This window comes from Mirounga angustirostris, unplaced genomic scaffold, assembly GCF_029215605.1.
Source record: "Mirounga angustirostris isolate CCGP_5_RB_7025 unplaced genomic scaffold, mMirAng1.0.hap1 SCAF_22, whole genome shotgun sequence".
NCBI lineage: Eukaryota > Metazoa > Chordata > Mammalia > Carnivora > Phocidae > Mirounga > Mirounga angustirostris.
This window is the reverse complement of record NW_026991730.1, coordinates 109,754-253,932: the sequence shown is the minus strand read 5'-3', so window position 1 is coordinate 253,932 and position 144,179 is coordinate 109,754. Positions and strand designations below refer to the sequence as shown.

General features: G+C 40.4%; 5 protein-coding genes, 1 long non-coding RNA gene and 1 pseudogene across 6 annotated transcripts; all 7 read left to right on the top strand.

Annotated features, from left to right (window-relative positions):
- The first annotated feature begins 9,045 nt into the window (after positions 1–9,045).
- Positions 9,046–14,159, top strand: LOC135363109 (rho GTPase-activating protein 20-like). The gene is made up of 4 exons (XM_064583797.1): positions 9,046–9,146; positions 10,386–10,561; positions 11,950–12,111; positions 13,630–14,159. The coding sequence occupies exons 1-4, from the start codon at positions 9,116–9,118 to the stop codon at positions 13,741–13,743; spliced, it is 483 nt and encodes a 160-aa protein (XP_064439867.1). The 5' UTR covers positions 9,046–9,115; the 3' UTR covers positions 13,744–14,159.
- Positions 14,160–14,230: 71 nt separating this feature from the next.
- Positions 14,231–20,431, top strand: LOC135363108 (rho GTPase-activating protein 20-like). Its single transcript, XM_064583796.1, has 5 exons — positions 14,231–14,457; positions 16,095–16,206; positions 17,044–17,219; positions 18,607–18,768; positions 20,309–20,431. The coding sequence occupies exons 1-5, from the start codon at positions 14,362–14,364 to the stop codon at positions 20,420–20,422; spliced, it is 660 nt and encodes a 219-aa protein (XP_064439866.1). The 5' UTR covers positions 14,231–14,361; the 3' UTR covers positions 20,423–20,431.
- Positions 20,432–22,702: 2,271 nt separating this feature from the next.
- LOC135363107 (rho GTPase-activating protein 20-like) lies at positions 22,703–28,322 on the top strand. Its single transcript, XM_064583795.1, has 3 exons — positions 22,703–24,356; positions 25,739–25,900; positions 27,406–28,322. The coding sequence occupies exons 1-3, from the start codon at positions 24,315–24,317 to the stop codon at positions 27,517–27,519; spliced, it is 318 nt and encodes a 105-aa protein (XP_064439865.1). The 5' UTR covers positions 22,703–24,314; the 3' UTR covers positions 27,520–28,322.
- Positions 28,323–64,930: 36,608 nt separating this feature from the next.
- LOC135363117 (mitotic spindle assembly checkpoint protein MAD2A-like) lies at positions 64,931–81,115 on the top strand (annotated as a pseudogene).
- LOC135363125 (rho GTPase-activating protein 20-like) lies at positions 77,229–121,321 on the top strand. Its single transcript, XM_064583814.1, has 11 exons — positions 77,229–77,407; positions 95,252–95,419; positions 101,849–101,998; positions 104,471–104,512; positions 105,150–105,234; positions 109,357–109,434; positions 111,665–111,731; positions 114,257–114,445; positions 117,729–117,904; positions 119,289–119,450; positions 121,193–121,321. The coding sequence occupies exons 1-11, from the start codon at positions 77,229–77,231 to the stop codon at positions 121,304–121,306; spliced, it is 1,410 nt and encodes a 469-aa protein (XP_064439884.1). The 3' UTR covers positions 121,307–121,321.
- A 2,158-nt stretch (positions 121,322–123,479) lies between these two features.
- Positions 123,480–128,574, top strand: LOC135363118 (uncharacterized). The gene is made up of 3 exons (XR_010408813.1): positions 123,480–123,778; positions 125,020–125,195; positions 128,461–128,574. It is a non-coding gene; the product is annotated as an uncharacterized LOC135363118 (long non-coding RNA).
- A 293-nt stretch (positions 128,575–128,867) lies between these two features.
- Positions 128,868–134,151, top strand: LOC135363116 (rho GTPase-activating protein 20-like). The gene is made up of 4 exons (XM_064583801.1): positions 128,868–129,284; positions 130,903–130,993; positions 132,380–132,555; positions 133,950–134,151. The coding sequence occupies exons 1-4, from the start codon at positions 129,012–129,014 to the stop codon at positions 134,145–134,147; spliced, it is 738 nt and encodes a 245-aa protein (XP_064439871.1). The 5' UTR covers positions 128,868–129,011; the 3' UTR covers positions 134,148–134,151.
- Positions 134,152–144,179: the final 10,028 nt, after the last annotated feature.

The following is a 144,179-nucleotide window of genomic DNA, read 5'->3' as shown; positions in this document are numbered from 1 at the left end:
GTGTGCTAGATATACAAGGATGTATCCTGTTCCCTGTCTCTGTTTTTCCAACCTCCTAAGTGGAATCACTTGCCTAATTTAAAAGTGTGTTTTTTTGACTTTAGGCTTTTAGCCCAGCTGCCAAGAGCAAATGTTGTTCTCTTGCGATACCTTTTTGGAGTGCTATACAACATTGAGAAACATTCCTCATCCAATCAGATGAAACCTTATAATTTATCCGTTTGTATAGCCCCAAGCGTTCTTTACCCACCTGATTCCGGCAGCTTGGAATTGGAAGACAACTTGATAAGAAAGGTAATGAGAGCTCTCATTTTTGTCCCCCAGGGGGTAGAATCCCTACTTTGAACCGGACATGTGCAGTAGTAACTCTGACAGAAGGAACTTTGTGAAGTGCACATTTTCATTAGGCCCCTGTGGAGTGGCAGAGTTCTTTATGCTACTCTGGCGGGGTCTGAGAAGGGCTGTCGTTAAACGGGAAACTCGGAGCAGTCGAGTCACTTCTTCCCCCTCCAGGAGACTAAACACTAGACTGACTAAACGAGAGAGAGAAGAGTCGTGTGATACGATAGGAAAGAACCTGGGTTTTGGAGCTTCACCGGTCAAGGTTCAACTCTCAGCCTAATCCCTAAGGGACTCGTAACCTTGGGCAAAGCCATGGTTTCCTCACTACACAATGGCGACAACAGCCAGCTCCTCCGGTCATCACTGGCACATCCTGGGTGGCTTGGGCAATATGAGCCCCCATGCCTCCAAACACATTGGCCTTCCTCTGCCAATTGTGGCTCATCTAGAAAAGTACTCGGCTACTATTTCACCTCTGCTACATCATATGGAAACTAGCAAAAGATTCCAGAATATCCTAATAAGATGACAGGTCTTCCCCAAGCTCTCCCAGAGAGAGCCAGCATGAGGCAAAGCAATGCGTGAGAAGGGACTGAAGTTAGACAGATACGTTTTCTCTCCAGCTGTGTGGGTTTTCCCTCACAACCCCACCAAAATCCCTGCTTCCCAACTTTATGATACTTCTTCATTTAAGAAATGGTTTTCTTAAGTTGTTGTTCATACTTTATAAAGTTTCATAAGATGGTATACATCAGTTACAGCTCAGTAAAACTGGAAACAAAATTTAAAAGCAAAAAATAATTATACGTTAATAAGGTAGGCTACTTTGAAAATTATCCTTGTTTTATTTAGATTTTGATATGTATTTATTTGAGAGAGGGAAAGAGAGAGCGTGAGCGGGGCAGGGGCAGAAGAAGAGGGAGAGGGAGAGGGAGAAGCCCAAGCCCATTCCCCGCTGAGCACGGAGCCCAAAGTTGGCTCCATGTGGGGCTGGATCTCACCACCATGAGATCGTGATCTGCGCCGAAATCAAGAGTCAGACGCCCAGCAGAGGGGCCCCGAAATTTATCCTAGGCTTAAAGACGTAACCACTGATCCCAAAATGTTAGCTCTTTAACTAGGCCACGCATTATAACTTTAGCCCACCGATGGGCAGTATTTTAAAATGTGTACCCAAAGTACACGGGAAAGTATCACTCTTTCTAAGTTATTTCTGAGAGAACTCTGGTTTCTATTTGTTTCTGTTTTTTTGTGTTTTTTTTTAAACTTTTATTTATTTACTTGACTGAAAGAGACACAGCGAGAGAGGGAACACAAGCAGGGGGAGTGGGAGAGGGAGAAGCAGGCTTCCCGCTGAGCAGGGAGCCCGATGTAGGGCTGATCCCAGCACCCTGGGATTATGACCTGAGCCGAACGCAGATGCTTAACCGACTGAGCCACCCAGGCGCCCCTGGTTTCTACATATTTTTATCAACTCTGAATTTTTCTGAGAAGTCCTTCCCATTTTTTCTTAGATCCAAGGTCTGTATACAAAATGTGATTTATAACTATGCCCTATGGAAAAGAGCACCTCATTCTTGTCTTTTTGTGTTACAGATTTGTCTTGTACAATTTCTCATTGAAAATTGCCTCAGGATATTTGGAGAAGACATCACTTCCCTCTTGGGCGAGAACTCAATGAGTCGTGGTAACAGCGAGAAGGCTGCAGGTACCGGGAGTAATTTAATTGGCTTTAGTGAGAAGCAGACAGCAAGGTTGCCAGGGGTCATGGGAGATGCTTAGACAGAGCTGTTCTGGAGCCCAGAGCATCGCCAGGGCAAGGATTTCCATGGGCTCCTTCTTCCGAAGTCTGGCTCACAGGTCAAGGGAGGTCCCACACTGTTGTGAGACCAAAGAAAGGATAAGATGAGGTGTCTGACTTCAAGAAGTTTCTAGTGTAGATCATAAGGGCATTAGGACTCATCATGGTATGCTACAGTGTTTGGGAATTTTTTCTAACAAAATTCTAAGTGGGTGCTATATATCTATATATATATACAACATCATACATATATATGTAGTTATATAGATATATAATATATAATTAGATTCTTATACCATATAAATATAACCATAGTATATATATTTATGTATATTAGATGTGCTCTGGTTGAAGCCAGAGCAAGGGGCCTTTCTTCCACTCCCTCCTCTTTTGGCTCAGGGGCTCTTGAGGCACCACAGGATTCCAGTGTCCTTTGAAACAGGTTGAAAAGAACTGGCATCATTGAGAAAAAAGGACTTGACTTGATATCAAAAAACTTCTCCAGAGTGTAAAGTCCTGTGCCCCCATTTACCAGCTATATTACCTTTGATCAGTTTTTCTAGCTCAGCATCAGTTTATTCATCTATAAATGTGGATAAAAATAATGTCTAAATCTTAGAATTGTGGTAAACACTAAATAAGATGATGGATGGAATCCACAAAAAGCCATTAATAGGACTAGGAGAAGTGCCCCTGAGACTAGAGCTAGTACGATTTGAGCCTAGCTAATCACAGCTACCTGGCAGCAGTCCACCTTAGAAGGTAGACTTTTGATTCAGAACCTGGAGACACGTATCATCAATCCCACCATATTTCTGACATTTCTTGGTTTTATGATGCTTACCACATTGCTTTGAGGAAATCTTTAGGAAAATACAAGTCATCAGGAATTAAGATGTGTCTGGGATGCCTGGGTGGCTCAGTTATTAAGCGTCTGCCTTCAGCTCAGGTCATGATGCCGGGGTCCTGGGATCGAGCCCCGCATCGGGCTCCCTGCTCCGAGGGAAGCCTGCTTCTCCCTCTAACCCTCCCCCTGCTTGTGTTCCCTCTTTCGCTGTCTCTCTCCCTCTTTAAAAATATAAATAAAATCTGTAAAAAAAAAAAAAAAAAAAGGAAAATGAAGGTTCCGCGTATTAAACAACAACTACTACTACTAGTACTCTCTCTTTTACCTTAGACTCCGGCCGTAAGACTGTGACAAGCCGTTCTCTCAGTGACAGGGCCTTTTGTCAGGGTTCCAGCACTTGTCAGCACAACCAGTGCACAGCCCCACCTTCCGCAGAGCAAGGACAGCTCTTTGGAGTTCCCCTCATGGATGTGTGTGATAAAGACAACTTGCCCTTCCCAATTCTGGTAGGTCATCTCCTCTTGGTCCTCTACAGCCCTCCTGAGGAGGGGAAACTCTGAGAGGCCACGTGTCCTCATCCAAATCTATCCCCAAATGGAGAAGTCATTAGACGGCCCCTGGCTTTGGCTGAGAAGCTCTGTTACTGTTATTTCAAGGAACAGAATCTGACTTAGGTCCAGCAGAGTCATGAGGCAAATACAACAGGAAAAGACATTCTTGTCCATTCCACTTGGGTTTTGATTCCGCAAAGACTCACCGAGGCCTGTTCAGATCAGTCAAAATGACTGTGTGTATGTGAGTCTCTGAGAGTCCACCTCATCTTCACATTCTCCCTTCATTGCCTTCCTGCACTCACATGAGTCTCAAGTCTCCTTCAACGGAGTCTACTCAGTCTAACAACTGCAAACATCTGACACGAGCATAGACTCATCCTCTGGCAAATAGGAATCTGTTAATCCTAACAGAATATGTCAAATGAGAGCCACAGAGTTTGGCCTGTGTTATCTCAAACTGCTGTAGTGAATTGTCAGTGTGGACCTTCACTGAGTATTCGGTGTCTCTGCAAGCACTGTACGGGATGTAGGGAACGTTCTCCTAGCTATGAAGAAATGTATCATATTAGCTACTTTGTTACCTGCTAGCTACTACCCCAGGTCCTTGCATCAAAGCTCGCTAGGATTATCATCCTCCACACTTCCTAACCGAATCAGAGAAGCCTCAGTACAGGATGTAAGTGACCCAGCTCACACAATAGATAAGTAGCATAATAGACTTCAGATCCGTTGGATTCCCTGAGTCCAGCCCTTATAAAGATTCTACACAGCAGAGAGAGGACATGAAGATAGAGCAAAAGACAATTTAAGACTCATGAGAAGGGAGGGTAATCAGAGAAGGAGAAGAGAGTTTCTGAGCCTGACTTTAAAAGAGGGAAGGAAATAGAACAAGTAGGAAAGGAGTATACAGTCACTTAAAGAGAAATAAACAAATGGGAAATGAGTATTCCCTAAATAGACTTCCATACTTGGGGAAGAGCATCTACGTAGGGGAATAATGAGAAAAAAATGGTAAAGTAGGAAACAGACGGTGATTCCGCAAAGGCCTTGAAGCAGAGAAGTTTGATTTAAGACTGGAAACTCAATGGAAAGGAAAATCTGATTAAAAGAAGTGTTTAAAATGTTTCAGTGTATGACTGTAAAATGGATATTTCGGTAGAAAGTATATAGAGAGACACTGAAAAAAAAAAAATTCTAAATTGACTTTGGTCCTTCCCGCTCTAAAACAGTGTACCATTACATTCCCCTCCTCTTTCAAAACGGAGGCAAGCTTATGCTCTGCGTTTGTGGATATGAGATGCCATATACTTTTCTTTTCTTCCTACAGGCTATGCTTTCCTTTATTAATCAAAAAGGGCCCCTCACAGAAGGCATATTCAGAAACTCAGCCAATATAAAATCCTGCCATGTCCTAAAGGAGAAACTAAATTCTGGGGTCAAAGTGAACCCGTACAGCGAATCTGTTCATGTGGTCGCATCCGTCTTAAAGGTAGGGAAGGTTCTAGCATTATCCACACACGAGTAACTGAAGCTATGATTGGTGTCCTTCATCATGACTGCTCAAGAACCATAACGGGCATAATAGATTAAGAACCTGACAAGCTGAAAAACGCTTGACAAAATCAAAATGTAAGGAAGCTACTTTAGGAGTTAAAAGCCCCATGTGTTAGAAATACTTTCCGTTTTCACTACACACCGCCCTCCCCACCTTCACTCCTGAAGACTCCATGCAAAATACTAATACTGAAATGACTACTAGTCATGATAATAAATTTCAAAATACGCACCGATACATACACACTGTTTACCCATGCAAACATCCTCACCACCCTCCTAATGAAGGCAAACTTTCGAAAAGAAATAGAACAGGGAAAGGATTTAATCCATCCACCTTGGCACTTATGAACAGCTCTGAACAACCCTATGTTAACGTGGTAAATGACTACAGTCATAGAATCTCAGTCACATTTGGTCTTCCCTTGTCCCCCGTTAATGTTCGAAGATGGGATCAATAGCAAGGTCCAGAAATGACTTAGGTAACCACTCCTACACTGGGGCCGTAGTGATATCCAGTAGTAATATACATACAGGCATCAGGAGACAGGAGAAGAATGATGATACACTAGGTAGCAAGATGAGTGTTGCCCTCTGTAAGGTGCACACATGGAATCGATTTTCTAGCAAGAGTTAGGAAGTTCTTTCCCGATTCCGTGTTATAAGCACCGAGTACGAAGAGGGTGAGCACTTGTGGGGAGAGTGCTTAGACATTTCTAAAGTTTTCTCTTCCTGAAGTTGACGGATCTTGGTGGAGAATCAGACTCTGCAACCTTGGCCTTATTAATATCATGGCAAACTAACTGGACAATTGTCCTAAACTAGAAATAAATCTATCCTCAGGACCACAGTGAGTCTGCCATTAGACTCTCGACTTTTAGACAGTTAAGAAAAGGAAGAATGAAGCAATTGTGAGAGTAGCTTTCTTCCAGGGAGCACGCATACCCCGAGTGAGAAGACCTACTTCTTTCCTAATATGTGTGGAAGAGCCCACCTGTTTGTGTTTTGATTGTTTCAGGCCTTTTCTTGCTAGAGTTAAGAGCTAGCACCTTGTCTAAAACAAGCAACATGGGTATGTGTATTTCTGTCCAGGAAGCTAATAGGATTTAGGATGGTCTATAGCCAGACCCTGTCAGTTTGTGGTACTTTGCAAAAAAAAAGCACACGCACAAAATAAGTTCCAGATGATAGAAGGGAGCTTTATCTTCATTTCCACTACAGGCTAAGCTCTGCTTTTTGCCTCTAAGTTTTAGCGGGAGAAAATCCAAGCACCTGCTCCTGCGTGTGCAAGTCAATGGAGAGTCAGAGCCGAGCTCCGTGTGGGTCCCAGTTTGGGTATCTGTGAAGGAAGTGGGGGCTGAACTGAATTTTTTAACTACATATTTTCTCTGGAATATTTGCAATACATAGTTTCTATAGTATATACAGATATATATATATATTTTTTTATCTCCTTAAGGACTTTCTAAGAAATATCCAAGGAAGTATATTTTTATCTGACCTCTATGACAAATGGCTCGGTGTTATTGATCAAGGCAACAAAGAGGAAAAGATAACTGCAGCCCAGAGGTAATGGTGCCATAATTACTCTACTCTGGTTACATCTCCAAAATACACCCAACATACTATTAGGAAAACATTGGCTTACGTTTTGCAGCTTTGCCCACTATAATCATGACCAACGCCAAAGAGTTTCAATTCTTCACACCCATGGGGCCCAACTTCAGAATAGAGGCACGCTTTAGGGCTATTATTGTTCTTCTCCTGATCTTATTAATGTGGACTCCTTGGCCGTTTGACACCTTCTGGATCCATGAAACTTGTAGACGAAATTCCCTGGTTCAAGACACATGCAAGAGCATCAACTGCCAGGGGTATGACCTTAAAAGTCTGTCAAACATTTAACTAACCAGAAAAGTGTTTATCTGGCTCAGGAACTGAATTCAGTGCAACAATTTTGTCTACATTCATGCATGGAACTCTGCTACAGCGGGTTGTGTGCTAGATATACAAGGATGTATCCTGTTCCCTGTCTCTGTTTTTCCAACCTCCTAAGTGGAATCACTTGCCTAATTTAAAAGTGTGTTTTTCTGACCTTAGGCTTTTAGCCCAGCTGCCAAGAGCAAATGTTGTTCTCTTGCGATACCTTTTTGGAGTGCTATACAACATTGAGCAACATTCCTCATCCAATCAGATGACAGCTTATAATTTATCCGTTTGTATGGCCCCAAACGTTCTTTACCCACCTGATTCCGGCAGCTTGGAATTGGAAGACAACTTGATAAGAAAGGTAATGAGAGCTCTCATTTTTGTCCCCCAGGGGGTAGAATCCCTACTTTGAACCGGACATGTGCAGTAGTAACTCTGACGGATGGAACTTTGTGAAGTGCACATTTTCATTAGGCCCCTGTGGAGTGGCAGAGTTCTTTATCCTACTCTGGCGGGGTCTGGGAAGGGGTGTCGTTAAACGGGAAACTCGGAGCAGTCGAGTCACTTCTTCCCCCTCCAGGAGACTAAACACTAGACTGACTAAACGAGAGAGAGAAGAGTCATGTGATACGATAGGAAAGAACCTGGGCTTTGGAGCTTCACCAGTCAAGGTTCAACTCTCAGCCTAATCCCTGAGGGACTCGTAACCTTGGGCAAAGCCATGGTTTCCTCACTACACAATGGCGACAACAGCCAGCTCCTCCGGTCATCACTGGCACATCCTGGGTGGCTTGGGCAATATGAGCCCCCATGCCTCCAAACACATTGGCCTTCCTCTGCCAATTGTGGCTCATCTAGAAAAGTACTCGGCTACTATTTCACCTCTGCTACGTCATATAGAAACTAGCAAGAGATTCCAGAATATCCTAATAAGATGACAGGTCTTCCCCAAGCTCACCCAGAGAGAGCCAGCATGAGGCAAAGCAATGCGTGAGAAGGGACTGAAGTTAGACAGACAGATACGTTTTCTCTCCAGCTGTGTGGGTTTTCCCTCACAACCCCACCAAAATCCCTGCTTCCCAACTTTACGATACTTCTTCATTTAAGAAATGGTTTTCTTAAGTTTTTGTTCATACTTTATAAAGTTTCATAAGATGGTATACATCAGTTACAGCTCAGTAAAACTGGAAACAAAATTTAAAAGCAAAAAATAAGTAAACTTTAATAAGTAGGCTACTTTGAAAATTATCCTTGTTTTATTTATATTTTGATATGTATTTATTTGAAAGAGGGAAAGAGAGAGCGTGAGCGGGGCAGGGGCAGAAGAAGAGGGAGAGGGAGAGGGAGAAGCCCAAGCCCATTCCCCGCTGATCACGGAGCCCAAAGTTGGCTCCATGTAGGGCTGGATCTCACCACCATGAGATCGTGATCTCCGCCGACATCAAGAGTCAGAGGCCCAACAGAGGGGCCCCGAAATTTATCCTAGGCTTAAAGACGTAACCACTGATCCCAAAATGTTAGCTCTTAAACTAGGCCACGTATTATAACTTTAGCCCACGGATGGGCAGTAGTTTAAAATGTGTACCCAAAGTACACGGGAAAGTATCACTCTTTCTAAGTTATTTCTGAGAGAACTCTGGTTTCTATGTGTTTCTGTTTTTTTGTGTTTTTTTTAAACTTTTATTTATTTACTTGACTGAGAGAGACACAGCGAGAGAGGGAACACAAGCAGGGGGAGTGGGAGAGGGAGAAGCAGGCTTCCCGCTGAGCAGGGAGCCCGATATAGGGCTGATCCCAGCACCCTGGGATTATGACCTGAGCCGAACGCAGACGCTTAACCGACTGAGCCACCCAGGCGCCCCTGGTTTCTACATATTTTTATCAACTCTGAATTTTTCTGAGAAGTCCTTCCCATTTTTTCTTAGATCCAATGTCTGTATACAAAATGTGATTTATAATTATGCCCTATGGAAAAGAGCACCCCATTCTTGTCTTTTTGTGTTACAGATTTGTCTTGTACAATTTCTCATTGAAAATTGCCTCAGGATATTTGGAGAAGACATCACTTCCCTCTTGGGCGAGAACTCAATGAGTCGTGGTAACAGCGAGAAGGCTGCAGGTACCGGGAGAAATTTAATTGGCTTTAGTGAGAAGCAGACAGCAAGGTTACCAGGGGTCATGGGAGATGCTTACACAGAGCTGTTCTGGAGCCCAGAGCATCGCCAGGGCAAGGATTTCCATGGGCTCCTTCTTCCGAAGGCTGGCTCACAGGTCAAGGGAGGTTCCACACTGTTGTGAGACCAAAGAAAGGATAAGATGAGGTGTCTGACTTCAAGAAGTTTCTAGTGTAGATCATAAGGGCATTAGGACTCATCATGGTATGCTACAGTGTTTGGGAATTTTTTCTAACAAAATTCTAAATGCGTATAACATCATACATATATATATAGTTATATATATATAATTAGATACTTATACTATATAAATATGTAATCAATATATATATATATTTATGTATATAAGATGTGCTCTGGTTGAAGCCAGAGCAAGGGGCCTTTCTTCCACTCCTTCCTCCTTTGGCTCAGGGGCTCTTGAGGCACCACAGGATTCCAGTGCCCTTTGAAGCGGGTTGAAAAGAACTGGCATCATTGAGAAAAAAGGACTTGACTTGATGTCAAAAAACCTCTCCAGAGTGTAAAGTCCTGTGCCCCATTTACCAGCTATATTATCTTTTGCCAGTTATTCCAGCTCAGCATCAGTTTATACATCTGTAAAATGTGGATAAAAATAATGTCTAAATCTTAGAATTGTGGTAAACACTAAATAAGATGATGGATGGAATCCACAAAAAGCCATTAATAGGACTAGGAGAAGTGCCCCTGAGAGTAGAGCTAGTACGATTTGAGCCCAGCTAATCACAGCTACCTGGCAGCAGTCCACCTTAGAAGGTAGACTTTCGATTCAGAACCTGGAGACACGTATCATCAATCCCTCCATATTTCTGACATTTCTTGGTTTTATGATGCTTACCACATTGCTTTGAGGAAATCTTTAGGACAATACAAGTCATCAGGAATTAAGATGAGTCTGGGGCGCCTGGGTGGCTCAGTCATTAAGCGTCTGCCTTCAGCTCAGGTCATGATCCCGGGGTCCTGGGATCGAGCTCCGCAACGGGCTCCCAGCTCCGAGGGAAGCCTGCTTCTCCCTCTGCCCCTCCCCCTGCTTGTGTTCCCTCTCTCGCTGTCTCTCTCCCTCTGTCAAAATATAAATAAAATCTGTAAAAAAAAAAAAAAAAAGGGAAATGAAGGCTCAGCGTATTAAACAACAACTACTACTAATACTCTCTCTTCTTCCTTAGACTCCGGCCCTATGACTGTGACAAGCCGTTCTTTCAGAGCCAGGGCCTTTTGTCGGGGTTGCAGCACTTGTAGGCACACCCAGTGCACAGCCCCACCTTCCGCAAAGCCAGTACAGCTCTTTGGAGTTTCGCTCATGGATATGTGTTATAAAGACAACCTTCCCTACCCAATTCTGGTAGGTCATCTCCTTTGGTCTTCTATAGCCCTCCTGAGGAGGGGACACTCTGAGAGGCCACGTGTCCTCATCCAAATCTATCCTCAAATGGAGTAGTCATTAGACAGCCCCTGGTTTTGGCTGAGAAGCTCTGTTACTGTTATTTCAAGGAACAGAATCTGACTTAGTTCCAGCAGAGTCATGAGGCAAATACAACAGGAAAAGACATTCTTGTCCATTCCACCTGGGTCTTGTTTTTACAAAGACCCACCGAGGCTTATTCAGATCAGTCAAAATGGACTCTGTGTATGTGAGTCTCTGAGAGTCCACCTCATCTTCACACTCTCCCTTCATTGCCTTCCTGCACTCACATGAGTCTCAAGTCTCCTTCAGCGGAGTCTACTCAGTCTAACAACTGCAAACATCTGACACAAGCATAGACTCATCCTCTGGCAAATAGGAATCTGTTAATCCTAACAGAGTATGTCAAATGGAAGCCACAGAGTTTGGCCTGTGTTATCTCAAACTGCTGTAGTGAATTGTCAGTGTGGACATTCACTGAGTATTCGGTGTCTCTGCAAGCACTGTGCGGGATGTAGGGAACGTTCTGCTAGCTATGAAGAAATGTATCATTTTAGCTAGCATGTTACCTGCTACCTACTACCCCAGGTCCTTGCATCACAGGAAATTTAGGGGCTAGCTAGGATTATCATCCTCCGCACTGCCTAAAGGAATCAGAAAAGCCTCAGTACAGGATGCATGTGCCCCAGCTCACACAATAGATAAGTAGCATAATAGACTTCAGATCCATTGGATTCCCTGAGTCCAGCCCTTATTAAGTTTCTACACAGCAGGGAAAGGATATGAAGTTACAGCAAAAGACAATGAAAGACTCATGAGAAGGGAGGGTAATCAGAGAAGGAGAAGAGAGTTTCTGAGCCTGACTTTAAAACAGGGAAGGAAATAGAACAAGTAGGAATGGAGTATACAGTCACTTAAAGAGAAATAAACAAATGGGAAATGAGTATTCCCTAAATAGACTTCCATACTTGGGGAAGAGCATCTATGTAGGGAATAATGAGAAAGAAATGCTAAATTAGGAAACAGACGGTGATTCCCCAAAGGCCTTGAAGCGGAGAAGTTTGATTTAAAAGTGGAAACTCAGTGGACAGGAAAATCTGATTAAAAGAAGTTTTTAAACTGTTTCACTGTATGATTGTAAAATGGATATTTGGGTCAAAACTATATAGAAAGACACTGAAAAAAAGAAACCAATCTAAATTGACTTTACTCCTTCCCACTCTAAAACAGTGTACCATTATATTCCCGTGCTCTTTCAAAATGCAGGCAAGCTTGTGCTCTGCATTTGTGGATATGAGATGCCATATACTTTTCTTTTCTTCCTACAGGATATGCTTTCCTTTATTAATCAAAAAGGGCCCCTCACAGAAGGCATATTCAGCAAATCAGCCAATATAAAATCCTGCATGGTCCTAAAGGAGAAACTAAATTCTGGGGTCAAAGTGAACCCGTACAGCGAATCTGTTCATGTGGTCGCATCCGTCTTAAAGGTAGGGAAGGTTCTACCATTATCCACACACGAGTAACTGAAGCTATGAGGCACACTTTAGTCCTTCAACAAGACTCCTCAAGAACCATAAAGGGCATAATAGATTAAGAACCTGACAAGCTAAAAAACCCTTGAGAAAATCAAAATTTAAGGAAGCTACTTTAGGAGTTAAAAGCCCCATGTATTAGAAATCCTTTGTTTTCACTACACACCGCCCTCCCCACTTTCACTCCTAAAGACTCCATGCAAAATACTAATACTGAAATGACTACTAGTCATGATAATAAATTTCAAAATACGCACCGATACATACACAAAGTTTACCCATGCAAACATCCTCACCGCCCTCCTAATGAAGGCAAACTTTCCAAAAGAAATAGAACAGGGAAAGAATTTAATCCATCCACCTTGGCACTTATGTACAGCTCTGAACAACCCTATGTTAACGTAGTAATGACTACAGTCGTAGAATCTCAGTCACATTTGGTCTTCCCTTGTCCCCCGTTAATGTTCGAAGATGGGATCAATAGCAAAGTCCAGAAATGACTTAGGTAACCACTCCTACACTGCGGTCATAGTGATATCCAGTAGTAATATACATATAGGCATCAGGAGACAGGAGAGGAATGATGATACACTAGGTAGCAAGATGAGTGTTGCCCTCTGTGAGGTGTACACATGGAATCCATTTTCTAGCAAGAGTTAGGAGGTTCTTTCCTGATTCCGTGTTATAAGCACCGACTAGGAAGAGGGTGAGCACTTGTGGGGAGACTGCTTAGACATTTCTAAACTTTTCTCTTCTTGAAGTTGACGGATCTTGGTGGAGAATCAGACTCTGCAACCTTGGCCTTGATACTATCATGGCAAACTAACTGGACAATTGTCCTAAACTAGAAATGAATCTATCCTCAGGACCACAGTGAGTCTGCCATTGGACTCTCGACTTTTAGACAGTTAAGAAAAGGAAGAATGAAGCAATTGTGAGAATAGCTCTCTTCCAGGGAGCACGTATACCCCGAGTGAGAAGACCTAGTTCTTTCCTAATATGTGTGCCAGAGCCCACCTGTTTGTGTTTTGATTGTTTCAGGCCTTTTCTTGCTAGAATTAAGAGCTAGCACTGTGCCTAAAACAAGCAACATGGGTATGTGTATTTCTGTCCAAGAAGCTAATAGGATTTAGGATGGTCTATAGCCAGACGCTGTCAGTTTGTGGTACTTTGCAAAAAAAGCACACATACAAAATAAGTTCCAGATGATACAAGGGAGCTTTATCTTCATTTCCACCACAGGCTAAGCTCTGCTTTTATGCCTCTAAGTTTTAGCGGGAGAAAATCCAAGCACCTGCTCCTGCGTGTGCAAGTCAATGGAGAGTCAGAGCCGAGCTCCGTGTGGGTCCCACTTTGGGTATCTGTGAAGGAGGTGGGGGCTGAACTGAATTTTTTAACTACATATTTTCTCTAGAATATTTCCAATACATATTTTCTATAATATATACACATATTTTTTTTTATCTCCCTAAGGACTTTCTGAGAAATATCCAAGGAAGTATATTTTTATCTGATCTCTATGACAAATGGCTCGGTGTTATTGATCAAGGCAACAAAGAGGAGATGATAACGGCAGCCCGGAGGTAACGATGCATAATTACTCTACTCTGTTCACATCTCCAAATAATACCCAACATACTATGAGGAAAACATTGGCTTACATTTTGCAGCTTTGCCCTCTATAATCATGACCAACGCCAAAGAGTTTCAATTCTTCACGCCCATGGGGGCCAGCTCAGAATAGAGGCACACTTTAGGGCTATTATTGTTCTTCTCCTGATCTTATTAATGTGGACTCCTTGGCCGTTTTACACCTTCTGGATCCATGAAACTGGTAGACAAAATTCCCTGGTCCAAGACAGATCAAGAGCAACAACTGCCAGGGCTATGACCTTAAAAGTCTGTCAGACATTTAACCAACCAGGCAAGTGTGTATCTGGCTCAGGAACTGAATTCAGTGCAACAATTTTGTATACATCCATGCCTGGAACGCTGCTAGAGCGGGTTGTGTGCTAGATATACAAGGATGTATCCTGTTCCCTGTCTCTGTTTTTCCAACCTCCTAAGTGGAATCACTTGCCTAATTTAAAAGTGTGTTTTTCTGACCTTAGGCTTTTAGCCCAGCTGCCAAGAGCAAATGTTGTTCTCTTGCGATACCTTTTTGGAGTGCTATACAACATTGAGCAACATTCGTCATCCAATCAGATGAAAGCTTATAATTTATCCGTTTGTATAGCCCCATGCGTTCTTTACCCACCTGATTCCGAAAGCTTGGAATTGGAAGACAACATGATAAAAAAGGTAATGAGAGGTCTCATTCTTGTCCCCCAGGGGGTAGAATCCCTTCTTTGAACCGGACATGTGCAGTAGTAACTCTGACGGATGGAACTTTGTGAACTGCACATTTTCATTAGGCCCCTGTGGAATGGCAGAGTTCTTTATGCTACTCTGGCGGGGTCTGGAAAGGGGTGTCGTTAAACGGGAAACTCAGAGTGGTCGAGTCACTTCTTCCCTCTCCAGGAGACTAAACCTAGACTGACTAAAAAAGAGATAGAAGAGTCGTGTGATACGATAGAAAAGAACCTGGGCTTTGGAGCTTCACCAGTCAAGGTTCAACTCTCAGCCTAATCCCTGAGGGACTCGTAACCTTGGGCAAAGCCATGGTTTCCTCACTGCACAATGGCGACAACAGCCAGCTCCTCCGGTCATCACTGGCACATCCTGGGTGGTTTGGGCAATATGAGCCCCCATGCCTCCAAACACATTGGCCTTCCTCTGCCAATTGTGGCTCATCTAGAAAAGTACTCGGCTACTATTTCACCTCTGCTACATCATACGGAAACTAGGAAGAGATTCCAGAATATCCTAATAAGATGACAGGTCTTCCCCAAGCTCACCAAGAGAGACAGTATGAGGCAAAGCAATGCGTGAGAATGGACTGAAGTTAGACAGACAGATACGTTTTCTCTCCAGCTGTGTGGGTTTTCCCTCACAACCGCACCAAAATCCCTGCTTCCCAACTTTAAGATACTTCTTCATTTAAGAAATGGTTTTAAGTTTTTGTTCATACTTCATTAAGTTTCATAAGATGTTATACATCAGTTACAGCTCAATAAAACTGGAAACAAAATTTAAAAACAAAAAATAAGTAAACTTTAATAAGGTAGGCTACTTTGAAAATTATCCTAGTTTTATTTATTTTTTGATATGTATTTATTTAAGAGATGGAAAGAGAGACCATGAGTGGGGCAGGGGCAGAGGAAGAGGGAGAGGGAGAAGCCCAAGCCGATTCCCCGCTGAACACGGAGCCCAAAGTTAGCTCCATGTGCGGCTGGATCTCACCACCATGACATCGTGATCTGCGCCGAAATCAAGAGTCAGACGCCCAACTGAGGGGCCCAGAAATTTATCCTAGGCTTAAAGATGTAACCACTGATCCCAAAATGTTAGCTCTTAAACTAGGCCACGCATTATAACTTTAGCCCACTGATGAGCAGTATTTTAAAATGTGTATCCAAAGTACACGGGAAAGTATCACTCTTTCTAAGTTATTTCAGAAAGAACTCTGGTTTCTATGTGTTTTTGGGTTTTTTTGTTTTTTCTTTAAACTTTTATTTATTTACTTGACTGAGAGAGACACAGCGAGAGACGGAACACAAGCAGGGGGAGTGGGAGACGGAGAAGCAGGCTTCACGCTGAGCAGGGAGCCTGATGTAGGGCTGATCCCAGCACCCTGGGATTATGACCTGAGCCGAACGCAGACGCTTAACCAACTGAGCCACCCAGGCGCCCCTGGTTTCTACATATTTTTATCAACTCTGAATTTTTCTGAGAAGTCCTTCCCATTTTTTCTTAGATCCAAGGTCTGTATACAAAATGTGATTTATAACTATGCCCTATGGAAAAGAGCACCCCATTCTTGTCTTTTTGTGTTACAGATATGTCTTGTACAATTTCTCATTGAAAATTGCCTCAGGATATTTGGAGAAGACATCACTTCCCTCTTGGGCGAGAACTCAATGAGTCGTGGTAACAGCGAGAAGGCTGCAGGTACCGGGAGTAATTTAATTGGCTTTAGTGAGAAGCAGATAGCAAGGTTACCAGGGGTCATGGGAGATGCTTAGACAGAGCTGTTCTGGAGCCCAGAGCATCGCCAGGGCAAGGATTTCCATGGGCTCCTTCTTCCGAAGGCTGACTTGATGTCAAGAAACCTCTCCAGAGTGTAAAGTCCTGTGCCCCCATTTACCAGCTATGTTACCTTTGATCAGTTTTTCTAGCTCAGCATCAGTTTATTGATCTCTAAAATGTAGATAAAATAATGTCTAAATCTTAGAATTGTGGTAAACACTAAATAAGATGATGGATGGAATCCACAAAAAGCCATTAATAGGACTAGGAGAAGTGCCCCTGAGAGTAGAGCTAGTACGATTTGAGCCTAGCTAATCACAGCTACCTGGCAGCAGTCCACCTTAGAAGGTAGACTTTCGATTCAGAACCTGGAGACACGTATCATCAATCCCTCCATATTTCTGACATTTCTTGGTTTTATGATGCTTACCACATTGCTTTGAGGAAATCTTTAGGAAAATACAAGTCATCAGGAATTAAGATGAGTCTGGGGCGCCTGGGTGGCTCAGTCATTAAGCGTCTGCCTTCAGCTCAGGTCATGATCCCGGGGTCCTGGGATCGAGCCCCGCATCGGCCTCCCTGCTCCGAGGGAAGCCTGCTTCTCCCTCTGCCCCTCCCCCTGTTTGTGTTCCCTCTCTCGTTGTCTCTCTCCCTCTGTCAAAATATAAATAAAATGTGTAAAAAAAAAAAAAAAGGAAAAAGAAGGTTCAGCGTATTAAACAACAACTACTACTACTAGTACTCTCTCTTCTTCCTTAGACTCCGGTCGGAAGACTGTGAAAAGCCATTTTTTCAGAGACAGGGCCTTTTGGTGGGGCTCCGGCACTTCCCAGCACACCCAGTGCACAGCCCCACCTTCCGCAAAGCCAGGACAGCTCTTTGGAGTTTCCCTCATGGATGTGTGTGATAAAGACAACTTGCCCTTCCCAATTCTGGTAGGTCATCTCCTTTTGGTCTTCTACAGCCCTCCTGAGGAGGGGAAACTCTGAGAGGCCACGTGTCCTCATCCAAATCTATCCCCAAATGGAGAAGTCATTAGACAGCCCTTGGCTTTGGCTGAGAAGCTCTGTTACTGTTATTTCAAGGAACAGAATCTGACTTAGGTCCAGCAGAGTCGTGAGGCTAATACAACAGGAAAAGACTTTCTTATCCATTCCACATGGGTCTTGTTTCCACAAAGACCCACCGAAGCCTGTTCAGATCAGTCAAAAAGGACTCTGTGTATGTGAGTCTCTGAGAGTCCACCTCATCTTCACACTCTCCCTTCATTGCCTTCCTGCACTCACATGAGTCTCAAGTCTCCTTCAGTGGAGTCTACTCAGTCTAACAACTGCAAACATCTGACATGAGCATGGACTCATCCTCTGGCAAATAGGAATCTGTTAATCCTAACAGAATATATCAAATGAAAGCCACAGAGTTTGGCCTGTTTTATCTCAAACTGCTGTAGTGAATTGTCAGTGTGGACCTTCACTGAGTATTCGGTGTCTCTGCAAGCACTGTACGGGATGTAGGGAACGTTCTCCTAGCTATGAAGAAATGTATCATATTAGGTACTTTGTTACCTGCTAGCTACTACCCCAGGTCCATGCATCACAGCAAATTTAGGAGCTAGCTAGGATTATCATCCTCCACACTTCCTAACCGATTCAGAAAAGCCTCAGTACAGGATGTATGTGCCCGAGCTCACACAATAGATAAGTAGCATAATAGACTTCAGATCCATTTTATTCCCTGAGTCCAGCCCTTATTAAGATTCTACACAGCAGAGAGAGGACGTGAAGATAGAGCAAAAGAGAATTTAAGACTCATGAGAAGGGAGGGTAATCAGAGAAAGAGAAGAGACTTTCTGGGCCTGACTTTAAAAGAGGGAAGGAAATAGAACAAGTAGGAAAGGAGTATAGAGTCACTTAAAGAAAAATAAACAAATGGGAAATGAGTATTCGCTAAATAGACTTCCATATTTGGGGAAGAGCATCTACATAAGGGAATAATGAGAAAAGAATGGTAAAGTAGGAAACAGATGGTGATTCCGCAAAGGCCTTGAAGCATAGAAGTTTGATTTAAGAGTGGAAACTCAATGGAAAGGAAAATCTGATTAAAAGAACTGTTTAAATTGTTTCAGTGTATGACTGTAAAATGGATATTTGGGTAGAAAGTATATAGAGAGACACTGAAAAAAAAACAATCTAAATCGACTTTGGTCCTTCCCGCTCTAAAACAGTGTACCAGTACATTCCCCTCCTCTTTCAAAACGGAGGCAAGCTTGTGCTCTGCGTTTGTGGATATGAGATGCCATATACTTTGCTTTTCTTCCTACAGGGTATGCTTTCCTTTATTAATGAAAAAGGGCCCCTCACAGAAGGCATATTCAGAAACTCAGCCAATATAAAATCCTGCCATGTCCTAAAGGAAAAACTGAATTCTGGGGTCAAAGTGAACCCATACAGCGAATCTGTTCATGTGGTCGCATCCGTCTTAAAGGTAGGGAAGGTTCTAGCAGTATCTACACACGAGTAACTGAAGCTATGACTGGTGTCCTTCATCAAGACTGCTCAAGAACAATAATGGGCATAATAGATTAAGAACCTGACAAGCTGAAAAACGCTTAACAAAAGCAAAATTTAAGGAAGCGACTTTAGGAGTTAAAAGCCCCATGTGTTAGAAATACTTTCTCTTTTCACTACACACCGCCCTCCCCACCTTCACTCCTAAAGACTCCATGCAAAATACTAATACTGAAATGACTACTAGTCATGATAATAAATTTCGAAATACGCACCGATACATACACACAGTTTACCCATGAAAACATCCTCACCCCCCTCCTAATGAAGGCAAACTTTCCCAAAGAAATAGAACAGGGAAAGAATTTAATCCATCCACCTTGGCACTTATGAACAGCTCTGAACAACCCTATGTTAACGTAGTAATGACTACAGTCGTAGAATCTCAGTCACATTTGGTCTTCCCTTGTCCCCCGTTAATGTTCGAAGATGGGATCAATAGCAAGGTCCAGAAATGTCTTAGGTAACCACTCCTACACTGGGGCCATAGTGATATCCAGTAGTAATATACATACAGGCATCAGGAGACAGGAGAAGAATGATGATACACTAGGTAGCAAGATGAGTGTTGCCCTCTGTAAGGTGCACACATGGAATCGATTTTCTAGCAAGAGTTAGGAGGTTCTTTCCTGATTCCGTGTTATAAGCACCGACTAGGAAGAGGGTGAGCACTTGTGGGGAGAGTGCTTAGACATTTCTAAAGTTTTCTCTTCCTGAAGTTGACGGATCTTGGTGGAGAATCAGACTCTGCGACCTTGGCCTTGATAATATCATGGCAAACTAACTGGACAATTGGCCTAAACTAGAAATGAATCTATCCTCAGGACCACAGTGAGTCTGCCATTAGACTCTCGACTTTTAGACAGTTAAGAAAAGGAAGAATGAAGCAATTGTGCGAGTAGCTTTCTTCCAGGGAGCACACATACCCCGAGTGAGAAGACCTAGTTCTTTCCTAATATGTGTGCAAGAGCCCACCTGTTTGTGTTTTGATTGTTTCAGGCCTTTTCTTGCTAGAGTTAAGAGCTAGCACCTTGTCTAAAACAAGCAACATGGGTATGTGTATTTCTGTCCAGGAAGCTAATAGGATTTAGGATGGTCTATAGCCAGACCCTGTCAGTTTGTGGTACTTTACAAAAAAAAAAGCACTCACACAAAATAAGTTCCAGATGATAGAAGGGAGCTTTATCTTCATTTCCACCACAGGCTAAGCTCTGCTTTTATGCCTCTAAGTTTTAGCGGGAGAAAATCCAAGCACCTGCTCCTGCGTGTGCAAGTCAATGGAAAGTCAGAGCCGAGCTCCGTGTGGGTCCCAGTTTGGGTATCTGTGAAGGAAGTGGGGGCTGAACTGAATTTTTTAACTACATATTTTCTCTGGAATATTTCCAATACATAGTTTCTATAGTTTATATTTATGTATATATATATATATATATATATTTTTTTTTTATCTCCCTAAGGATTTTCTTAGAAATATCCACGGAAGTATATTTTTATCTGACCTCTATGACAAATGGCTCGGTGTTATTGATCAAGGCAACAAAGAGGAGAAGATAACTGCAGCCCAGAGGTAATGATGCCATAATTACTCTACTCTGGTCACATCTCCAAAATACAGCCAACATACTATTAGGAAAACATTGGCTTACGTTTTGCAGCTTTGCCCACTATAATCATGACCAACGCCAAAGAGTTTCAATTCTTCACACCCATGGGGCCCAACTTCAGAATAGAGGCACGCTTTAGGGCTATTATTGTTCTTCTCCTGATCTTATTAATCTGGACTCCTTGGCCATTTGACACCTTCTGGATCCTTGAAACTGATAGACAAAATTCCCTGGTTCAAGACACATGCAAGAGCATCAACTGCCAGGGCTATGACCTTAAAAGTCTGTCAAACATTTAACTAACCAGAGAAGTGTTTATCTGGCTCAGGGACTGAATTCAGTGCAACAATTTTGTCTACATTCATGCCTGGAACTCTGCTAGAGCGGGTTGTGTGCTAGATATACAAGGATGTATTCTGTTCCCTGTCTCTGTTTTTCCAACCTCCTAAGTGGAATCACTTGCCTAATTTAAAAGTGTGTTTTTCTGACCTTAGGCTTTTAGCCCAGCTGCCAAGAGCAAATGTTGTTCTCTTGCGATACCTTTTTGGAGTGCTATACAACATTGAGCAACATTCCTCATCCAATCAGATGACAGCTTATAATTTATCCGTTTGTATAGCCCCAAGCGTTCTTTACCCACCTGATTTCGGCACCTTGGAACTGGAAGACAACTTGATAAAAAAGGTAATGAGAGCTCTCATTTTTGTCCCCCAGGGGGTAGAATCCCTACTTTGAACCGGACATGTGCAGTAGTAACTCTGACGGATGGAACTTTGTCAAGTGCACATTTTCATTAGGCCCCTGTGGAGTGGCAGAGTTCTTTAAGCTACTCTGGCGGGGTCTGGGAAGGGGTGTCGTTAAATGGGAAACTCGGAGCAGTCGAGTCACTTCTTCCCCCTCCAGGAGACTAAACACTAGACTGACTAAAGGAGAGAGAGAAGAGTCATGTGATACGATAGAAAAGAACCTGGGCTTTGGAGCTTCACCAGTCAAGGTTCAACTCTCAGCCTAATCCCTGAGGGACTCGTAACCTTGGGCAAAGCCATGGTTTCCTCACTACACAATGGCGACAACAGCCAGCTCCTCTAGTCATCACTGGCACATCCTGGGTGGCTTGGGCAATATGAGCCCCCATGCCTCCAAACACATTGGCCTTCCTCTGCCAATTGTGGCTCATCTAGAAAAGTACTCGGCTACTATTTCACCTCTGCTACGTCATATGGAAACTAGCAAGAGATTCCAGAATATCCTAATAAGATGACAGGTCTTCCCCAAGCTCACCCAGAGAGAGCGAGCATGAGGCAAAGCAATGCGTGAGAAGGGACTGAAGTTAGACAGACAGATACGTTTTCTCTCCTGCTGTGTGGGTTTTCCCTCACAACCCCACCAAAATCCCTGCTTCCCAACTTTATGATACTTCTTCATTTAAGAAATGGTTTTCTTAAGTTGTCATTCATACTTTATAAAGTTTCATAAGATGGTATACATCAGTTACAGCTCAGTAAAACTGAAAACAAAATTTAAAAGCAAAAAATAAGTAAACTTTAATAAGGTAGGCTACTTTGAAAATTATCCTTGTTTTATTTATTTTTTGATATGTATTTATTTGAGAGAGGGAAAGAGAGAGCGTGAGCGGGGCAGGGGCAGAAGAAGAGGGAGAGGGAGAGGGAGAAGCCCAAGCCCATTCCCCGCTGAGCACGGAGCCCAAAGTTGGCTCCATGTGGGGCTGCATCGCACCACCGTGAGATCGTGATCTGCGCCACAATCAAGAGTCAGACGCCCAACTGAGGGGCCCCGAAATTTATCCTAGGCTTAAAGACATAACCACTGATCCCAAAATGTTAGCTCTTAAACTAGGTCACGCATTATAACTTTAGCCCACCGATGGGCAGTATTTTAAAATGTGTACCCAAAGTACACGGGAAAGTATCACTCTAAGTTATTTCTGAGAGAACTCTGGTTTCTATGTGTTTCTGTTTTTTTGTGTTTTTTTTTAAACTTTTATTTATTTACTTGACTGAAAGAGACACAGCGAGAGAGGGAACACAAGCAGGGGGAGTGGGAGAGGGAGAAGCAGGCTTCCCGCTGAGCAGGGAGCCCGATGTAGGGCTGATCCCAGCACCCTGGGATTATGACCTGAGCCGAACGCAGACGCTTAACCGACTGAGCCACCCAGGCGCCCCTGGTTTCTACGTATTTTTATCAACTCTGAATTTTTCTGAGAAGTCCTTCCCATTTTTTCTTAGATCCAAGGTCTGTATACAAAATGTGATTTATAACTATGCCCTATGGAAAAGAGCACCCCATTCTTGTCTTTTTGTGTTACAGATTTGTCTTGTACAATTTCTCATTGAAAATTGCCTCAGGATATTTGGAGAAGACATCACTTCCCTCTTGGGCGAGAACTCAATGAGTCGTGGTAACAGCGAGAAGGCTGCAGGTACCGGGAGTATTTTAATTGGCTTTAGTGAGAAGCAGACAGCAAGGTTGCCAGGGGTCATGGGAGATGCTTAGACAGAGCTGTTCTGGAGCCCAGAGCATCGCCAGGGCAAGGATTTCCATGGGCTCCTTCTTCCGAAGGCTGGCTCACTGGTCGGGGGAGGTTCCACACTGTTGTGAGACCAAAGAAAGGACAAGATGAGATGTCTGACTTAAAGAAGTTTCTAGTGTAGATCATAAGGGCATTAGGACACTTCATGGTATGCTACAGTGTTTGGGAATTTTTTCTAACAAAATTCTAAATGGGTTCTCTCTCTCTCTCTCTATATATACACATATATATATAACATCATACATATATATGTAGTTATATATATATAATATATAATTAGATACTTATTCTATATAAATATATAATCATAACATATATATTTATGTATATTAGATGTGCTCTGGTTGAATCCAGAGCAAGGGCCTTTCTTCCCCTCCCTCCTCTTTTGGCTCAGGGGCTCTTGAGGCACCACAGGAATCCAGTGCCCTTTGAATCGGGTTGAAAAGAACTGGGCATCATTGAGAAAAAAGGACTTGACTTGATGTCAAACAACCTCTCCAGAGTGTAAATTCCTATGCCCCCATTTCCCAGCTATATTATATTTGGCCAGTTATTCCAGCTCAGCATCAGTTTATTCATCTCTAAAATGTAGGTAAAAATAATGTCTAAATCTTAGAATTGTGGTAAACACTCTATAAGATGATGGATGTAATCCAAGAAAAACCCATTAATAGGAGTAGCAGAAGTGCTCCTGACACCAGAGGTAGTATGATTTGAGCCTAGCTAATCACAGCTACCTGGCAGCAGTCCACCTTAGAAGGTAGACTTTCGATTCAGAACCTGGAGACACGTATCATCAATCCCTCCATATTTCTGACATTTCTTGGTTTTATGATGCTTACCACATTGCTTTGAGGAAATCTATAGGAAAATACAAGTCATTAGGAATTAAGATGAGCCTGGAGCACATGGGTGGCTCAGTTGTTAAGTGTCTGCCTTCAGCTCAGGTCATGATCCGGGGGTCCTGGAATCGACCCCCGCGTTGGGCTCCCTGCTCTGAGGGAAGCCTGCTTCTCCCTCTCCCCCTCCCCCTGCTTGTGTTCCCTCTCTCGTTGTCTCTCTCCCTCTGTCAAAATATGAATAAAATCTGTAAAAAAAAAAAAAAAAAAAGGAAAAAGAAGGTTCAGCGTATTAAACAACAACTACTACTACTAGTACTCTCTCTTCTTCTTAGACTCCGGCCGGAAGACTGTGAAAAGCCATTTTTTCAGAGACAGGGCCTTTTGGTGGGGCTCCCGCACTTGCCAGCTCACCCAGTGCACAGCCCCACCTTCCGCAAAGCCAGGACAGCTCTTTGGAGTTTCCCTCATGGATATCTGTGATAAAGACAACCTGCCCTTTCCAATTCTGGTAGGTCATCTCCTTTTGGTCTTCTATAGCCCTCCTGAGGAGCGGAAACTGAAAGGCCAAGCGTCCTCATCCAAATCTATCCCCAAATGGAGAAGTCATTACATAGTCCCTGGCTTTGGCAGAGAAGCTCTGTTACTGTTATTTCAAAGAACAGAATCTGATTTAGGTCCAGCAGACTCATGAGGCAAATACAAAAGGAAAAGACATTCTTGTCCATTCCACTTCTGTCTTGTTTCCACAAAGACCCATGGAGGCCTGTTCAGATCAGTCAAAATGGACTCTGTGTATGTGAGTCTCTGAGAGTCCACCTCATCTTCACACTCTCCCTTCATTGCCTTCCTGCTCACATGAGTCTCAAGTCTCCTTCAGCAGAGTCTACTCAGTCTAACAACTGTAAACATCTGACACGAGCATAGACTCATCCTCTGGCAAATAGGAATCTGTTAATCCTAACAGAGTATGTCAAATGAAAGCCACAGAGTTTGGCCCGTGTTATCTCAAACTGCTGTAGTGAATTGTCAGTGTGTACATTCACTGAGTATTCGGTATCTCTGCAAGCACTGTACGGTATGTAGGGAACGTTCTGCTAGCTATGAAGAAATATATCACCTTAGCTAGCATGTTACCTGCTAGCTACTACCCCAGGTCCATGCATCACAGCATATTTAGGGGCTAGCTAGGATTATCATCCTCCGCACTGCCTAAACGAATCAGAAAAGCCTCAGTACAGGATGTGTGTGCCCCAGCTCACACAATAGATAAGTAGCATAATAGACTTCAGATCCGTTGGATTCCCTGAGTCCAGCCCTTATTAAGTTTCTACACAGCAGGGAGAGGACATGAAGATAGAGCAAAAGACAATGAAAGACTCATGAGAAGGGAGGGTAATCAGAGAAGGAGAAGAGAGTTTCTGAGCCTGACTTTAAAAGAGGGAAGGAAATAGAACAAGTAGGAAAGGAGTATAGAGTCACTTAAAGAGAAATAAACAAATGGGAAATGAGTATTTCCTAAATAGACTTCCATACTTGGGGAAGAGCATCTATGTAGGGAATAATTAGAAAAAAATGCTAAAGTAGGAAACAGATGGTGATTCCCCAAAGGCTTTGAAGCAGAAAAGTTTGATTTAAAAGTGGAAACTCAGTGGAAAGGAAAATCTGATTAAAAGAAGTGTTTAAAATGTTTGAGTGTATGACTGTAAAATAGATATTTCGGTAGAAAGTATATAGAGAGACACTGAAAAAAAAAAAATCTAAATTGACTTTAGTCCTTCCAGCTCAAAAACAGTGTACCATTACATTCCCCTCCTCTTTCAAAACGGAGGCAAGCTTGTGCTCTGCGTTTGTGGATATGAGATGCCATATACTTTTCTTTTCTTCCTACAGGATATGCTTTCCTTTATTAATCAAAAAGGGCCACTCACAGAAGGCGTCTTCCGCAAATCAGCCAATATAAAATCCTGCAGAGTCCTAAAGAAAAAACTAAATTCTGGGGTCAAAGTGAACCCGTACAGTGAATCTGTTCATGTGGTCGCATCCGTCTTAAAGGTAGGGAAGGTTCTAGCATTATCCACACGTGAGTAACTGAAGCTATGATTGGTTTCCTTCATCATGACTGCTCAAGAACTGTAATGGGCATAATAGATTAAGAACCTGACAAGCTGAAAATGCTTGACAAAATCAAAATTTAAGGAAGCTACTTTAGGAGTTAAAAGCCCCATGTGTTAGAAATACTTTCTGTTTTCACTACACACCGCCCTCCCCACCTCCACTCCTGAAGTCTCCATGCAAAATACTAATACTGAAATGACTACTAGTCATGATAATAAATTTCAAAATACGCACTGACACAAACACACTGTTTACCGAAGCAGACATCCTCACCACCCTGCTAATGATGGCAAAGTTTCCAAAAGAAATGGAGCAGGGAAAAAATTTAATCCATCCACTTTGGCACTAATTAACAGCTCTGAACAACCCTATGTTAATGTAGTAATGAGTACAGTCTTTGAATCTCAGTCACATTTGGTCTTCCCTTGTCCCCCGTTAATGTTCGAAGATGGGATAAATAGCAAATGACTTAGGTAACCACTCCTACTCTGGGGCCATAGTGATATCCAGTAGTAATATACATGTAGGCATTGGGAGACAGGAGAAGAATGATGATACACTAGGTAGCAAGGTGAGCGTTGCCCTCTGTAAGGTGCACACATGGAATCGATTTTTTAGCAAGAGTTAGGAGGTTCCTTCCTGATTCTGTGTTATCAGCACCGACTAGGAAGAGGGTGTGCACTTGTGGGTATGGTGCTTAGACATTTCTAAAGTTTTCTCTTCCTGAAGTTGACGGATCTTGGTGGAGAATCAGACTCTGCAACCTTGGCCTTGATAATATCATGGCAAACTAACTGGACAATTGTCCTAAACTAGAAATGAATCTATCCTCAGGACCACAGTGAGTCTGCCATTAGACTCTCGACTTTTAGACAGTTAAGAAAAGGAAGAATGAAGCAATTGTGAGAGTAGCTTTCTTCCAGGGAGCACGCATACCCCGAGTGAGAAGACCTAGTTCTTTCCTAATATGTGTGCAAGAGCCCACCTGTTTGTGTTTTGATTGTTTCAGGCCTTTTCTTGCTAGAGTTAAGAGTTAGCACCTTGTCTAAAACAAGCAACATGGGTATGTGTATTTCTGTCCAGGAAGCTAATAGGATTTAGGATAGTCTATAGCCAGACCCTGTCAGTTTGTGGTACTTTGCAAAAAAAAAAGCACTCACACAAAATAAGTTCCAGATGATAGAAGGGAGCTTTATCTTCATTTCCACCACAGGCTAAGCTCTGCTTTTATGCCTCTAAGTTTTAGCGGGAGAAAATCCAAGCACCTGCTCCCGCGTGAGCAAGTCAATGGAAAGTCGGAGCCGAGCTCCGTGTGGGTCCCAGTTTGGGTATCTGTGAAGGAAGTGGGGACTGAACTGAATTTTTTAACTACATATTTTCTCTGGAATATTTCCAATAAATATTTTCTACAATATATATACATATTTTTTTATCTCCATAAGGACTTTCTTAGAAATATCCAAGGAAGTATATTTTTATCCGATCTCTATGACAAATGGCTCAGTGTTATTGATCAAGGCAACAAAGAGGAGAAGATAACTGCAGCCCAGAGGTAATGATGCCATAATTACTCTACTCTGGTCACATCTCCAAAATACACCCAACATACTATCAGGAAAACATTGGCTTACGTTTTGCAGCTTTGCCTACTAAAATCATGACCAACGCCAAAGAGTTTCAATTCTTCACACCCATGGGGTCCAGCTTCAGAATAGAGGCATGCTTTAGGGCTATTATTGTTCTTCTCCTGATCTTATTAATGTGGACTCCTTGGCCATTTTACCCCTTCTGGATCCATGAAAGTGGTAGACGAAATTCCCTGGTCCAAGACAGATGCTAGAGCATTGACTTCCAGGGCTATGACCTTAAAAGTCTGTGAAACATTTAACTAAGCAGAGAAGTTGTTATCTGGCTCAGGAACTGAATTCAGTGCAACAATTTTGTATACCTTCACCTGGAACTCTGCTAGAGCGGGTTGTGTGCTAGATATACAAGGATGTACCCTGTACCCTGTCTCTTTTTCCAACCTCTTAAGTGGGATCACTTACCTAATTTAAAAGTGTGTTTTTCTGACTTTAGGCTTTTAGCCCAGCTGCCAAGAGCAAATGTTGTTCTCTTGCGATACCTTTTTGGAGTGCTATACAACATTGAGCAACATTCCTCATCCAATCAGATGACAGCTTATAATTTATCCGTTTGTATAGCCCCAAGTGTTCTTTACCCACGTGATTCCAGCAGCTTGGAATTGGAAGACAACTTGATAAGAAAGGTAATGAGAGCTCTCATTTTTGTCCCCCAGGGGGTAGAATCCCTACTTTGAACCAGACAAGTGCAGTAGTAACTCTGACGGATGGAACTTTGTGAAGTGCACATTTTCATTAGGCCCCTGTGGAGTGGGAGAGTTCTTTATCCTACTCTGGCGGGGTCTGGGAAGGGGTGTCGTTAAACGGGAAACTCGGAGCAGTCGAGTCACTTCTTCCCCCTCCAGGAGACTAAACACTAGACTGACTAAATGAGAGAGAGAAGAGTCGTGTGATACGATAGGAAAGAACCTGGGCTTTGGAACTTCACCAGTCAAGGTTCAACTCTCAGCCTAATCCCTGAGGGACTCGTAACCTTGGGCAAAGCCATGGTTTCCTCACTACACAATGGCGACAACAGCCAGCTCCTCCGGTCATCACTGGCACATCCTGGGTGGCCTGGGCAATATGAGCCCCCATGCCTCCAAACACATTGGCCTTCCTCTGCCAATTGTGGCTCATCTAGAAAAGTACTCAGCTACTATTTCACCTCTGCTACGTCATATGGAAACTAGCAAGAGATTCCAGAATATCCTAATAAGATGACAGGTCTTCCCCAAGCTCACACAGAGAGAGCCAGCATGAGGCAAAGCAATGCGTGAGAAGGAACTGAAGTTAGACAGACAGATACGTTTTCTCTCCAGCTGTGTGGGTTTTCCCTCACAACCCCACCAAAATCCCTGCTTCCCAACTTTATGATACTTCTTCATTTAAGAAATGGTTTTCTTAAGTTGTCGTTCATACTTTATAAAGTTTCATAAGATGGTATACATCAGTTACAGCTCAGTAAAACTGGAAACAAAATTTAAAAGCAAAAAAATAAGTAAACTTTAATAAGGTAGGCTACTTTGAAAATTATCCTAGTTTTATTTATTTTTTTGATATGTATTTATTTGAGAGAGGGAAAGAGAGAGTGTGAGAGGGGCAGGGGCAGAAGAAGAGGGAGAGGGAGAGGGAGAAGTCCAAGCCGATTCCCTGCTGAGCACGGAGCCCAAAGTTGGCTCCATGTGGAGCTGGATCTCACCACCATGAGATTGTGATCTGCGCCGAAATCAAGAGTCAGACTCCCAACAGAGGGGCCCCGAAATTTATCCTAGGCTTAAAGACGTAACCACTGATCCCAAAATGTTAGCTCTTAACCTAGGCCACGCATTATAACTTTAGCCCACGGATGAGCAGTATTTTAAAATGTGTACCCAAAGTACACGGGAAAGTATCACTCTTTCTAAGTTATTTCTGAGAGAACTCTGGTTTCTATGTGTTTTTGTTTTTTGGTTTTTTCTTAAGCTTTTATTTATTTACTTGACTGAGAGAGACACAGCGAGAGAGGGAACACAAGCAGGGGGAGTGGGAGAGGGAGAAGCATGGTTCCCGCTGAGCAGGGAGTGTGATGTAGGGCTGATCCCAGCACCCTGCTTTCATGACCTGAGCCGAAGGCAGACGCTTTACCGAGTGAGCCACCCAGGTGCCCCTGGTTTCTACGTATTTTTATCAAGTCTGAATTTTACTGGGAAGTCCTTCCCATTTTTTCTTAGATCCAAGGTCTGTATACAAAATGTGATTTATAACTATGCCCTATGGAAAAGAGCACCCCATTCTTGTCTTTTTGTGTTACAGATTTCTCTTGTACAATTTCTCATTGAAAATTGCCTCAGGATATTTGGAGAAGACATCACTTCCCTCTTGGGCGAGAACTCAATGAGTCGTGGTAACAGCGAGAAGGCTGCAGGTACCGGGAGTAATTTAATTGGCTTTAGTGAGAAGCAGACAGCAAGGTTGCCAGGGGTCATGGGAGATGCTTAGACAGAGCTGTTCTGGAGCCCAGAGCATCGCCAGGGCAAGGATTTCCATGGGCTCCTTCTTCCGAAGGCAGGCGCACAGGTCAAGGGAGGTTCCACACTGTTGTGAGACCAAAGAAAGGATAAGATGAGGTCTCTGACTTCAAGAAGTTTCTAGTGTAGATCATAAGGGCATTAGGACTCATCATGGTATGCTACAGTGTTTGGGAATTTCTCTAACAAAATTTGAATGGGTGCCATATATATATGTCATATCATACATATATGTTTAGTTATATATATAATATATAATTAGAAATTTAGAATATCTAATTTTTAAACACAATGTATATACTTATGTATATTAGATGTGCTCTGGTTGAAGCCAGAGCAAGTGGCCTTTCTTCCCCTCCCTCCTCTTTTGGCTCAGGGGCTCTTGAGGTACCACAGGATTCCAGTGTCCTTTGAACTGGGTTGAAAAGAACTGGCATCAGTTCTTTCTCTCTAAAATTGTGGATAAAAATATTGTCTAAATCTTAGAATTGTTGTAAAGATTAAATAAGGTGATGGATGTAAAATAAATTTCAAAAAAAAGCCATTAATAGGACTAGGAGAAGTGCCCCTGAGACTAGAGCTAGTATATTTGAGCCTAGCTAATCACAGCTAACTCGTAGCAGTCCACCTTATAATAGACTTTCGATTCAGAACTTGGAGACACATCTCATCAATCCCTCTATATTTTTGACATTTCTTGGTTTTATGACGTTTTTGTCATTGCTTTGAGGAAATCTTTAGGAAAATACATGTCATCAGGAATTAAGATAAATCTAGTGTAGTGTCTGAGAATATGCTTATATAAGACAACTGTTTATTCTTCATTTCAGTAGTGTCAGGAAATCAACCTCTTGAATCCAAGCCAGTGAGAGTGAGAGTGATTTACAAAAAGGCACAACTGCAGAATGATACGAAGACCCCATCTGGCATGGTTCCACCCAGCTACCTGTCTACAGTTTTCTAAGTCACTGAAGACTACCATCTACATAATGACACTTGACTCATTCCGTATAGAAAATAAAATGAACTGTTTTTCCAATGAATGAAAAATGAGCCCCTTCCAAGGAACTTGCTCATCCCATTAGAATTTTTCTTTTGCCTCATCTCATATTATCCATATTGAGGAAATCTTCCCACAAAGTATCTCCTCTGTCTTCAATACCTACCATCTCATATTATGTACTTTGTTGCATTGTAGTGTATTGCATATTTTTATACTGATGCAATAAAAGTAATTCCATCACTCAGTGGGTTAGACATCCATTTTACTTGTTTATGATTCATATCAACACTTCAGTGGAGGCTCATCTGAGCAGTTCTGGTCTCAGCTGAGGTCACTTGAGCACCTGCAGTCAGCTGGCAGCTCATCTCGAGCTAACCTAGGAGTCTGTTTATTGGTGTTGGCTCTCAGCTGGTCCCCATGTCTTCAACGATCTAGCCTGTCCTGCATATGGTGGAGGAAGAGTTGCCAGAAGCAAGAAAGGCTTTTCAAGAGTTAATGTGGGAGAGGACTGTGCAAAGCACCATGCCAAAGACAGTGATTTACAAGACAAGGAGGTATTCATTATTTATTAAGACCACACATGATAATCAAAGCTCAAGGCAGCACCACTACTACACACATCCTTTTATTCATCGGCTTTTAATCCTCAGTGGATTATAATCAGCATTTCCTAAAAGGCATTCAAAGTGTGGTAGGAAGTATCTTTGAAATAGTAACTGATTTTTTACCTCAGGTATTCTTTGCCTCTATCCTTGTCCCGGTCTTAAGCTGTCTTACGGACAACTAGATCACTTCCTCAGGGAATAGAAGCTATAGGAGAATATGAGGAAAAGGGAGCCCTTTGTTGCTTATGAGTTTTAAAAATTTAGCTTTCTAGGAAACAAAACTTACTCATGGCATAGAGTAGAAGATTTAGGTGGAAATCTCATGGGAAAAGCCCAAAATCATTAGGTACATGGGACATCTGCCCCTTTTCCTGGATAGAAGCCAAAAGAAAGCAGGAAGGCCTCACAGAATAGCTAATTGACTTGTCTAAGAAAGACGGGGCCCCTGTGGGTCCACATAGAGTTTCTTATACCTCAGCATGGAACAGATCAGTAAGAAAAGTATTCCCATCAATTCCAGAATAGTATGGAAGAACTACAGAGAGCCACCAGGTTTGAAAGACATGTCTCAACAACAGTAGTACTGACCAATTCCCCAGGACCAGAGAACAGTTAGGACATCTCAGCAGATGCTAGTATACATCAATGACCCAAAGCAGCAGATAAGTGCCACCTCGCCATTTCATAGCCTTCTAACTCCCTGGCACTAGAAGACTCCAGAACATAGACACACTCCTGGGGGAAATTAAGAGATCCTGAATTTCTACCAATCTGGGAACAGAGAATCAAACTAGACACCAAGCGAGCTATTTAAAAACACAGAATTGGACATTTATTACATATGTCAATGTATACATTGAGGTTGGTATCAATATATATAGAATATATGATCCAAGCACAGTTTTCCTAGAAAGGGTTCCCTGGTCAAATAGGTTAGGGAAATTCTGTATTTTCCTTTTGAAGTCAAATGCTCCAGTTTTTTCCACACTTATTTGACATTGCTTGGCCCTTTTGGAGTAACCCCATTAATTAATGATCCTGGGAACATACATTAATAAACATCGCTCTGAATTTATTTCTTCTTAACTCACAGATTTTACCATTTCACTCACCTGCTAAGAAGCCATCAATAGATCTTTGAATTTTTTTTTTTTTCAGAAAAAAATGTCCTTTTTTAGATCCTCCACAATGCAACCTGCTCTAGTAATCAATTTTGTCTTCACTCTTTCCCATTGTAGATCCTTTGCTTTAGCTAGGTCAGAAACGTTACTGGTCCCTGAATAAGTCACACTCACTTTTCTAACTATAATCCTCACCTCTCCTTGGTCTCTACGTTTCCACCCACTAACTAGGTAGCCATCTGGGTTCTCCACTCCCAGAATTTCACAAAGCCTTCCTGATCTCAAATTAATTGTTCTTTACATGAGCGCTTGCCCCTACTAGACATTGGCTCGTATGCTGCTTTGCACCGTCAGGAATTATGCCAGTGTGTTCATACATTATTCAGCAAATCCAAATTCCTGTGGTAAACAACTGTATCTTGTGTTAGTTTTATATTACTTTTAATGCCTGGCTAAATTTCTACTCAAAAAAATATGAATGAATATGTTCAATTTTCGAAGGGTGTAGAGATTTTATACACATTGGTAGCAACTGCAAGTTTTAAAACTGAAGAGGTAGAATACAGCACATATGGAATTTCAATGGGTGGCAATAAGACATCATCAGTTTGACCAATTTTTTTAGATATGACTTCACAGCCTTATTCACAAGTTCTGGGATATATTATTTTTATTCATTATGTAAAAAATCTGATATCGGTGTGATGCATTTGGGAATAATTGCATTTTTGTATTAAATTTCTTCTAAATATCAACAATCCAGAATAAAAGGGGCAAAAAAACATGGCTTGGCAATGCATCTGTGAGTTTTTAAGCCAAGGAAGATATTAAAAAAAAAAAAAAATTGAAAAGAAGAGGAGCTAGAAATACCAGAAGGTAAAGAAAAGCTGAAATTGAACTTATTTGTCAATGGCAACTCAAGAGATTCCTGACCTAGGAAAATGGTTAATAAATGTTAGTATTTCCTTCAGGAGACTCAAGCATAATGTCTCCTTGAGAATAACAATTTATTTCTTAAATTTGAGGAAAAGATCCTAGGAACTCTGATAAACTGTAAAAGAACTTAATTGCCTAATCTAGAATGAATAAAAGGCAATTAGACATTCTGATATTGGCCTTTACCGTACCTGGGAGTAAGATGTGTGTAGTCATCAGTCAATCTGCACTTAGTGATGTAGTTAAGGTTAAACATCTCCAGAAGTAAAATAAAGGTACTTAGAATGACTCTCCTATTTTATTCCAGAAAGAAAGCGACTCACAGGCTACCAATATCAGCAAATTAATATCATGGATGGTTGGGATTAATTACCATGATAAATTAAGTGGGATATATATATAATCACTCAATGTTTATTCCACAAAAGCAACATGTAAGAATTTGGTGAGTGGAATATATATTAGTACAAGAAGCCACTTCTTTTCAGAGAGCACTGAACGATGCCTTTTATATTTTTCTGTAATTCTTTCTATGCTTAAGCCGAATGGGCCAGTAATACTCTGAAGATTTATAGTGGATGGTGACTCTATTTTCCAGTTTTGTTTTGTTTTACTTACCCACAACATAATTGGTGCTAAGAAAAAATTGGCTTCCTTATGGTCCTGGGCCTAAATGTCAGTATTAATTTAGTTGGCTTAATCTTTAAAAAATGGTATCATTCCTTTGTCAAATAAAAGAAACAACTAGAAAACCAAACTGTCAAAGGAAAGTTATAATTTCCTAAAATGGAAAAAGAGAAACTGCTTTGTAAGAATGGGAGTTTTTCCAAAATGTAAAAATATAAAACTAGTTGGGAAAGAAAAAACAAAACAACACCGTCTTCAGGATAGTGATTACCTCTGTGGAAGGAAAGAATGGGATTGAGTAAAGGGGGAAAAAAGCAACTCCAAGCACACATATATTAATTTAATTTCTTGAAAGATTTAAAAATGCTAACATTTCACCACGTGCTTCACACTTCTTAAGAAAATGTTAGAGGTGACTTTATTACATAAATATCCACAACATACCCATGCATACACACACACACACACAATTTGTATATATAAACATACAAAACATTGTTAAATGAATAAGTAAACTACAGAAATTCTTATCATTCAGCAATTTTATCTTTTTACCATAGGTTTTGTGATTCCTCTGTATGGATGACCTGGTTCACTCCGTCTAGTATTCCATTATATGATAATGCATTTATGTGTGTACACATCTACCTTGATCAAACTTTCTAGAGGCTTGCCTAGTTTATTAGCTTTCAAAGAAATAGATTTTAAAAATCATCTCCATTAATGTTTTTTTCCTAGGTTATTAATTTGTGTTTTGCTTTTACCATTCTGTTGCTTCAACTTTCTTACTGTTTTCACTTCTTCATCTAGCTTCTTGGATTAAATGCTAGCTCATTTAAATTTAGTAAATATATTTAATAAGACTATTCATAACTTCTAAGTACTGCTTTATCTATATCTCACAAATTTTTCATATTTTAGTTTGTTGATAAAACCATTACAGTTTATGATTCTCTTTGTGAAGTATTTTTTCACTTACTCATTGTTTAAGCTTTTGTTTTTTTCAGATTTTCTAACCTATAGGATTTTAATTACTAGTGGTAGTAGTTAATTTCTAAATAAATTACATAGTAATTAGATAATATGGTTTGAATAACTATGACTTTTTGTGACTGAGAGTATACAGTTAATTTGATACATATCTAATGTGTTGCATGCATGCTTTAGGAGAATGTGTATCCTCTGTTGTGTTGTCTTTTGGGTGCAGGCATATGTAAATTCACAATTATGTCCTATGCGTTCCTCAGATTCTCTGTATGTTCTCCAAATATGTGGTTTCTGAAAGAGGTGTTAAATTTTGCCATTATGCTTACATGAGCTTTTCAATTTTATTTTGTAATTCTGAATTTTTGTAGTTGTTGGCTTTTGGTGTTTTATAGTTTAACTCTATATTGTTAGGCAAATACAAATTTATAACTTCTATAGCCTTTTCATGAAGTATAGCTTATTTGCTTTATTCACATTAATGTGTTGACTTCATATTCTATTTTGACAGATATTGTTGCACCAGCTCTTTTTTGGTTCATATATGCTTAGTATATTTCTTTTTTTTCCTTTTTATATTTTCTGTTTCAGAGTGTGTTTGTGTGCATGTGTGTATAGCAGTGTGCCTTATAAGCAGCATATAACTGATTTTTTTATATCCATGCTGATAATTTCTGATTTTTAATAGAGTGATTTAATCTATTTACATTTATTGTCGTTACAATGTACTTTGAGTTACACTGACCACCTTATTTTGTATTTTTCTTTCATCAGAGATTTCTCCTGGTTTCTTTTTTCTTCCTTTCCTAATTTTTATGTGTGTACACATCTACCTTGATCAAACTTTCTAGAGGCTTGCCTAGTTTATTCATGCAGGCTAATTTTTGTTGGATTGATAATTAAAGTTTAGTATTTTCTCTATCAATTTTTATTTATATATATTAAAATTTCTCAGCTATTATATCTTTGACTAATTTGCTGCAATATCCCTCTATTATCTTTTACTAGAATCCACTAAAATTTTATGAAACGGTGATTCTCAAAGGACACTCCATATAAACAACTCTTTTAATTTTTCTCTTTATACTGCATCCTGAGTAAACTTCTCAGTTCTTTCTTCCAGTTTATTAATTCTTTAACTTTGGACATTCTAGAGTTAATTCTTTTAGTTTCATGTCTTTTTTTCACGCCTATATGTTTTCTGGGATTACTAATCAGATCTTTTTCCTATTCATGTAATTTAAATTTTTTCAATAAAGATCATTTCAGGGGCGCCTGGGTGGCTCACCGGGCTGAGGATACGATTCTTGATTTTGGCTCAGGTCATGATCTCAGGATCCTGAGATGTATCCCCGACTGAGGCTCCCCGCTCAGCAGGTAGTCTGCTTGAGATTCTCTCTCTCTCCCTCTGCTCCTCCCTGCTCTCTCTCTCTCAAATAAATAAATAAATAATCTTTAAAAAAAAATAAACATCATTTCATTCGTTTTCCTCTCTGATTTTGGTACCAAGAAGGAGGATGCTGCTGTGACAAATACCTAAAAATGTCAAAGCAGCTTTAGAATTGGGGAAGGGGTAGAGGTTGGAGGAGTTTTGAGGGGCATGCTGGGAAAAGTCCACATTGCTGTGAAGGGAGTGTTGGTAGAAATAATAGATGTTGAAGGTGATTCTGGTAAGTGTTCAGAAATAAAAGCGAGAGCTTCAGGGATAGACTCTATCTTCTTAGAGAGTATGTAACTAATCAGAAACAGAATGTTAGAAATATGGATGTTGAACATCTTTCTGGTGAGATCTCAGATGGAAATGAAGAACATGCTGTTGGAAACTGTAAGAAAGGAGATCCTTGTTATGAAATAGCAAAGAACTTGGCTTACCTAGTGTTCTAGTGTTTTCTGGAAGGTCGAACTTGCAAGCTATAAGATTGGGTATTTACCTGAGGAGATTTCTCAGGGAAGTTTTAAAGGAGTTTGTTTCTTCCTGATTGCTCATAGTAAAATGCAAGAAGAGAGAAATGAGTTGAGGCAGGTATTAAGCAAAAGGAAATCAGGACTTGAAGATGTGGAAAATTCTCAAGTTTTCCAAAATCAGTTTGTCATTTCTACTCTAACACAGGTGCTCATGCTGTTGCTGCCCCTAGATGGTTCCTCCTGTTCTCTTCCTGTCCAAATCCAACCTATAGAGTGTCAGCTTCCCAACAAAGTCTGTCTTGATTTGTTCAGTCATGTTGGCATTTTCTCTTGTGAATTTCTATAGCCTTGTAATCATTTTCGTGTAATGTTTGTGACAGGTAGTCTTTAAGGCACATCTTTTTTTTTTTTTTTTAATTTTACATTTTCTGAAACTGAAGTACCCCCCCTGTCTGTGTATATATGTTTTGGGTTTTTTTTTTCAGCAATTCTCTGTCCGCCCTCAAATGCTTTTAAATGGATAACACATGCATAATCCATGGGTTCTAGAAAATGAGGAAGTAGGAAACTTGACTTCGCAATTGTTCTCAGGTGGTCCTCCATGGCACCTTCCAGAGCCACCAAGAGCAGGGCTAACGCAGTGGGAAAGTTAAGTAAACCAGTGGAGCCCTGCTCTGGTCACTCTTACAACCTTGAACAAGCAGCTCACCTCTTTCTTTCTTTCTTTCTTTTTTTTGTACTTTTTGGCTTTATTATTTTATTTATGGGTCTGAGGCAAAAGGTTTTGTGAACCTGAAAATATTGGTATAAATATGTAGTATGTTTTAGATTTGTCTCTCTCATTAGAACACAGGCTTCTGCACCCAAAGGGACTAGCGCAGTTATAGCTAGATAATTGGGTCAGCTTGTTCTTGATCGGTTTGTGTGCAAACATCAGACTACATCCACAGTGAGCATTCCTCTTAATCTTTTCAAACAACTGTGTGCCAATCTCCTAAATGTTAGTTTCTTTCTGTGTCTTAATTTTCTTTAAAAAGTGGTGTCTTAGGCCTCCCAGAATGAACATGAATTATTGCTCTAGTATTTATACACAGCAAGTTTTAGATTTCTTTCCAAAACACATGCATGGGTTTTAAGGAAATCTGTAAATGGCTATAATTTAAGATCAGAAAGTATTACCCTTAAGATAATATTAGAATTTGGAAGGAAAAAAACACAACTTTTATTTAGGAACTTGTTATCTCGAACATAGAATTCTGTTCCTGCAGAATTTCAAGTTATATACTTAGTTTGGATGCAAGAAGCAAATGTTGGAAAACTAGAAGTAGGTGAAGTTTGAAAAGACTACACAGGGAATGAATTTACATTATCTACTTTCCTCCTTTTATTTGGGGGGGGTGAGAGAGAAAACAAGCATACACTTTATTGTAAGAAACTGGCTCACTTGGGGTGCCTGGATGGCTCAGTCAGTTTAGCATCCAACTCTTGATTTCGGTGCAGGTCATGAGATTGAGCCCCACATCAGGCTCCATGCTCAGTGTTGAGTCTGCTTGAGATTCTCTCCCTTCCCCCTGCTTGCATGTTCTATTAATTAATTAATTAATTAATTAATTAATTAATTAATTAAAATCTTAAAAAAGTAATGGGCTCACACAATTGTGGAGGCTGGCAAGTCTGAAATCTGTAGGGCACGCTGGCAGGCTTGAAATTCAGGTAAGAGTTGATGTTACAATCTTGAGCCCAAATTCCAGGCTGGTCAGATAAATGAGAAATTTAGGCAAGGTTTCTATTTTGCAGTCTTGAGGCTGTATTTCTTCTCCTATGGAAAACTGGTCTTTGCTCTTAAAGCCTTCAACTGATTCGATGGGGCCCCCACACACTAAGGAATGTAATCTGCTTTACTCAAAGCCTACTAATTTAAATGTTAATCACACCTAAAAAATACATTCACAGCAACATCTAGACTAGTGTTTGGCCAAACTATTGGGCACCATAGCATAGCCAAGTTAACATAAAAAATTAACCATCACAGTGTCTCATTACCTATTAGGCTCTGTTTTCTGACATCTTTTCTTCACTCAGCTCTACTTAGTTTCACCTTAATCCACCAAATAAAATGCAACATGATTTCAGCCTTGTAAGGGTCTCCAATTTGCTAAAGACCTGAAATCCCCGAACTAATCAAGATTTCAGAGAGCTGTCTAGATGACACAGCCACAAAGACCAAATCTCCAGGAGCTTTGTGTGTCAGAGGTTTTCCCGCATGGTAGGTTTGGTGGAAGAGACAATGAGTGAAAGAAGTGGATTATGTGAGGCAGGTTGAGCTCAAAATGTTAACACAGATTTGTCCCTGAATTGACCTTATGGATGGTGTATCACTTGTGTCATTATTTCTAGAAGTAAATTTTCATGAAGTCTTTAAAGGAGTACCTTGGTACATATGTCAAGACTGATGAAGTGTGGGTAAGTAAAGGTGGATCTGAACTGCTCTTTCCTGCTGCATTTGGAATCTCAGTGGTCATCTCCTGGATTTGTTTAGAGCAGAACTGATACAGCACATTTCGAGCTCTCAAAATGACATTTGAATGCATTCAAATGAATGCAAGTAGCTGTATAAAGTAAGCACTAAAAAATGAGATTAACCACTGCTAGGCTTTATGAGCCCTAGCATGTTTTTCTTCTAGCACCGTGGTAATAATAAAACTTACTTGTAGAGGTCTTGGCAGTTTAAAAGCAGCACATTTGTATTTCCACATTTGAGTCTCCCTCCAAATAGCATGATGGTGGGAGGGGGGAACGCCTGGATGGCTCAGTCGTTAAGCATCTGCCTTCGGCTCAGGTCATAATCTCGGGGTCCTGGGATCGAGTCCTGCATTGGGCTCCCTGCTCGGCGGGGAGCCTGCTTCTCCCTCTCCCTCTGCTGCTCCCCCTGCTTGTGCTCTCTCTCTCTCTCTCTCTGTGTCAAATAAATAAATAAAATCTTAAAAAAAAAAAAACAAATAGAATGATGGATAAAATATTGTTCTACAGATATGGAATTTGGGATTCAGAATTCCGATTTCACTTGCTGAAGGACAAATAGTAAATACTGGGGTCAGAAGTAGATAGACCACAGCTTTTTCCACTACATCATCTACTCTGTTAAACATTCTTAATTGCTGTTCTGGGAGATAAAAGTCATTATGTTTCTAAAGGAGATTATGAACAGCACTGAACGACTTGTTTTAGTGGTAGGGGTTCTTACACAGGAAAATAAAAAGCAACTACTTGTGGCATTACTGTGAAAGCCCCTTACTATGAATTATCAGAGAAAAAAGTTAAGTTTACATGAATTTCATTGATTTAAAATGTAACATGAAAATGCTGGAAGAAAAAAGAAATGGTGTTTTTCAGTTATGATAATAAAGGAAGTAATTTTCTTTTGTGACTGGTAATTGCATTGGAAAACATTAAAAAAAAATACGTGCCACTCAAATTTAAGTAGATCTTTGAAGAAGTGGAGGAAGGAGGAGATTCATTCTGAGGATCAGCTTGATCTTTGCTTCTTTCACAGAGATCAAAAGATTTATTGTTACTTGAGAAGGAAAAGCAGAATTCAGTTAGGACTGAAATGAAGGACGCTAGGAGCAGAGTAGCTGCCTTCTGTACTTCCTAATTGGGTATCCTGTCTCCAACTAGATACTCTTAACTGATTCTTCAAATTCTTAATTTCAGTAATTAAGTCATGTAGACATCGGAAGGATGTTAACAGAGTCCAGTAAGAGCAACAGGATTCAAAGTCATTGCAAATGACTAGAGGAGCAAAGAGATGAAGGAATTGGAAAAGAGGAAAACTTTCTTCCTGGCCCTCCAAAGTCAATCTGCAATGCCTCAAATGAGTTCATTTATCATTCACAAGCTAGATAATAGGTCTCAGAAATCTCAGAACGGATTCTCTCCATATAAATCCATCCTTTGTTTTAGGTTCAAAACCTAATTATTCCCATTCTGTCATCATCAGCTCGCGGACTTCCGAGCCGTGCCCAAATCAGAATTTGCTGGCTGAAAGTATATTTAGGGGCCTGAACTTTGTGGCAGAATGTTCTTAACTTCCCTAAAATCAAACTCATCACACACAATACATTAAGTTCTGAAGTTGTGTTGTTTTTTTTTTTAATGCTTTATTTATTTATTCATGAGAGTCAGAGAGAGAGAGAGAGAGGCAGAGGCAGAGGGAGAAGCAGGCTCCCCGCCTAGCAGGGAGCCCGATGCGGGACCCGATCCCAGGACCCGATCCCAGGACCCCGGGATCACGACCTGAGCCGAAGGCAGACGCCCAACCATCTGAGCCACCCAGGCGCCCCTGAAGTTGTGTTTTTTTTAAAAGCACAACCATGACAAAAGTAAGTGATAAAGCCCCAACTGCATTTCATTTCCATGACAATGAAATGTCATGGAACAATGAAATGTTCTCTGTTTCTAAGAGGATCATACGTTCTATAGCACATAATTTAAGAAGGCAAGTTTTAGAGCAGTACAGACATTCAAAATTTGGGCCATGTATTTAATTAGGTTTTAAACTGCAATTGTTATTCATTCTCCGTCTTTTGCCCTTTGCTTATCTCAGTTGACAAGCATATTCTCAATAGCCTTCCTCTTTTTCCACATATATGGAATTCCAACCATATAGAGTTGAGAATTAGGAAGGAAATTAGTATTCCCTAAACACCAGTCACTGTCCTTCATAGTGCTTCATTTTATTTACTTCAGAGCTTTCCTCAATATTGCCTCGAATGACCTTGCTCTTTTGTTCAGTTGTTCATGGTTAATTTGTCCCTCACCAGAATGTAAGTTCCATGAAAGCAGAGTCCTTCTCTGTCATGTGCTCTTCTAGATCCTGAGCCCCCAGAGGTGTGCTTGGCACACAGTAGGTATTTATGCTTTGGTTTGTGTTTGTTTTTGTTTTTGTTTAGAGAGAGAAAGCACATGTGCGTGGGGGGAAGGGGCAGAGAGAGGGAGAGAGAAAATCTTAAGTAGGCTCCACGTTCAGCATGGAGCCCGACACAGGGCTTGATCTCATGACCCTGAGATCATGACCTGAGCCAAAATCAAGAGTTGGACGCTTAACTGATTGAGCCACCCAGGCACCCTAAGGTATTAATGTTTTTTAATAAACTCCAGGCACAGGATTAGACACATTGTGAACATTACCTCATATAATTCTCAAAGTGATCTTGAATATAAATGTATTATCCCTTTTTCACACGGAGGAATCAAGCTTAAAGGAATTAACTAACTTGTCAAAAATCAAACAATTAGGAATTTAGGTCTGATGGTGTGTTCTGTTTGGGGTCCATGTTATAAGGAATGTTCCCAAAGTGGTCCATGGCTGTAAGTGAGAGGATTATGGGTAGTAAACAAAGTGGCATTAAGTAATGACAGCATTAGACCATAAGAAAAGTATTCCCTCTAAAACTTCTTTGTAATTAATTTTATTACATCAAGGATAAAGTCTCCGATTGGTGCCAGTGCCATTAATCTGGTGCTCAGATTAATGCTTCCCCAGTAATTGCTACTCTCTCCCTCTCTCTCTCCTTATTTCACTTAAGGGCGGCAGGTAAGTCTATAAAGCCAGAGTTTGTTGGCAGTGTATAAATTTTCTACAACTTAAAGCAAGTGGTTCTGGTTTCCCATTTGCAATAGTTACATAGTTCCTTCAGAAATGAAATTTTAGATAAAAGTCCTGAATTTAGGGGCGCCTGGGTGGCTCAGTCGTTAAGCGTCCGCCTTCGGCTCTGGTCATGATCCCAGGGTCCCGGGATCGAGCCCTGCATCGGGCTCCCTGCTCCTCCCTCTCCCGCTCCCCCTGCTTGTGTTCCCTCTCTCGCTGTGTCTCTCTGTGTCAAATAAATAAATAAAATATTAACAAAATAAAGTCCTGAATTTACTTAAGGAAAATATTAATGGTACAGGGGATCTATTTGGCAAAAATTGTGGAGGTGGCACAGTGTCTGGTTTAGGAAACCCTGCTCTAAAGCAAATTTACAAGGCCCTGAAATAGAAACAAGCAACAGAAGGCATTGCTATGATCGGGAAACTCAGACACATAAAATAAGTATCTCCAAAATTCTTTAGAAGTGGTGTGCTTGAGGAACAAAAAACGAACTCGACATAACTGGGGAAAATACCACTGAGATACAAATTCTGGATGTACAGTGAAGTTATAGTTCCTGACTAATGGTGCCAAAAATACAGTGGGGGACATATATAAGTAACCAGAATACAAGTAGGGAAATAAAAAATGCCCAAAAGAAGAAAAAAATACATGTGGATGTGAGAAATCACAGCTCTACGGTGTTAGTTACCTTTAATTACCTTCTGTTATCATTAAGTTTGTTAATTATAATTAATAATTATTTACAGTAATGACATATTTGTTTAAAGTCATAATACATAAATTCTATAAATATTATAAATTAACTTACTTAATTTCAATTAATAATTTTGTCATGCATGCTCAGAATAATGAGTATCCTTGCTAAGCCTATCGTATAAAAGGAGAAATAAGAACAAATAGCTTTAATCTCATTGTAGATGGCACACAAATGCAGAATATTCCCACTTGCAAAAGGGCTGGGCACTCTTTCTTATAACTAACTGCAAGAAAAGCCTCGATGGCTTTGGCAAACAGGACCTGCGAAACTGCCAACCATTTAGAAGAAATCGGAATTCATAACCCCGGTAAAGCTGCCACGTCTTTAACACGGTACCAAATCAGGGCTCCACCAAGGTATGGTGCTGCCCGAGAAACTGTCATCACTTAGTACACTTCTGCGTAAACCTCTCCCGATGAAGGGACTGGATTTGCTCTTCTAGTCTTTATGCTGACATCTGTTTGTAGGGAGTATCGGAGTCCATTCAAATGGTCCCAAAGCTGGGGCTTTCTGTGAGGCCACCTGTCCGTGGCTTGCTCCTTGTTCTGCCAGCAGCTTCCAAGGCAGAAGCTATAAGCTAATCCAGGACATCTGCCACTCTCTAGCTCCGGAGAGGCTATCTGGTGACAGGGCGGGCAGGGACCCGACAGCACAGACTCCACGTCCAAATTCTGATTCTCCCGCTTATTTGAGCGAGTTGCTTAATTTCTCGAGGCCTCAATGTCTTCAACTGCAAATTGAGTGAACGGATCTTATTAGGAGATTTTGAAAATTAAGTGAAATAAAGCAAGAGGGTATTCGGTGAGGCCGGGCACATGATAAGTGAAACGTCAGTTATCATTAGCTACTATTAGCCTGTGTTAGAAGTACAGTGTTCTCTCCTCTGGGCATTCCAGAGCCCTTGGGAAACACGAGCCTTTTCATCGGACGCTCTTGTGTCGGTCCTTAGGGTAGCGCTTCAGGCCCGCTTCCCCCATGCAACTTTTGGCTGTTTCCTCAGCCCCTCCGAGTTCTCCCCCCCTCTCTCTCTCCCCCTGTACCTCCCCGGCCAGAAGAGCGACTCTGGAGGCCCTACCTCCCTCAGTGACTCAAATCCCTCTCCTTCTGCTACACCACCAAAGAGAAAGGCTGCATTAAAATTCAAACAGGGACTTTGGTTTCTCCAGAGACGTGACTTTCACCATAACCTCCGCAGAATCTAGTCTGGAACATTCTTCTCATTTGCCACTCGCTTTAGTTGGCTAAGAGTTCACATCGAATACAGTGCTTGTGCTAATCTTTTTATAGCCACTGGACGGCAGCTCCCTGGAAACTTCTACCTTTTGCTTCTGACAAACAGTATGTCAGACATTTGCCCAAACAAAACACAAAGAAAGTGCCTGAACTCCGCCTGTGCTATCTTTGCATGCCTTTCACTTTATAGCCAAGTGCTCCGATAAAGACGTCGTGTACATTTAGTGAGATAGAGTGTGTAAGACCCTTAGACTCCTTCGCCTGTGTCTAGAACAAAATGTTTGCTTCTTCAGAATATCTATCTGGAGGAAGAATCATTCCCGAATGGTCTATTTCCAGGAGTGTTTGCCGAGTGGGCAGTGGGCCCCCGCTGCTGGGTTCTCAAGCCCTGCCAGGCTGGCTTAGCCGTTTGGCTTTCTGAGAGCCAACTGGAACGAAGACACCACAGAACTCTTACTCAGTCCTTGCTTTTACTCATCCTGAGGCTTGAGTGTTCACATCTCCTCGGATTCTCAACGTACCGGAGTACCCTTATTATAAATTACCTCTTTGGGCTTAGGCGAGCACAAGTGGATATCTGCCATGTATAATAAGAATTCAAATTTAAAACTGAAATTAAAAAAATTTTAAGGACATTAAGCTTCTCAGCAATCTATTGGGCTTTTATTTTTCTTTCACTGTAAAAGCTCATCGACTTGTTTCAACAGCCAACAGGTAGGGTTAACTGCCTCTAAAAATATCAGGAAAGAAAAACACTCTTATTCAGTGAATTTCTCAAAGTAATGAGGAATATAAAACACACACGTACATAGCATTTCAGATTTCATTTTACCCTCGCCAAAATTATCTTCTTGCTAAAATGACCTAAATCTTTTGAATTAAAACAAGAGGAGTTTCTTATGATACTCAATATTCAATATTCTTGTGATATTAGTAATATGTGCCAACTCTAGAATTTTAAGTAGTGATATGATATACTTTTGCAAATGCGTATCATTTATTGTAGCAACAGATTTTAAGCAATTTGTGGGACTGGGAAGTCACAGTAGCTGCTTTACTTCTTTTTGTAACGTATATGTTAGGAAATTTAGTCCCACCATCCTTCCTCAGGCTCTTCTTTGACTATGTACACATACCCTTCCAACATACTACGCACTTTCTTGTCTCTGCATCTCCCCCTTAACTAAGTTTGCAAGGAAAACTTCTAATCATCCTGCAGGGCGTGATTTAAACATCACCGTCGGGGCAAGTATTCTCTGCACTTTCTGTCTATAGCTCTCTGAGCAGAAGCAATTTTTTACTTCCCTTTTATTTTTCGTCATATCACTTTGTAAAAACATCTAGCATTTTTATATCTGCTCTATTAGTAATTTCAGGCCTGTCACCCCAAGTTATCTGTAAATCCCTTTATGGCAAAAACTAGGTCACGTTCATAATCGTGTCTTTCTAGCACATTAGACAATTTCTCATTGATGACTGACATTTAGTACATGTTTGTTGTTGTCAACAAGGAATTTCAGTTCAGAAAAATGTGAGGAAAGTGTCAGGTGGTCCTCTAGTGATGGTTTTGAGAATTACTAAAATGTTATTAAATATAGTACTAGGGCCTTTTCTGGTTTAGACCTATTTTTTCGATTTATGTTTTTATTAAAGCTTGCCAAAAGTTTTTCAAAGTAGTTTTATCAATTTCTATTCCAAGCAACAGTGTGTGAGAGTTCCAGTTGTTCCCTACCTTACCAACGCTTAGCATTTTCACATTATATTTATATACTTATATACATACACACATATTACTCGATTTGGTTTGATGTCTTATTCAGCACTTTTGTTTCTAATGTTTATAAGTGGAGTTGGACTACATTAACTAAACTTTTCCTAATTTAATCATTTCCTTCATTCCACTTTGGGTACATGCTTCCTTTTTTCTAGTTTCTTAGAGTGAAAACTTAGGTTCACACAGATTCAATAGTCTTTCTGGATTTGTATATGTATGTGTGTATACACATATGCATGTATGTATACATATATTTATATATTAGATATCATTAGATATATATCTTAATATATTAATAGTATTTATAGTATATAATATCAATCTTATGTCTTACATATTCTTATTAATATCTACTTTTTTACTGTATTAATTAATATGTAATATTATTAGTATATTAATATTAGCTATAGTAATATCAGGAAAAATATATCTTAAGGTAGAACTATTTTCTGAAGAAGTTTAAGTTCTAATGATAAATATTTAATATATGCAATATATATGTAATATACGATACATATAATATATAATCTAATATATAATAAGATATATATTAATGACATAAGTTTATCATATATCTTTATTTATACATAATTAATATGCATATATTAAATATATATTACATATTTTATATTTGTATTTGTATGTATATTGTATATTTATATTGTATTTTAAATGTATATTATATATTTTATATATATTACATATAATATATAAATTATACATTAGACTATATAAGTAAATAATATATAAGAAGTTTAAGATCTAATGATATATATCTAATATATACATAAATATATATTAGATTTATGTATGTGAAAGATATATTCAATTATATATTAGACTATAATTTCATACTTATATGTCACTTAATATATAATGTACACATATAATGTGTGATTGATATATATTATGTCTATACATTATATATTATATAATTTATACCTTTTGTGCAATCTGCCAAGATAGGTGGGATTCTTTCTCACCAGATTAGCTTTCTGTGCTTATGCTACTGTGTTTTCTCCCAATTACTTAAAACAAATAAAACCCAGAAGTTCCTTACTTCTGAGACAGCTAGGATTGCTTACAGTTACCCTAATTTCTGCTTATGTTCATTTATAAATATTGTGCCGTCATTTCAATTACCAAGAAACCAAGCTACAACCATTCATTGTTCTCAGGTACTTATGCATCCATGTTAGAAATCAAGTGACCAACCTCCTCTGCTAATGCTTTTGACTCTTCTCAAAGCCAGCCACAGAATTCAGGAAAATCAAAGGTGAATGAATAAGCAAATTCAAGATGCCTTTTTAAACTATTTTGTTTTCTTTTTTTCTTACCCTACAAAGGAAACACTACTAGAAATAAACTTTATTTAATATTCCATCTTTCACAATTAGCTCAATAGTATCATAAAAGCTACAAGGGAAGAACTGTGAAATCAGACAAGTTTCACCCTCATTGGTTGTTACATTCTGGTAAAAGTGTTATTAATTTAATGTATGTCAGAGATTATATACTTTATAGAAAAGCACTCATATATCATACATAATATGTTACTATCCTAAAGGGAAACTGATGTAATCCTTATGTAACCTTTGCATATTCTACCCAAAAAGAGGATTTTACTTTCCTCCATTCTGATGTTGTTGGTTACTGATATAATCAACCACAGTCATTCATCCTTATCCTCCACAGGTAAAAATTTCCTTTCCTGCTTGCCCCAAAGCTCTGACATTAGGCAGAGAGGCCAAACACTGTCTTCTGTAAGGAAGGACAGTTTCAGAGCCTCGTGAAAAGGATTGTACCAGGCACTCTAATGACGCTTCAAGGAATGGACTCAAAATACAGCCCAGAAGCAGCAGTTTGAAAGACACCTGGAAGGAGACTGATTTCCTGATCTTGCAACTTGTGCTGGGGGTATAGGGATCTTTAGGAGATTTCTCCAAGAACAAAAGAGCTGGTGGGTGCAATTTCCCTCCCCCGCGCCCCGCCCCCCAGTCTAAATATCTAGACAACTGCAGGATCCAGCATGAATACTCTTCACTTAGCTTGCTAACACCGTATGCCTCACCCCTGCATTCTCCTGCGGACCTGCCCACTTCAACACACCCTCAGCCAGAGTCCATCCAAAGCCGCATCACAAGCCTGGCAGTGTGCAAGCAGCCCTAACAGGGGCCAGCACCACTCCACAGTGACTCCTGCCCTGGGGAGAGGGCAAGAAAACCACATACACCAGTTTGTCTGCAGCCCCAGCAGTGGGCTGGGGGCAGACATATGGTCTGACTGCAGGCCCCACCCCCCAACAAAAGCTCCTCGGGGGACAACACAGGGAAAGTACCCTACAGTTCAGTGAGACTGAAGCTCTGGCAAACTGCTGATCTGAGTAAACTCAAGCCCAGGAGGGCCTCAGGCTGGCCTATTAACAGCACAGAGACCAAACCCTGCCCACAACAGACAAAGAGAGCCATTGCAGATGACTGGACTAAAGACAAACACAGGTCAGCCACAACAGTAAGGCACATACAACACACATAGGAGACGCCTCTGAAGCATCAGGTTCTGGGCAACAGGGGACATTGCACTGCAGGGCACAACAGGAACTCTTCTTCATAAGGCCACTACCTTCAAGAGCAGGATATGTAGCTGACTTTCCTAACTCAAAGAAACAGAGAATTAGACAAAATAAAGAGATAGAGGAGTATGTCCCAAATAAAAGAACAGCACAAAATCACAGCAAGAGAGCTAAATGAAATGGAGGTAAGTAAAATGCCTGATAGAGAATTTAAAGTAGTAGTCATAGAGATACTCACTAAATTTGAGAAAAGAGTGGAGAACCTCAATGAGACTCTCAACAAAGAGATAGAGAACATAAAAAAGAACCAATCAGAGATGAAAAACTCAATAACTGAAATTAAAAATACACTGGATGGAAAAGAGGCAGCACGCTGGAGGAAGCAGAAGAATGGGTCAGTGACCTGGAGGGGAGAGTAACAGAAAGCGATCAAGCTGAACAAAGAGGGAGAAAGAAGAATAACAAAAAATGAAACTAGACTTAGGGAACTCAACACCACCATCAAGCATAATAACATTGCATAATAAGGATCCCAGAAGAAAGAGAAGAGGGGGCAGAAAATGTAGTTAAAGATATAATAGCTGAAAACTTCCCAAATCTGGGGAAGGAAACAGAGATCCAGATTTAAGAGGAACAGAGGGCCCCCAACAATTTTAGTATATGTGCTGCCGAAGCGAGCACCAGAGGGCCCCCAACAAAACCAACCCAAGGAGGTCCACACCAAGACACACAGCAATTTAAATGGCACAAAGTAGTGGGAAAGAGAATTCTTGAAGCAGCAAGAGAAGAGAAACTAGTTGCGTACGACGGAAACCCCATAAGGCTATCAGGTGATTTTCAGCAAAAACTTTGCAGGCCGGAAGGGAGTGACATGATATATTCAAAGTGCTGAAAGAAAAAAACCTGCAACTAAATACTCTATTCAGCAAGGCTCTCACTGAGAATAAATGGAAAGATAAATAGTTTCCCAGACAAAAAAAGTTAAAGAAATTCAGTACAGCCAAACCAGCCTTATAAGGAATGTTAAAGGAGATTCTTTGAGTGAAAAGAAAAGACCATAAGCAGGAATAAGAAGCACAAAAGCAGTAAAATCAAGTATATCTACAAAAACTAGTCAAAGGAGTCACAAAATAAAAAGATGTAAAGTATGTCACCATACACCTAAAATGTGGGGAGAGAGGAGTAAAAATTTAGTGCTTTTAGAATGAGTTCAAACTTAAGGGGAACCATCAACTTAATAAAGACTGCAATATGTGTATAGATGTTACATGTAAACCTAATGGTAACCACAAATCAAAATCTGGTAATATATATGCAAAAAATAAAGAGAAAGAAATCCAAGTAATCCACTAAAGAAATCCTCAAACTGTGAGAGAAGAGGGGTATGTTCCCTCTAGACCTACTTTGTTGAGGGTTTTTATCATGAACGGATGTTGTACTCTGTCACAACTTTGTCTGCATCAGTTGAAATTATTGCATGGGTTTTATCCTTCCTTTGTGGTTGTGATGTATGATGTTGATTGATTTGTGAATACTTTAGTATTTACCCTTGCATCCCAGGAATAAATCCTATTTGATCGTGGTGAATGATTTTTTTAATGTATTGTTAGATTCTGTTTGCTAATATTTTGTTGAGGATCTTTGCATCTATGTTCATCAGAGATACTGGCTTGTAGCTCTCTTTGCATTTTTGGTAGTGTCTTTATCTGGTTTTGGTATCAGGGTAATACTGGCTTCATCGAGTGAATTTGGAAGCTTTTCTTCCTCTATTTTTTGGAACAGTTTGAGAAGCATAGGTATTAACTCTTTAAATGTTTGGTAGGATTTGCCTGTGAAGCCATCTGGCCCTGAACGTTTGTTTGTTGGGAGTTTTTTTTGGTTACTGATTCAATTTCATTGCTGGTAATCAGTCTATTCAAATTTTCCATTTCTTCCTGATTCAGTTTGGGAGATTATATGTTTCTAGAAATTTATCCATTTCTTCTAGGTTGTCTAATATATTGGTATGTCATTTCTCATAATATTCTTATAATCCTTTGCATTTCTGTGGTGTTGGTTGTTATTTCTCCACTTTCATTCTGATCTTGTTTATTTGAGTCCTCTCTCTCTTTTGATGAATTTGGTTAAAAGTTTATCGACAAAATTGATAACTTTGTTGATCTTTAAAAAAAACCAAAAACAGCTTCTGGTTTCATTAAGAAAGACTTTTTGAGGTGGCAACCTTTGAATACAGACTTAAAGAATGAGAGATGACAATCTATGTGAAGACCTGGGCAAAGTATATTCCAAGCAGAAGGAATAGCAAATCTGAATCTCTGAAGCAGCAACAAGTTAAGGGAAGAGCAAGAAATCTGGTATGGCTGAAGCAGAGTAACAAAAAAGGAGGAAGTAGCAGGTAAGTTCATTAAGGAGGTAAGGACAAGATCATATAGGGCCTTGTTTACCATGGTAAGAAATTAGAATACAATTCCAACCAAGATTTAAGCAGAGTAGTAACATGAGGCAATATAATTTTTAATAAGATCACCCTGGTTGATATGTGGAGGACAGACTGCAGAAAAACCAAGAGTAGAAACAGGGAGATAAGTTAGGTAGTCCAGATGAAAAATGATTATGAACTGAGCCAGAGTGGCGGCTGAATAGACGGTGAGAAATAATTATATTCAAAATATACTTTGAATATAGAGTTAGAATGGTCCATTTTAGAGCCCAATCCTAATGAAGAAGAAGCTCAAACTCAGAGAATTGAGTTCTCTCCTGCTGGCTCACAGGACAACCTTAAGTTTTCATGATAGGTTAAGGACCTTGCCATAGCTTAATGGGAGCTGAATTTCTAAAATATCTGGGCTGGCCATAGTGTGTCCTCAAAGCTGGGACAAGAGTTCCCATAGCTGCATATTTGACTGAGTGACTGACAATACTGTTCTCTGTGAGTGCCAAAATAAGCAGTTCTTTTTCCTCTCATTTGCCCATGAGGATCCATTATTAATACTTCATCTTTTTCATATACCTTGTTAATTGGTGGAGTAAATGATTTTGTAAAAAAATAATTTTCCTTTCCTTGGTAATGGAAAAGTCTTCGTGTTATACAAGCATAATAACCATCATTTATTAAGTGTTTATATAAGTCAGACCACACCAAATTTCTTACATATTTTATCTCATTTATTCATCTCAATATGCCTATGAAGTAGGTATTGTTATGACCCTATTTTTTTTTTGCACATGAGGTAACTGAAGCCCAGAAAATATAACTGACCTGCCCAGAACCACATGGCCCATAAGAGTAAGAGCCAATGTTCAAACCCAGAACTTTTTCCAAAGTCGTTACTCTTAACCTGTATCATATGCATACACAAAAATAGGCTGTGGATAGCAAGAGGAAACCGATATAAATATTGTGAGACGGAAGATTATTCTAGCTTTCCCTTCTCATTCACATGTTCATCCAAGTCCATTATACTTAAACAAAAAATTCCCCATTTCAGATCTTTGGGGGTCTTCTAGGGATTCTTTTACCTACCAGGAAAATTTTCCTACAATGGTGGAGATTTTTTTTAATAAAAAGGAAGAGAACAAAAGTTAGAAGTTAAAAATGGAAATGATAGAGAATAGTTTCCCCTCTACGTCTAGGTAAATTCATTTCACTTAAGAGCTCTCTTTAATCTTGGTGAAGATAGAGACCCTGAGCGAGTAAAACCAGTATTCTTCCCAACACCTGCTCTCACACGAGGGCTAAGGATAATCAGGGAAGAAGAACCTACTCAATCTGCATCACATGCTTCACTAGACTGGCATTGTTCCAGACAAATAAATTACTTGACTACAGAAGGAGCAGTTATATTGGAATTTCAACTAAACAACTACAATAAGAGCAAAAAATAACAATATTAACAACTATGGATTTGTGCACTTATTAATTGTTCAGAAATGTGAGATCCACAACTCTGATGTGTCTGTTGTCCAATGCTTGGTCTGTGGTATACAACAAAAACTTTTCCCTGAAAATTCATGTGAAATTTACATCCAGTGAGATTCACAGAACCCAATTTTTTATTGTCCATTTTGTCCGGGACTCACTGCCTTATTAAAATCACCCTCTGTCAGCTATTTTTTTCTAATGTGTATTGGTTTCTTATTTAGTCAAACTTACACATTTTATTTCCACTGAATATGGAATTCTAATTCCTTATTATTTAACCTTAACTCAAATCTTACCCTTTTTTTGATAAATTAGGACACACTGGTCTTATAAAATATTATTTGTAATTATCTGCTAGTACATTCCTCTCTCTTCTCTCATTTGACAAGTGAGACATACAATAACTCAATCTTTATGTAAAGATATTTGATGAAAGTGAAATAAGTCAAACAGAGAAAGACATGTATCATATGATCTCACTGATATGAGGAATTCTTAATCGCAGGAAACAAACTGAGTGTTGTTGGAGTGGGGGTTGGGGTGGGAGGGATGGGGGGACTGGGTGATAGACACTGGGGAGGGTATGTGCTCTGGTAAGCGCTGTGAATTGTGCAAGACTGTTGAATCTCAGATCTGTACCTCTGAAACAAATAATGCAATATATGTTAAGGAAAAAAAAAAGAAGAAGAAGGTAGCGGGAGGGGAAGAATGAAGCGGGGGAAATAGGAGGGGTAGACGAACCATGAGAGACGATGGACTCTGAAAAACAAACAGGGTTCTAGAGGGGAGGGGGGTGGGAGGATGGGTTAGCCTGGTGGTGGGTATTGAGGAGGGCACATTCTGCATGGAGCACTGGGTGTTATGCACAAACAATGAATCATGGAACACTTCATCTAGAACTAATGTTGTAATGTATGGGGATTAACATAAGAATAAAAAAATGAAAAAAAAAAAAAAAAAAAAAAAAAAAAAGATATTTGATGAAATAATATAGATTTTACAGAATACTGTGTATGTTATTTCTATTGAATAATTCATTTTAGTGTTTCCATCCATCAAAATATAGCATTCATATAGAGTTTCTCGAATAAATTTTTTGCCCCTTATGAACAGACATATATAAATGAAGTAACTGCCTTATAACATGAACTTGAGTTGACTTATTTATTTGTATGTGGGGGTTTATACACTGATTTGTCTCCAAAGATCAGTTGAATTAATTTTTAAAAATGGAAAACATAAAAATTTTAATGTGAAGACTACAGGGAAGGTTTTAATTAAGGAGAAGGCTGACAGATTTTCCTGGTGATGACAACACAGACCTTGTTAAATTTCTTTGTGAGGACAATGAGAGAAAAGATAGGAAGGGTGCTTTTATAAAGTTATTGTTATTATTACTCAAGTCAATGAGCTGGTAAGTACAAGCTTAATTATGACCTCTGTTCGTCATCTTGATACTTAATAATGCACCAGATGTGCTTTTCCTGCTTTGTCAATTGCCTGATCTATCAGTTGACTGAGTATTCCCTGCCAAATGTGTAACTATCTTCCATCTCCAGAGGAGATAGATGGTTTATCCACATCTAGCCTCCAGGCAAGTGCCAACTCATTTTCTTCTCAAAAGATCTTGCTCCCTGGGACAGGTTCCATCAGAAATTAAGCTGGACATTTGTTGCTTACTCACCACATCTTAGGTCAGAAGAAACATAGGAAACAGTATCTCAACTTGATAAGTGATTGAGCTATGTCAGATGGCAAAATAACTTTAAGTTAAACAGTTATTTTTGACATGGAGTCTTTCCAGAAGATTCACTAGCTCCAGAAGTTAATGAAATGAGTGTCCTACACAGATACAGCAAAGGAGCACTACTAATTCAAGTGCTGCTCTGCAGCTAACAATTCCGTGGAAGTCTTTCATTTATTTCTCAGAAAAGTTGAGCTCAAATTGAATAAAGAATTGTATTTTTTAAAAGATAGAGAATGAAAGATTATAAAAAGGAGTATTTTAGATTCTTATAAATGGAAAGATATAAATTATCATTTTTTCATTCTAAACTATCCTTTTACTAATGAAGAACATAATTCTCCAATTTTCAAAGAGTAAAAACTGATATTAAATTCCAAATTTACTTACCAATTGAATTACCCTTCAGCTATTTCAGGTGCTCACTATTTTTTATTTTTGGTCTTCATAGGAAAATTTAGATCATAGTTTAGGTCAAACAACAGCCTTACAATTTTTTGTTTTGTTTTGCTTTGGTTAGGTAAAGTATTCTTTACTCAAAACTCAAGAGTTAGTCGTCAGTATTGTACTGACAAATACAGCCTAGGTAACATACACAATTATTTTTGCCTTTCAGAGTAAAAGACCTTTGTTCTTTAGCAGATACACACTCATACACACACACACACCTACAACTTGAAAACCGAGCTTCCGTTAGGCCCTTTCGCCATCTGTCTGTAGAAGAAATCAGTCATTTGATAGGCTTTGTCATATAGACTGACCATCTGCAATCCTGGTAACAGTATTTAAGCTATGAGATCCCAGTAGGAAATCTGTTTAAATGTGCTTTCTCAGGTCATCCAATGCTTCATGTTTTCAACTATTTTAAAAGTAAATAAAAGGGGGGCGCCTGGGTGGCTCAGTTGGTTAAGCGACTGCCTTCGGCTCAGGTCATGATCCTGGAGTCCCGGGATCGAGTCCCGCATCGGGCTCCCTGCTCGGCAGGGAGTCTGCTTCTCCCTCTGACCCTCCTCCCTCTCATGCTCTCTGTCTCTCATTCTCTCTGTCTCAAATAAATAAATAAAATCTTAAAAAAAAAAAAAAGTAAATAAAAGGGAAACCTTGGTTATATTGGGAGAAGTTTCCTTTTCAAGCAGAATGATCTAAGTAAACACTTCTGAAGATGATATCTGGATGCATACAATTTGACATTGTGCATTTCTGCAAAAATACGAGATTAGTTGAAGGTATCAATTAATAAATAGGGATTATGAAAAGTCATTTTAACAAATATAGAAGATTTTGATATATTCACAGAAATAATATAATTTTGGATATAATATTAGATAATTTTAGTTCTTTAAAATTAACATAAATTAACACAGTTACTTTCAGGAAATTTAATCCCAGAGCTGAAATAAGGCTGTCTATGCCATACTATCAAATATATAGCTAGCACAAGCCGAATGTACTAGAGAACAAAATTAGAAGATGACTTCACGAAGAGTTCCATGGCAAAAGTCATTTCTACAAATTATAGAAAGAACTATTAGTTTCCTCTCATAAATATACAGTAAGAATATTTAGTTTAAGTTGTGAAAGGCTATCCACTCATGAAGGCTATTCATTAGATACTTAATTAAATATAAGGCATATTTTACAAAGGTACATTTTATGTGTAGCATATAATTCAATATTATCAAAATGCCTTAGTGTCCCTCAATCTTATAAAACTTAATATTCAAGAATGGGTCTGATTTCACTGTTTGTTCTTCATAAAACCAGGAAAGAGATAGTTGCAAATAATCCAAATTGTTCCTTCTATTATTAGGCATTACAGAGTCACTGAAGCATCTGTGGCCCCAACAGTCCTGCTTTCTAACTATAGACAGTCACCATGGGCTAGTGGGTACCTATATCCTCTAGATAACATAGAATGGAGCAGAGAATAAACACCTGTTCTTCAGGATCAGCACTCACTACCAGCCCTGGAGTCCTTCCTAGCAATTCCCCTATCCCTTCTACTCTACAGCTGGCCTTTTTTACTCATCCCTAACCTCAGCCAAGTTCCCTGAAGGTTATTCTTTGTCTCCTTAAATCTTTTACATACAGGTCTCTCCTCTCAGCCAGACTTCCTATTGAACTCTCTTGGCCATCTTGCCCAAATGCCACTTAACAGCTCAGGATGATCATCTGTGTCTTGTCTCTCCTTCTAGATTTAAAGTTCCTTGAGGGTATATACCATATTTTATGCCTCACTGTGATCTCATGTAAACCTACAAAGTACACTCAGTAAGTTTACATTAAGTTGATCCTAGGGCCATACAATTTCAGCATAAAATTCATTGGACTGGATCAGAAAGAGTCAGACTTGACTTTACATGTTTTATTGGAGTTGGCTGCCTGAAGAGCTGTGTGGATAAAGACTGAGCAGTGGTTATCTGCTGTTTCTGTAGGACATGAGAAAGATGACACCCATGCAAATAGTTGTGATCTTAGCATGAATTCGAGGCAAAGAGTTGCAGCTTCTCATCTAAATGTTTTCGAAAGATTCTGTAGAAGTGGTCTTGCGTGAACTTTTATAGGATAATATGTACTCTTGGTCACGCTCTGCTTCTGTATTGGTCAAATGAATATTTATTTATTTCCTTTAGACCAATGGGACCAGTCTCTGGCCAGGAATCTGGGAAATGGGCTAGGTAGCGCCCAAAATGAATGCTGGCTTTTGGAGTGTAGGCTTTTAGGATTGCATAATACTATCCTTTATAATTACTGCACTCCTAATCTGTAATGATAGGCCATGTAAAAGGATATTCAGCGTGCACAAAAGACTGACTCTTCATAGTTCCTGGCTTAGTAGTAACAACCACAATGAGAATTTCTTGATTCAGAAAAGCAGAATAAAATTCTCTAAATTTCAAAGAGTAAAAATTATTATTAAATTCCATATTTTCTTACCAAGTGAATCACCCTTCAGCTACTTCAGGTGCTCACCGTTGTTTTATTGATTCCTTGCTTCAAGTTTCGTTTTATCATATTTAATAGCAATTATTGACATTTTTTATGACTTCTCATAAAACTGGAGGCCAAAGCAAGTGGACTCACTTGCAAAAATTCTGAAAGTAAGATTAGTACTTCCATCTTCCAGAACTTCCTAATCCTACATACACTAAAGGAACCTGAGTGTCACTAAATGTGTGCCTTGGGTTCTCACCTCTCCATCTCACATCCTCCAGCTGCACCAACAGTTAAAGCCAATCTTGATAAAAGTTCTTTATTAGTGTGTTCTCATCAAAAAACACCATACTCTACACTAAAAAGCTAAGGAGTCAGCCAAGTTACCATTTGCCTTTCATCACTGTCTTAAATCTTGGAAGTTTAGATTTCAGAAGACCAAACAGTATTCCATTTAGAATTATAAAGCATTATGAAACCAACAAGGTGCTTTCATTTCACTCAATTTACATTTAGGACCTCTCAGCTGCTATTTCTCAAGAGTTGCTGAGAAACAGTTTTTACTAAATCTACAGAGCATTTTAAAAAGGGTGTAATTTTCCTCCTACAACATGGAATGTAGAGAAGCTAGCTAATCAAAAGCAGGCTCTTTACTAATGTAACAGTGATACAAACAATATTAAATATTAAAAGTTTTATTCTTGGAGAAATATTTATGAGTTATGGGAAAAAGTAACACATAAAAAGTATAAAAAGTAACCACAGAAACTTAAAATATTAACAGCACATACAAACAAATGGGTTAGCCTGTACTGTGAAATGGTAAATGGACTGAACAAAGTATTATGTTCCATTTTCTCTTATCTACACTCATCAGAGTTAATATTGTGCAAAATGCTGGGCTATGCTATCTGTTCCCATTTGTAAAGAAGACTTCTGCACACTTTTCAATGCTCTCTTTTTCTTTTTGATAGGCAGAAAGTTTCATATATACAATTTGCGTATTTTTCTGTCAACGGTTTCTGCAGGTCAGTGTAAAAATAGAATGATTTGATCTTTTTAAAAGTGTGCTGCTTTTTGAAAGAACTTTTAAAGAAAATTTTTAGAACTGGGTGTTATACGCAACTAATGAATCATTGAACATGACATCAAAAACTAATGATGTATTATATGTTGGCTAATTGAATTTAAATAAAGAAAAAAATTTTTTATTTCATTTGTTTTTGAGGGAGCAGGCACAAGAAGTTTAGAAAGATTAGGCATACTTTATTCAATGTATTGAAATGATTTTATTTCTCTTCTGGTACACTGAGGTATGAGCCACTTAAACACTCAAATGGGGTGATCCTGTGGATGGTACAATGACAAATACCTTTTTAAACAAACATCTCATTGGTACTTAGCTGTGAGGGCAGAGTACCAAACTGAAGGCAGAACCTAAATTCCTTTTTCAGCATATGCATTAAGAAGTAATTGTACATCTAAAACCTTTAGAGTCTTTTCAGTTTCGTTGCCCTGTCATTATAAATATGCACTGTATGGTTTCTCTTCTTTAAGAGCTTAAATATAAGGCAGGCATATACATTTCTGTCAGCACCATCCCAGTCACATCATCTCTCTCCCACATATAAATACTTACATAAGGTTAATTTATACCTGCATTTAAGAATGTTTGTATTTTATATCCATGTGATTTTAATTTTGTAGAATATTAGGATACTTTACATTCTCTATATCATAAATCCATCTGTATCGCATCCCTCTGTCAGGAAGGCGTGTCTAGTATCTGTCCAAAATCCCTCCTGTTTTCGTGGACGTCCGTTTCCTCTGTGTGTGACCTTCGCTGATACAAAAAACAGCTGTTCACCATTTTCTATGTAATGTCTTTTTACATGGATCAGACTTTGTATGTCAAACTGAATTCCGGGGTGCCACAAGAGACTTGGGTAGAAAACCCTACGTTTGATTTGGGAAAGAAAATTCTCTGTACTGATGGGAATAATTGCACCATTATACAGCTTTATTATTCATAAGCTGGCTTAGTCTTTGAAAGGGAAAATTATGATCTAATTTAAATTCACACATTTAAGATATTAAGCGGATCCCTGCTGTGCAACAGCTTGAAGCGTGTATTCCAACACTGTCCTCAGAAAACTATTTCACGTGAGGCCAGGGCTGCTAAGAGTAAAAGGTGATTTTATTAAGTGTGATAAGACTTCCAAAGACCATGAAAAGAAATAACCCTTCCTCAAAGATCAATTGCTAACATATTTACATACAATACACAAAAGAACTGCCGAAGTAATTTAAGAAAACTTTTTTTTTCAAATTGCCCCCACAAATATCTACTGGACACATGCTACATCGCACTCACTATGCTTTATGACAGTGTTATTCTAGAAGGATTCCTGAGGTGGCCTCCACGGATCCTTCTCCTGGTGTTCACACCCTGTTGTGATTCCCCTCCCCTTGTGTGAAGGCAGAAGCTTGACTTGTTCCCAACAAACAGAATATGGCAAAGGTGATGGGATGTATGTAATTATGTGTATGTGATTGCATGGTTATGTACATAAGATTATAGTCCCGTCTCGCTGGGGTCTCTCTCCCTTGCTAGCTCCAAGGAAGCAGGCAGTCATGGTGGGATAATGAAGGCGGCTTCTTGAGGCAAAGGGGGGCTCCCAGCCAACAGCCTGTTAGGGTCTCCAGCCAGAACTCAGCAAGAAAAAGAATCCCTCGGTTCTACCACCACAAAGAATTGGATTCTGCCAACAGCCTGAGTGCACTTGGAAGCAGGTCCTTCTCCCACTGACCCTCAGATGAGGCAGCTCTGGCTTCCCGCCCGGTTGCCTTGTGAGACCTCCCCTGAGCAGAAGACACTGTTTAGCGGAGCCTAGACCCCTTATTCACAAAAACTGGGAGATGACAAATGTGTGTTGCTTCAAGCCACTAACATTGTGGTAATATTGTTACAAAGTAGTAAATAACTAGGTCCTCACTCTTTCTTTGTCTTTCTTGACCTTGAAGTCTTGGAAGCATACAGGCCAGCTATTTTGTACAAAGTGCCTCAAACTGGGTGTGTTTGTTTGGAAATCCCGCAATCCGATCCTCAGGATTAGATTTAGATTCAGGAATAACATAGAAGTGATGTTGTGTCCTTCTCAGAATATCCTATTTAGAGGTTTATATGCTTGGTTTGTCCCACTATAAGTGATATTAAATTGATCACTTGGTTAGAAAGGTATCCATAAGTTCTCTCCATTGTAAAGATACTATTTCCCCATGATGACTAATAAAAAACTTATGAGGAGATACTCCATTCATCATCAAACTCTCACTGATTAGTTTTAGTAACCATTCATGATCCTCTTACTACATAATTCCTTTTGTATTCATTAGTTAGCATTCTACTGTAAGGAACATTCTCTTCTTTCCTATTTACTTACTTATCTAGTGATTGATTTATACCAGAGTGAAATTACAGTTTCTTATTTTAGTCAGCTGTTAAAATTTGTTACTATTACTGTATCCCAATTTTGATATTTAAGTTGCTCTAGATTTGTCCATTGGAAGCTCCCTGCAGATATATCCTCTGTCCTTCTGACATATTGCCATCTTTTCAAGCCTTTCTAATTTTCTAGCAAAACAAGATTTTCCAGGCTTATCTAATACTTTCTGTGTCCTAGACCTGGAATTTTTTCTCCACAGACTTCTGATTCCTTTTAAAGTGAAGAATGGTTTTTAGACACCAAAATCTGGGTACTAACTGTACTCATTGCTACTGGAATGTCATAGCTTCTAGTACTTCTCAGTGACAGGGCTGAAGTAGATACAGAGATATATCCAACAAAATATGTGTAAGACAAATATACTAAAAACTACATTACTGGGAGAAATTTTAAAAGACTAGAATAGATGGATAAATCCACTATGTTCATGGATTATAAGACTCATCATTATTAAGTTGTCAATTATGAAAATGTCTTAGCATCTTACAAAGCTGCAAGTCTATATATTGGCTGGGATTGTGGTCACATCTGGGGCTCGAATGGGGAAATATCGACTTCTGCACTCACACAGGTTGTTAGCAGAATTTGGTTCCTTGTATTTGTAAGACTGAGGGATCCATTCTCTTGCTGACAGGAACTCCTTGTAGGCTGTCAGCTGGAGGGTACCCACAGCACTTAGAAACTGCCTGCATTTCTTCATCATGTGGGATTTCTCCCCGTGATACAACTCACACCCACACACAAACCCACATATTTAATTTTTAACCTCCAATTCCATTTCAACACCACAATGTACCTTCTAGTCTTCCCCCTTCAATAGTGAGGAAACTGGATCCCATTATAAGTGCAAATATATTAATTTTCTCAAGCCTGGAATACACTGGAAGGTTGCAAAGGGGACAGAATATACTGTATGGGATTTGAATGAAAAAAAAAGCAGGCCAGTCACTGATATGAGGAATTCTTAATCGCAGGACACAAACTGAGGGTTGCTGGAGTGGGGGGTGGGGTGGGAGGGATGGGGTGACTGGGTAATAGACACTGGGGAGGGTATGTGCTCTGGTAAGCGCTGTGAATTGTGCAAGACTGTTGAATCTCAGATCTGTACCTCTGAAACAAATAATGCAATATATGTTAAGAAAAAAAAAAAAAGGAAGAAGAAGAAGGTAGCAGGAGGGGAAGAATGAAGGGGGGGAAATCGGAGGGGTAGACGAACCATGAGAGACGATGGACTCTGAAAAACAAACTGAGGGTTCTAGAGGGGAGAGGGGTGGGAGGATGGGTTAGCCTGGTGATGGGTATTGAGGAGGGCACATTCTGCATGGAGCACTGGGTGTTATGCACAAACGATGAATCATGGAACACTACATCTAAAACTAATGATGTAATGTATGGGGATTAACATAAGAATAAAAAAATTAAAAAAAAAAAAGCAGGTCAGGAAAGATTTCATGACTCCTGTAACTCACATTCCTTTTTTTGAGAATTTGATCATCATTGATTTATTTTTTTCTAGTTGTATGATCAAAACCTCAACAGTAGAGGTAGGTAGAAGTCAAATCATGCAGAACTTTGTAAGCCACATTAGAGAGTTTGGGTTTTATTCTACTACGATGGGAATTGGAGGCCTTTCTGTTAGGCCTCCATTGTGCATTTGTTTGTTGTAAATAGCATTAACAGCATTTTTAAAGTTATTTCCTGATAATGTTTATTATTTACTCAATCTTCAACTCATTCTAAAACAAGATTGGGGATGCTTAGGGCAATCCATACCAGTAAGTTAAAACATTAAAAAATCTATCAGATAGGGATAAAAAATAAAATGGAGCTGGGAAACAAGAGGTCAGGGTGAGGTCACCTTTAAGAACTTTAAAGTTACAGAGATTTGTTACAAATTTTATCTGAGATCTCTGGAGACTAGAACAGTTTGAAATAACTCATCCCCCAAACCACTGTGATATGCTCACTTCAAGTAACCAGCCTTCACAAGAACCCCCAATCTGCCATGTATACCACACAGAATTCAGACTCGCTAATGGCAGAATCCACGGATTGTTTTTCTTGCAGTAACTTTTCAGAAAACTCTCTGGTTTCTGATAATTTAACCCTTTCAGGTTAAGAGAAAAATGGACAGTTAGATAGTGCTTGTTTATTTAATCAAGGCAGCCAGCTGAAGCAAACAATTCAAGCCAAAAATTCACTTCATTTTTTGTAGGAAAGTATAGTTTTAAATTATAACTGACCCTCTGTTAGGAGAAAGGCATGGATTTCCACAGGGAAAAACTGAGCACTGAGGACAAAGTCTCGAGTTCACGAGCACTGTAATCACACATCAGGATCACAGAACTCGCATTTTAAAATCTGATATAATTTATTGCACATTATTTCACATTCTACTGCTTTGCTTACTTTTTGTTGGTTTGTGGTTACTTGCATACATCAGTAAAGTTTCAGAAAAACTATAATTATAGAAGGACAATTATTTAATGCAGGAAGGATAAACCATTGCATTGGCGGATTGGAAGACATTTTTTAAAGTTCTTATATTATCAATTTAATTATGCATTTCTATGTAGTAATACTCATTCTATGAGTAATGTCTAACATTCTTGCCAAGAATAGTTTGAAAGGACTTTGTTAAAAGTATGTCAGCTAAATCACTATGGCTATATCACTGCTAATGGTGTCGTTCACACGTTGTGAAACATACAACTCCATATTTCATTCTGCCCCCAAATTAGGTCATTGCAAAATACCGTTATTAAAACTGCAAATTGCGGGACAAGGAGATGGAGATGAGAACAAAGCAAAAGGAAGACACCCATTCCTTTTTGGAAAGCATGATTGGGATAGGACAAAATAGAGTAGGAAAGCTGAGCCCTTTGAAACGGATACTTTTTTGTGGGGTGTGTGTTAATTCCATTTAAATATAAATGACTAATAAAACTTGGGCTAACCAGTCTGCTCTGTACTATCCCCGGGTAGCGTCTATGCTCTCTAACCTAATTGTACAGAGGTTCCCTTGTCTTCTGACTTCATACACAAACCATGATGATTATTTCAGTTTTACCTTTTCCTTTTCCCAGAAAATCTTGTTGCAGTCATAAAAAGGGAATGTTTGATGCAAAGACGCCTAATTTATAATTATTTGTGGTTATTAACAACATAGTAATTACGGAAATGCCTTTGTTGGAAGTTACCCACCAGGAGCCGCAAATCCGTGGCACACACCCCCGGGCTGCCTGGGCTCGGAGGAAGGTCGATCCCTGCACCTTCCAGACCCCAGCCCTGGGGAGGAAAGCGAGGCCGGTCGGTCACTGTTCACTCAGACCTGAGAAAAGTCGCCAGGGTAGCCGCACCTCTTACTTTTGGTGGAAGGTTCCCCTGACTCCAGCTTTCAGGACTTGGGATGGGCGCACACATCGCGACTCTCCCTTTCCTACTGCGGGGCACTCTGCGAACACACCCCCAGTCACCTCTGCGCGCTCCCCGGAACCCGCTCAGCCCACAGCGCACCCCAGCGGCCGAGCGGCCTCCTTCCAGCGGCGGCCACGTAGCTGCCGGCGAGCTCGCCAGTTGCCTCCGCCGCCGCCTTGGAATCTGGGGCCCCGACGGCCGGCGAGACCCCGCCTCCGCCCGACCCCGGGGAGGCCGCGCGGCTGCTGCGCCTGCCCCAGCCGCCGCACCTGGGAGCGGTGATCACCAGGAGAGGTGGGGCGTGGCAAGAGGCTGGCCGGGCGCCGGAGCAGCTTCGCCAAAAGCCAGCCGGACCGGCGCAAGGCGGAGGGGGAGGGTCTCGGGGCAGAGGCCGGCTCCTCCGAGGGAGAGACCCCAGCTGGGGTGGAAAAGGGCACAAAGCAGCTGCACAGACGCTGGGCGCGGATCATGGAGCGGGCCAGCCCCGGCTCCGGGGAGTCGAAGCTGCAGCGGGACCAGGATTCCGTGGAAGCGTGGCTGGATGATCACTGGGACTTTACCTTCTCTTACTTTGTTAGGAAAGCCACCAGGTAAGAAGAGGGCCCCTGGAAGACCCACCCGGGGCGCTGAGAGTGACCTGGGGGCTCATCTCTCTCCCTTACTGAACTTTCCTCTTCCTTTACCATTAAACGACCTCGGTTCCCAGGCCCTTTGCTTTTGAAGTAGGTCTTTGGTCCTGCTAGGGTGTAGACACCTCGACTTTATGGCTAGTACAGTCGAAAAGCCCACGCGTGGGATTCGATCCAACTTGCTCAAAAAGTTCAATGCAAAAATGTACATGCGGACCCCCCCCCCCACACACACACACAGCCCGGCTGCCCCGGTATTCCCTGAGAGCAAGATTATTTACATACATCCGCGCTCACGGGCCTTCCCCCAGCCCTTCTTTAGCCTCCTAGTCCCCCTAAATCTCCTCAGCGAAACCAAAACAGTTTTGAGCCCCTTCCCTGCGGCTCCGGAAGCACCATTTCCAACTCGGTCCCAGCAGCTCCGCTCCTCCCCCGTCCCCCCTCGCCCTGGCCCTTGGCGGGGCGGGGAAGTCGGGGTAGGGGCGAGACCACGAGGAGCCCAAAGGCAGCAACATGCCGGAATCTTCCCAGAGTAAGCGCTGTCGCCTTTTGCCCCTTTCCAGTCCCTTGCTTGGCCCGGCGCTTCCTTTCACTCTCTCTTGCTCCCAAGGCGGCGCCGCTGGAAGGGCTCCGCAGAGGGGTTCGCGGCGCGCACACAAAGGGCGCTGGGGAGGCGCGGCGGGAGCCGACAGCGGGGCGCTGACGGGTCCCGCGCAGCCCCAGCCGACCCCAGAGGCCAGCTCTTCCCGGTCGAGAGCCAAGCGCCGGGGCGGCCGCTGCCGAGGGCGGGGCGGAGGGTGCCTGTCCTTTGGGAGGTGGCTGCCCGGGGGGCAGTTGGGGCGCGCGTGGGAAACGCTCCCGGAGAGTTGGGGAGGAATTGAGGTGGAAGCCGAGGAAGGAGGGGCCGGAGCGGAGAGTGGAGGCGGGCGGATGCCCTGAAGCCTGAGGAGTTGGTGGGAAGCCGCTGGCGCGGGCAAAGGCTTCTGCACGCGGACTCCGACTGCCTCCAGGACGCGCCTCTTTGGAGAAGAGTCCCGAACCCGCCGCCGCCGCCGCCGCCGCCTCCAGGCAGCGGCCGTCGGGCAGCTGGCGCGGGCTGCCTTGGCCGCCAGGAAAGCGCTCTCAAGGCGGTGATGGTGGAGCGGCCGGCCGAGGCCCGGCGCTGGGCTCCCCCCCGCCGGCGTTCGGCCTCCGCTCTGCCGGGCGCTCCCCGCCAGGGGGCGGCGCAGCGCGGAGCGAGCGGGCTGCGGCGGGCGGCGGCCCGGTGGCGGGGTCGGTAAGGGAGCAGGCGTCGAGTCACCGCCTCCCCTGGGCACGTCGTCGCCCCCCGGCGCCTCCCGGAGTCCAGAGTCTGCGGAGGCCGCGTGGTCTGCACGTGGACCTTCCTATGTTTGCTGTGTTGCCCTTTGGAGACAAAACAAGGTAGTCCCTTCAGCCTCCCCCCACTTGCCACTTTACCTTGGGGGCGCCCAGCGGGGGGCGGGGGGGCAGAGGGATGCTTCATTGAAAATGGACTGTCTGATATTTTTGTCTTCCTTTATGCTCTTACGGTGTATTCCTTTGGGATTTTAGAAGGGGCTCTTTTTAAGGCAGTTTCTCCTAAACGAGTTTGTGTCGATTTCATCCCTTTCGGGGGTTTTGGACCGAGGCGATAGCTTAGGGCAAATCTTATCTCTTCTGTTTAATTACTCCGCCCTCCTTTTAAAGTCCTCTTTCCCCGCTTTGGCTGTCTTCCTTCAAAATCTGAATCTGGAGCAACCAGAGGATAAACCCTGAAAAGAAAAGTGGTTTCTTTTCAAAGGACAGTTTCCTGCGAGTTCGGGGTGAGGCACGAAGGCCATCTAGATCTGGAACTATTGATTGTTGTGGGCCCCCAGTTTTCAAAGGTCACCTGCTACTCCGAGGCCATCTGTCCCTAGTTTCCTTTCACCCTTGCACACTTGCACTTTTCTGCCCCCATTGAATGGGGAGCGGGCAGGAGAGCTGGGCTGATTTTTTTCAGTGTGTCAGGCTGTTCTTTGGAGATGTTCTGTAGGCAGATTATTAGTAGTTGAAAGAAAAAAGTGATTTGTCTTACAAGTCAACATCAGTGTCCTCTTCTTTTTTTCCTTCTCTCCCTTTAAAGACAGAAACTTAGGATAGTTTGGTGATCTTTTTAAGTAGTCATACATAAGAACACTTCACTCAGAGCCTGCCAAATCTTTGAAAGTAACATTTTATTGGAAGTTAAATGGAAGGGGTTACATTTAATTTTCTTTTCACATTACTTTTTCTCCCAAGTAGCACAGGATTACAGTCCTCATTTCTCAAAGTTACACTTTTCTGTGTAAAATTCAGATCATCTGAAACTCTGTATAAAGACTTTTTTAGTTACGGTTTTTATATTATAGTTGATGTTGACAATAGGCTGACCACTTTCTATGACATGTATGTGTATATATATTCTTATATATTTCTAAGAGTTTATGTTGAGTAAAACGTGGAAAACGAAAGTGTAAAATATTTAAGAGTAGTACAGGCCCTCCTTAAGTATAAAGTGCTGAAAGTTGTCAATTTAAAGAATACGACCTAAGAGCTTGTGTGTAGTCAGAGGTTCCTGTTTGGGCTTATATTTGGTGGCATTAACTAGAGATTTAAGATTGAGAGATTAGACAGTAGTTGATTATAAAAATTCCAAACTTCTAAACCCAGTGTGATTCATATGGTTGTGGTAAAAACTTATTGCAGACATTTTAACTTTATAGCTAGGATTTTTTTTTTTTTCTTTTAACTAGAAGCTGTTACTCTGCTTTTATCCTTTTTGTTACACTCTGTAAGTGTAAAATGAGTACTGTGTGTGATTCAGGACCCCATGAGACAGTTCTGTAGAAACATTTAACATGTTTTTAAATTTAAAATAAATTTGGATTCACTTAGATTGGCCATCTGTGCCGGTAAACAGGCATGTTGATGGAACTACTTCCATGCATGACATTCATGCATGCTTTTTTATCCTATTCCCAAACTGAATGATCTGTACTCAGTAGTAGTCACTGAACAGAATGAAGGTTTCTGGCATCCCTAAATTCTCATTTAAATACCCGTGAATTTTGGTTGACCTTGAAAGCAGTTCGGCTGCTATATTACATTGTTTCCTATAACTATCTTCAAATACAGAGCTAAGCACCTAGTTCAAAGCTACAAGCTTGGAGCATAGATGCTTTTTAGTAATCACAGCCTGTTGATGTGAATTTGAGTGTCAGTTGAACAATTCATAACATAATCTATTGGCATAAAAATTAACTGGAGACTAGTAAACTACAACATACGGAAACTCCCACCCTCACCATTCTAGACAACTTTGCAGTTCTACCCGCCTGAGATACTACTGTGTTAATTAAGGGCTCCAATCTTCATGCTTTTGCAAATGAAGGCTTCCGGGTGCTAATGCCACTTTAACAGCTGTTGTTATTCTTGACAGCATATTAAAATAATGTTACCTTTCATTAGTTACTAATCATTTCTGCCATTGTGGGTTATGTTTTAGATCATTTAGTATTGTAGGGGTAACGTGATTGACTTCTTATTGCTTTGTTTTGTACTAGGCAAAAGCTTGAGAATATTTGACATATAATGGAAATAGGAGTTACTAACGAGGACCAGTTTTTATGACCGCTTGGATCAAAGTCCAGAAACCGAAGTTTTACACTTCCATGTAACTTTCTATGAGAGACTTTTTACTTGACACTGCAAAACTGTGCTGAATTAGTTGACATTCTGGGTCCTGTGTTTGAGACTTTTTTCTTTTCTCTTTTCTTTCTTTCATATTTTTTTCTTATCTCTAAAAGCTGTAACATTTTTATTGGCAAGATATTTGTATTAAAATCAGATGATGGATATAAAATAAATATTGCCATCCACTTTTTAAAAACACTGTTTCTGTAATTACATAGGAATATAGTTTTCAATTTTCAAACAAATGATTTGTTAAGCATATTTTATTAAGCTGTCAGTAGTGTTGAAGATAATAAAACCCTGTGGTTATTGACTCAGTGTGACTTTAATATTATTTATAATATTTTTTATGATGGTAATTCTGATGCAGGAATGACCTTTTCTTTTTGTATTGTTTATAAACAGGGTTCATATGGTCAGCTTTAAGCTGCTTTTTTAGTGCCCTGAAAGTACTCATGTGTATCAGATTCTTTCCTCCTAAAAGAAGCTGTAGGAGCCCTTATAATGATGTTTCCCATTGCCCTTCTATCGCTAGTGTTCTCAGGGTTTCAAATTCAGATCCATTTTAGAGTCTGCAATGCAAGGTCATGATTCCTAACAATGTGGTAGAATTAATGCAGTGGCAATTATTCATAGTTGCAGATCTCAAAATAAATCTATTTGCTTAGCTAACAAAAACTTAAGTAGGCATATAGTACAATTCAGTAGCTTTTTTTCAGATCTGTGAAAATGGCTGATATTTTCATAAGATCATGTTTTCAACACCTCAAGGTGTACAATTTTTAGCATTTTGAATATGGTGTGCAACAAAATTTTCTTTTAAAGTAATTCCACCTAAATATTTAAATATTTAAAATATCTGAAACTGACCCTCCCCCCTCTCATGTGCTCTCTCTCATTCTCTCTCTCTCAAATAAATAAATTCTTTTTTTTTTTTTTTTAAGATTTTTATCCATTTATTTGACAGAGAGAGACAATGAGAGAGGAAACACAAGCAGGGGGAGTGGGACAGGGAGAAGCAGGCCCCCCGCGGAGCAGGGAGCCCGATGCGGGGCTCGATCCCAAGACCCTGGGACCACGACCTGAGCCGAAGGCAGACGCCCAACGACTGAGCCACCCAGGCGCCCCAATAAATAAAATCTTTAAAAAAACAAAAAAACACACCAGGTTTTGGCGTCTTCTTCCCTCAGGCCGGTCTAGTAGACCACAACTACACACGCCCAGCCGGGACCCTGCGGAGCTTGACCACCCAGAACTGGGCGACCACGCCTACCCCCTGCGCCTGCGGACAGGCCAGCTCCGAAAAGCGCCCAGAGGACCTGCAGGCCCCGCCCCACGGGGCGGGGCCTAGAGGCTCATCGCGCCTGCGCGGAGGCCCGAGGGCGTGCTGCGCCGTTACTTTTGAAACGAGTGGCGGGGAACTGCTGTGGGCGTCTCTGCTGTCGCTCTCTGCCGGGGGGAAGCGCACTCCTTCGTCTGTAGGACTGGCCATGGCGCTGCAGCTCTCCCGGGAGCAAGGCATCACCCTGCGCGGGAGCGCCGAAATCGTGGCCGAGTTCTTCTGTAAGTCGTCCTCGCGCAGGCCGGAGGGCGGGGTGAACTGAGGCCAGGCCGCCCGGTAGGCCCGGGGCTCAGCCGCGGAGGCGGGGGAAGCGGGAGGGGGTGGAGGGGAGGCCGCGAGGCCGCGAGGCCGCGAATTAAGCTCTCTCTGCCCCAGCCTCCTGCCCGGCGGGAGAATCTAGGAAGAAGCGGATGCAGACGCCGCCTCCGGGCTCCTTGCTAATGGTGGGGCTTGAGGCCTAGGTGCTGCTGAGGCCTGCGGCGCGATGTAGCCCCTCCACCTGCAGCGTTGCTTTCAACTACAGAGCCAGGCACTTTCCGCCCGCCCCCAGCCTCCGCGACTTCAGACGGAGTAGGACCGGGGTGGGGGCCACGTATATTTTTAACAACCCCTCGGCCCCTCTTTGATTCTGGTATTGGCGGTGATGGACTAGAGTTAGGAAACGCCATTCCGGACCAGGACAGTTGTGCCTTCTGATAGGATCTGGCAGGACTTGTGAGGAGAAAAGGAGGAAAAAGAGGGAAAGGTTTGCTGAGAGCATTGCAGAGAACAGTTAATCAGTTGCTAACTGAGATGCAAAAGCCTATTTTGACAGCCTCTAACCACATAATCTGAATTGGGACTTGGATTACAGTGAGTTGTAGTACTACTTTGACAGTAGATTAATGCAGTTTGGCGTTTTTCTCTTTTTTTGCCACAGAAATGCAGGTATCGTGTTCTCTCTTAATTAGAAGCAAGGTTTTAAGAATGTTTAATGCCACTTTTTACCTACTCTGCTTTCAGCAAAACACCCACAAACACGTTAAGGCATTTATGGTTTTATGCCATTAATGAAACGTAGCCACATCTAAATATGTTTTATTTTCCAGAGTTACAAAGTGATAATGACTTTTCTTTAACATTCCTTTTGTTTCCAGCATTTGGCATCAACAGCATTTTATATCAGCGCGGCATATATCCATCTGAAACCTTTACTAGAGTGCAGAAATATGGACTCACCTTGCTTGTAACAACTGATCCTGAGCTCATAAAATACCTAAATGATGTGGTGGAACAGCTGAAAGGTATTTAATTGTTGCAAACCATTTTGAGTTTTGCAGGCCTTGTAGAACCCATATTTTCTGGCATCTTGGTGGTCATTTTTCAGCTCTGTACAAAAAGGTATAAAACACTACAACCTCAAATATAGTGATTCTTAATTGGAAGGAAGCAAATAATATATAAATTGAAAGAAAGTCCACCCTTCCCATACTGCAGTTTGAGTGGGTTGAATATTTTGATATTAGGAATCTGATATGGCTTCACAAAACTGTCTCCATCAACTTCCTTAGAAATGATTTTTGCAGTTCATGTAGCCAGATGGAACAAGTTGGAATTTTCTGTCCTTATGATGGTGTTCACTATTGGAGAAAAATCCACTGTATATTTTTAACATATATTTTCTGTAACTGCCTAGAGTTTAAAGCCATCATTACTTAAAGGAAAATAAAATTGGATCCAACCTGGAAACTAAACTTAAAGAAAAGAACTACTAAGTAATAGAGCACCCAGTAGAGTTTTATTTTTTATATATTTCCATTTGTCTTTTTTAAAATCCTGCCTTTAATCAGTAAGCCTTTTCTATCTGAGCACTCACTGTTTTTCTTTAGCTCAAGAAATTACTATATTGAATCAATACTTGTTCTCCATCTATTCCTTTTTCCCCTCATATTTTTCTCTACTTAGGATTCCCACTTCTAATTTTTCTGTTGTAGGATGTTTCTCCCTAGCTCCCCATTTGATCTTCCAAAACTAGTTCCAAAAAACACTAGTCATCTTTTTTTCTTAATTCATGAGTCATATATATTTCTTTGTATCAAGTAGCTTTATTTTTAAAATTAGATTAATTGTTTTTTTTTTTTTTTATTCAGGGCTAAAAAGTAAGATTATTAGTAAGCAACTAATAATCTATGTCATCTTAATTTGATGGAGAAGCAAGCCCCACCTAAGCTACTGGTTTTTGGGTTGTCTCCTTTAAGACTACACTGAGGATATTTCTTCACCTCGGATGTATGCAGACCTTCCTATTTAATTTCTCCCTTTTATTTTAGTTAAAATGGAGGAATTGCTCTTCTTAGAGGCAAATTGTTCAATCTGAATCCCCATTCCTCTAGCCTTAAGGATTTTATCCTAGTTCTTCTCTGGTATTTTTGATTTCTTTGTTTTGATCTCTCTTCAGTTTTAAAAGAAAAAAATTTCCACCCACCCCAAATCCTTAAGTTACTACCCAATTTCTTCCTTTTCAGAGCTAAATTGAGAAAAATCGATATATGTCAAGAAAAAGTTGATACATACGACAGCCCGTGTCTAGCAAGTGGCTATTTTTGTACTGCCTGCAAACTAAGAATGTTTTCAGATTTTTTTTTTTTTTTAAGATTTTATTTATTTGAGAGAGAGAATGAGATAGAGCATGAGAGGGAGAGGGGGGAGGGTCAGAGGGAGAAGCAGACTCCCTGCTGAGCAGGGAGCCCGATGCGGGACTCGATCCCGGGACTCCAGGATCATGACCTGAGCCGAAGGCAGTCGCTTAACCAACTGAGCCACCCAGGTGCCCTGTTTTCAGATTTTTAAAGGGCTGTTTTTTAAAGACTATGCAACAGAGACCTAGGTGGCCCACAAGCCCTAAATATTACAAAATTGTTTTGTCTCTTAAAAAAAGAAAAAAAACCACTACAGATTCCTGAGTATACTATCCCAATTTCCAAGATTAATTCAGGGCTTGTCCTGAGGCCCTCTTCTCACTATAATCTCTCTCTAGGATGATCTCTGACATGTACATAGCTTCACTAACAACCTTGGTGTAGTTGACTCACAACTGTACATCCAACCCAATTCTCCTAATTGTGCTCATATATTTCGTGGCTCCGTTGATATCTTCATCTGGCTATCGCAGTGATACCTGAAAACTAAACTTAAGGCGCTCCTGGCTGGCTCAGTCAATGGAGCATGCAACTCTTGATCTCGAGATATGAAGTTGCAGCCCCATGTTGGGTGTGGAGATTACTTAAAAATAAAATCTTAAAACTTAAGCATCATCTCCCATTTGCATTCTTTTTCTCAGTGAATGGATCAGCCATCCAACTAGTGATATAAACTAGGAAGTTGGGAGCTATCTCAGTCTTTCTTCTTGCTTACTCATAAGTAGTCAATAAATCCTAACAGTTTGAACCATGAAATCTCTTGAATCTATCTACTGATCCATCTCTACCAGCTTATCCTTCTCTAAGCCTTCATTACCTCTTGCTTGAATTGCTAATTAATTGGTGTCTCTAGATCCCCTCTTTACCTCTACTCTACTTTCCACATCACAGCCAGAAGGATAGTTCTGAAATACAAATTTAATTACATCATACCATACTTCAAATACAGTAATGACTTCCCTGGTTCTTGAAGTGTAACTTCTTTAATTTGGCCCATATGGCCTTGCATGGTCTGACCCCTGTGTATCGTACACAAACTGACCTTGTTCATTCTCCCCTTTCTTTACTGCAGTTGTATTACCCTTCTTTCAATCCTCTGGTCAGATGCTCTTCCCTTTTCAATATTTAAGACCTGTACCCTTTTCTGTATCATTTTGCATATTTAATGATAATTTATTTGTAGAACTGAAGTCAAGTGAGAACTCCCTGAGTGAGTCCAGTTTTCCTCTCTTATGCTCTCATTGCGTCACATACTGCACCTTCATAGCGTTTATCACAATTATAATCTTATATTTATCGGTGCAGTGATTAGATTAATGGCCATCTCCTGCATCTTACTTGGATTAGGGTGTACTTCATGTTTTCTACTCTGTCTTCAGCACTCAGTACTATATCTGGTACAAATACTGAGAATTTGAAAACAGGAGCTAGGTTATTGTGGGGCAGGTTTTCTGTACAGGTTGGCAGAGTTCCGAAATACTAGCGGTAGGAATTTGCTGAGGATAGAAAGTGAGACCTGGGAAGAGAGTTGTTTTGTAATGCAGTGAAACAAAAAAGATTCCTTGTTATGTATTGCAGATTGGTTATACACGTGTTCAGTTCAGAAACTGGTGGTTGTCATCTCAAATATTGAAAGTGGTGAGGTCCTTGAAAGGTGGCAATTTGGTATTGAGTGTGACAAGACTGCAAAAGATGACAGGTAAGTATGAAGTAAATTGCTTCCATTTTTACAGATCTTTTTCCAAAACTGTTTTCTTTTACTAGATGAGTTCTACTTATATTGAACTAGTTTCACATAAAGTAGTTTGTTTCTAAGTATGTTAGATGTGATCTTTAATCTCCTGTGGAGAAGGATTGGGCTCACAAATTGTGCTCACGAAAGAATTTTGCCTATCACGGACTTTTAACATAATTGCGCTTAGGCTAAATCCATAAATTTCAAACTTTAGTGTTTATGATGCTATATGTAAAGCTACCATGGTGTCCGTCCTAGGTGGGCCATTTCATGAATTGTAGAAAGGTACTTTTAACCATGAAGTATTATCCTAGACTTTCTCCCAGCTTACTGTGCAGCTCTACTGTATTTCATTTAATGCTACAAACTTCTTAGACATTCCCTTTTTTTTTTTTTTTAGGATTTTATTTATTTATTTAATAGAGCATGCGAGAGAGGGAACATAAACGGGGAGTGGGAGAGGGAGAAGCAGGCTTCCCGCCAAGCAGGGAGCCCGATGTGGGGCTCAATCCCAGGACCCGGGAATCATGACCTGAGCCAAAGGCAGTCGCTTAACTAACTGAGCCACCCAGGCGCCCCTCCTTAGACATTAAACTGAAGTTTTTAGATTATCCGGATGGGAGATGCCCATCATTATATGCTAATTTCTAGCATTGTCCTAGGCATGCTTACCTGTAAACTCTGAACTATCTCTCATAATGAAATGATGGAGTTTGCTCCTGAAGCCTTTGGTCTGTTTTAGAAAATGTTTAATTATTAACGCCATACACGAGTAACATCTTATTTGAGGCAATAGGAAATTAGACATTTAGGCATTACTAAAAATGCCAAAATGATTATACCGATTCAATATTTTAGATACTGCTTGTTATCTTTATTTTAAGACATGCTGAAGCTTTCCTGACTTGAAGTACTTGGCAGGTTTTCTAGTCATCTGTTATTTAATGACCTGATACTAAGAACAACCCTAAAAAATGATTGGAAGGATAAATGAAATAATAGAGATACATATTGTGCCTACTAAGTTTCTTAAGGACATATATTTATTTTCATTTAAAAAAAACCTCCTTTTGAATGCATTACTTATTTGATTTTGGAAGCATTTAATCAGATAAATAATCTTACCTGTGTTTCAAATAACTTGTTAAAACTTAAAATGAATTAATTGGTTTCTTTGATAGTGCACCCAGAGAAAAGTCTCAGAAAGCTATCCAAGATGAAATCCGTTCAGTGATCAGACAGATCACAGCTACGGTGACATTTCTGCCACTATTGGAAGTTTCTTGTAAGTATTATACAACTTCACACTGGCTTAAATTTGTTGTGGAAAAGACTAAGCTACTACTTTAAGAATTAATGCGCTCATTAAGTTTTTTCTTAATTATAAATGTCATGTTATATGAATGAGAAAACTGTGATAAAGCTAAAGTAATGCTATTTGCATTTTATTTACAAGTGCTGAAAAGGAAAGGAATGAAAGTATTCTACAGTACTCACTCTTGAATATTTTGATGTAATTTCTGTCATTATTTTTATTTTCTACACATTTCTATGTATATAATTAAGATTTATAGCTATAATTGTGTCTTTGTTTTCTTAGTTACTCCTTCATTCATCAGATATATCCTAAATACCTACTACATGCCAGATGCTGTTCTGGGCACTGGGATACAGCTGTCACAGAACCAAGGTATTATCTCTTCTATGGCTTAGATTCATGCTGTCTCATGATTAATTGTATACTTTCTGCAAATATTTTTAGTGGTTTTCTCTTTAAAAAAAAAAACTTGAGTTTTTCATAAAGTAAAAGGAGTACAGTATTTTCTGTACTAAAATTTCCATTGAGGAAAAGCAATTAGTTAATATAATTGATTAGAGATCAAGGTAAACTAGCTTTTCTGACACTATAGATGGTTCAAATGTAAAAGACACAGGAAGGGTGGTTGTACTTTAGAAAAAAATAATTGTACTTTAATGATCTTATCCCCAATTTAGGTTCATTTGATCTACTGATACATACAGACAAAGATTTGGTTGTACCTGAAAAATGGGAAGAGTCGGGACCACAGTTTATTACCAGTTCTAAGGAAGTCCGTCCCTTCGTTCATTTACTACTACAATCCACAAAGTCAATAGCATGGTGGCCTACAAAATTCCTGTCAATGACTGAGGATAAGATAAGGACAGTGATGTACTTATAACTCTCAGATGTGGTTTTCCTGAAACCAAGTCAACTATAGTTGATACATTTTGTTTCACTGGTTAATTTTTAGATGGGGAAAACTTAACATTATACTTCTATTGAACTGTGCATAATTGTTCCATTTTTTGGTACCCGTATGACTTTATACAGGGTTGGTATAAATTATTGCACATTGTTCAGAAGGGAACTAGCAGATTACATCAGCATTGTTAATGTCAATTCCTTTAAAGGTGGTAACTGTAGATGGAAAGCTTTTGCCATAAAGCTAAATGCCTTCTTAAACCTTCTGGTCAAGTACCTTGATTCGGAATATAGGTAGGGAGATATTTAAATATAAAATACAGCAAAAAAGTCCGAAAATTCAGAGTCTTTGTTTAGATCCTGAAATTATCTAATGATAATCTGTAAGTAATGAAATACTGCTCCTGTTAGGTCCTTTTGCCATTTATTTTATTTGTATATTTTCCGTATTAAAAGCATTTCCAATTATTTGATTTTAATTTATATAACTTGAACTTACAAAGCTATGTATATTGCCACTGTTTAAATTCCTGTGATACAGAACACTTAAACATTTTTTTTATGTTTTATAAAATCAAGCTTTAAATGATGTAATAAAGTTAAGTATGTATATTTTAATTTGTCTTAACATATTTTTATATTGGTGTGGTATTAACACAGTTAAATAGCAGGATGGATTCAGTATAGCAAATAATATCTTGTACCTACCAGGGCCTAAGAATACAAACTTGAGTCAGTCTGGAGGTGCTTTCAATTTAATGGACAAGCTTTGATTATACCCCTTTAATCTTATAACTGTGGACTTAAAATAAGCATCATTCTTTGTATAAAATAATACATGTCATTTGGAATTAATTCATTTTAGCATATGTTGGGCTGTAGAACTTTTCTATACTCCTAGCCTTATTGCTAGCCTAGTCTTCCTTATTTTGCCAAGGTCAGTTGAAGGCAGACTTCTAAAAAGTCTCTTCTAATCTCTGTTCTAAATCTTATCTCATTTTGTAATAATTAAATGCTTAGTATCAGACACTGTTCTAAGCTCTTTATATGTATTAACTCGTTAATCTTCACTATAAAGTAAAAACACATAGCCTGTATCCATTCCTTCAAAAATTACAAAGTGAACACCTGTTAACGTGCCAAGTATTGGGATGAATGAAACAGGGTCCTGGCCTTTCTGAAGTTTGAGATATGAAGGAGAGGAAAATACATGGCAAGCTTCCAAGAAGTAACTACACGGATTTATCACATATGTATTTGTCTTTGTTATTTCACCTGAATGATCTGTTTGATCCTGTTGCCTGCTTGTTAAGAATAAAGGGCAATTCTCTCACTACAAGACAAGTGTAGGTCCCCGTATTTGATGATGGGTGTAGTGAATGCTGTTGCGAAAGCCCATTCCCTTGAGAGTTGAAGCTATCTAATTTTAGAGGTCCACCCACAACTCTTGCCTGAATAAGAAAAGTAGTTATGCAGAAATGGAAATGATTTTGAATTAGGTATGGTCAAGAGTCTGGTTTTCCAACATGAGATATAGTACAAAGTGGTCACTAGTAAGATTAAAACATTTGAATTCTTGGCTGTACATAACCTTCATAACATGACACATTAGGTTGAGAAAGAAAGCAGAAATGGAAGCTCAGTAAAAATATGGAGAGAGTTGAAAATTCTGGAACTACTTTTGGGACAAAAGTTTGAAATTCTTTTCAGAAAGCAGTAACTGCTTTAGGAAACACAATGCCTCTGCTAAGTGGCCGGAAATAATGTGGTTCTTCCCCCACAAAAGCTCACTGGTAGCAACTTTCTTAATATATCATTGGTAATACTTAAATTTCTGTCATTTGTGTTTTTATTTACCAAATTAAATGACCCTAATATTATCACTTTTAATTTGTGATTTCTAACATTGCTAATTTCCCCCCCTTATAGATTATGTATCATTTAAGAAATACAAATACAAAGCTATGAGCTTTGTTGGTAAAGCTCAATTGGAAAAGCTTTGGCCTATGGCTCCAACTAAACTTGTCCTGCCTTCTTTCCTATACCCGAAGCTCTCCTTAGGAGGGAGCTATTTAAACCAACAGGTTCAAGAATTGTGAATGACCGATGAGTACTGGGTGTTACGTGTAAGTGATGAATCACTAAATTCTCCTGAAACTAATATTACAGTACATGTTAATGAAGTAGAATTTAAATAAAGATTTGGAAGGAAAAAAAAAAACAAAAACAAAACGTGCGTGACTTCCATACCATGTTAAACAGAGAAGCCAAGATTCCAAGAGAGTCTGATAGGCCTCTGATAGGCCTGGCCTGGACTCTGACTCGGTTTTGCTTACCGTAGGTACAGGAATGAAAACAACATGTTCCGATTGGGCCTGTCGAGGTCTGAAACAGAGCCCCAGATGGGACTGAACCACACCCGGTCTTCAGGACTCTTCTCCCAGTGTCATCAATTGGACAGAGAAGTCAAGCCTTGATGGGAATTTTACACAGAGGTATAACGATCTCATGTTTTAGTTGGCTTTTGCTTCATAGCAAACAACCATAGAATAACCGTAAGCATTTTTTTTTTTTTTCCTGTAAGTCTGTGGATTATCTGGGGTGCTTGTTTTATTCTCATGCAAATCTGCAGGTCACATGTTTCATTCTACCATTGAAGGGGCAATAGCTAGCCAGGACTTTTAAAGCTTAGTTTCCAACTTTGACACTGACATTTTTGCCCACATTCCACTGATTTTGGCCAAGTCTTGTGGCTGAGCCAAACTTCAGTGGGGCAGGGAAGTATACTCCTCCCATGGAGTTGGGGAAAGGGGTATGTGAAAATGTGATGAAAGTGATAATATTATTATTAGACAGGAAAGATCAGAATAGCTATAATGCCGCATTGTAACTCATTTTCCACCAGATGTCACTAATGCTGCAATATTCAAATTAAGGTGAACTTTTGACTTTAAAGGCTGTAATATTCAGCTTTTCTTATTGGAAATTAACAGTGGGATTTCTGGCTACAAAAATATAGACATCCAAGGAAGGAAATACAGCATCTGTAATTGGCTAAGCACTTCACATGAATTATTTAATTTAATTCTCATGCTTTAGTGCACAAGTAGAATTGCGGAATCAGCGGGCATGCAAACTGCACTACATTTTTTAGAGTTTAGATGGTCTCTTCTGTCCATGACCAAGGAAGCTCATCTGGCTCCTCAGCAAGCACATCAAAAGGAGTGTTTCTTCACCCGTTTCCTAATGGCTCTTACCTTTGACATCCTCTTAGCAATTGAGTGTCCAGAGCAAACTGGTTTTCATTTACTCCGCTTTACAAAACTCTACGTTTCTTTGGGTGCATTTGTATTTACACTTTCCTCAGATGACTTCCTGTAACTTATCCATATTGTGCAAAGAATAAATCAAGTGTGCATTTGTGAGCAGTTGTGAGACACTTGACCCACTAGTCAAAAGAATTGTTCGTTAAGTAACCTCAGTTACTCTTTAGGGAATTAATTTTTGGCTAAAGTTGTAAATAATAATTTCTTATTCTTTTTTTAATTAAATATGTGAAATTAGATTTTAAGTTATTTTGTTCAGTGTAACCGTGATAAAAATTTGTGTTGGAATAACTATGGAATAGAAATGCTGCTAAATTCCAAATTTTATGAGCTACATTTTCTAAGAACAGATCTTTAAAGATCTTTCCATTCATCACGAACATGGCTTTGAAAGCCAGCAGTATTAACTGATGCTTATTAAAAAAAATCTAGTTGGGAAAGCTACTTAAGCTTCATTAGAGTGGACAATGCTGTTCCAATCTGGCAAAAACACTGTAGCCTTAGCAACAAAACTATTAGAAAAGGCCTAGGGAGAAAAATGTCAAGAGTTGACCCTCTGATTACACAAGTCAGTTTATGTTACCATTTCACCTATTTTTGTGCTCTTACCATTTGATCTATTTTTATACTAGAGAAACATAATTTCATTTATTTGTATAAAGTCCATTGTCATCTGCGTTTATCTGCACCATTTTGTTATGTAAGCTTGTTTGCACAAAGGTACACATCCTATCAAAATCTTAATTGTTTTGGCATTTTATCTGTGCTGAAAAAGGCCTCTGAATATAAGCACGACCGCTCAGGCTCCACTTCCATGCAGGGGAAAGATGTCAAACCTCTTTAAAAGCTATCTAGATATGGACATGCCCAGTGGATACCTAGACATGGATGTGAATTTCTTTCTGAATGGCAGTCTCACTGACTCACACTCATTTCCTTTAATCCTCACAACAACCCTAGGAGGGTTATTGTTGCCATTTTACACACGTAAAGCCTGAGATTCAGGGAGCCTAGGTAATTTGCCCAACTTCAAACATCCAGAATCTGTCCCCAGGCCCGACCCCAAGGCCAATATTCTTTCTAGTATATCTCATTGCTTCTCAGAGACTAGGGAACAAAGGAGGGTGCCCCTGCTCCAGTGTGCACAGACTCAGCCAAAAAGACTAGACTGCTACATGACTCTAACCCCAAGTTGGGGAAGGAGAACTCAACAGTATTTGAGTATCAAGTTTCATTAATTTTTTAAAAAACACTTTTTCATAACAAGCGATCATTAGATGTTTATATACACACAGTATTTTGCTGTACGATAGCTGCATGCATCTTCTTCCATCAACAGTTTCTTCTCTCATTCTTTCACTTGTTTTTGTAACTACATGCTGTGTTGGAATTTGAACGAGTGAGAAAGAGGAGACAGAAGGCGATTGAGATGTATGTTATCATCCAAATCATGGGGTTCCCTAGCAAAGCTGGGTAGAGTGAGGCTTAGATCTCAAGCAGAAACAGGGTTTGCTACTACACCTCCAGAAATGAGCCGGGAATGGCCAGGCAACTGCAGGCATCCTCGCGCAAGCCCACTCCAACGTGGGAGCAAGAAGCCCTGCGTCCTGAACGCCAAGGGCACAATAAGAAAGCACTTGACTCGAACTCCTATAAGTCTTAGAAAGGTCTTTTCTCTGTTGCTTGGGATGGTGTGAGAGAGAACGTGGAGAGAGGGGCCCCAAATCTCTGCCCAACACCACCTTCTGTCATCAGGATTGGAGTGGAGACCCGGAGAGTGGAGTAGCATGCATCCCTCTCGTTGAATATTTGCCAGCTTTTTAAGCTTTTTAGTGTATTACACTGTGCGTTCCACAGGCGTCCTGTGAGTTGCTTTAGGTAGCATGCTCACGGGCATTTTTTTTTTAATTTTAGTAGCTATGTATTTTAGTCTGTATTCAGAAAAACGTATAACATGTTCTAACACGTTACCATGAGCGAAGATTCTACAGTCCACTCTGAATATTTAAAGAAAAACCGATCAGTATTTTGTATGGATGATGCAAATGTAGACAAGGGAAGAAGGCCGCGCACTCATGATGGAAGGCTGCGAAGCAGTGTCGTAGCCCATGGTGCTCCAGCCTCCGAAGGGAGCCAGGGCAGCAGTCCCCTTAGCGGAGCCGCGCCTGCTCCCGCTACTGCTGCGCTCACACACGCCTGAACTCGCCTCCTCCCCACAGAGTCCTTCGGGAACTGCTGAAGGGCATCTTGCTTTCTGCCCACAAAAGACTCCGGCCCCATGAGTCCGGTAGAACGCCATGCAGCGCCCTAGGCTGAAAGTTAACTCGCCGTTCCATTTCGTATCACTAATTACGTCCAGTCATGTTGTCCAAAGGGGCTCACCAGCCTTTGATGAAATGAGCACAGAGACTGTATCCACATGAAAATGTCCCAGATTTGAACACTAGGACACTCTTTGTTTATGACTCCACTTCCCCCCAAACTAAATCCCCTCACAAAAGCCCATAGAAATTAAAGTCCAAGTGCCTTCATTCTCAATCGTATACAGTTGGCTCAGTGTCAGCCAGAGGCTTTTACGCAGAGCCTGGGTTCCGGTAGCTGTAGCGGTGTCCGGGGATTTCACAGGAATGGGCGTAGCTTCTTCAGCCTCTTCAAAGTTGGTTCGAACCTCGAATTAGTTCTAGTCTCCAAGGGGTCAGCAGTCACCAAAGAAACTGCATCTCCCCTATAGAAGTTGTCACAAACAAAACTGTGGTCCCCCAATTAAGTGAATAGGTAATGGCGTGGCAGGTAACTTAGTGCTCCCTCTATTGGAGACAGCGAGGACCTGGGAACTGTTGGGTTTCAGTCCCACGGCAAGCCAGCCAGAGGCACCCGCCTTGAGTCCACAGCCTGTGAGTCCGTATTCACTGAGCACACAGCGCCCAGCAACTGTTGTGCTTCCACAACGGTTTATGTTTAATATGTGTGTGTATTTCTTTGTGTTTGCTGTTGTTACTGTTTTGTTTTGGTGACTCGTGTGTAGTTATCTCCCATATATATTGCCTACTTTCAGGGAGTGACCTTTTCTTTTTTTTTTTTTCTTTCTATTAACATATAACGTATTGTTTGTTTCAGGGGTACAGGTCTGTGATTCATCAGTCTTCCACAATTCACAGCGCTCACCGTAGCACATACCCGCCCCAATGTCTATCACCCAGCCACGTCATCCCTCCCACCCCCCCACCACTCCAGCAACCCTCAGTTTATTTCCTGAGATTGAGAGTCTCTTATGGTTTGTCTCCCTCTGGTTTCATCTTGTTTCATTTTTCTCTCCCTTCCCCTATGATTCTCTGCCTTGTTTCTCAAATTTAGAGAGTGACCCTGAGACATTATTGCCTTCTTCGAAAATTTAGATATTCTGGTTTCATTTCCTTGTGTCTCGTGTCCCATGCTTTTGGCACTTTGGTGCAAGATTGTGGTCTAGAGAAAACGTCTACTCCCAAATTCCTCCGAGTGTGTTCTCTCCAGAACAGTGGAGTGAAACACATTCTCCTCTGTCAGTGCATGAGGAATGGGGTAATGAACGTCACCCTGCTCCCTTAGCACTATGTTTAACTTACTAATATGCCACGTCTTACTTGTTCTGATAGTAGTAATTGTCATCACTCTTCCATAGACTTTTCATTCCTACCTAGGCAGGCTGAGTTGGACCTGGCTAGGAAGTAGTTGACCAGAACCAAGATTCTAAGAAAATAAAATACCACGGTCGCAGTAAGAGCCAATGAGTCAGGATTACTCTTTGTCAAGAAGGAACAGAAGGATACCAAAGTTTAGCAAGACTTTAAGAAGATTCTAGACATCACAGATGAAAGTAGTCAAAAGTTAGTATTCCAAAGAGTGGCGCCATTTGAAAAGACAGAACACAAGCACAAACAAATAAAAAAGATTCCAAGACACTTAAATTAAGGGCAGAAACTTTTCTTTTCTCTCTTACTCCTTCCTGTCTCAGTAGGATCTGACCACTGGTGTAAGGAAAGAGACTGCAGCTGGGAAGGAAATGATGCCAAGAGCTGCAGCTGCAAAGAGGGTTTGTTTTTTTTTTTTTAACTTTTATAGTGTAAAATTAATACATACACACATTTTAAAAAACAAGCAGTACAGAGTGGTACCAAATGAAAAGTAAATTCCCTGCCTGAACCTGTTCCCCAACTCCTCATTTCCAGCTCCCTATTTTTAAATATTTTCTGTTCTGCTGGTGGTTATCACAATACCTCTGAAACCTATGTTAATACTTTCATTTCTTGTTTTATGAACTTGAAATAGCATCTATTGAAAGATGAGAAACTTATTTCTTTTATCCATCTGCTTCTACGTTTTCCAGTTACATTGTTTTGGTTTTTCTGGTTATTACCATTTTAAAGAGTATGCTTACGTCTGTATTTTGTTACATCAATTTTAGACAGTGTATCTTGATTTTTTGCTATATAAATAAATAGGTGAAAAAGATCTGTGACATTATCTCTTCCACGTCTCTGCTGCCTTAATATTCAGACTTCCATTTTTTTTATATTATCAATGTTAGTATTAGTCAGATTCTTTTACAGTTGTTGTCTTCCAAGTTTTGTTTATACGTTGATTCTACAAATTAAAATAGCATTTCCATTATTCCAATGATTAAATTACTCCTTACCGAAGGACCAAATAGCTCTACTTACTGAGAAAGAAAGGGTAATCTTATGTCATTAAAACTGAAAGATGAATATTCCAAGTGTCAAAGTCAAGTGGGATTCCTTAAACTCAATCTTCAAGACTTTCTAGTACATTTAATTTGGTCGATGATATCTTTAATTTCCAAAAAATCTTTTTCTTTGTTCTTATTTTATAGCCACCCATTCTTTGGCTTCTTGACTCTGAAGATGTTAGTTGGTTTTGTTTTCTTAATCAGTTTTTTTTTTTTTCCCCCTGTTCTCTTACTTGTTTTCTTTAGGATTCGACTGTTAACAGTATCTGTTCCACTTAGACCTTCTCATTTTTGTTTTTCACTTACTCTAAATTTTCTGGGTTTTTTTCCCCCATATATGTGAGTGATGAAAAAGGTTGACCAGTATTGATAGCATGATTTGCCACTGCAGTATTAGACCTCTTTCTTGAATGAAAAGATGGATGGCAGGTTCTGTGTACATATAAGCTAGTAGTACTGTTTTAGGGTACATTTAGATATTTTGTTCACCATGTATTTTTTGCAAATTGACTTTTTAAAATACTATATTAAAATTAAAATATCATATCTTATTTACTTAGTTTTTTGGTGCACCTCAAATTTTGTGTGCCTGGTTTCACTCACTGTAGTATCTATTTGGGCCAAGGGCCTGAAAGGTTAAATGTACTTTCCAGGTATGGTCAGTAGAGGGCAGCAAAGGGTAGTGGAGTGAGCACTCGCAGCCAAGGCCTGGGCATCCCTTTTTTCCCCTCTATAGAGATAAAAACCCATCAGTGGTAGTAGAAAGTCCAGAGTGCCAGAATCAGGAGAGAAATTACTCATAGGGATACTGATCCAGAATGGGGATCAGCTGAGGAGGCACAATTCACAGCCTGGTATCTATCTTAGCGATGTGAACCACTAGACATCAGGAGGGGAATCATTCGACTTTCCCAGTCCTGACTCCTCCTACTCCCTGCCTGTCTAAAACCTCAGATCTGGCTCCGTAAAATAACAGGAGTCTCCTGTCCATCTTGGGAGCTGATGCAAACTTCCTGACTGAGAGTTAGGACATGGTACCAGCAGTGGCTAAGTGTTCCTCAACCAGCCATTTCAGGGAGGAGAGACTGAGTGGGATAGGGGCACCATAGGCAAACACTGACAGCTGATGAAAACACTCACATATGTGTCAGTTAAATAATTTGGGAGCCAACCTAAATGGGATGTGGCTTAAAATATATTTTCTTTCCTCCTCCAGAAGGAAAACATTGTTTAGGTGAGGAAAAACTATATGACTTTGAAATTAGACAAACTTGACTCTGCAGATTATTTGGTATGTGGTTCTCAGTTACTTCACTTTATTGAGCTTCAGTTTCTCCATCTATAAAATGGAAATAATGATTCTTACCTCACAAATCTGCTGCAAGCAAATGAGATGATGTCCATAAACTGCCTGGCAAAGAACTTGGCAATTTGTAGTTACTCAATTGGCATTACTACCTGTTCTCTCTCCCTGTCTTTATTCATGGGGGGAATACCCATTATATTGTTGCTATTTTTGAATAAAAAGTCTCATTGTCTCCTGTAAGCATAACTAAATTATTTGAAGGATTAATCTTTTAGGTACCATACTAACATTTCTGGAGTATGATCTCATTTAATTCTCACAACAACCCTATGAAGCAGATGCTTTTATCATCATTTTGATTTTGCAGATAAGGACATTGAGGCTTTAGAAGTATAACTGGTTTACCCAGTGTCATGTAGGTAGTAAATCATAAGGAAGGATTAAAACTAGGTAATTGGATTCCAGAGCTCATGCTCTCGACACTACATAATGTTTTCCAATATACACATTTAATCAAAGATTTAAAATTGTAAGGGAATAAATCAGAGAAGAAATTAAAAAATACATGGAGACAAATGAAAATGAAAACACCATGGTCCAAAAACTTTGGAATCCAGCAAAAGCTGTTCTATGAGGCAAGTTTATAGCAATCAAGGCCTACCTCAAGAAGCAAGAAAAACATTGAAGAAACAACCTAAACTTACACCTACAGAAGCTAGAAAAAGAACAAACAAAACCCAAAACCTAAAGAAGGAAGAAAATAATAAAGATTAGAGCAGAAATAAATGAAATAGAAACTAAAAAAAACCCAATAGAGCAGATCAATGAAACCAGGAGCTGGTTCTTTGAAAAGATCAACCAAATTGATAAACCTTTAGCCAGACTCATAAAGGAGAGAGAGAGAGAGGGAGAGGACTCAAATAAACAAAATCAGAAGGGAAAGAGGAGAAAGGACAACCAACACCACAGAAATATGAAGGATTATAAGAATATTATGAAAAATTGTATGCAAACAAATTGAACAACCTAGAAGAAATGATAAATCCCTAGAAACATATAACCTCCCAAAACTGAATCAGGAAGAAATAGAAAACTTGAACAGACTGATTACCAGGAATGAAATTGAATCAGTAATCAGAAAACTCCCAACAAACAAAAGTCCAGGAGCAGATGGCTTCACAGGTGGATTTTACCGAACATTTAAAGAAGAGTTAGAAGGAAAGCTTCCAAAATCACAAATTCATTCTGTGAGGCCAGCATTACCCTGATACCAAAACCAGGTAAAGACACTTAAAAAAAAAAAAAAAAAAAGAGGACGGCTGGGTGGCTCAGTCAGTTAAGCGTCTGCCTTCAGCTCTGGTCATGATCCCAGAGTCCTGGGATCGAGTCCCCCATCGGGCTCCTGGCTCAGCGGGGAGCCTGCTTCTCCCTCTCCCACTCCCCCTGCTTGTGCGCTCTCGCTCTCTCACTCTTGCTCTATCGCAAATAAATAAAATCTTTTTTAAAAAAGAGAGAACTACAGGCCAATATCTCTGATGAACACAGATGCAAAAATCCTCAACAAAATAATAGCCAACCCAATCCAACAATACATTAAAAAATCATTCACCGTGATCAAGTGGGATTTATTCCTAGGATGCAAACGTGATTCAATATTCACAAATCAATTAACATCATACATCACGTCAACAAGAGAAAGGATAAAAAGCACATGATTATTTTAATAGATGCAGAAAAGCATTTGACAAAGTACAATATCCATTCATGATAAAAACTCTCAACGAAGTAGATTTAGAGGGAACATATTTCAATATAATAAAGACCATATAAAAACCTACAGCTAAAATCATACTCAATGGTGAAAAACTAAAAGCTTTTCCCCAAGATCAAGAGCAAGACAGGGGTGTTCATTCTCACTACTTGTATTCAGCATAGTACTGGAAGTCCTAGCCCCGGGAATAAGACAAGAAAAAGAAATAAGTGGCATCCAAATGGGTAAGGAAGAAGTAAAACTTTGACTATTTGCAAGTGACATGATACTATATATACAGAAAACCCTCCAGACTCCACCAAAAATAGACTAGAACTGGTAAATGCGTTCAGGAAAATCACAGGATACAAAATCAATATACAGAAATCTGCATTTTTATACACTAATAATGAAGAAGCAGAAAGAGAAATTAAGAAACAGTCCCATTCACAATTATACCAAAAATAATAAACTACCTAGGAATAAACTTAAACAAGGAAGTGAAAGACCTATATTCTGAAAACTATAAAACACTGATGAAAAAAAATTGAAGACAACATGAATGGAAAAATATTCTATGCTTATTGATGGAAGAACAAATATTTTAAAATGTCCCATACCCAAAATGATCTACAGATTTAATGCAATCCCTATCAAAACACCAATAGCATTTTTCACAGAACTAGAACAAATAATTCTAAAATATGTATGGTACCACAAAAGGCCCCAAATAGCCAAAGCAATCTTGAGAAAGAACAAAATTGGAGGTATCACAATCCCAGATTTCAGGGTATATCACAAAGCTGTAATAATCCAAACAGTATGGTACTGACGGAAAAGTAGACAATAGATCAACGGAACAGAATAGAGAATCCAGAAATAAACCCATGATTTTATGTACAAGCAGGGAGGCAAGAATATACAATGGGGAAAAGATAGTCTCTTCAAAAACTGGTGTTGGGAAAACTGGACAGGTACATCCAAAAGAATGAGACTGGACCACTCTCTTACACTATACACAAAAATAAAATTCAAAATGGATTAAAGACCTAAATGTAAGACTTGAAACCAAAAAAGTCCTAGCAGAGAGCACAGATAGTAATTTCTCAGACACTGGTTGTAACAACATCTTCCTAGATATGTCCCCTGAGGCAAGGGAGACAAAAGCAAAAATAAATTATTGGGACTACATCAAAATAAAAGGCTTCTGCACAGCAAAGAAAACCACCAATAAAACGAGAGGACAAGTTACTGAATGGGAGAAGATATTTGCAAATGATATAAAAGGTTAGTATCCAAAATATATAAAGAGCTTATACAACTCAACACCAAAAAACCAAATGATCCAATTTAAAAATAGGCGGAAGACATCAACAGACATTTCTCCAAAGAAGACACAGATGGCCAACAGACACGAAAAGATGCTCAAATCACTCATCATCAGGGAAATGCAAATGAAAACCACAATGAGCTATCACCTCATACCTGTCCAAATGGCTAAAATCAACAACACAAGAAACAACAGGTTTTGGCAAGATTGTGGAGAAAAAGGAACTCTTGTGCACTGTTGGTGGGAATGCCAACTGGTGCAGCCCCCTGTGGAAAACAATATGGAGGTTCCTCAAAAAATTAAAGATAGAATTGCTATATGATCCATAACTGAGTATTTACCCCCCAAATAGAAAAACACTAATTTGTGGGGTGTCTGGGTGGCTCAGTCGGTTAAGCATCTAGCACATGGTTTCAGCTCAGGTCATAATCTCGGGATCATGGGATCGAACCCCACATTGGGTTCTGCGCTCAGCACAGAGTCTGCTTGAGATTCCCTCTCCCTCTTCCTCTGCCCCTGCCCCCACCTGTCTGCTCACCCTCTCTCATTCTCAAATAAATAAATAAATAAATAAATAAATAAATAAATAAATAAATAAATAAATAAAATCTTTAAAAAGAGAAAAACACTAATTTAAAAAGATATATGCACCCCTATGTTTGTTGCAACATTATTTACAGTAGCCAAATTATGGAGCAAGCCCAAGTGTCCACTGATAGATGAATGGATGAAGAAGATGTGATATACACACACACACACACACACACACACACACAATGGAATATTATTCAGCAATAAAAAAGATGAAATCTTGCCATTTGCAACAACATGGATGGATTTAGAGGGTATAATGCTAAGTGAAATAAGTCAGAGAAAGACAAATACCATATGATTTCACTTATATGTGGAATTTAAGAAACAAAACAAATAAAAAAGAGATAAACCAAAAGACAGACTCTTAGCTATAGAAAACAAACTGATAGTTATCAGAAGGAAGGTGGGTGGGGGGATGGATGGTAGGTGATGGGGATTAAGAGTACACTTATCATGATGAGCACTGAGTAATGTATAGAATTATCGAATCACTATATTGTACACCTGAAACTAATAATAACACTTAATTATACTGGAATTGAAATAAAATAAATATAAAAAAATTAAAAGAAAGAAATTGAATTAAAAAAATAGTCTAGGGGCACCTGCATGGCTCATTCAGTTAAGCATCTGCCTTCGGCTCAGGTCGTGATCTCAGGGTCCTGGGATCAAGCCCCACATCGGGCTCCCTGCTCATAGGGGAGTCTGCTTCTCCCCCTCCCCCCGACCCCCCTCCCTGCTCATGCTCTCTCTCTCTCTCACTTCTCTCTCAAATAAATAAAATCTTCAAAAAAAATTTTTAAATAGTCTTGTCTTTGCAACATGCTTAAAAATATTGGTATTATGGGCATAGGATTACCTTATACTATCTCTTCTATTTGATATTTAGGGTGAAAAGTTAAGTGTTCAATGAAATAGATGAAAACAAACCCTATCACTGTGATTCTATTTAGAGCTCATTCATCAAATTAAAATAAGTAGCAATGGTATTTTAGAAGAAATTAAGCTTTAGCTATTACTGTAAATGTAACTATTACATGACTAAGGAAAGCTCCCTTTATCTTTCTAAGAAAACTTTTCTCTCCTTGGCTTTACTACAAGGGGAAGATAGAATCAGAACACTACATCTTTCTCAATTAATTCCTGAAGATTAGTAACTCACAATCCTGGTTACATACAAGAATCACTCAAAAAATTTTTCAAAATACAGGTTTTCTGGATCTGATGAATCAGAACCTCTGGGGGTTAGAGAGGGAGTGCCTGAAAACTCCCCCAAGTGAGACTGATGCATATCAGTATTGATAAGCAGATACTAGATTCTAGAAGGAGAGTTTTCCTGGTCTCTAAATCTCTAACCTCTCTGAAGGGAGAGGCAGAGAAATGGGACATAATCTGGGAATTGGGGAAGGTGCAGAGATAAGTTTGCCTACATTTTTACATTAAATAACTGTTGACAGATGCTTGAGGGGAGGCCAGAAAGTGTTGCCCCATGAGCCTCCATGGTTCTAATACAATCAAACATGTCCAGACTAGCACTTGTCCCTTTAAAAGTGGTGAGAAGGGGCATCTGGGTGGCTCAGTCGGTTAAGCTTCTGACTCTTGATCTCGGCTCAGGTCGTGATCTTGGTTCAGGTCATGATCTCAGGGCTGTGAGATCGAGCCCCAGGTCAGGCTCCACTCTCAGCACTGTTTGTGCTTGTCCCTCTCCCTCTGCTACCCCCCACCCAAATAAATAAATAAAATCTTAAAAAAAATAAAAGTGGTGAAAAGTCTGAAGGCCACTATCTACATGTCACTTCTGTGCTAGTTTGGTTTTAAGATGAGAGGCCTCAGTAAAGTCTAAAAGGTCTACCAGGACTTGTGCTCTTGCCTCTACCTACTTTTTCAGGCATATTTCATGCTCCTGTACCTTCTGCCTGTATCTCCAAACTAGCAAACTCTTCCATGTCTCTGAAACGTCACATATTCGCATTCTGTCCCTTCAGCTGAAAAATGTATCTTCCCTTCCAATACACTTCTCTTCTTGTCCCTTCCCTCTGCCTTCCTCTTTTCTCTCCTCTCTCTAATCAATCCCTAATTATTCTTTAAAGCTCATTTTAAAGGAGCTCTTCAAAGGAGACTTCTTCACAACTGAAATCAGGTGTCAGGTCCCTCTTTTAATTTCTCATCTCACTCTTTAATTTTTCTCTGCAGTACTTTCCAGAGTCTGGTGTTACACAGTTATTGATGACACTCTTTGTTTAATTTCTGCCCCCCACCCCCCCATTTAAATCCTGGTTTTGTGAGAGTTGGGCCTGGCTCTCTGTTGCCCAGACCTAGCAAGTGTCTTTCTCCTAGTACAGGTTCAAACACTATCTGTTGAATGAATGAAGTAAATGAGAGAGAGACTAGTTTAGGTCATGCCTTTTCCCCATCCATCCATGCCAGAAAACTATTTCATTCACCCATTCAAGAGAATTTTTGAATTCCTCCAATGTGCCAATGTTTGTGAGAATTAAAATGATAAATCAGACATAGACTCTTTCCTTGAGGCCCATAGAGTCGAGTGGGGAATAAAAGAGAGGGATTCACATACCTGTTCGAGGTGCCTATAAGGGAAACCATGAACTTTGTTAGTAGGATCAAATTTCAGTCCTCCACTGTTGTCAAAGGAAAGACACTGTCCGTGTGAGAAGAGTGGGGGGCCCTCACAGGAAGCTGAGTGACCTCCTGAGTCAGCTGGATTTGAATCCTTCATGTTATGTCGCAGCTGCTTGAATTGAAAGCGTCTAACCTGTCCGTGAAGCACCTCCTCATCTGTAAAATGGTCAGTTTTCTAGTGGACAGGGAACACCGTCTCCACGGAAAATGTTTTTAACAGACTACTGTAGGTTCCGTCACACTGAAGAAGATGTCCGCACGGCAAATAGATGTTTAGCATCACTAACCATTGGGGAAATGCACGTTAAATCCACAGTGAGATATCATGACACAGCTATCAGAACAGCTAAAATAAAAAATGACAACACTAGTTGCCAGTGTGGATGCTAGTGTGGATGTGGGGAAACTGAATCACTCCCACAGTACTGGTGAGAATGTGAAATGGCAGAGCCATTCTGGAAAACAGTTAGTGTCTTAAAAAACAAAACAGAGCAGCTACCCTAGGACCTGGCAATTGGACTCCTGGGCATTTAGCCCAGAGGAGAGAAGACCGACGCTGACACAAAAACCTGTACACAGATGTTTACAGCAGCTTTATTAGTGAACGCCCAAGCCTGCAGACAATCCAGAATTCCTTCAGCAGGTGCTGAAGCAAACTGTGATACAGCCATATCCTGGCATACTACTAAGAGACACAGAGAAATGAACTGTGAGCACCTGTGGCAATCCGGATGACTCTCCCGTTATGTTGAGTGGAAAAAAGCAAATCACAAAAATGTTACATACTATATGATCCCCTCTGTATACCATTCTTGAAATGTCAAAATTATACACATGGAGAACAGATTCGTGATTGCCAGGGATTAAAGAGGTGGGGGAGGTGGAAGGAAGTTTGTGTGGTTGTAAAAGGGTAATAGGAAGGATCCTTGTGGTGATGGAAGTGTCTGGAAGTCTCTATCTGTAGAAAATTGATGTAATCTCTCTGTATTATTTCTTACAGATACATATGAATCTATAGTTATCTCAAAATAAAAAAGATTACTTTTAAAAAATCAAAACGTGCAGGCCAAATCAGGGAAACAAGTATGTCAGTTTGGCAGTTACGGCATGAGCCTTAGATCCGTGACATCATAATGGTAGTGATCTCAGGTTACTATGGAATCCTCAGGCTTCAAGTATTTTACAGTACTCTGCCTAGTGCTGTAGACTCACTTGATTTTCAGTCCTGAGAACTGAAGACAAAAGGATGTTCACATCATTCAGAAAGTATGCAGAACTTATAGGTGGTCATTCAAGGCTTCACTGCAGAAGGTAGTCTTTTGATATACTATTTTTGAGCCTCAAAACAGACTGACAATAACAGGAAGTGTTGTTCTCTTTTGTTTCTTCTAATACGTGTACACTAATGAGTAACTTCAGCACCAGCTTCGTGAAAGGCTACTCAGGTTCGTAAGATTCAGTGCCGCTGAGCTGAAGAGAGCAGGGTTTACATTCTCGGAGGAGACACTTTCTTGGCTCCACGAGAGAGAATTTTCCCAGGTCTATGAAAATATCTGTCCTATTTATGAAAGAACTTTTGCATTCTGTTCAATTTAGCTGTTTTACCTATGATGACCAGAAAGTCCTATCAGAGCTCAGTCAGAGCTCAGCCAAGTAATAGCTAAACTCTTGTGTTTAGAAACTTTTTGATGTTTCCAGTATTTTTGCCGATCTTTGAGAATTTTTCCCCCAAGTTTGAATATTGATTTAGATAAGATTTAGATAGATTTAGATAAGTAAATTTCCAGAATCTTCAGTTGTCTTCATTTTTATCTTAACATGAAAGCAAATTGTAATTAATTCTTCACACACACACCGTATCATTTTGTTTTATATTAGGCCACCAATTGTCCTGTTTGTTGTTGTTGTTTGTTTGCCTTCTTGTAATACACTCTACCTCTTGATCCTCCCCTTCCTAAAAGCTCATGATTAGCTTTGCTGCTTTCTCCACCCCACGTCTAAGTGTTGGCATGCCCAAGGGCTTTGTCCTTGAAACTGTTCTCCATCTGCATCAATTCACCAAGTGACCTCATCTCTCTCTCCTTTTTTAAAATATTTTGTTTATTTATTTGAGAAAGAGAGCATGTGAGAGAGAGAGAGAGAGAGCTCAAACAGGGTGGAGGGGTAGAGGCAGAGGGAGAAGCAGGCTCCCCGCTGAGCAGGGAGCCCGACGTGGGACTCGATCCCAGGACCCTGGGATCATGACCTGAGCTGAAGGCAGACGCTTAACCGACTGAGCCACCCAGACGTCCGACCTCATCTCTTTCAATAGCTTTCTATAACTCAGCGATCCCTGAATGTGAGCTCTGGAGCTCTGCTTTCGGGGTTGAGACTAAATTTTAGTGTTATGCGAACCTTGACATTTAGCATAAAACTCTATTGTATATTTGACTAGTAACTAGCTGCTCCGTGGTGTTTGGTGGGTTGCAGGAAGAGCTCTTCTGTTGAGGTGGATGCCTGCAGCAAAAGCACTACATCATCTGGGGGTGCCGCCCATACCCTGCTTATCCACGGCCCCGTCGAGCTCAAGAGAGGCTGGAGGAGGCAGAAGCGGCACCTCTTCTTATTCAGCGATTTCTTGCTGGTGTCCGATACCAAGTATGTATACTAAGCAACGTGCCCTTGTGATGATCACGAAGTTACATTTCCATTAACCCTTACCATAAGAAGACATGACATTTTTTTTCTTTTGTTTTTGCCCATGTTTGGATCCTTCATTCATTCAACAAGTACTTATGGAGGTCTTGTTTTGTGCCATACCCCCCTCCCTCCCCCCCCTGCAGAGAATACAATAGAGAATGTGACAAGCAGTGTGTCTCTTGCCTGGAACTTACAAATGACAAAAATAAGAGGGGTAATTATAGATTGTGATTAGTGCTTCTGATAGAAAGTAGACAGGGGGCCGTGTGGAGATGATGGGAACGTATGAGAGAGGGGTAGTCCAGGAGGGTCTCTCCTAGGTGGCAGCACTGAAACTCGATCTATGGGATGAGAAGCAGCCACAGTCCTAGACAAGGTGCCTGAACCTTCTAGGCTGAGGGACCGGCAGGCTACGTGGGTGCAACCTGACCCCTGGGGGGAGGGGCTCAGGAAGGCTGATTTGATGGGAGCCGAAAGCATGGGGCATGCGATCAGATGTGAAACTGCGCTCGGGGTCCAGTCACACACGGTCTTCACAGGCCATGGTGAAAAGTGGAAATATTTTGCCAAAGCATTTTTAACTAGGACTGACTGAATCTGATTTATAGCTCTCGCAAATTTTTCTGACTGTTGGTAGGTAATGGATGGATGGTTGAGCAAGAGTGGGAGCAGGGAGACTGGTGAGGGGAGGCAGTAGTCCTGTTGCCTGCTCTCAAGGGCTCCAGGATAGGAGTGCAGTAAAAAGGAAGGAGGCAGCAGACAGATTGGGAATATATGCTGGAGACAGAACTAACTGCGTGCACTTTCCTCTCAACCCTGAACACAAAGGTAACTGATAGCCAGCCTGGAACCTGATGATTGCTCAATAAATGTCCAAAAGCAGGTGGATGGGAGGTCAGCTGTTTACTTGCTCTGTCTCTGTTTTCATTATTCACAAAACATCATGAAAGACAAAGACTATTCCAACCAAATATCAAGAAGCTTTTTAGTCACCAGAAAAAAAACTACGCCCCCTTTATTTTGCTGCCCTCACCAGCTCCCAGTTATGCCATGCCATTAGTAAGACATGCAAGTACTAATTTGGCAAAATGCTGTACTCAATCTGAGTGACATTAATGATAATTTATCAGGGGCTTACTACATGACAGGTGTTATGCTAAGAACTTCATGTATGCAATCTTCTCCAACCTTACAACTACCCTGTGAGATGGGATTATTTTTATTTTAGAGAAGACCTCTGAAAATCAGAGGTCTGAAGGTTTTGCCCAGGTCACCATATTAGTGATGAGTAGAGTCTACATTTGAAATTAGGTCCGTTTCTTTCAAAGTACAGGCTTTTATTCTACGTGTGGTGCTGCTGTTTCTATTATTTCTATTTTTCTGAATTTCATACAACATTCCATGAACACCTAGATTCTCTCTCATTATTGAAATCAACCTTTCCTTTATGTTGAGTAAACAACTCCAATCTGCTTGGTATCTGGTAAGAAATAGGTCAGAATGCTTAGTGAACTGAGAAATGAAGGTAGTGTAGCTGTCCAAAAATAAATAAATAAATAAATAAAAATCAGAGGCAAAGACAGAAATAGTAAAATATATTTGAGACGAGTGATATTGCCTACAGATGTAGCCTTGGAGGTGGTGATGTCATGAGGAGGACAGAGAGAAAAAGACTGTCCAGGTCCTGGCATGAGGTCCGTATGACGCACTCTGCTCCTCCTGATAGAGGGCCACATCATTATTTTTAAAAAAGCAGACTAGTTACCATTCCCTTTATTTAACCAAGGTGAGTACAGGAGACTAAAATGTGTGGGATGCATGCTGGGGACCACACGAGGAGCATTACAGATTCCTCGTGTAATTTCCCCACAGCCCTCCAAGGCCAGTATTGTTACCATCCACCGACTGCAGAAATGAAAGTGGGGATGGAGGAAGTCTCAGGAATGGACCTGTCATCCACAGGGAAATGGTGGGAGAGACTCCAAGCCAGGCCTGCCTTCATCCCAAGGCCACACTCTTCCTGCCACACCATGCCACACCTACTCTTGCATGCTCAGCCCGAGACACGCTAACAAACAGCAAACTCCTTTCCTGCTCCTTGGGACCTTGCAGACCACTCACATTCGATTTATAAGGGGAACAGGTTGTCCTTCACTTTGTTTTCATCTTTGTAATTATTATAGCACTTAGGGAGAGGAGAAGACCTTTCTTTTCTTACTAGAGCCATTTATTGTCCTGGATACTGCTTACCTCTCAGCGGGTTTTACAGAACCTACGGTGTTCTGCTGAAAAGATTTTATATAAAGGCAGTGTTCTTTCCCCATGAGAGAACTGCATCCTTTTAAGAGCTGAATTTTTTATTTTGATTGGTTCACTATTACAAAAGAAGTGCAACATTTTTCCTCTTCACATATTGCTTTTGAGATAGGTCTTTGTGTCTACGCAAGGGTTTTTATGATGTGACAAAATCTACATCAATGTATTTAATAATGTTCTCTTTAAGAGACTCAGCTCCTGAAAGATTATCTTATATACTTTTTACATCCATTTGGAATATTAGAAAATGTAAGTGATCTCAGGCACTTGAATTTGGCTTCTAAAACCAAGGCCCTTGACAGAGAGAGAACACAGATTTTTGGAAGTCCAAGTTCGGGACACCATCAGGGTCAGGTTCCCGCGAGAGCTGTCTTTCTGCGTGCAGATGGCTGCCCTCTCGCCTATGCCCTGTGGGGTTTCCTCAGCGCCTGCATGTACACACACACACACAGAGCTCTCTCTCCCTCTTCTTACAAGGGCACCAATCCTACTGGATTAAGCCCTTACCCTGATGGCCCCATTTACACTTAGTTACCGCTTAAAAGCTCTCTCTTCAAACATGGTCATATTGGCAGAGAGGGCTTCACGGTAAGACTGTGGGGAGCAGTGGGGGAGGGGACACAATTCTGTCCCTAGCAGTCACGAGCAGCACTTCATGCTGTGGCCGCGTACAAGTTTTTGCCACAGTTTTTAGAAAACGACCATGAGAACATTCCCATAGTAAACATTTGGGTATATTTATGATCACTGTGAATATTGGACAAGTTTACATTTTTTTTTTCTAGAAGGAAACAACTAAAAAGAAATAGCTCCTGCATTAACAACCTTGTTTCATCCCTGTCATCCTTGTTCTTGGAGGATTGTGTTATGCCCTGAATCAATCTGTTCAAATTAATCATCTGAATTTAGGGCCTACGTTTTCCAATTAGCCATAAGAAGGGGTTGGGGTGACCCAGGTTCTGTTTTACCTCAGCTCACCTGCAGGCTTCAGCTGGAAACTCTCATCTTTAGGTTGACGCTATAGAAATTAACACAAATTGGGTAAGTAGTTGACTAATTGCTACCTCTGTATTCTGTCAAAATTAGTGAATTTTAGTTTGTGTGTAATAATAAAAGGAATTTAAATGTTTGTTTCTTCACAAAGAAATTATATTTCTCTAGTCGTACAAGATGTTAATAATAGTGAAAATTGTTTGGGGATTCTTTTCATACGCCTTCAGAAATTTCTCAAGAATTGAGGTCAGATGGAACCTTCCTTATTACTTTTGATATTCATTAGAATACTAAATAAGTTATTTTTCAAAGAAAATTATTACTTTATTTTTAAGAACAGTATCTGCTTGATAAATATTAAGATATTAATACTAGTAGAGGCCCATGAAGAATTTACAAAAAGGAAGGGACTGAACTTAGTTCTTTAGACATCACATCCCTCATATGTAGTTATTAAAGAATATAAAATGAAACAAAAAATGAATTTAAATTAGGTCAAAAGATGAAGATGACTATTAACTCATTATCCGTGAAATTACAAAGAATTACTTACAGAATATAACAGGACCCCCACTCCCAACATCTGTAAAAGGATACCCCTATCTTAGAACAGGGGAAATCCCCCTAGAATCCTGTAAATTTCCACAGTGCACTGGGGCTTCCCTTCTGGTATAAAGGTTGAGGTAGCAGAAAGCAAGAGTGATATCCATCATGTTAATACAAATATAATAAAGGACTATTTTTAGAAATAAAAACCACAGTTCTTTCTCCTCCTCTTTCTTCTCCTCAAGTCAGTTTACATTAGATTAATACTTTCTAATTTCTACTGAGATAATCCAGTTGGGTCAGTGATTGAGAGTGAAGAAATGCAGTAAGACCCTAGAAGAATCCACTGAAGTATGAAGCTTTGTTGTAATAAACTTTAAATATTTCCAAGCTAGTAACCAGCTTTGTTAATATAATGTCTTGAGATTTATCCTCTCACTCCCCAGATAATCCAATGAGAAAGCCTGATGGCTCTGGGGACCGAAGTGAGGCTGAGTGAGGGTAGGAAACATGAGAAGGGTAGTTCATGGAACGATAGGTCAGCACCCACAGAGGCCAAGTGGTTACAAACATGGGCTCATGAGTTAGGCTGTCTGGGTTCAAACTCTCTTGCCTTTGGCAATTTAGTTGACCTTTCTGTGAGTTTCCTTATTTGTAAAATGGAGCTAATAAAGACCACCTAGTGTAGTTGTTTGAGGATTACATTTTTTATATTTGTATTTATAAAATATTTAGAACAGTGCTTGGCATATGATAAGTGCTCCAAATGTGATAGGACAGTCGAAACCATGCTCTGGGCTTTGGGATAACTCCTTGGTTTGGAGTAGATAATCTTGGTGCTTTCTTGAACTAAGGAGAGAATTACTGAAATGCCTTTTTCCAGGTCAATGTATTTGGAAGTCCCCACACAGTACCTTGGGTGTCTGTATACACACAGATACCTACATTAGAAAAAAAAAAAAAAAATCTTAAAAACCAACAGATATATGTCTATCTTTCCCATTAGCCATCTATTTCTACCCTGACAATGCCTTTGGAGTTACTATCTAGAAAAATGATTTTATCTGATAATCAGACATCTGATATCTGATAATGATTTTATCCGATGACTTTATTCATTGTGTCATAAACTTTGAATCTAGATTATCCTTCAAGTGTGCGTCCAGCAAAATTATTTTTATTTCATAAAACCCATTGGAGAGTCTTAGCTTTAATTGTTCCATGAATCACTGGAGTCACAGGGATTTTTGCACATGAGGTGTCTTTGATCTCATTTTAGTTTAGTGTTTCCACATGTGTTTCTGAATAGTAAGGAGTTCCAGAGTGGTGTGTCCAAGTTCCCTAAGCATCCCTCAGAGGGCTTATAACTATTTAAATCCCAAGCCCACCTGAGAGTTAAAGTTGTGAATTAACCAAATCAATCAATATGGTGGTTTTCATGTTAGAGATCAAAGAAGATTAGGCAGAAATTGTCAAAAAGCAATTTCACCACTGACAAAGTTGATCACCTTCTGACTCCTCAGAGAAATGGGAAGTATCCATCACTCACATATAAGACCTCCTGACCGCTGATCTGGGATTGATTGATGGATGGATTGATGATTTTTAAATTGGGCTCAATCTGTAGGCTAACAGTTTTTCAGTTTTAGCCAGAATCTAAGGGAAAATGATATGGATAAAATTTTAAGAAGGGAAATTGAAAATAACCTATGCTTTAAAGGCTAGAAAGTATTTTTTTTTAAATTAAGGTTGAAAATAACTTTTAAATCTTTCTGATCCCCCCCCCCCAAAAAAAATCTTTCTGATCCAAGTTTATTTTTTGTTCTTGGTTTGTCTCTCTCTCTCTCTCTTTTTTTTGAAGATTTATTTATGTATTTATTTATTTTAGAGAGAATGAGCGTGAGCGGGGGGAGGGGCAAAGGGAGAGGGGAAGCAGACTCCCCACTGAGAGGGGAGCCTTACATGGGGACTCGATCTCAAGACCCTGAGATCACCACCTGAGCCGAAACCAAGAGTTGGATGCTTAACCGACTGAGCCACTCAGGCACGCCCCCTGGTTTGTGTCTCTTAAGCAAAAAATTGTATGACTATTTTTATAAATCGTGTATCAGGTAGCTTTGTTCAGCCCCTCAAATACTTTTTGAAGTAAGCAAGTCATAAATGAATAATTAACTATAATAATAACCATAAAACTATATATAATAAGAAACAAATTCTAACAATAATAAATGAATTGGTTTTCTTAAAAAGCTCTGGAATATATAGTCTTTACTCAACACTCAACATTCAGAAAAATGGCCACTTGCTGCCATTTGAGGAAGTGTTTTCAGGGCCTTCCTAGGGCCAGACTTCGCTCAACACACACTTTGTAAAGGTCATGTCACCATTTGCTGTGCTGGGCACAGAGGGTAATAGAGACAAGGGAGGCATGCTGTGCCCTGGAGCAGTGAGAACTGGTCTCTGATGAGCACAGCTGTTCCCATAACATTTATGAAACAAACTAACAGAGGTCTTGTTTGGGTATCTTTCTAGGTATAAGAAAAAACTTAAGATAAAAAAGAAAATACCACTGAACACCATGTGGACTGCCAACTGTATGGACAGAGTGGAGGATGCCAACATCTGTGCTGGGAGGTCCTTTATCCTGGGCTGGCCCACGGTGACCTTTGTGGCCACCTTCGGGTAAGACCGACCGTTTGGTCTTGTATTTACATGGGATAAAAAGAAAAACATTTTAATCTGATTATATGTCAAGCCAGTGACTCCCTTTTTGACTTCCCATAATGACACTCATTTGCCTTGTACTTTCCCCCAAAAGGTATGTACAAATGGGAGCAAGTAGATAACATAGAGTGGGAACTATTGGAGTAATTTCTTTTGGTTTTGATCAGTGGTTTTTCCCATGGGCTCTAGGAGCCACTTGAGGAATTGGGTGTTTTAGGCATATGGAAGGAGAATCAAGAGAGTGAGGTTCTAGAACCCCTCTCCAATATCCTGCCCCCTAATTCCCAGGGGGTATGTGTGTTTCTAAATCACTGGCATATTTTTCTTGAGCAAGTACTATTAAAGAGTCCAATTAAATTTGAAAAATTGCTCTTATACTCCCAAGGTCATTCCTTTAAAAATAGTATGGAATTATACAAATAAATTAATCATGTCATTGAATATGAGGTTGCCTGAATTGCTGTGTACTGATTATCTTAGTTGGTGTCTCTAGAGAGGTGACCACCTAAAACAAAAGTATGATTGCATTGAGTAGAGGTTAGTTGTGCAAGACACATTCTTAGGCTGACACGAGGATGGGGAATGTGACTCTCTACCCCGGACATCCTGAGCAGACACTCCTGAGTTTACAGGGGTGGTGCAACACTTACATCTGCTGTTTGAAACAACCACACCCCAAGTCTCATTCTTGTGTTGCACAATGAGTGTTCATCACATGCACTTAACACCCTTCTTTCTTCTCCTCACCCCACTCCACCAAAATGTCACACGTCATCACAAAGGGAAGACAACGAAAATGTTTACAAGTTGTTAATTTATTAAGCCCTATAATGCAGCGTTGACTTAAGGAGAAATTTTCAAAGCTTATTGGGAAGAAATATGTATTTATATGCTCTCCGCATGTCTTCTTTTCCACGACGTATTTCTGTAAAGATTCTCAGTTCCTCTTGCTTCCTGTCTTCTCCATGTTGCAAATGGAAGGAAACAGTTTCAATTGGGAATGTATAAAGTCTTTGACAGGGGAGTTTCCAAGAGACTTTTTTTCCCTAACAAGGAGGAAAATGTGGAAGCCAGGCTTATACATGTTATATTAGTTAAAAAGCTGTGTAAACATATAGAAGGCATTTATAACAATTCCTGGCACCTAGTGCTTTTGCTATTTGTGATTATTACTGTTCTGCAGATCAGCATGGCTAACTAGAAGCTGTGTCCATGCGCATAGGCAGGCTGGGACGCTAAGTGGGCGTTCCATTTTCCAGATGGGACAAATCCTGAAACAGCGATGGAGGGGTTGGGGAGCAGTGTTGCTGGGAGGAGTATAAAATGTGGCAGCCACTGTGGACAGTTTGATGGTTCCTCAGTAAGTCAAACAGAATTACTATACGACCCAGCAATGCCACCCCCAGATAGATACCCAAGAGAAACATAGGTCCACACAAAAATTGATACACAAACGTTCATAGCAGCATTGTCGACAATAGCCAAAAAACAAACAAACAAACAAACAAAAGTAGAAACAACCCAAGTGTTTATCAACAAATACACAAAATATGGTACAGGAGCTAGAAACAGGAAGGAAGGAAGAGTGACTGCTTCGTGGACACAGGTTTGCTTTTGGGTGAAAAAATGTTCCAGAACTAAACAGTCACGGTAGTTGCACAAAACTGTGAATGTACTAAAGGTCACTAATGGTCAATTTTATTTTGTGTAGTTTACCACGGTAAAAAAACGCTAGTAAGTGGTAAGGCCATGTATGCATGAGGCTTAAAACATTCGCAACTTTGGGTATTAAATGCTGTGAAAACTTTAGTTGAGAAAAGACTAACCTTTAGTAGTTTAGCACTAGCTGGATCGATCTTGCTCAGAGGATCACAGTAACGAAGAATGTTTTCTAGAAACTAATTTAACACATTCCAATCTGCTATGTGTATAAAGAAATAAAAATATTACAGGTGTTTCTTCCTAAAAAGCTATTCTTGTTTCTGGGCCAAGATAGTTCCATCCAAATGCCAAATTCCTTAAGTATGATTTAATTTGAATAATAATGTTCTTTATATCTGAATAGCACTTGCAGCTGCAGGAACACTCGGGGTATAATTAACCCTTTTCCAGTTCTGGAAACTGAAGATCAGCGCAGTTAAGCAAAGTGCCCATGATCACATAGCTTGCATCACATAGTTACAATTAAGTGTTCAGATTCAAAACCAACTTTTCTCCCGCTTTAGGATCTACTTCCCATTGCTTTAATACGCTCATAAAAGAGTGGGGTCCCTCCAAAGCGCAACTATGAGGACAGTATGATATTAACACATGCATCCACATCCTTAACAACTGGCTGCTGCTATTTTTTTCTGGAATGGTGATCTTATTTTGCTAGTATAAGTATTGTATGTATCTTAATTTTTTCTTCCCATTTTTTTTAAATTGCAGTTCTTCGGAACAAAAGGAAAAATGGCATTCTTTCCTTCAAAGGTATCTTGTCACTATACATATTATACATCTTTAACCCATGAGAAAAGAATAAATCTCTTCAAAGCAGTGCCCCCACACACTATGCTTCCCCTACTTAGTAGAAATTGTTAGACTATCCTCAAATAATTTCTTATTTAGATGTACCCTGGCTGCTACTGCAAATAATCTGCTCTTATTTACATGCACATATTGCTTGTTTTTGATGAAATTCTGGTTATCACTCTCATCTTCCCCTTCTCTCAGACCTAATGATTGGAGCTAACATTATTCTCAAAAGATACATATTAAATTTTCTTAAGTGCAATTTACTCTCCTGAGTGATGCTCAAAGCACCTTCTCATTCCTACCCTTGAAGGTGCTGGGCCCTCCAGTCTAGGCAGGAAAGCTTTGATGACTGGATCCGCTACTCACATCTTACATGACAAGAGCAACCTGTTGTTTTCTGAGTCATGTCTTATTTTCCTGAAATAGTTTTGCATGTTTTCTTCCAACCCATAATTTGATGTTGCTGAGTTTATTTACATGCATTTAAAAATAACAGAGTATGTTGAAAATTTTAGCCACATAGATCAATTTGAAAGTAAGCTAATAGCTAATTCATCCTACTCTATTTGGGGTTATTATTGAATTTGATTAGGTACATCAATCTGGCCAAAGAGAAGGACCAGCCCAAGAGCATTCCTCTCAGAATCTTCACTGAGGACATCAAGAACTGTGCCTGTGTAAGTGTTTTTAAGACCAAAAATTAAATTCCATGTTCCTGATTCAGATAGAATGAAAGAGATGGAGATGGAGATGGAGATGGAGATAGAGAGAGGGAGGGAGGGAGAGATGGGGAGGTAGGAAGGAGAGAGCAAGAGATAAGAAGAGAGAGAGTATTTGGAAAAGTACCATGTGGGAAAATGTATTTTCCTGTCTACACGTGTCTTTGTATACATAAAGAGTGAATCCTAGGTAATATGAAGCGAGAGGAATCCATGCCACAGTACTTAAGCATGGAAAGAATATTGCATGTTAAATATCCATAATATTTCCCTGGCTCTTTCTAATAGCAACAACACTGGCTTGTAATAAGGTGATTTTCACATGCAGGTATTTCCTACTAGAAGTAAACATTTTTTCCCAATGGTTACTACTTATGTACAGAATGGTTTGGATTGTTTCCACAGTTCTCCACCCTCCCCCCATTGACGCTTTATTTGGTATAACTGTAAACTCACAGAAAAGTTGTAGGTATAAAAATAAAACAAAAAACACCCCATGCACCCTTTACCTAGATTCAGCTATTAGTAACATTTTACTCCACTTGCTTTATCATTTATTTTCTTTCTCTGTCCCTATTATGTGTATGTTATACTTATTTTTGAGGGTCATACAAATGCCATGGCCCTTTATCCTTAAACCTAGGTATTTCCCAAGAATAAAGATATCCTCTTATATCACCATCACACAGTTATCACCTTTAGTAAATTTAACATCGGTGTAATACTTTACTCTGCCTTCCATGTTCCCATTTTGTCAGTTGACCTCAATAATGTCTCCTTTCCAGTACAGGATCTACTCAAGGGTCAGGTATTTCACTTAGTAGTTATATCAACTGCAGAGGGGTTTTGAAAGGTCTTTTGATCCAAGGAATATCAGGGTTGAATTGAGCTCAGAGGGATGACACTTTTAAGGGATCAGCATATTTCTATCTCATTTTCTTTTGGCTGTTGGGGGAAAAAAAATCAAACCAGTTGCCCATTCTTGGTATAAAATTTGATTTCTGAAATTGTAGTGCAGTAGCCAAGACATTTGCAATGATGAACAAGATACTTTGGGTATCTTTAAGTGACATTTTTTTTTTCCTGTTATACTTTACAGTAGCTCTAGGTCACACAAAATAGTATTTGAAGGTGGAAAAAGGGGTAGTTATTCCTGGCCAAAGCAAAAGCCATGCAAATATTTTGATTGGTTTCTAAGCACCAGGTAGATGCATTGCATGAAGGAGATAAGGCCAGAGGGTTCTCTAGCAGCAGAGCACACTCTTGTCTCTGCCTGCTTTGATTTCAGCTGTGGCAGTGGGTTACACTCAGAATTTTCCATGGAAAATTACCTTGAAATCTTTAAAAATCAACTTTATTTATGTATAATTTACACAAAATAAGCATTTCTAATGTTCTTCACTTGTTCCTGAACATCCAAGTTTCCCTCTAACACTGTTTTCATTTCATCCTAGAGAGATGATCCTTAGCATTTCTTGTGCAGACCTGGTGCAAACAGATTTTCTTAATTTCTCTTATCTGAATATGGCTTTATTTCACACTCACTCTTGAAGGATATTTTGAGGGATGTAGAATTTTGTTCGCAAACTTTTTCCTTTCAGCTCTTTAAAGATGTTCCACTGTCTTTTTGTCTTTGTGCTTTCTGATGAGTAGTCTGTGATCAATCAAACATTAATCCCCTGTAGGTGATTTGTCATTTTTCTCTAGCTGCTTTCAAGAGTTTCTCTTTATTTTTGGTTTTTAGCAGTGTGGCTATGAAGTATCAAAGCATGGTTTTCTTTGAATCTGTCCTATTTGGCATATTCTGAACTTCTTGAATTTATAAATTTAATTTCACCAAATTTGGGAAATTTTGATCATGATTACCTCAAATATTTTCTTCCCCATTTTCTCTCTCCTCTCCTCCTGAGAGTCCAGTTATATGTATATTAGACCCTTTCATATTGTTCATAGATCCCTCAGACTCTTAATTTTTTCAATCTTTTTTTCCCCTTTTCTTCTTCAGACAGGATAATTTCTATTATCTATTTTCAAATCACTGACTTCTTTTTGTCATCTCCATTATGCAATGTAGCCTAGTCAGTAAAATTTTTCTTTAAGATATTTTTCAGATAAAAAATTTCTGTTTTTAAATATTTTTAGTTTCTATGCTAAGATGCCTCTTTCGTTTATTGTGAGCATATTTTCATTTGTATCATTGAGCATTATTGTAATAGCCGTTTTTGGCTAACAGTCTGAACATCTAGATCATCTCAGGGTTGGCTTCAGCTCTTGAGAATTGATCACATATTCCTTGTTCTTCATATATTAAGTAACACTTTGACTCATATAAAAAAAAGTAACATTTCTTTTTCTTTTAAATTATTTCAAAAAGCAGCTTATTTTTCTGAAGTCATTTGTTTACAGAGAGCTCTATCTACTGGAATTTATCTGTTTTGGAGAACCTACAACATGCAGGAAAATATACATACATCTCTGGAATTACTATTTTGAACATAGTATGTTCCTTATACCATGAAAACCATTATCTTGCAGACCAGATAAATTAAAAAGTGATTATTAGTATTTCAAAAGAGATTTTTTTTTCTTTAAAAAGATTTCATGGGAGGGATGCCTGGGTGGCTCAGTCAGTTATGCATCTGCCTTCGACTCAGGTTATGATCCCAGGGTCCTGGGATGGAGTCTTGCATCAGGCTCCCTGCTCAGAGGGGAGCCTGCTTCTCCCTCTGCCTTCTCTGCCTGTGGCTCCCCCTGCTTGTGCTCTCTCTCTGACAAATAAATAAACAAAAATCTTAAAAAAAAAAAAAATTTTGTGGGAAACTTTTTAAGTTGTACTGAAAGGCTTTCAGACATCTTAAAAAAAATAGCAGAGCCATTACTTCTAACTAAATTTCAAGCTAAGACCCAGTCTTGAATCCTCTAGACAATTTAACATAGGAAGCCCCTCCTAGACAATTTAACATAGGATATCCTTGAGTTTGGGTGCTCTGAGTCCTACTGCTAGGTTCTGAACACTTTTTTTTATAATCCTTAAAGCTCAAGTAGTTTGAAATCAATGAACACTTTTGTTTATAAAAGTTCGATTATCAAGCAACTTTTGGGCCATCTGTCATATCAAGCAATTGCATTTCAATTCATAAGAAGAAAAATACAATGAAAGAACAAGTTTCTTTTAACTTTGTTTTTAATATTTTTAAGGACTGTGAGTGTCCACTTCTGTTGCTTGTCTTCTTCATGCACTGTTTCTCAAAGAACACAGGCCTCATTGCCTAATAATGTTATAAAAAGTGTATGCGTGGTTGGTTACATATTGTCCTCTTTTAAAATGTCTTTTGGAATTCGGGTACTTTTATCGATATCATCTCAGATTCCTATCCATCCCTTTCAGATAATTTTCAATAACTGTTTTCCTTGTTGTATGGAGCAGTTTCTCAATATAAGGTGTGATAGAGAGATATTATAAGTAACTACTCACTGTCAGAGTTGCGAATGGAATATAAACTTCTAAAATTTTCAGTCTCATTTCCTAGACTCATTGGTTTTATTTGTCTCAACAGATTTCAACAATGGAAATCTTAGTAACCATGATGACACAAAGAAAGTATTGACTAAATAGTAGTTTGTTTTTTTTTTAAAAAAATGTCTGTCACAGACGGTTCTTATTCTGATTTTGCTGAAACTGAGTATGTAATTGCGAAGAGAGAAAAGTATCTAGCTCCTCCTTTTTAAACTATCTCCCCTCTCTATTTTGGGAATAGCCTTATGGAGCTGAGGGTCAATTCATGTCCCCTCGTGGAATTCTGTTTTTCTCTTTCTTGCTTAAGCTGCTATATTTTGTAAGCCACAAATCCTTGAAGGGAAATATATGTTTCACTGAAATGTTTCCTACTAGCCTCATGTTATGTAAAGAAATGAAAATATTGTAATCAAGGGTGTGTGCTCTACATATGCTTTACTTTGTCATTAACTGAAAACAAGCTTTGCCTTTAGAGTATGGATAATAATTTGACAATAATTATTTGGTCACCTGCTTTAAATTTTTAAAAATTTATAGCAATTTTTCTCATTTCTTTTTTACAGTCTGTAACTGTAACAGTAACAAATTCAGACACAGTGAATGACATTATCAACATGTCACTACCAATGCTAGGAATAACTGTAAGTTCCCTTGCAAACTATTTTTAATTTAAAAACCATCTTTGACTTTTGAGATTTGTGTGTGTGTGTGTGTGTGTGTGTTGTGTACCTCCCGTTATAAGACAGCTGATTATTATACATATCATAGTCATATTTTGTCCCCCAGATTTAGAAATTGAAGGCAGCAAAGCTATATTATTAGCCTATACATGGGTGCTCTTCTTGTCTTCCCATTTTAAATTTTCTGCGAATTCAAAATCATAGCATAAAATTGGGCTATAATTTTAGAGTGCTAATAACAACATGCAGTTTATTGTATATATTTTATACACAGACAATAAAATATTTCTAAGTTTCTAAATATTTCCTCCTCTATTGGACTCTTCTGTCTGTGTCTTCATTCCTGATTCCTCCCCATCCCTGTTTACCCTGGTCATCACCCAAGGACTCAATCCCAGTTAGATGAATCCTAAATTATATGTTTTGTTGTACATTTTGACATAAAGACCACATGGCTAGAAGCTACCTCCTCTTGATGCAGTTCCTTGGGATGAGGCGGCTCACACCCCTTATGAACTGGTAAAGAGGACAAGTTCTGAATAAGACCATGATCTGGGGGCAGTTGCGTACATATCACTTTCATCTTGTTTTGGTTTTAACGGCCTGTTCCTTTATGTTTTGATGGTGCTGGTGTGAGTTGCTGGATTTTTTTTTTTTTTTTTTTTGATGAAAGACATGGACATATTTGAGGATGAGGTTTTCTAAGGGAAAAGAGAGGGAGAGTGATAGTCAGATGGACAGAACTGAAGGGAGCACTTGTAAAGCACAGCTTCTTATATAAAATCCTCTATAAATGCAAAAATGTCTTGCTATTATGACATGACATAATTACAAGGTTCTTACTTAAATTCTGTCTGACCCAATGGTATAATAAAGCCCCTTAAAAATTCAGGGCAACTGGAATTTAGCATAAGAAATCAATGATTTCTGTACAAACAAAATTTAATAATATATCTGAAATAAAATTGAATTTATATGTACTGAGTAAAGCACATATCTACATTGATTTCTAACCTGTATGATATATATACCCTAAATAGGAATTAAGTCTTAGAAAGAGAGTGAGTGGTTTTAGGGATGAAGTTGAGGAGATTGATTAATGATGAAGCTCATTTTATTTCATGTTTGTGATTTTCCTTTGCATAAAGTGATCAATCTCACCACACAAAGAATTTCTGTTTTAATGAAGAATTGGGGTTATTTGGCTTTATGTATGCCTGATTTAAGGGATTCCAGCATAGCATTTCCAAACCCTACCCTACCTTACTAGCTCTCACGAGTTATTTGCAATACAATTTTGAGCAGATTTAGCTATGTGTGTGTGTCTGTGTGTCTGCGTGTGTCTGTGTGTGTGTCTGTGTCCATACCTATGACCTTTCTTCATAAGGGCAAGACCATGATTTTTAATCAGGAGTCCAGGTCAAGCATAGTACCTATCACCAACAACTCCATGTCAAACATTTTTTGCTTTAGTCTCCTGGAAGACTCTCTAAAATAGTTCAGCGGTCTTTATAATTTAGATGTGTTTGTTTCAAGTAGGACTTCCAGGTTTACTGGGCGGTAATTCTGCTGGGAGTAATTGTTTTCTGCATCTGATATGTTGTCTAGGTTACAGTCCTTGTTCTTTCTCTCCCTGAAGTGGGGCTTGCCTGCACCAAAGCCAGTGGCTGACTTCAGTCCACTATCTCCTCAAGGCCTCTTGGGCGTTTGTCTCCTTTTGCCCAGGGCTGCGGAACTATTGATGCCTTTCAAGTTACTTTGCTCAGGAATAGTCATAGCAGGGTATATGGCTCTCTGGACAATATGCATGTCAGGGCAGGGACATTTGGCGGCAAAAGCCAGCATTATCCAAGGAATCTAGAGACAGCGGAAGGCAGGACTCTGAGATTAGAAGTTTCCTCCTAAGCGAAGGGGCACAACTGTGATTTCTTAGGCCATGGGCCACCCACACCGTGAGGGGCTGATTGTACTGTGGTTTCCTGGCCTTTATCAAAAATGACAAGAACCTGGGACGGTCCACTGGAGGCTATGAGGGAACAAGTTAACAAGTACTGTAGCTACCTCCATGGACCAAATGGCATTTATACTGGCCCCAATTCTTTCTTTCTGGAAACAGAGAAATGCAAAGGAAATGTGTTCTTCAAGTACTGTGAAAGATTTGTTATGATGCATAGTTCTTTTTGTTTCCAAGGGCTCTGAGAAAGACTACCAGCTGTGGGTGAGTGCTGGCAAGGAAGCGTCCCCACACCCACTCACTGGTAAGTGTCAGGGAAAATCTAAGATGGGATTGATTAGGTTCAAAATTGTAACTCTACATCTCAAAGTAATGGTTGTTCTGTCTTCAGCTTAAATACCCTTAAAAGTGAAAATCACATGCAATATTCACTCTCACGTTTATTAAAGAATTACCAGGTGCTTACTTGTTCCCAGGCACTGAGGACATCTCTTCATTCATCAGCTTAAGGTCTAGTTAGGGAGAGAAATGTAAATTTTTCGTTTCTACTTCATTTTACCTGACAAACGGAGCTGTCTTAAAAATTTTTTTGTTTATTGTTTACTTACTTATTTACTCACTTAGGTATGAAAGCATAGAATTGGAATTTCTTTTTCCCATACATTTATTTTTCATATTCCAGTCTTGAATTCCAGTTCCTAACAACTAAATAGCCTCTATTTTGTGAGAATCCGCTAAAATCCAATCATGTCTCTGAATCCAGGTATAGGTATGTATTTAACACCTGCTCTGTGCCCAGAAGTTTTCTCAGCATCATAAAGAGAATGAGATAATCACATTTAAACTCCTCAAGTCTTCACTGACTAAACTACCTGCACTTTGTTGTTTCTCAGGCTTTTTCCATCACTGTTCTTAAGGTTATTGATAAACAGATTACACCTCTCCTAAAATAGTTATTAGCACAAGTCCTCTAAAAAAAAATCTTTGGATTAGCAAAATTGTTCAGTGCTTACCAAAAATAGAAGGATTAAAAAACAAGAGAAAAAAGAGAGGATCTGTAGCAGACCTTGAAGTATAGTAATGTATGGTAATGGTGACAATGATTTCTGCTAGAAATCTTAGAGCATTCCTTCTTACATGCGTTTTTCAAAATCTTTTTAATAATCCTGTGAGGCGGGATGCCTGGGTGGCTCAGTTAAGTGTCTGCCTTTGGCTCAGGTCATGATCCCAGGGTCCTGGGCTCCTTGCTCAGTGGGGAGCTGCTTCTCCCTTGGCCTGCTGCTCCCCCTGCTTGTGCTCTCTCTCTCTCTCTGACAAATAAATAAATAAAATCTTAAAAAGAAAATAATCCCGTGAGGCTATTACTCTTTTTCAAGTTATCTAAAGAATATTTTCAAGTGATCTGGAAATCTAAATAACCAATTTCTTTCTACGAAATGTATATTCCCAGTCTTAGAATACAGAGAGTCACCAAGGGCATAGCTGAGGAAAAAAATCCCCCCCACCATTTCATGTTTCATATTAATATTGACATCTCTGTAAAAGTCGGCCAACCACAAAAAGGAAAAAAGTCAAATACTTAAATATATTTATTTTAATAAAGTGCATTAATTTAGGTAAAACAATATAGATGATAACTTTTTAGACTTTGAGCAGCTTCACACACCAAGGCAGCTCTAAGGAATCCGGAGAGCCTGTCATTCATGATGATCCATTGGCAGCATTCAAAATGCATTTTTTACCAATGCTCTCAATTCTCAATTGCGGATTATCTCCTGGTTATCTTTGTGATTTGGTTGTATTGCTGTCGTAGAAGCTTCTTTTTCCTTAAAAGAGGGAAGTCACTGTGATTCTTGTGAACACATCACTGACACTGCATCTATGACAGATGAGAAGGAACAGCAAAAGCTCCCCAAGTTACATTCAATAATAAATCAGAAATGACAGAAAGAGAACTTCCATTCTGTTCTTAAAAAATGAGATCCATATCCTATAGCACAGGGTCTTTGAGAATTCTATAGAGAGGAAACAATTTAAAGCATACAAGAACAAAACAAATCACTTGGCAGGCAACTCTCACTGACTCTGGGTGCAGTTTTCCACTCTGTAAACATCGTTTTGCACTTTGCTTCTGGGTTCCCAACACTGTTCAGCCTTCCCTCTGATCATCACCTGGCAGGACTCCCCTTGGAGGAAGGGCAGCAGTGGGAGGGAAGTATAAAGCATAAAGGCAACCCATCCCACTGCCCTTGAGTAGCTCTGCCTCTAGAAATTGACAAAAGGAAATGAAAAAAAAATCTGCTCAACTGACATTATGTGAGAGAGAATAGCAATTCTTAATATATATGTTCAATTATTTAAAAAATATTACCCACCAATGCATATTAATATATTTACTCTGATCCTTATAAGTTTGTGTGAGGGCAAGCATTTCAAAGGATGAATGTAAGGCTCAGAGGGGTCAAGTAATTTGCCTAAGATGTGCAGATCTCGTTAGTGTCAAGGCAGAAACTAGAAGGCCTTAAATATTCTCAGATGGAAACACAGCAAAAGTCAGCATTGTGCAATGCACTGATGAATCTTTGTATTCCAAGTAAAGTAACATGCTTTACATTTTTTTTCTCTTTTTAAAATCTTTTCCTTGGGCACCTGCTTTCTGCAGGGTGTCTCCAACAAGAGCGAATATGATGCTCACTCAGGAGGCACAGAGTGAGTGCCAGAAGCCCCAGGAGAATAGCAGCATATACCAGTGTGATGCATACACTCATGGGAAGGGGGATTTGATCAGAGCCATCACCATCAGCCTGAATCTATATTTTTTCCATATAGGACATAAACATCCCTATGGAATTAAAATGAGCCATCTTCCATCTACCACACTGCTGCCGCAGACACCAGAGGACTCCATCTCTCCTTCCACCCTCCAGGAGTCCCTCCTTCTGGAGCAGGGGTTCGCAGAGATGCAAGGCCGGTTCATCCTGAAGCCCAGGCACCCGGCGCAGAATGAGCAAGGGAGAGGTGAGCCCCTTCCCTTTCTTCAGGTGTCTTCTCTTGGCTCATGTCTCCACTCTTGCCCACAAATTGAGGACACAGAGCTCACTCTCTCTGTGGGGGGTGGGGAGGAACAGTAGAGGCAAGAACCCCAAAACTGCACAGAATCGAGCTTAGAGAAACCCAAAGGTCTTAGGACCCAACTCACTTCGAGGAAGGTTGTGTGCTTGTTTTAATTCTCCTAGGTAGACTGTTAGCTCCTTTCTCTGTATCCCCAGAACACTTTCTACATATAATTACGTGAGTACACATCTGTGTGTCTTCTTAGAGCACAAGCTGTTTGTGGCCTGGAAACAGGTCTTCCCTATTCCAGGGTTTTATCTAGTATCTCAGGCCATCACAGGATGGAATCAAATGACTGCATGGCTTAGACGCACCTGGAATGGAAGAACTCCAGTGGAGTAAAGAGTTATGGAACTGAATTGGATTTATTCTGGGCTTAGGCTGAAGTGGCCTTGGGCTTACAGTTAGAATTCAAGTCTCAATTCTGCCCCCACTTTCCATGTCTGCTTCAGACACAGGTCAAGGCTGGAGCGAGACTGAATGTTTATGGTCAGGGCTTTTTCATCTTCCTTCTTGCTATTTTTTTCCCTACCATTCCAGTATTCTCCCATTGATATTTTTTTCTCTGATGAAAATGTGTTATTCATCTGAGAAGTATTGGGCCAAAATAGAAAGTATTTTATTGTTATGATTGTTATTCTATAAGCACAAAGTTTCAAAAATTTTATTTTTTAATATTCATACCCTAATTCAAGCATTAGGAAACATTAACCCAAATCTTGCCAGGACTGTTTAAGAAAGAATAGGTTTCCATAAAGTTAGCTTGTTTAATCATTCCTATATTTTTCATGGCTATAGCATATATTTTTATTAGTAATAGAGGCAACATGACCTCTAACAGCAAATAATGTACATTATGAAACATCCAGCTAAGCCTGAAAATACCTTGGAGAAAGTATAGGACTCAATGTGTACTTATTTTCTGTATACTCATAGAGTAGCTAGATATATAGCTTTGTACCAAGGGATACAACATTCTTCTTAAGAGCATTCTTCTTATTAAAGCTGAAGAATGGAATATATTTGGGTAGTTTTAGAAATAATAAAACTAGGGGAAGAGTAGGGAACCCAGGTTGCATACAACAACTCAACTTACATATTAACACGTATCTTCAGCAAATGCATACATTTTGATGTACAGGAATCTCCTCCTGGATTTAAGAATGTGTTTGCTTTCTTTCTTCTCTCCTTTTAAAATGGTAGCGGTATCAATTTCAGAACAGGAAGAAAGAGCCTTAGTTAAGTAAAGTGGTAGCCATCCTTCATGATTGCCTACCTTCTAGAGGTTGCAAAATCAAATAGAGAATGGGAGTGATGTCTGCTTTGGAGGGGGAAGAGACTGATGTCTAGACTGCCTGAGGCCTTCTGAGCAAGGAAATTACTTTTATCAAGGCTGCCACGAGCCATGCCTTGTGCTGAGTAGTACATTACATTTAGTTCAACGAGTTGTAGGCAGCAGCATTTATGTTAAAGTTAAGCAAACCAAAGCTTAAGAATTTTTGAGTAATCTAACTAGGTGGCAGAACCAGGATGCTTCTGGTTCTTAGATCCTGGTCTCTCTGGTCAAGTGCCATGAGTGTTGCCACCCACGTGAGTGGATACGGTGAGGCACTCACTACATCCCAGAAAAGCCCAGTGGACAGGTGTTTATGGGTGTTTGGTGAAATGTTGCTCATTTGTTTATCCTTCTACAGCTTGGCTCCTCTGTGGACTTTTAAAGAATTCAGTTATTTAAGCAGATTTTATAAGCAAATGTTAAGGTATCTTATAAGGAAAACATTCATAGCTGAGCAGTAGAAACTTTCAACTCAGCTTTTCACTGCAGATCACCTTTTCTTTGTAAAGCTCTTCTTCTGCATTCCTTTGATAGGGAATGTTGGGTAATTCAAAATCATCTCTGGAAATTGGGGATAAATCAGGCATTCATAATCTCTCATTGTTTTTCTTTTTGTATGTTTTCTTTCAAGCCTTGTACTGGTATGGTGTATATACATGTATGTTTGAGTATGTGTGAGGAATTGGGTGCAATTCATTGTGGATTAGACTCTTTTCCGTAAATATCAAACATAATTTACAAAAAAAAAAGTCATCTCTGGGTAGCTTGGTGGGGTATCACAAGAAAACACAGTCACCTGGAATCTTACCACATAGCCAGCATGTAATGACTATTTCCCAAGAACCCTGAATGCAGGGAGTCATCCTTGGGGATGGCCCAGAGCAGAGACACCAGAGGCCGCCTGAGAAGTGGGGTCAGGCGGATCATGTCATGAAAGGCAGATCCTTTTGATCATAGAAAGATGAGCACTCAGGGGCACCTGGGTGGCTCAGTCGTTAAGCGTCTGCCTTCAGCTCAGGTCATGATCCCAGGGTCCTGGGATCTAGCCCTGCATCGGGCTCCCTGCTCAGTGGGAGTCTGCTTCTCCCTCTCCCAATCCCCCCCTGCTTGTGTTCCCTCTCTCGTTGTCTCTCTCTGCCAAATAAATAAATAAAATTAAAAAAAAAAAAAAAAGTTGAGCACTCAGAAAGCCAAAGAGGAAACTTAAGACTGGAAGGAGACTCACTGTGAAAGCAGATGATTAACAAACTCAGCTTGATTTGAATACCAGATCTTTTGAGCTTTTAAAATCAGATCTGACACTGGATGAATCCACTAATCATACTTACCAATAGGAAACAAACAACAAGTTAAGTGCCTCATGATAAAGCACAACGGGCAGTAGATGGGATTGAAAGCATTGACACTAAGTCTGATCAAGTCTCTAGGTTTAACCATCAGTTTGCAGGATCTGGGGAACAACTGTTAACACCATAAGAATGCTATTGGCCAATTTCAAAACATGGAAAATTCTACACAAAAAATGCCTCAGTTTCCCTCTTCTAGCCATTGCAGTGAATGTACCTTAGAATGGGAATGGTGAAAATAAGGTTAAGCGGGATGGCTGGGTGGCTCAGTTGTTAAGCGTCTCCCTTGGGCTCAGGTCATGATCCCTGTGTCCTGGGATTGAGCCCTGCATTAGGCTCCATGCTGGGTGGGAAGCCTACTTTTCCCTCTCCCGTTCCCCCTGCTTGTGTTCCATCTCTCACTGGCTCTCTATCAAAAAATAAATAAAATCTTTAGAAAAAAAAAGAAAAGAAGGTTAAGCGAATAAAACAACAACTACTACTACTAATCTCACTTCTTCCTTAGATTACAGGCAGAAGACAGTTAAAAGCGGTTTTTTCAGAGACTGGGCCTGTTGTCTGGGCTCCAGCACTAGCCAGGACAGCCAGTGCACAACCCCACCTTCTTCAAAGCCAGGACAGCTCTTTGGAGTTTCCCTCATGGATGTGTGTAATAAAGACAACTTGCCCTTCCCAATCCTGGTAGGTCATCTCCTTTTGGTCTTCTATAGCCCTTCTGAGGAGGGGACACTCTGAGAGGCCACGTGTCCTCATCCAAATCTATTCCCAAATGGAGAAGTCATTAGACAGCCCCTGGCTTTGGCTGAGAAGCTCTGTTACTGTTATTTCAAAGAATAGAATCTGATTTAGGTCCTGCAGAGTCATGAGGCAAATACAACAGGAAAAGACATTCTCCATTCCACTTGGGTCTTGTTTCCACAAAGACATGCGGAGGCTTGTTCAGATCAGTCAAAATGGACTCTGTGTATGTGAGTCTCTGAGAGTCCACCTCATCTTCACACTCTCCCCTCATTGCCTTCCTGAACTCACATGAGTCTCAAGTCTCCTTCAGCAGAGTCTACTCAGTCTAACAACTGTAAACATCTGACACGAGCATAGACTCATCCTCTGGCAAATAGGAAACTATTAATCCTAACAGAATATGTCAAATTAAAGCCACAGAGTTTGGTCTGTGTTATCTCAAACTGCTCTAGTGAATTGTCAGTGTGGACATTCACTGAGTATTCGGTGTCTCTGCAAGCACTGTACGGGATGTAGGGAACGTTCTGCTAGCTATGAAGAAATGAATCATCTTAGCTAGCATGTTACCTGCTAGCTACTACCCCAGGTCCTTGCATCACAGCAAATTTAGAGGGTAGCTAGGATTATCATCCTCCACACTTCTTAAACGAATCGGAAAAGCCTCAGTACAGTATGTATGTGCCCCAGCTCACACAATAGATAAGTAGCATAATAGACTTCAGATCCATTTTATTCCCTGAGTCCAGCCCTTATTAAGATTCTACACAGCAGGGAGAGGACATAAAGATACAGCAAAAGACAATGAAAGACTCATGAGAAGGGAGGGTAATCAGAGAAAGAGAAGAGAGTTTCTGAGCCTGACTTTAAAAGAGGGAAAGAAATAGAACAAGTAGGAATGGAGTATACACTCACTTAAAGAGAAATAAACAAATGGGAAATGTGTATTTCCTAAATAGACTTCCATACTTGGGGGAGAGCATCTATGTAAGGCAATAATGAGAAAAGAATGGTAAAGTAGGAAACAGACGGTGATTGTGCAAAGGCCTTGAAGCAGAGAATTTTGCTTTAAGAGTGGAAACTCAATGGAAAGGAAAATCTGCTTAAAGGAAGTGTTTAAAATGTTTCAGTGTATGACTGTAAAATGGATATATGGGTAGAAAGTATATAGAGAGACACTGAAAAAAAAAACAATCTAAATTGACTTTAGTCCTTTCAGCTCAAAAACAGTGTACCATTGCATTCCCCTCCTCTTTCAAAACGGAGGCAAGCTTGAGCTCTGCGTTTGGGGTATGAGATGCGATATAATTTTCTTTTCTTCCTACAGGATATGCTTTCCTTTATTAATCAAAAAGGGTCACTCACAGAATGCATCTTCAGCAAATCACCCAATATAAAATCAACCAGGGTCCTAAAGGAGAAAGTAAATTCTGGGGTCAAAGTGGACCTGTACAGCGAATCTGTTCATGTGGTCGCATCCATCTTAAAGGTAGGGAAGGTTCTAGCATTATCCACACACGAGTAACTGAAGCTATGATTGGTGTCTTTCATCATGACTGCTCAAGAACCATAATGGGCATAATAGATTAAGAACCTGACAAGCTGAAAAACGCTTGACAAAATCAAAATATAAGGAAGCTACTTTAGGAGTTAAAAGCCCCATATGTTAGAAATTCTTTCTGTTTTCACCACACACCGCCTACCCTGCCTTCACTCCTGAAGTCGCCATGCAAAATACTAATACTGAAATGACTACTAGTCATGATAATAAATTTCAAAATACGCACTGACACATACACACTGTTTACCCATGCAAACATTCTCACCACCCTCCTAGTGAAGGCAAAGTTTCCAAAAGAAATAGAACAGGGAAAGAATTTAATCCATCCACCTTGGCACTTATGAACAGCTCTGAACAACCCTATGTTAACGTAGTAATGACTACAGTCTTAGAATCTCAGTCACATTTGGTCTTCCCTTGTCCCCAGTTAATGTTCGAAGATGTGATCAATAGCAAAGTCCAGAAATGACTTAGGTAACCACTCCTACACTGCGGTCATAGTGATATCCAGTAGTAATATACATATAGGCATCAGGAGACAGGAGAAGAATGCTGATACATTACGTAGCAAGATGAGTGTTGCCCTCTGTAAGGTGAGCACATGGAATCGATTTTCTAGCAAGAGTTAGGAGGTTCCGGGTGTCTGGGTGGCTCAGTTGGTTAAGCGACTGCCTTCGGCTCAGGTCATGATCCCGGAGTCCTGGGATCGAGTCCCACATTGGGCTCCCGGCTCAGCAGGGAGCCTGATTCTCCCTCTGACCCTATCCCCTCTCATGCTGTTTCTCTCTCTCTCTCTTTTAAATAAATAAATAAATAAAATCTTTAAAAAAAAAATCATTAAAAAAAAAAAAAGAGTTAGGAGGTTCCTTCCTGATTCGGTGTTATAAGCACCGACTAGGAAGAGGGTATGCACACGTGGGCATAGTGCTTAGACATTTCTAAAGTTTTCTCTTCCTGAAGTTGATGGATCTTGGTGGAGAAACAGACTCTGCAACTTTGGCCTTGATAATATCATGTCAAAAAACTGGGAATGGACCTAATCTAGAAATGAATCTATCCTCAGGACCTCAGTGAGTCTACTATTAGACTCTTGACTTTTAGACAGTTAAGAAAAGGAAGAGTGAAGCAATTGTGCGAGTAGCTTTCTTCCAGGGAGCACACATACCCCGAGTGAGAACACCTAGTTCTTTCCTAATATGTGTGCAAGAGCCCACCTGTTTCTGTTTCGATTGTTTCAGGCCTTTTCTTGCTAGAGTTAAGAGCTAGCACTGTGTCTAAAACAAGCAACATGGGTAAGCGTATTTCTGTCCAAGAAGCTAATAGGATTTAGGATGGTCTATAGCCAGACTCTGTCAGTTTGTGGTACTTTGCAAAAAAAGCACACAAAGAAAATAAGTTCCAGATGATAGAAGGGAGCTTGATCTTCATTTCTACCACAGCCTAAGCTCTGCTTTAATGCCTCTAAGATTTAGGGGGAGAATACCCAAGCACCTGATGCTGCGTGTGCAAGTCAATGGAGAGTCAGAGCCAAGCTCCGTGTGGGTCCCAGTTTGGGTCTCTGTGAAGGAAGTGGGGGCTGAACTGAATTTTTTAACTACATATTTTCTCTGTAATATTTCCAATACATATTTTCTGTAATATATATACATATTTATTTTTATCTCCACAAGGATTTCCTAAGAAATATCCCAGGATGTATATTTTTGTCTGATCTCTATGACAAATGGCTCGGTGTTATTGATCAAGGGAATGAAGAGGAGAAGATGACTGCAGCGCGGAGGTAATGATGCAATAATTACTCTACTCTGGTCACATCTCCAAAATACACCCAACATACTATTAGGAAAACATTGGCTTACGTTTTGCAGCTTTGCCCACTATAATCATGACCAATGTCAAAGAGTTTCAATTCTTCAAAGCCATGGGGGTCAGCTTCAGAATAGAGGCACGCTTTAGGGCTATTATTGTTCTTCTCCTGATCTTATTAATGTGGACTCCTTGGCCGTTTGACACCTTCTGGATCCATGAAACTTGTAGACGAAATTCCCTGGTTCAAGACACATGCAAGAGCATCAACTGCCAGGGCTATGACCTTAAAAGTCTGTCAAACATTTAACTAACCAGAGAAGTGTTTATCTGGCTCAGGAACTAAATTCAGTGCAACAATTTTGTCTACATTCATGCCTGGAACTCTGCTAGAGAGGGGTTGTGTGCTAGATATACAAGGATGTATCCTTTTCCCTGTCTCTGTTTTTCCAACCTCTTAAGTGGAATCATTTACCTAATTTAAAGTGTGTTTTTCTGACCTTAGGCTTTTAGCCCAGCTGCCAAGAGCAAATATTGTTCTCTTGCGATACCTTTTTGGAGTGCTATACAACATTGAGCAACATTCCTCATCCAATCAGATGACAGCTTATAATTTATCCGTTTGTATAGCCCCAAGCGTTCTTTACCCACCTGATTCCGGCACCTTGGAATTGGAAGACAACTTGATAAAAAAGGTAATGAGAGCTCTCATTTTTGTCCCCCAAGGGGTAGAATCCCTACTTTGAACCGGACATGTGCAGTAGTAACTCTGACGGATGGAACTTTGTGAAGTGCACATTTTCGTTAGGCCCCTGTGGAGTGGCAGAGTTCTTTATCCTACTCTGGCGGGGTCTGGGAAGGGGTGTCGTTAAACGGGAAACTCGGAGCAGTCGAGTCACTTCTTCCCCCTCCAGGAGACTAAACACTAGACTGACTAAACGAGAGAGAGAAGAGTCGTGTGATACGATAGGAAAGAACCTGGGCTTTGGAGCTTCACCAGTCAAGGTTCAACTCTCAGCCTAATCCCTGAGGGACTCGTAACCTTGGGCAAAGCCATGGTTTCCTCACTACACAATGGCGACAACAGCCAGCTCCTCCGGTCATCACTGGCACATCCTGGGTGGCTTGGGCAATATGAGCCCCCATGGCTCCAAACACATTGGCCTTCCTCTGCCAATTGTGGCTCATCTAGAAAAGTACTCAGCTACTATTTCACCTCTGCTACGTCATATGGAAACTAGCAAGAGATTCCAGAATATCCTAATAAGATGACAGGTCTTCCCCAAGCTCACACAGAGAGAGCGAGCATGAGGCAAAGCAATGCGTGAGAAGGGACTGAAGTTAGACAGACAGATACATTTTCTCTCCAGCTCTGTGGGTTTTCCCTCACAACCCCACCAAAATCTCTGCTTCCCAACTTTAAGATACTTCTTCATTTAAGAAATGGTTTTCTTAAGTTTTTGTTCATACTTTATATAAAGTTTCATAAGATGTTATACATCAGTTACAGCTCAATAAAACTGGAAACAAAATTTAAAAACAAAAAATAAGTAAACTTTAATAAGGTAGGCTACTTTGAAAATTATCCTTGTTTTATTTATATTTTGATATGTATTTATTTGAGAGAGGGAAAGAGAGAGCGTGAGCGGGTCAGGGGCAGAAGAAGAGGGAGAGGGAGAGGGAGAAGCCCAAGCCGATTCCCCGCTGAGCACGGAGCCCAAAGTTGGCTCCATGTTGGGCTGGATCTCACCATCATGAGATAGTGATCTGAGCCAGAATCAAGAGTCAGATGCTCAACTGAGGGGCCCCCAAAATTATCCTAGGCTTAATGATGTAACCACTGATACCAAAATGTTGGCTATTAAACTAGGCCACATATTAAAACTTTAGCCTACTGATGAGCAGTATTTTAAAATGTGTACCCAAAGTACACGGAAAAGTATCACTCTTCCTAAGTTATTTCTTAGAGAATTCTGGTCTCTGTTTTTTATTTTATTATTTTTTTTAAGATTATATTTATTTTCTTGACAGAGGCAGACACAGCGAGAGAGGGAACACAAGCGGGGGGAGTGGGAGAGGGAGAATCAGGCTTCCCGCTGAGCAGGGAGCCCGATGTAGGGCTGATCGCATCACCCTGGGATCATGAGCTGAGCTGAAGGCAGACGCTTGACCGATTGAGCCACCCAGGCGCTCCTGGTCTCTATGTATTTTTATCAGTTCTGAATTTTTCTGGGAAATCTTTCACATTCTTTCTTAGATCCAAGGTCTATATACATAATGTGATTTATAACTATGCCCTATGGAAAGAGCACCCCATTCTTGTCTTTTTGTGTTACAGATTTCTCTTGTACAATTTCTCATTGAAAATTGCCTTAAAATATTTGGAGAAGACATCACTTCCCTCTTGGGAGAGAACTCAATGAGTCGTGGTAACAGCGAGCAGGCTGCAGGTACCGGGAATAATTTTATTGGCTTTAGTGAGAAGCAGACAGCAAGGCTGCCAGGGGTCATGGGAGATGCTTAGACAGAGCTGTTCTGGAGCCCAGAGCATCGCCAGGGCAAGGATTTCCATGGGCTCCTTCGTCCGAAGGCTGGCTCACAGGTCAAGGGAGGTTCCACACTGTTGTGAGACCAAAGAAAGGATAAGATGAGGTCTCTGACTTCAAGAAGTTTCTAGTGTAGATCATAACAGAATTAGGACTCATCATGGTATGCCACAGTGTTTGGGAACTTTTTCTCACAAAATTTAAATGGGTGCTATATATATATCTATGTAGTTATATATATTACATAATTATATACTGATACTATATAAATATATAAACATAATGTATATATTTATGTATATTACATGTGCGCTGGTTGAAGCCAGAGAAAGGGGCCTTTCTTCCCCTCCCTCCTCTTTTGGCTCAGGGGCTCTTGAGGCACCACAGGATTCCAGTGCCCTTTGAAATGGGTTGAAAAGAATTGGCATCTTTGAGAAAAAAGAACTTGACTTGATGTCAAACAACCTCTCCAGAGTGTAAATTCCTGTACCCCCATTTACCAGCTATATTATCTTTGGCCCATTATAGCAGCTAAGCATCAGTTTATTCATCTCTAAAATGTGGATAAAAATAATGTCTAAATCTTAGAATTGTTGTGTAGAATAAATAAGATGATGGATGTAATTCAAAAAAAGCCATTAATAGCACTAGGAGAAGTGCCCCTGACACTAGAGGTAGTATGATTTGAGCCTAGCTAATCAGACCTAACTGGCAGCAGTCCACCTTAGAAGGTAGACTTTCGATTCAGAACCTGGAGACACGTATCATCAATCCCTCCATATTTTTGACATTTCTTGTTTTCATGACACGTACCACATACTTTGAGGAAAGTTTTAGGAAAATACAAGTCATCAGGAATTAAGATGAGTCTGAGGCACCTGGGTGGCTCAGTCGTTAAACATCTGCCTTCAGCTCAGGTCATGATCCTGGGGTCCTGGTACCGAGCCCCGAGTCGGGCTCCCTGCTCCAAGGGAAGCCTGCTTCTCCCTCTCCCCCGCCCCCTACTTGTGTTCCCTCTCTTGCTGTCTCTCTCTCTCTGTCAAAAAATAAATAAAATCTGTAAAAAAAAAAAAAAAAAAAGGAAAAAGAAGGTTCAACATATTAAACAACAACTACTACTACGAGTACTCTCACTTCTTCCTTAGACTCCAGCCTGAAGACTGTGAAAACCCGTTCTTTCAGAGATAGGGCGTTTTGTCGGGGTTCCAGCACTTCCCAGCACAACCAGTGCACAGCCCCACCTTCTGCAAAGCCAGGACAGCTCTTTGGAGTTCCCCTCATGGATGTGTGTGATAAAGACAACTTCTCCTTCCCAATTCTGGTAGGTCATCTCATTTTGGTCTTCAATAGCCCTCCTGAGAAGGGGAAACTCTGAGAGGCCAAGCGTCCTCATCCAAATCTATCCCCAAATGAAGATGTCATTAGACAGCCCCTGGCTTTGGTTGAGAAGCTCTGTTACTGTTATTTCAAAGAATAGAATCTGATTTCGGTCCTGCAGAGTCATGAGGCAAATACAACAGGAAAAGTCATTCTTCTCCATTCCACTTGGGTCTTGTTTCCACAAAGACATGCGGAGGCTTGTTCAGATCAGTCAAAATGGACTCTGTGTATGTGAGTCTCTGAGAGTCCACCTCATCTTCACACTCTCCCTTCATTGCCTTCCTGAACTCACATGAGTCTCAAGTCTCCTTCAGCGGAGTCTACTCAGTCTAACAATTGTAAACATCTGACACAAGCATAGACTCATCCTCTGGCAAATAGGAATCTGTTAATCCTAACAGAATATGTCAAATGAAAGCCACAGAGTTTGGTCTGTGTTATCTCAAACTGCTGTAGTGAATTGTCAGTGTGGACCTTCACTGAGTATTCGGTGTCTCTGCAAGTACTGTACGGGATGTAGGGAACGTTCCGCTAGCTATGAAGAAATGTATCATCTTAGCTAGCATGTTACCTGCTAGCTACTACCCCAGGTCCTTGCTTCACAGCAAATTTAGGGGCTAGCTAGGATTATCATCCTCTGCACTGCCTAAACGAATCAGAAAAGCCTCAGTACAGGATGTGTGTGACCCAGCTCACACAATAGATAAGTAGCATAATAGACTTCAGATCCGTTGGATTCCCTGAGTCCAGCCCTTATTAAGTTTCTACACAGCAGGGAGAGGACATGAAGATAGAGCAAAAGACAATGAAAGACTCATGAGAAGGGAGGGTAATCAGAGAAGGGGAAGAGAGTTTCTGAGCCTGACTTTACAAGAGGGAAGGAAATAGAACAAGTAGGAATGGAGTATACAGTCACTTAAAGAGAAATAAACAAATTGGAAATGAGTATTTCCTAAATAGACTTCCATACTTGCGGAAAAGCATGTATGTAAGGGAAAAATGTGAAAAGAATGGGAAAGTAGGAAACAGACGGTGATTCCGCAAAGGCCTTGAGATAGAGAAGTTTGATTTAAAAGTGTAAACTTAGTGGAAAATCTGATTAAAAGAAGTGTTGAAAATGTTTCAGTGTATGACTGTAAAATGGATATATGGGTAGAAAGTATATAGAGAGACACTGAAAAAACAGCAATCTAAATTGACTTTAGTCCTTCCCGCTCTAAAACATTGTACCATTACATTCCCCTTTTCTTTCAAAACGGAGGCAGGCATGGTATATGAGATGCCATATACTTTTCTTTTCTTCCTACACGGTATGCTTTCCTTTATTAATCAAAAACGGCCACTCGCAGAAGGCATATTCAGAAACTCAGCCAATATAAAATCCCGCAGAGTCCTAACGGAGAAACTAAATTCTGGGATCAAAGTGAACCCGTACAGGGAATCTATTCATGTGTTCGCATCCGTCTTAAAGGTAGGGAAGGTTCTAGCATTATCCACATGTGAGTAACTGAAGCGATGATGGGTGTCCTTCATCATGACTGCTCAAGAACCATAACGGGCATAGTAGATTAAGAACCTGACAAGCTAAAAAACGCTTGACAAAATCAAAATTTAAGGAAGCTACTTTAGGAGTTAAAAGCCCCATGTGTTAGAAATACTTTCTGTTTTCACCACACACGGCCCTCCGCACCTTCACTCCTGAAGACTCCATGCAAAATACTAATACTGAAATGACTACAGTCATGATACTAAATTTCAAAATACGCACTGACACAAACACACTGTTTACCGAAGCAGACATCCTCACCACCCTCCTAATGAAGGCAAACTTTCCAAAAGAAATAGAACAGGGAGGGGCGCCTGGGTGGCTCAGATGGTTAAGCGTCTGCCTTCGGCTCAGGTCATGATCCCAGTGTCCTGGGATCGAGCCCCGTATCGGGCTTCCTGCTCAGCGGGGAGCCTGCTTCTCCCTCTCCCTCTGCCTCTCTCCCTCCTCATGCTCTCTCCCTCTCTATCTCTGTGTCTCAAATGAATAAGAAAAAAAACAAAAAAGAAGAAATAGAACAGGGAAAGAATTTAATCCATGCAGCTTGGCACTTATGAACAGCTCTGAACAACCCTATGTTAATGTAGTACTGACTACAGTCTTAGAATCTCAGTCACATTTGGTCTTCCCTTGTCCCCCATTAATGTTCGAAGATGTGATCCATAGCAAAGTCCAGAAATGACTTAGGTAACCACTCCTACACTGGGGCCATAGTGATATCCAGTAGTAATATACATATAGGCATCAGGAGACAGGAGAAGAATGATGATACACCAGGTAGCAAGATGAGTGTTGCCCTCTGTAAGGTGCACACATGGAATCCATTTTCTAGCAAGAGTTAGGAGGTTCTTTCCTGATTCCGTGTTATAAGCACCGACTAGGAAGAGGGTGAGCACTTGTGGGGAGAGTGCTTAGACATTTCTAAACTTTTCTCTTCTTGAAGTTGACGGATCTTGGTGGAGAATGAGATTCTGCAACCTTGGCCTTGATAATATCATGGCAAACTAACTGGACAATTGTCCTAAACTAGAAATGAATCTATCCTCAGGACCACAGTGAGTCTGCCATTAGACTCTCGACTTTTAGACAGTTAAGAAAAGGAAGAATGAAGCAATTGTGAGAGTAGCTTTCTTCCAGGGAGCACACATACCCCGAGTGAGAAGACCTAGTTCTTTCCTAATATGTGTGCAAGAGCCCACCTGTTTGTGTTTTGATTGTTTCAGGCCTTTTCTTGCTAGAGTTAAGAGCTGGCGCTGTGTCTAAAACAAGCAACATGAGTATGTGTATTTCTGTCCAGGAAGCTAATAGGATTTAGGATGGTCTATAGCCAGACCCTGTCAGTTTGTGGTACTTTGCAAAAAAAGCACACACACAAAATAAGTTCCAGATGATAGAAGGGAGCATTATCTTCATTTCCACCACAGACTAAGCTCTGCTTTATGCCTCTAAGTTTTAGTGGGAGAAAATCCAAGCACCTGCTCCTGCGTGTGCAAGTCAATGGAGAGTCAGAGCCGAGCACCGTGTGGGTCACAGTTTGGGTATCTGTGAAGGAAGTGGGGGCTGAACTGAATTTTTTAACTACATATTTTCTCTGGAATATTTCCATTACATATTTTCTATAACATATATACATAGTTTTTTTTTTTTTTATCTCCCTAAGGATTTTCTTAGAAATATACACGGAAGTATATTTTTATCTGATCACTATGACAAATGGCTCGGTGTTATTGATCAAGGCAACGAAGAGGAGAAGATAACTGCAGCCCAGAGGTAATGATGCAAGAATTACTCTGGTCACATGTCCAAAATACAGCCAACATACTATTAGGAAAACATTGGCTTACGTTTTGCAGCTTTGCTCACTATAATCATGACCAATGCCAAAGAGTTTCAATTCTTCACACCCATGGGGGCCAGGTTCATAATGGAGACACACTTTAGGGCCATTATCGTTCTTTTCCTGATCTTATTAATGTGGAATCCTTGGCCGTTTTACATCTTTTGAATACATGAAACTGTTAGGGGAAATCCCCTGGTCCAAGACAGATGCAAGAACATCAATTGCCAGGGCTATGACCTTAAAGGTCTGTCAAACATTTAACTAACCAGAGAAGATTTTATCTGGCGCAGGAACTGAAGTCAGGGCAACAATTTTGTATACATTCATGCCTGGAACTCTGCTACAGCGGGTTGTGTGCTAGATATACAAGGATGTATCCTGTTCCCTGTCTTTTTTTTCAACCACCTAAGTGGAATCACTTGCCTAATTTAAATGTGTATTTTTCTGACCTTAGGCTTTTACCCCAGCTGCCAAGAGGAAATGTTGTTCTCTTGCGATACCTTTTTGGAGTGCTGTACAACATTGAGCAACATTCCTCATCCAATCAGATGACAGCTTATAATTTATCCGTTTGTATAGCCCCAAGCGTTCTTTACCCACCTGATTCCGGCACCTTGGAATTGGAAGACAACTTGATAAAAAAGGTAATGAGAGCTCTCATTTTTGCCCCCATGGGGTAGAATCCCTACTTTGAACCGGACATGTGCAGTAGTAACTCTGACGGATGGAACTTTGTGAAGTGCACATTTTCATTAGGCCCCTGTGGAGTGGCAGAGTTCTTTAGGCTACTCTGGCGGGGTCTGGGAAGGGGTGTCGTTAAACGGGAAACTCGGAGCAGTCGAGTCACTTCTTCCCCCTCCAGGAGACTAAACACTAGACTGACTAAACGAGAGAGAGAAGAGTCATGTGATACGATAGGAAAGAACCTGGGCTTTGGAGCTTCACCAGTCAAGGTTCAACTCTCAGCCTAATCCCTGAGGGACTCGTAACCTTGGGCAAAGCCAAGGTTTCCTCACTACACAATGGCGACAACAGCCAGCTCCTCCGGTCATCACTGGCACATCCTGGGTGGCTTGGGCAATATGAGCCCCCATGGCTCCAACCACATTGGCCTTCCTCGGCGAATTGTGGCTCATCTAGAAAAGTACTCAACTACTATTTCACCTCTGCTACATCTTATGGAAACTAGCAAAAGATTCCAGACCATCCTAGCAAGATGACAGGTCTTCCCCAAGCTCACACAGAGAGAGCCAGCATGAGGCAAACCAATGCGTGAGAAGGTACTGAATTTAGACAGACAGATACATTTTCTCTCCAGCTGTGTGGGTTTTCCCTCACAACCCCACCAAAATCTCTGCTTCTCAACTTTAAGATTCTTCTTCATTTAAGAAATGGTTTTCTTATGTTTTCGTTCATACTTTATAAAGTTTCATAAGATGTTATACATCAGTTACAGCTCAATAAAACTGGAAACAAAATTTAAAAACAAAAAACAGGTAAACTTTAATAAGGTAGGCTACTTTGAAAATTATCCTAGTTTTATTTATTTTTTGATATTTATTTTTTGGAGAGAAGGAAAGAGAGCGTGAGCGGGGCAGGGGCAGAAGAAGAGGGAGAGGGAGAAGACCAAGCCAATTCCCTGCTGAGCCCAGAGCCGAAAGTTGGCTCCATGTGGGGCTGGATCTCACCACTATGAGATTGTGATCTGAGCCGAAATCAAGAGTCAGACGCTCAACTGAGGGGCCCCGAAATTTATCCTAGGCTTAAAGATGTAACCACTGATCCCAAAATGTTAGCTATGAAACTAGGCCACCCATTAAAACTTTAGCCCACTGATGAGCAGTATTTCAAAATGTGTACCCAAAGTACACGGGAAAGCATCAGTCATTCTAAGTTATTTCCTAGAGAACTCTGGTCTCTATTTTTTTTTTTGGTTTTTTTTTTTAAGATTTTATTTATTTACTTGACAGAGAGGGAACTCAAGCAGGGAGAGTGGGAGAGGAAGAAGCAGGCTTCCCGCTGAGCAGGGAGCCAGATATAGGGCTGATCCCAGCACCCTGGGATCATAAGCTGAGCTGAAGGGAGATGCGTAACTGACTGAGCTACCCAGGTGCCCCTGGTTTCTACGTATTTTTATCAACTCTGAATTTTTCTGATAAGTCCTTCACGTTTTTTCTTAGATCCAAGGTCTATATACAAAATGTGTTTCCTAACTATGGCCTATGGAAAAGAACACCCCATTTTTGTCTTTTTGTGTTACAGATTTCTCTTGTACAATTTCTCCTTGAAAATTGCCTCAGGATATTTGGAGAAGACATCACTTCCTTCTTGGGAGAGAAGTCAATGAGTCGTGGTAAGAGCGAGAAGACTGCAGCTACCGGGAATAATTTAATTGGCTTTAGTGAGAAGCAGACAGCAAGGCTGCCAAGGGTCATGGGAGATGCATAGACAGTGCTGTTCTGGAGCCCAGAGCATCACCAGGGCAATGATTTCCATGTGCTCCTTCTTCCAAAGGCTGGCTCACAGGTCAAGGGAGGTTCCACACTGTTGTGAGACCAAAGAAAGGATAAGATGAAGTCTCTGACTTCAAGAAGTTCCTAGGGTAGATCATAAAGACATTAGGACTCATCATGGTATGCCATAGTGTTTGGGAATTTTTTCTAACAAAATTCTAAAAGGGTGCTATACATATATATACATATATATTTGTATATATATGTATATATGTAATAACGAATCAGAAAAGCCTCAGTACAGGATGTATGTATATGTATGTATATATTTGTATATACATATATATATGTAAAACACATCATACATATGTATGTAGTTATATATAATATATAATTAGATACTTATACTATATAAATATATTATCATAATATATATATTTATGTATATTAGAAGTGCTCTGGTTGAAGCCAGAGAAGGGGCCTTTCTTCCCCTCCGTCCTCTTTTGGCTCAGGGGCTCTTGAGGCACCACAGGATTCCAGTGGCTTTAAAATGGGTTGAAAAGAACTGGCATCATTGAGAAAAAAGGACTTGACTTGATGTCAAACTACCTCTCCAGAGTGTAAATTCCTGTGCCCGCATTTACCAGCTATATTATCTTTGCCCAGTTATACCAGCTCAGCATCAGTTAATTCATCTCTAAATATGGATAAAAATAATGTCTAAATCTTAGAATTGTTGTGTAGAATAAATAAGATGATGGATGTAATCCAAAAAAAGCCATTAATAGGACTAGGAGAAGTGCCCCTGAGACTAAAGCTAGTATGTTTTGAGCCTAGCTAATAACAGCTGTCAGCAGTCCACCTTGGAAGGTAGACTTTCGATTCAGAACCTGTAGACACGTATCATCAATCCCTCCATATTTCTGACATTTCTTGGTTTTATGATGCTTACGACATTGATTTGAGGAAATCTTTAGTTAAATACAAGTCATCAGGAATTAAGATGAGTCTGGGGCACCTGGGTGGCTCAGTCGTTAAGTAACTGCCTTCAGCTCAGGTCATGATCTCGGGGTCCTGGGATCGAGCCCCGCATCGGGCTCCCGGCTCCGAGGGAAGCCTGCTTCTCCCTCTCCCCGTCCCCCTGCTTGTGTTCCCTCTCTCGCTGTCTCTCTCCCTCTATCAAAATATAAATAAAATCTGTAAAAAAAAAAAAAAAAAAAAGGAAGAAGAAGTTTCAGCGGATTAAAGAACAACTACTACTACTAGTACTCTCTCTTCTTCCTTAGACTCCGGCCAGAAAACTGTGAAAAGCTGTTCTTTCAGAGACAGGGCCTTTTGGTGGGGCTCCAGCACTTGCCAGCAAAACCAGTGCACAACCCCACATTCTGCAAAGCCAGGAGAGCTCTTTGGAGTTTGCCTCATGGTTGTGTGTTATAAAGACAACCTGGCATTCCCAATTCTGGTAGGTCATCTCATTTTGGTCTTCTATAGCTCTTCTGAGGTGGGGAAACACTGAGAGGCCACGTGTCCTCATCCAAATCTATCCCCAAATAGAGAAGTCCTTAGACAGCCCTGGTTTTGGCTCAGAAGCTCTGTTACTGTTATTTCAAGGAACAGAATCTGACTTAGGTCCAGCAGAGTCATGAGGCAAATACAACAGGAAAAGACATTCTTGTCCATTCTACTTGGGTCTTCTTTCCACAAAAACCCACCGAGGCCTGTTCAGATGAGTCAAAATGACTCTGTGTATGTGAGTCTCTGAGAGTCCACCTCATCTTCACACTCTCCCTTCATTGCCTTCCTGCACTCACATGAGTCTCAAGTCTCCTTCAGCGGAGTCTACTCAGTCTAACAACTGCAAACATCTGACACGAGCATAGACTCATCCTCTGGCAAATAGGAAACTATTAATCCTAACAGAATATGTCAAATTAAAGCCACAGAGTTTGGCCTGTGTTATCTCAAACTGCTCTAGTGAATTGTCAGTGTGGACATTCACTGAGTATTTGGTGTCTCTGCAAGCACTGTACGGGATGTAGGGAACGTTCTGCTAGCTATGAAGAAATGTATCGTATTAGCTAGCATGTTACCTGCTACCTACTACCCCAGGTCCTTGCATCACAGCAAATTTAGGGGCTAGCTAGGATTATCATCCTCCGCACTGCCTAAACAAATCAGAAAAGCCTCAGTACAGGATGTATGTGCCCCAGCTAACACAATAGATAAGTAGCATAATAGACTTCAGATCCGTTGGATTCCCTGAGTCCAGCCCTTATTAAGATTCTACACAGCAGAGAGAGGACATGAAGATAGAGCAAAAGACAATGAAAGACTCATGAGAAGGGAGGGTAATCAGAGAAGGGGAAGAGAGATTCTGAGCCTGACTTTAAATGAAGGGAAGGAAATAGAACAAGTAGGAATGGAGTATACAGTCACTTAAAGAGAAATAAACAAATGGGAAATGAGTATTTCCTAAATAGAATTCCATATTTGGGGAAGAGCATCTACGTAAGGGAATAATGAGAAAAGCATGGTAAAGTAGGAAACACATGGTGATTGCACAAAGGCCTTGAAGCAGAGAAGTTTGACTTAAGAGTGGAAACTCAATGGAAAGGAAAATCTGATTAAAAGAAGTGTTTAAAATGTTTCAGTGTATGACTGTAAAATGGATATTTGGGTAGAAAGTATATAGAGAGACACTGAAAAAAAAAAAAAAAAACTAAGTAAATTGCCTTTGGTCCTTCCCGCTCTAAAACAGTGTACCATTACATTCCCCTCCTCTTTTAAAACAGAGGCTAGCTTGTGCTCTGTGTTTGTGTATATGAGATGCCATATACTTTTCTTTTCTTCCTACAGGGTATGCTTTCCTTTATTCATAAAAAAGGGCCTCTCACAAAAGGCATCTTCAGAAAATCAGCCAATATAAAATCCTGCCATGTCCTAAAGGAGAAACTAAATTCTGGCTTCAAAGTGAACCCGTACAGTGAATCTGTTCATGTGGTCGCATCCGTCTTAAAGGTAGGGAAGGCTCTAGCATTATCCACACGTGAGTAACTGAAGCTATGATTGGTGTCCTTCATCATGACTGCTCAAGAACCATAACGGGCATAATAGATTAAGAACCTGACAAGCTGAAAAACGCTTGACAAAATCAAAATTTAAGGAAGCTACTTTTGGAGTTAAAAGCCCCATATGTTAAAAATACTCTGTTTTCACTACACACGGCCCTCCCCACCTTCACTCCTGAAGACTCCATGCAAAATACTAATACTGAAATGACTACTAGTCATGATAATAAATTTCAAAATACGCACCGATACATACACACTGTTTACCCATGCAAACATCCTCACCACCCTCCTAATTAAGGCAAACTTTCCAAAAGAAATAGAACAGGGAAAGAATTTAATCCATCCACCTTGGCACTTATGAACAGCTCTGAACAACCCTATGTTAACGTAGTAATGACTAGTCATAGAATCTCAGTCACATTTGGTCTTCCCTTGTCCCCCATTAATGTTCGAAGATGTGATTAATAGCAAGGTCCAAAAATGATTTAGGTAACCACTCCTACACTGGAGCCATAGTGATATCCAGTAGTAATATACATATAGGCATCAGGAGACAGGAGAAGAATGATGATACACTAGGTAGCAAGATGAGTGTTGCCCTCTGTAAGGTGCACACATGGAATCCATTTTCTAGCAAGAGTTAGGAGGTTCTTTCCTGATTCCGTGTTATAAGCACCGACTAGGGAGAGGGTGAGCACTTGCGGGGAGATTGCTTAGACATTTCTAAAGTTTTCTCTTCCTGAAGTTGATGGATCTTGGTGGAGAATCAGACTCTGCAACCTTGGCCTTGATAATATCATGGCAAACTAACTGGACAATTGGCCTAAACTAGAAATGAATCTATCCTCAGGACCACAGTGTGTCTGCCATTAGACTCTCGACTTTTAGACAGTTAAGAAAAGGAAGAATGAAGCAATTGTGAGAGTAGCTTTCTTCCAGGGAGCACACATACCCCGAGTGAGAAGACCTAGTTCTTTCCTAATATGTGTGCCAGAGCCCACCTGTTTGTGTTTTGATTGTTTCAGGCCTTTTCTTGCTAGAATTAAGAGCTAGCACTTTGTCTAAAACAAGCAACATGGGTATGTGTATTTCTGTCCAGGAAGCTAATAGGATTTAAGATGGTCTATACCCAGACCCAGTCAGTGTGTGGTTCTTTGAAAAAAAAACCACACACAAAATAATTTCCCGATGATAGAAGGGAGCTTTATCTTCATTTCCACCACAGGCTAAGCTCTGCTTTTATGCCTCTAACTTTTAGCGGGAGAAAATCCAAGCACCTGCTCCTGCGTGAGCAAGTCAATGGAAAGTCGGAGCCGAACTCCGTGTGGGTCCCAGTTTGGGTATCTGTGAAGGAAGTGGGAGCTGAACTGAATTTTTTAACTACATGTTTTCTCTGAAATATTTCCAATACATAGTTTCTATAGTATAAATATATATATTTTTTTATCTCCCTAAGGATTTTCTTAGAAACATCCAAGGAAGTATATTTTTATCTGACCTCTATGACAAATGGCTCGGTGTTATTGATCAAGGCAACAAAGAGGAGATGATAACTGCAGCTCGGAGGTAACGATGCAATAATTACTCTACTCTGGTCACATCTCCAAAATACACCCAACATACTATTAGGAAAACATTGGCTTACGTTTTCCAGCTTTGCCCACTATAATCATGACCAACGCCAAGGAGTTTCGAGTCTTCACACCCATGGGGCCCAGCTTCAGAATAGAGGCACACTTTAGGGCTATTATTGTTCTTCTCCTGATCTTATTAATCTGGACTCCTTGGCCGTTTTACACCTTCTGGATCCTTGAAACTGGTAGACAAAATTCCCTGGTCCAAGACAGATCAAGAGCAACAACTGCCAGGGCTATGACCTTAAAAGTCTGTCAGACATTTAACTAACCAGAGAAGTGTTTATCTGGCTCAGTAACTGAATTCAGTGCAACAATTTTGTCTACATTCATGCATGGAACTCTGCTACAGCGGTTGGTGTGCTAGATATACAAGGATGTATCCTGTTCCCTGTCTCTGTTTTTCCAACCTCCTAAGTGGAATCACTTGCCTAATTTAAAAGTGTGTTTTTTTGACTTTAGGCTTTTAGCCCAGCTGCCAAGAGCAAATGTTGTTCTCTTGCGATACCTTTTTGGAGTGCTATACAACATTGAGAAACATTCCTCATCCAATCAGATGAAACCTTATAATTTATCCGTTTGTATAGCCCCAAGCGTTCTTTACCCACCTGATTCCGGCAGCTTGGAATTGGAAGACAACTTGATAAGAAAGGTAATGAGAGCTCTCATTTTTGTCCCCCAGGGGGTAGAATCCCTACTTTGAACCGGACATGTGCAGTAGTAACTCTGACAGAAGGAACTTTGTGAAGTGCACATTTTCATTAGGCCCCTGTGGAGTGGCAGAGTTCTTTATGCTACTCTGGCGGGGTCTGAGAAGGGCTGTCGTTAAACGGGAAACTCGGAGCAGTCGAGTCACTTCTTCCCCCTCCAGGAGACTAAACACTAGACTGACTAAACGAGAGAGAGAAGAGTCGTGTGATACGATAGGAAAGAACCTGGGTTTTGGAGCTTCACCGGTCAAGGTTCAACTCTCAGCCTAATCCCTAAGGGACTCGTAACCTTGGGCAAAGCCATGGTTTCCTCACTACACAATGGCGACAACAGCCAGCTCCTCCGGTCATCACTGGCACATCCTGGGTGGCTTGGGCAATATGAGCCCCCATGCCTCCAAACACATTGGCCTTCCTCTGCCAATTGTGGCTCATCTAGAAAAGTACTCGGCTACTATTTCACCTCTGCTACATCATATGGAAACTAGCAAAAGATTCCAGAATATCCTAATAAGATGACAGGTCTTCCCCAAGCTCTCCCAGAGAGAGCCAGCATGAGGCAAAGCAATGCGTGAGAAGGGACTGAAGTTAGACAGATACGTTTTCTCTCCAGCTGTGTGGGTTTTCCCTCACAACCCCACCAAAATCCCTGCTTCCCAACTTTATGATACTTCTTCATTTAAGAAATGGTTTTCTTAAGTTGTTGTTCATACTTTATAAAGTTTCATAAGATGGTATACATCAGTTACAGCTCAGTAAAACTGGAAACAAAATTTAAAAGCAAAAAATAAGTATACGTTAATAAGGTAGGCTACTTTGAAAATTATCCTTGTTTTATTTAGATTTTGATATGTATTTATTTGAGAGAGGGAAAGAGAGAGCGTGAGCGGGGCAGGGGCAGAAGAAGAGGGAGAGGGAGAGGGAGAAGCCCAAGCCCATTCCCCGCTGAGCACGGAGCCCAAAGTTGGCTCCATGTGGGGCTGGATCTCACCACCATGAGATCGTGATCTGCGCCGAAATCAAGAGTCAGACGCCCAGCAGAGGGGCCCCGAAATTTATCCTAGGCTTAAAGACGTAACCACTGATCCCAAAATGTTAGCTCTTTAACTAGGCCACGCATTATAACTTTAGCCCACCGATGGGCAGTATTTTAAAATGTGTACCCAAAGTACACGGGAAAGTATCACTCTTTCTAAGTTATTTCTGAGAGAACTCTGGTTTCTATTTGTTTCTGTTTTTTTGTGTTTTTTTTTAAACTTTTATTTATTTACTTGACTGAAAGAGACACAGCGAGAGAGGGAACACAAGCAGGGGGAGTGGGAGAGGGAGAAGCAGGCTTCCCGCTGAGCAGGGAGCCCGATGTAGGGCTGATCCCAGCACCCTGGGATTATGACCTGAGCCGAACGCAGACGCTTAACCGACTGAGCCACCCAGGCGCCCCTGGTTTCTACATATTTTTATCAACTCTGAATTTTTCTGAGAAGTCCTTCCCATTTTTTCTTAGATCCAAGGTCTGTATACAAAATGTGATTTATAACTATGCCCTATGGAAAAGAGCACCTCATTCTTGTCTTTTTGTGTTACAGATTTGTCTTGTACAATTTCTCATTGAAAATTGCCTCAGGATATTTGGAGAAGACATCACTTCCCTCTTGGGCGAGAACTCAATGAGTCGTGGTAACAGCGAGAAGGCTGCAGGTACCGGGAGTAATTTAATTGGCTTTAGTGAGAAGCAGACAGCAAGGTTGCCAGGGGTCATGGGAGATGCTTAGACAGAGCTGTTCTGGAGCCCAGAGCATCGCCAGGGCAAGGATTTCCATGGGCTCCTTCTTCCGAAGTCTGGCTCACAGGTCAAGGGAGGTCCCACACTGTTGTGAGACCAAAGAAAGGATAAGATGAGGTGTCTGACTTCAAGAAGTTTCTAGTGTAGATCATAAGGGCATTAGGACTCATCATGGTATGCTACAGTGTTTGGGAATTTTTTCTAACAAAATTCTAAGTGGGTGCTATATATCTATATATATATACAACATCATACATATATATGTAGTTATATAGATATATAATATATAATTAGATTCTTATACCATATAAATATAACCATAGTATATATATTTATGTATATTAGATGTGCTCTGGTTGAAGCCAGAGCAAGGGGCCTTTCTTCCACTCCCTCCTCTTTTGGCTCAGGGGCTCTTGAGGCACCACAGGATTCCAGTGTCCTTTGAAACAGGTTGAAAAGAACTGGCATCATTGAGAAAAAAGGACTTGACTTGATATCAAAAAACTTCTCCAGAGTGTAAAGTCCTGTGCCCCCATTTACCAGCTATATTACCTTTGATCAGTTTTTCTAGCTCAGCATCAGTTTATTCATCTATAAATGTGGATAAAAATAATGTCTAAATCTTAGAATTGTGGTAAACACTAAATAAGATGATGGATGGAATCCACAAAAAGCCATTAATAGGACTAGGAGAAGTGCCCCTGAGACTAGAGCTAGTACGATTTGAGCCTAGCTAATCACAGCTACCTGGCAGCAGTCCACCTTAGAAGGTAGACTTTTGATTCAGAACCTGGAGACACGTATCATCAATCCCACCATATTTCTGACATTTCTTGGTTTTATGATGCTTACCACATTGCTTTGAGGAAATCTTTAGGAAAATACAAGTCATCAGGAATTAAGATGTGTCTGGGATGCCTGGGTGGCTCAGTCATTAAGCGTCTGCCTTCAGCTCAGGTCATGATGCCGGGGTCCTGGGATCGAGCCCCGCATCGGGCTCCCTGCTCCGAGGGAAGCCTGCTTCTCCCTCTAACCCTCCCCCTGCTTGTGTTCCCTCTTTCGCTGTCTCTCTCCCTCTTTAAAAATATAAATAAAATCTGTAAAAAAAAAAAAAAAAAAAGGAAAATGAAGGTTCCGCGTATTAAACAACAACTACTACTACTAGTACTCTCTCTTTTACCTTAGACTCCGGCCGTAAGACTGTGACAAGCCGTTCTCTCAGTGACAGGGCCTTTTGTCAGGGTTCCAGCACTTGTCAGCACAACCAGTGCACAGCCCCACCTTCCGCAGAGCAAGGACAGCTCTTTGGAGTTCCCCTCATGGATGTGTGTGATAAAGACAACTTGCCCTTCCCAATTCTGGTAGGTCATCTCCTCTTGGTCCTCTACAGCCCTCCTGAGGAGGGGAAACTCTGAGAGGCCACGTGTCCTCATCCAAATCTATCCCCAAATGGAGAAGTCATTAGACGGCCGCTGGCTTTGGCTGAGAAGCTCTGTTACTGTTATTTCAAGGAACAGAATCTGACTTAGGTCCAGCAGAGTCATGAGGCAAATACAACAGGAAAAGACATTCTTGTCCATTCCACTTGGGTTTTGATTCCGCAAAGACTCACCGAGGCCTGTTCAGATCAGTCAAAATGACTGTGTGTATGTGAGTCTCTGAGAGTCCACCTCATCTTCACATTCTCCCTTCATTGCCTTCCTGCACTCACATGAGTCTCAAGTCTCCTTCAACGGAGTCTACTCAGTCTAACAACTGCAAACATCTGACACGAGCATAGACTCATCCTCTGGCAAATAGGAATCTGTTAATCCTAACAGAATATGTCAAATGAAAGCCACAGAGTTTGGCCTGTGTTATCTCAAACTGCTGTAGTGAATTGTCAGTGTGGACCTTCACTGAGTATTCGGTGTCTCTGCAAGCACTGTACGGGATGTAGGGAACGTTCTCCTAGCTATGAAGAAATGTATCATATTAGCTACTTTGTTACCTGCTAGCTACTACCCCAGGTCCTTGCATCAAAGCTAGCTAGGATTATCATCCTCCACACTTCCTAACCGAATCAGAGAAGCCTCAGTACAGGATGTAAGTGACCCAGCTCACACAATAGATAAGTAGCATAATAGACTTCAGATCCGTTGGATTCCCTGAGTCCAGCCCTTATAAAGATTCTACACAGCAGAGAGAGGACATGAAGACAGAGCCAAAGACAATTTAAGACTCATGAGAAGGGAGGGTAATCAGAGAAGGAGAAGAGAGTTTCTGAGCCTGACTTTAAAAGAGGGAAGGAAATAGAACAAGTAGGAAAGGAGTATACAGTCACTTAAAGAGAAATAAACAAATGGGAAATGAGTATTCCCTAAATAGACTTCCATACTTGGGGAAGAGCATCTACGTAGGGGAATAATGAGAAAAAAATGGTAAAGTAGGAAACAGACGGTGATTCCGCAAAGGCCTTGAAGCAGAGAAGTTTGATTTAAGACTGGAAACTCAATGGAAAGGAAAATCTGATTAAAAGAAGTGTTTAAAATGTTTCAGTGTATGACTGTAAAATGGATATTTCGGTAGAAAGTATATAGAGAGACACTGAAAAAAAAAAAATTCTAAATTGACTTTGGTCCTTCCCGCTCTAAAACAGTGTACCATTACATTCCCCTCCTCTTTCAAAACGGAGGCAAGCTTATGCTCTGCGTTTGTGGATATGAGATGCCATATACTTTTCTTTTCTTCCTACAGGCTATGCTTTCCTTTATTAATCAAAAAGGGCCCCTCACAGAAGGCATATTCAGAAACTCAGCCAATATAAAATCCTGCCATGTCCTAAAGGAGAAACTAAATTCTGGGGTCAAAGTGAACCCGTACAGCGAATCTGTTCATGTGGTCGCATCCGTCTTAAAGGTAGGGAAGGTTCTAGCATTATCCACACACGAGTAACTGAAGCTATGATTGGTGTCCTTCATCATGACTGCTCAAGAACCATAACAGGCATAATAGATTAAGAACCTGACAAGCTGAAAAACGCTTGACAAAATCAAAATGTAAGGAAGCTACTTTAGGAGTTAAAAGCCCCATGTGTTAGAAATACTTTCCGTTTTCACTACACACCGCCCTCCCCACCTTCACTCCTGAAGACTCCATGCAAAATACTAATACTGAAATGACTACTAGTCATGATAATAAATTTCAAAATACGCACCGATACATACACACTGTTTACCCATGCAAACATCCTCACCACCCTCCTAATGAAGGCAAACTTTCGAAAAGAAATAGAACAGGGAAAGGATTTAATCCATCCACCTTGGCACTTATGAACAGCTCTGAACAACCCTATGTTAACGTGGTAAATGACTACAGTCATAGAATCTCAGTCACATTTGGTCTTCCCTTGTCCCCCGTTAATGTTCGAAGATGGGATCAATAGCAAGGTCCAGAAATGACTTAGGTAACCACTCCTACACTGGGGCCGTAGTGATATCCAGTAGTAATATACATACAGGCATCAGGAGACAGGAGAAGAATGATGATACACTAGGTAGCAAGATGAGTGTTGCCCTCTGTAAGGTGCACACATGGAATCGATTTTCTAGCAAGAGTTAGGAAGTTCTTTCCCGATTCCGTGTTATAAGCACCGAGTACGAAGAGGGTGAGCACTTGTGGGGAGAGTGCTTAGACATTTCTAAAGTTTTCTCTTCCTGAAGTTGACGGATCTTGGTGGAGAATCAGACTCTGCAACCTTGGCCTTATTAATATCATGGCAAACTAACTGGACAATTGTCCTAAACTAGAAATAAATCTATCCTCAGGACCACAGTGAGTCTGCCATTAGACTCTCGACTTTTAGACAGTTAAGAAAAGGAAGAATGAAGCAATTGTGAGAGTAGCTTTCTTCCAGGGAGCACGCATACCCCGAGTGAGAAGACCTACTTCTTTCCTAATATGTGTGGAAGAGCCCACCTGTTTGTGTTTTGATTGTTTCAGGCCTTTTCTTGCTAGAGTTAAGAGCTAGCACCTTGTCTAAAACAAGCAACATGGGTATGTGTATTTCTGTCCAGGAAGCTAATAGGATTTAGGATGGTCTATAGCCAGACCCTGTCAGTTTGTGGTACTTTGCAAAAAAAAAGCACACGCACAAAATAAGTTCCAGATGATAGAAGGGAGCTTTATCTTCATTTCCACTACAGGCTAAGCTCTGCTTTTTGCCTCTAAGTTTTAGCGGGAGAAAATCCAAGCACCTGCTCCTGCGTGTGCAAGTCAATGGAGAGTCAGAGCCGAGCTCCGTGTGGGTCCCAGTTTGGGTATCTGTGAAGGAAGTGGGGGCTGAACTGAATTTTTTAACTACATATTTTCTCTGGAATATTTGCAATACATAGTTTCTATAGTATATACAGATATATATATATATTTTTTTATCTCCCTAAGGACTTTCTAAGAAATATCCAAGGAAGTATATTTTTATCTGACCTCTATGACAAATGGCTCGGTGTTATTGATCAAGGCAACAAAGAGGAAAAGATAACTGCAGCCCAGAGGTAATGGTGCCATAATTACTCTACTCTGGTTACATCTCCAAAATACAGCCAACATACTATTAGGAAAACATTGGCTTACGTTTTGCAGCTTTGCCCACTATAATCATGACCAACGCCAAAGAGTTTCAATTCTTCACACCCATGGGGCCCAACTTCAGAATAGAGGCATGCTTTAGGGCTATTATTGTTCTTCTCCTGATCTTATTAATGTGGACTCCTTGGCCGTTTGACACCTTCTGGATCCATGAAACTTGTAGACGAAATTCCCTGGTTCAAGACACATGCAAGAGCATCAACTGCCAGGGGTATGACCTTAAAAGTCTGTCAAACATTTAACTAACCAGAGAAGTGTTTATCTGGCTCAGGAACTGAATTCAGTGCAACAATTTTGTCTACATTCATGCATGGAACTCTGCTACAGCGGGTTGTGTGCTAGATATACAAGGATGTATCCTGTTCCCTGTCTCTGTTTTTCCAACCTCCTAAGTGGAATCACTTGCCTAATTTAAAAGTGTGTTTTTCTGACCTTAGGCTTTTAGCCCAGCTGCCAAGAGCAAATGTTGTTCTCTTGCGATACCTTTTTGGAGTGCTATACAACATTGAGCAACATTCGTCATCCAATCAGATGACAGCTTATAATTTATCCGTTTGTATGGCCCCAAACGTTCTTTACCCACCTGATTCCGGCAGCTTGGAATTGGAAGACAACTTGATAAGAAAGGTAATGAGAGCTCTCATTTTTGTCCCCCAGGGGGTAGAATCCCTACTTTGAACCGGACATGTGCAGTAGTAACTCTGACGGATGGAACTTTGTGAAGTGCACATTTTCATTAGGCCCCTGTGGAGTGGCAGAGTTCTTTATCCTACTCTGGCGGGGTCTGGGAAGGGGTGTCGTTAAACGGGAAACTCGGAGCAGTCGAGTCACTTCTTCCCCCTCCAGGAGACTAAACACTAGACTGACTAAACGAGAGAGAGAAGAGTCATGTGATACGATAGGAAAGAACCTGGGCTTTGGAGCTTCACCAGTCAAGGTTCAACTCTCAGCCTAATCCCTGAGGGACTCGTAACCTTGGGCAAAGCCATGGTTTCCTCACTACACAATGGCGACAACAGCCAGCTCCTCCGGTCATCACTGGCACATCCTGGGTGGCTTGGGCAATATGAGCCCCCATGCCTCCAAACACATTGGCCTTCCTCTGCCAATTGTGGCTCATCTAGAAAAGTACTCGGCTACTATTTCACCTCTGCTACGTCATATAGAAACTAGCAAGAGATTCCAGAATATCCTAATAAGATGACAGGTCTTCCCCAAGCTCACCCAGAGAGAGCCAGCATGAGGCAAAGCAATGCGTGAGA

What these genes read in the sequence shown, in the direction of transcription:
- LOC135363109 (XM_064583797.1), top strand. Translation starts at nt 9,116, where the DNA reads ATGAGTCGTGGTAACAGCGAGAAGGCTGCAG. An exon ending in TAACAGCGAGAAGGCTGCAG is followed by an intron (nt 9,147 to 10,385) that starts GTACCGGGAGAA and finishes CTTCTTCCTTAG; the next exon opens with ACTCCGGCCCTATGACTGTG. An exon ending in ACCTTCCCTACCCAATTCTG is followed by an intron (nt 10,562 to 11,949) that starts GTAGGTCATCTC and finishes TTCTTCCTACAG; the next exon opens with GATATGCTTTCCTTTATTAA.
- LOC135363108 (XM_064583796.1), top strand. Translation starts at nt 14,362, where the DNA reads ATGAAAGCTTATAATTTATCCGTTTGTATAGCCCCATGCGTTCTTTAC. An exon ending in TAACAGCGAGAAGGCTGCAG is followed by an intron (nt 16,207 to 17,043) that starts GTACCGGGAGTA and finishes CTTCTTCCTTAG; the next exon opens with ACTCCGGTCGGAAGACTGTG. An exon ending in ACTTGCCCTTCCCAATTCTG is followed by an intron (nt 17,220 to 18,606) that starts GTAGGTCATCTC and finishes TTCTTCCTACAG; the next exon opens with GGTATGCTTTCCTTTATTAA.
- LOC135363107 (XM_064583795.1), top strand. Translation starts at nt 24,315, where the DNA reads ATGGATATCTGTGATAAAGACAACCTGCCCTTTCCAATTCTG. An exon ending in ACCTGCCCTTTCCAATTCTG is followed by an intron (nt 24,357 to 25,738) that starts GTAGGTCATCTC and finishes TTCTTCCTACAG; the next exon opens with GATATGCTTTCCTTTATTAA. An exon ending in TGGTCGCATCCGTCTTAAAG is followed by an intron (nt 25,901 to 27,405) that starts GTAGGGAAGGTT and finishes TATCTCCATAAG; the next exon opens with GACTTTCTTAGAAATATCCA.
- LOC135363125 (XM_064583814.1), top strand. Translation starts at nt 77,229, where the DNA reads ATGACTTTATACAGGGTTGGTATAAATTATTGCACATTGTTCAGAAGG. An exon ending in TACCTTGATTCGGAATATAG is followed by an intron (nt 77,408 to 95,251) that starts GTAGGGAGATAT and finishes GGTGGGTTGCAG; the next exon opens with GAAGAGCTCTTCTGTTGAGG. An exon ending in TGGTCGCATCCATCTTAAAG is followed by an intron (nt 119,451 to 121,192) that starts GTAGGGAAGGTT and finishes TATCTCCACAAG; the next exon opens with GATTTCCTAAGAAATATCCC.
- LOC135363116 (XM_064583801.1), top strand. Translation starts at nt 129,012, where the DNA reads ATGTATCCTGTTCCCTGTCTTTTTTTTCAACCACCTAAGTGGAATCAC. An exon ending in AGAGAAGTCAATGAGTCGTG is followed by an intron (nt 130,994 to 132,379) that starts GTAAGAGCGAGA and finishes CTTCTTCCTTAG; the next exon opens with ACTCCGGCCAGAAAACTGTG. An exon ending in ACCTGGCATTCCCAATTCTG is followed by an intron (nt 132,556 to 133,949) that starts GTAGGTCATCTC and finishes TTCTTCCTACAG; the next exon opens with GGTATGCTTTCCTTTATTCA.